The sequence below is a fragment of the Mirounga leonina genome, unplaced genomic scaffold (assembly GCF_011800145.1).
Source record: "Mirounga leonina isolate KUSES-001 unplaced genomic scaffold, KU_Mleo_1.0 Mir_507, whole genome shotgun sequence".
Lineage (NCBI taxonomy): Eukaryota > Metazoa > Chordata > Mammalia > Carnivora > Phocidae > Mirounga > Mirounga leonina.
Genome location: NW_023270789.1, coordinates 5,450,689 through 5,593,630, shown reverse-complemented (window position 1 = coordinate 5,593,630; position 142,942 = coordinate 5,450,689). Strand labels below are relative to the sequence as shown.

Sequence of the window (142,942 nt, the reverse complement as noted above, 5' to 3'; positions counted from 1 at the left end):
CCACCTCTAAGTGTTACAGTGTTTGGTAGCTAGAGGGAATCCAGTTTGTTGAATGCGCACTTTATGTGTATTAGCTGATTAAATCCTCAAAACAGTCCTTTGAGGTAGGTACTGTTATTACTTCCATTTTACAGATAAGGAGAATAAGTCATAAAGAAATTGAGTAATTTGCTGAAGGTCACGTAACAGGTAAGTGGCAGAACCTGAGCCCAAATATCGTACCTCCAGAGTTTGTCATTTTAGTCAATTGGCAATTATAACTCTCTAAGACAGTAGCCTGGATCTAAAGATAAATGTCTTGCTGAGAAATCTCATTTTAAAATGTCAATAGCAGAATATTAATTCTTTATTTCTTTTTGCCTTTTTTTGTAACAATTTAATCTTTCCCCGGCAGATGGGTGCTTGGGGCTAACCACGGGAAGGCCAGGTCCTCTGAAAGGCAAAAGAGGAAGGCACATAAATAATTTTTCAAAATATTGCTTTCCTGCTAATAATAACAACAATAAGGACATAGAAGCATAACAATAGTAATGTAATGGGGCAAATATGGATGGCGCCCAGCTAAGCACTGTTTGGGGAAATGAGCTCTTGGCTGAGCAGACATACGCTAGGATCTTCTTGACAAGGGCCACTTCTTTTTTTTTTTCTAAGATTTTATTTGTTTCTTTGAGAGAGAGAGAGAGAGGGAAAGAGCACAAGCAAGGGGGAGCAGCAGAGGCAGAGGGAGAAACAGACTCCCCACTGAGCAGGGAGCCCAATGTGGTGCTCGATCCCAGGACCCTGGGATCATGACCAGAGCCGAAGGCAGCTGCTTAACCGACTGAGCCACCCAGGTGTCCCAACAAGGGCCACTTCTGAAGCCGTGAGGGGTCCTCAAGCTGCTCAGCTGAAAGATCTGTCCCAAGACGATGAGGTCCTCTAGAACTGCTTGGGGATTCACAGCTCTCGGAGGACTTTCTGGCCACGTGGCCTCTCACGTTTCTCACCTACAGGGGGAAGACACACTGGCTAGGCACTCCTGAGTCTCTGGCCTGATTGACAGTTACATTTTGTGTGGTGACCAAATAGATGGGTGTCCTACCCTGGCGAGCCTGGGGGACACAAGCTGCCCCTGGAGGGGATCCCATATTTGGTTCTTTAAAAAAAAAAAAATCGAATCTCTGAACCACCAAGGCTAAGGACCAGACATGGAGAGTGGGGCCCTGCAGGGGACGAACCTGGGCAGCCAGGCATTCTTAGCAGTCCCCCTCTCTGTCTCTGTCTGAGTCTGAGTTCCCCTAAACGACAAGCCAGAGAGAGTCTTCACTGGGAGGTTTTCCTGGAAAGTGGGGACCAGACAGCCTGGTGAGAGTCAGAGGGATGGAGAGAGCTAATTCAAAGACGCACTGCTAGGTGGGCTTCCTGGTGGCCTGATTGGGTGGGGCTGCCTGCAAAGCCACCTGCCAGGCGTCTCCGAGCTGTCTACCTGAAGGAGAGAAAGAGAAAGCTCTTATCCATCAGCTGCCAGCCCCTCTGGTCAGAGGTCCGTCCCTCCACCAGCTGGCCAAGGTTAAGTCCCCAGCATACACTGGTTCCCTGCCACGCAGGTGGGGAGGTCCCCCCTGGGGAGACAGCAGTGCTGTGCTGATGGCTATCGGGTTCAGCATGAAGACCGTCTTAGCTCACAGAGGACCGGGGACTGCATGAAGACAGGGTGAGGCCAACAGTGTCCAAGGGGGTGCGACAGCAGCACCTGCCTTCTTCAGACTGCCACCACCAGCGGTGTGAGCTCAGGAGGGTCAGGCCTTGGGGCTTCAGATTCCTCGTTCACAAAGGTGGGGGACCAGGGAGATGAGGCAGCACCTCGGTCATTAAAGCTCCTTTCGACCCACACTCCGCATAGAACAGAACTCCCAGGTGGGATCTGAGGAGAAAGGATGGGCCGGCGAGCAGAGAGGCAGGGAAGAGCAGGCCCCCTGGGGAAGATGCGTCCTGGGAGGGAAGTGGGAGCAGCTGAGGCAGAAGATGCGCAAAGGCTCCCAGGATGTGGGCACAAGGAAAATTCAGTTTGTGTAGAACAGTAGGTGATTTGGGGATTGAGAGGGAATGACAGCTTTTAAAGGTAGAAGGGATAGCCTGGGGCTGGGGTACCCTCCTTAAGGGGCAGCTGGCTGGGGTCCTCCAGGAATGGGGGTGTACTGTGGAACTGCTGGGCAGTGTAGCGAGTAAGGACGATGCCAACAGCCTCTATGAGGGCCAAGAGGATGCCCTCCATCATTGCTGAGCCCACCATGGCCAATGGGCCACTGCAGGCAGCCAGCACAGCCCCTGTCAATGCTCTGGTGGTGATGGAGTTCCAGGGACCTTCTTTGCTCTGTAGGCGCGCCAGGCTGCAGCCAATGGTGGAGAACTGGTCCTCCCCGGCACATCGCGAAGCTACCTCCAATCTGGGGGGCTTGGATCCTCACAGTGTTCACACTACCTCTCAGCTGCTGCCGAATTCCAACAGGGGCACTGCGGAAGTCCTTGACAGCCTGGAAGACTCCATCGCTGATGACACCCATAGTGAAGGCTCTATTGCAACCGTCCCCAGTTCGCCAGGGGCAAGGCTCCCGAGCGTACTCTTCCATGGTAAAGGTGTCCGGCCGTGCAGTCTGGCTGGGTTCAAGCTCTCTTTCTATGATGTAGAGGTACTGCAAGGATGTGGCTGTCCTGCCAGACACCGTAGTTCTCAGTCCACCTGTCTCTGACTGGGCCCAGAGGACTAGCTCTGGCCAAAAGAACCTACGTAAAAATGATGCGTCTCATTTCCCAGCTGAGGGGGACTGCCTTCCCTTCCCCAGCCTCTGGAGGCTGCATGTTCAAGATGACAGCATTATAGCAGGCCAGGGGCCTGGATCCCTGAGCCCCTGCTTGGGGGGCAGCTGCCCAGGAACATTGTCATCGGACTTGTCACAAGCAAGAAATAAACTTGCATTGTGTCCATCTAATCATATTTTAGGGTCATTGTCATGGCAGTTAGCCTATCCTATCTAGTACAGCTATACTAGGAACTTCCAATAAGCCCCAGAGTAGAAGCTCAGCTATTTGGTGATCCACAACTTGGGGAACCCAAGGATAAGCCCACTCATCAGTCTTGGGTGATATTGACTTTATTTATTTATGAAGAGACGACCACATGCCAGACCCTCTTCTACATTCTGGGGATGCAATGCTAGGATGACATAATCCACCAGCAGGGGAGACAGATAACAAGCTGACATGCTAAGTGCATGACTTGTAGGATCAAAGCATAACTGACTTTGTCTTGTCCTGCCCGTTCGAAGTAAATTTAGTGGTGGTGAGCTTTTCCTGCATCAGAAATGTGGGCAGATCTCACGATTGTTCTGTCCACTCCTAGGTTATAGTAGTTCTTCCACTTTAAGTTGTAAAACAGTCTTAGTTTAAGAACTGGAATTCCTGGCGCAAGATAATAATTAAGTTCTTCAATTTCACCCGAAGGTTGAAGGAAAGCCTCTGAGTTTGGACCTGTTGATGGCTTCCTGACTGCAAGGAAAGGGGTGGAACCAGCTCCCGCTTTCTCGTATTGCATCTTCTTCCCATTCTCAAGTTCTCATCTCTGGTGTTCTGCTCTTTTCAGGATGGGTTGTTTTTTTTTTAAAGATTTTATTTATTTATTTGAGAGAGAGAGAATGAGAGAGACAGAGAGCACATGAGAGGGGAGAGGGTCAGAGGGAGAAGCAGACTCCCCGCCGAGCAGGGAGCCCGATGTGGAACTTGATCCCGGGACTCCAGGATCATGACCTGAGCCGAAGGCAGTCGCTTAACCAACTGAGCCACCCAGGCGCCCAGGGTGGGGGTTTTGTGCGTGAGAGGCAGGAGTGTGTGTGGTAAAGGGACAGGGCAGTTCTTTCTAGACTGGGAGATTTTGTGTTCTCTGGGCCTGGCAGATGATTAAAGCTGACTCCTTTGGGGATTCCAGTCACTGTAGTTCTTCTGGCCCAGGTAGATGCATCTTAACTGTGAGGGGTTATTTTCTACTCTCCCTTAGCCTCTAGGAGCCTAGCCTTCACTCTCAGCTTCTTGTTGCTGGGGTCTCTGCACCTTCTAGAAGCCCCCATTGGGCAGAACCCAAGACAACCCCTCTTTGATTCTTCTCTCGTGGTTCACATCGGTCCATAGGAAATACTCAAGCATCTCTCATCCCAACAGGTTCTGGAAGTAAGGCCTGAACCCAAAACAGCACCCTCTATCCTGTTTTCCTGTTAACCACGTTAGGTTTCTCAAGTGAGAATCATGCACGGGTCCAATATCCCCTCCTCCCCTCTCACCAACCTGAGAGGGTACATAGTAAGCTCTCTGAGTGGTCCCCTAAAACCCTCTCTTTCCAGACTTGGAGGAGGTGGCTCTCCCCATCTTACTACCCCTTCCCTGGGGTGGGAAGAGCTGGCTCTCTTAGGACAGCAGCAACTCCTTCCAAAGAAATCCTCTACAAATCCCTCCTTCTTCATGTTCTTTTTCTTTCTTTTTCTTTCTTCCTCTCTCTTTCTTTCTTTCGTCTTTCTTTCTTTTTTTAAAAAAAGATTTTGAGAGAGGGAGTGAGAGAGAAAGAGATCACGAGCATGGGGGAGGGTTAGAGGTAGAAGCAGACTCCCCGTCGAGCAGGGAGCCCAGTGTGGGACTCAATCCTAGGACCCTGGGATCATGACCTGAGTCAAAGGCAGACGCTTAACCGACTGAAGCACCCAGGCATCTTCCTTCGTTTTCTTACCTCTTTTTTTATATACTTGATCTGGCTGAAGGGACCAACAATCATGTAAATGTTCTTGACCATTTCCCTTGTAGATTTTGTAGATAGCTATCCAGCTTTGAAATTCACATCTATTGTCTCTTGGTGTTTTGGTGGAAACTCCTACTTTAATGTTACACAGGAAATTTCTACTTTAATATTACACAGGTAAACAAATTAAAGAGGAGGTAATTGCAGATAGTAATCAGATGCATAAAGAAATGAAGTCAGGGTGATGGAGCAGAGAGTGGCCCAGGGGAAGAAGAGCTAATTTAGAATGTGTGATCAGGAAGGCACCTAGCTCTGAGAAGGTGGCAATTTGAGCTGTGACCTGAAGGACAAGGAACCAGTTTTGCCAAGATCCTTTTGCCAAGGAACCAGTTATGTGTGTGGTGAGGGGGGGGTGAAAGCATTTCACAGCAAATGCAGAATCCCGGGTGGGAACAGTTTGGTGCATTCAAGGAAGGCTCTAGGGCTGGACTGAATCAGCAAGTGACAGAACATTGGAGAAGCGGGCAGGGCCAGGATCCTGTAGGGCCTTGAGTGTGGTAAGGGTTTTGGATTTTTATTCTAACTCCTGGGGAAGGTGTTGCAGGGTTTTGAGCAGGGAATCACCTAATCTGATTTATATTTAAAGAGATCAATCAAGGATATGGAAAGAAAAGAGGGGAAACTATTATAAAAGAGCCTTAAAGAACATGATGAAACACAATGTATTGACCTAAAACCACATCCATAGAGTTAATAAGGTTAAAACTCACCAGCAAGACCCCCACTGACCCCCGCTTCTTCTTCACAGAAATGCTAACTTTATCTTTTATTTATTCATTTTTTTTTTAAGTAGGCTCCATACCCAGCATGGAGCCCAGGGTGAGGCTTGAACTCACGACCCCTGAGCTGAGACCAAGAGTCGGACATTTAACTGACTGAGCCACCCAGGCGCCCCTAACCTCATCTTTTAGAGACAAACCACAGGAAGAGCCAGACTAGTGAGAGCCTATGGATATTTTGAGGTGGGTTGCCTGATGGGCTGGTCTGTATCCAGCTAGGGGGTTGCTGTGGGCCCTTTGTACATTCCATTGCTCAAGGCTTTTTGCCTAAAAGTAGTCTCTATGTTATACTTTGCTCTCTACTTAGATATGTTTTTAAAAATGCATATTAAATGGGTGCCTGGGTGGCTCAGTCAGTTAAGCATCTGCCTTCAGCTCAGGTCATGATCCCAGGGTCCTGGGAATGAGTCCCACGTTGGGCTCCCTGCTCAGTGGGGAGTCTGCCTCTCCCTCTACCCTTCCCCTCCACTCGTGATCTCCCTCTCTCAAATAAATAAGTAAAATCTTTAAAAATGTTTTAAAGAATGCATATTGAACATTACAAAGAAAATAGTTTGGCTGTGGTGTGGAGAATGGGGTGCAGGGGCAAGAGGGGAAGCAAAAAGACCAGTTAGGAGGTAGTAACCCAAGAAGGGGAGAAAGGGGATGGCGGATTAGAGCAGAGTGGGAGGGTGGGGTGGAGGTGGAAATAAAGACAGAGATTTTAGAGAGAGAGCCAAAAGAGCCTGCAGATCACATGGGAGGGAAATGGTGGTAGCCTGGGTTGGAGTAATAAGAAAGTGACTCAGGGGACAATGAGAGAGCCCATTATTCCACAACACTGCTTGCATTCTTGAATCCATCTCCACTAGATTGGGGGTGGGGAAATGGGGGACTAAAGCTCTTCCAATTATTTCTGGCTCATGTCAAATTGATGTTCTTGGATTCGGGGCTGGGCTGAGCCCAAGTCAGCAACGCAACTGTGAGGAGCTCGCAAAGAGGCGGGGGAACAGGAGGACTGGCTCAAATGTTTAGAATAGCTGGAAATTCTGGAATTCTACAAGGTGGGCAACTGGAAGAAATCCCTTCCCATTCGGAGTTGTGGTCCTCAACCTTCAGGAAAAACTCTTGGTTTATCCGCTCCTGGAATGAATGGTTTTTTCCACACAAGGCCATCCCAGAGTGCATCTCAGCAGTGGAGCCCAGAAACCCAGATCTCAAATCGACTCTTGGTTAGATCAATTATGCAAACACCCGTTTAGCTGCTAGAACACTATGTCAGCATTTAGGGAGCTTTAATTCAGCCCCAAGTGCTGGTCCCAGCAAAGGAACTGACTGCCTGCGATCTGCCCAGAGGCAAAGCTGTTTGTTGGTTGTGATTTGTTTCTGGTGTCACTCCTTTCTTTTCCTTTCTGTACACCCTGTAAGACAAAGGGAGATGTGCATCTGTCACTGTGGATCTATCAACGGCTTGGGTTTTCAGGATAGAATCTCGTTTAATGGATCCAGCCCTTTCTTTGCCTATATTTTGTCCCTATGTGTGAAACATTTTTTGTTGTTGTTAAAGTGGTCTGATGTCCTGGCACTAAAATACACACACAGAGAATCAAAGTGCTCTTATTGATCACTAAGAGCAGAGGCCCTGAAGGGCACTTGGAATACAGTGGGGACAGTGTTGAGTGGGATGGACGGACCTCATAGGCAGCAGCTGCTTGGTCTATTCTGTATTCTACCATCTCCTACTGGATCCTTGATTGCCCCCCTCTGAGTGGTCTTCCTTGTCATGTTGTTTTCTAGAAAATCAAGTCACCCTGTACCTAACTTTCCCCTGGCCGATCATTTTTCACTGCTTATTGAGCTGGTGGTGGTGTATCTAATCCTTGCTCAGCCTACCCATGTGCACTGCCATTAGAAAATGCCATAAATCATCACGTAAGGACCATAATATCCACTCTAATAGTTAGAACACAAAGTCGTCCTCTCCCTTGTGACCAAGTGGTAGTTGTGAGTTCCTGGAATAGGTCCCCCATTGTTTTCTTAACAACTGCAGTGTCTGCTGAGTTAGAGTCTCACATCTCACTACTCATAGCACATTTTTCTTTAAAACCTGCTCATTCCATGGGGCGCCTGGGTGGCTCAGTCGTTAAGCGTCTGCCTTCGGCTCAGGTCATGATCCCAGGGTCCTGGGATCGAGCCCCGCATCAGGCTCCCTGCTCAGCGGAAAGCCTGCTTCTCTCTCTCCCACTCCCCCTGCTTGTGTTCCCTCTCTCGCTATGTCTCTCTCTGTCAAATAAAAAAAAAAAAATCTTAAAACCTGCTCATTCCTGTGCTTTCTCTGCTACCAGAGATTGGCATCTGCTCCCCAGCTGTCACTTACGGACTTCCCAGTAAAAACCAACCCTACCTAGCAACCTGCCGTCAGATGAGTCATTTAATGCATTTGAATCATATTTCTTTCTCAGATAAAGAAGAGTAACATTCCTTCCTTCCTCCATTCTTGGCATTGTGCCAGGGCTGGGGCGGGGAGGTTGCTGGGATAATCTAATGAGACATGATTTGTGAATATCCTTTACAAGATATAAGACCCTGCACAAAAGCTAGCAATCATAATAACAAAGAAGTGTCGACAGGAGTTGGGAGGTGTATATATAGCAACAGATAAGCCCGTCTTTTTGATTCAACAAAACTGTATCGAGTATGTGCCAAGCACTGTGCTGTATACAGATAAGAAAAGAGGTGCTTACAATCCAGAGTGATGAGATCTATGGTAACGCCAAGCCCCTTATGATAGCGCACAAAAAATACCTCTAACCTAGACTAAGGAAGGTCAGAGAAACCTGCACACCCGCCCCCACCCTCCCCCGGAAAAGGTGTTGGGCATGTGCAAAGCTGAACCAAAAGAATGACGACAGTGGCTTCTGGGAACTGGGAACTGTTCAGTCTGGCTCTCCGGAGGGAGGTCGAGCAGCAGGGTTAGAGGGGTACATTGGGGCACAATGGAAAGGTCCTAAGAGTGACATGATCACTCTTGGATAGACTCATCTGAAAACCATCTGGGGAATATTTTGGGAGGAAGAAAGACTGAGGAAGATCAGTGAGAAGGCTACTGGGATAAGTTACTTAAAAGTTAATGACAGCATGATCTGAGATAATGCTGGAGGGTTGAAGAGAAGTGGATGGATTCAAGAGATGTTCAGGAGGTAAAATCAATGATGTTTGTTGTTTAATTCGACATAGAGATGCCAGTAGAAGGGACAGGGAAGGGTAACACCCCCATTTCTAGCTTGGATATTGGTGCCATTCATTGAGATCAAGATTATGGAGGAAGAAGGATTGCCATATATAAAGATAATCATTTTGATGCATGCAACGACTCATTTTCAGGGCCTGTGGATTCCATGTAGAGATATACATAGTATTTGGATGTTCTGCTACTTGTTTCATGATGCTTGCTCCAGGAAGGGACAGAATTACAGACTACCTGGTCCTCACATGACCGCCAATGCCAACTAGACATGGAATGGAGGTCAGACACAAAGGCAGTGAGTACATTGGCTGATCGGTAAAGTTTTGTGTGTGGTCTGGCTCAAATAAATGAGCTACGCCAATCAGATTTTGTCTCTGGAGAGTTTCAACCAAGCCACTGAGTACTGCCAGTCATTAATGGACATTGGTGTTGGAAGGTTTTTGAGTCAGGGGCTATGGTAGCAGCCATGGGGGCCACATAGAAGGCGTTGAGAGGGTAGTAAAGGTTTCAGTGTTAAATAAACTCACATTTGATTCTTTCTTACTTTAGTTCTTTCAAGTGTGTAACCAGAGAAGTCACAATTAGAATAGAAGTTGGTACCGGGAATGGGGTTCAAAGTGATAGAGCCTTAACACACGAGACTAGCTATGGTATTATTGGGATGAGATACAACACAAAATTGTTTTCATTATAGGATAGGAAGTTTGCAGTCTGTGGTTTTTGGTGGAAAAACAACTAATTAAGTTGTCATCTGCTGTCCCTTGAGACTCAGACCATATGCATACCAAAGGTGAAGCTTTGAGAGACTTGATGCCTGAATGTAAGGATAATGAAGCAGATTATTTATTGCTTATAACCTTAGATAATGGCCAGCAGCAAAGAGACAGTTTTCTGTCCAGAATGCCTGTCTATGAGCAAATAAGAAAAACAGGGTGATTATGTAACTCTGGTGCAGAAAGCCCATTTTGCCTGTAGCTGGAGCTCTCTGATTACTTCGAGCCAAGTCCAGAAACCAATGGGCCTTGCCAAACTGTGGTCTGGTCCTAATTTTCTGTCTCATTGAATTTCTAGTGCCAAAGTTAAAGCTCTGATTGACAAAGATCGATGTTCAGATCGTTGGAAAGGAATTATTTGGGAGGAGGAGTTGCTGGAGATCATGACACCCCACAGGCCCTTCTCAGCATTTCTTACTCCACCTTCCCCCACAAAATAAGGAGAGCCTTCCCACTCAGAGGCAAGTCTCACGGTGAGGGTTGGAATATGGATAAGGACAGACAGACTAGGAAAGACATACCACCTTCACCTACATCCTTTCTGTGCCTTTCTGTGGTATCAGCTATTGAAAGAAGGACAGTCAGATGGAAGAAGCTAATCCTGGGTTCTAAACAACAAAGGATTTGGGGGCCTGGTCCTCAGGATTCATTTGGGCTGTTAAGAATAGGGAGCCTTCCAAGGACATGGGTTTTACTCTGCCAGCCAGGGGTCCCCTGTGGCCACACCGTTTGACATACACTTGAACCAGGAGCCACTGTGTGGTTCTTGCCCCAGAGATCTCTTCCTTTTCTCTAGTTTTCTCTTTCTTTCCTCTACTTTTCCAAGTAAATAATTTCCACCCCACCTTGCTGTCATCCTGGTTTTCTTCCATTGTCAGATATTGGAGGAACAGCAGGGGTTAAATTTACCATTTCATTCATAGATTGTAAGAAAGCGGGCAGGCACATTGGGACAGGATCCCACAGAACTAGAAGAGGGATGGACAGCACCTGAATATTGTGGATCCTGAGGCCAGCAAGCGACCTCGGCAGCAGTCTCATGATGCTCACTGACTCCGAATGAGGAGCAGAATGTGACTTCACATTCCGGTGGGGAGATGCATGATTTATAGTTGTCAATGACTGTAAAGTTGATTTATAGTTGTAAGTGTGATCAAGTTAGACAAGAATATCTTTACAAATGTCTGAATAGGGAGAAAGTTATGTGTGCCAGGCAGGGCAAGCAGAAGAATACAATTGATAGGCTTTTATTATTTGTCCTGTCCAGTAATGCCACCAGGAACAGCTCTATATACCACCCGATCCCCTCCCTCGACCTGCCATAGACACCTAACCCAGGGCAGCCATCCTGTGACTTCTGTTGTCTGGATCAAATGGATAGACTCATCCAAGAAGACTCTTTCTCCCAACGCTTGAACAAGGAGACATAGAGTCTATTGCCATTTGGAGTGGGCTCTGGACTTGGGTATTATACACATGGGGGATGATAAATAGGCTAGGTGGTGGGGTGCAAGGAGAACAGAGCAGACCCTGGAGAGAGAGAGACAGAGTTGCTGTTTCTGTTCTTAATGGGTTTTCCCCGATCTCAAGTGTAGATTCCTCTCAGATCTGGCAAGGAGTTCTGTCCTTGGAGTTCATTGGATTTCTGCTTTCCAAAAATAAATCCCAAACTGTAGCAGACATCTAGAGTTCAGGAGAGAGATCTGGACAGGATATGGTTTTCGGGCCCGTCTACATTTCCATGGAATGAAGACCCTGGGAGCGGATGGTATGGAGGGGAACGTATGGAGGGAAACAGAAAATGTTGCTATTCTGGTCATTATAAATACTTTACATTTCAGGCTTGAAAAGACACGTATCGCTTGTGTGTATTATTTTACTTACCCTTCTAAACAACCCTGTGATGTCGCTATTATTTCGATCCAATTTTACAAATAAGGAAAGATGGTAAAAAGGGCTAAGTCCCATTGCTCAGCCTATAGCAACTGCAGTGATGGACCCTGTCTTCTGGCTGGTCCATGTTTAAGCTCCTATTCTCCCCTTGAGGCGGGCACGACCGGCATTGCCTGATATTTGCAGAGAAGTTGGCGAGAGCATAAATGAAATGAGGGACATTTATCCTCGGAGCCCCCTCGTTTCCCTTTGTGGGTCTCATCCTCCCCGGCTCCCATGACCAGCCTGCATATCACAGCACCTCTCGGGGAGACAGCTGATGCCCCATCATCGGAGCAAGAAGGGGTCTATGTTCCAGTTATCCCTCCCAAGGTCAATTCCAAGGTCCTCAGGGCTGTGTTTAATGCTTCCAAATTCTACTGGTTGGGAGTGGCTGGTGGGGAGAGATGGTAAGTAGTATTTTGTGGAAAAAGGGTTACAGGATCAGATCGTTTGGGAAATCCTGAGTTAAATCAACACAAAGACTCCTTCACGCTGTTCTTCTCAGAGCATTAAATGTGTTAATGTGCATCTCCCCGAGGGACCTATCATCGAAAGAATTTCCCAAACTTACCTGACCACAGACTGACTTCCAAATGTGGTGGTGTTCAAAGTCATAATAGGGAAGAGGAGAAAGACAGTATGGAGGAGGGAGGCCGGAGGCTTACAAGAACATCTCACATCTACCTCCAGGGTTAGCGATCACCTGCTCCCTATATGCTGGGGGCTGGCCATGACCGGACATCTCCACTGATGTGTGCGTGCGTGCGTGTATGCTTGTGTGTCCATGCATCCATGCACGTAGGCGTAATTCCTGGCTCTCAGCTCAGAGGCAGGAACCAGATTGATTTTTATCCTTTAGCTCTTAATGTCTCTCATCCCCTAATATTTGTTCAGGTCTCTTTGGGGACTCCTTGTTCAATAAGCATAGCCCGCCTCTCTCTCGGGCTCTGGTTGGTTGGGGTACGGCAGAGCCAGATGGGGAGCTTATTCTCATTTTTCTGAGGCCAGGAAGGAGAACAGGCAAGTTAAGAGGTTACTTGCCCCTACCGCAGACCTTGACCTTGGGGGGCCTCTTTCTTGGGCCTGCCCTTCCTACCCGGGACAGGTTGGGAGAAGCCTCTGCAGAGAATTTCTCTCTAATTGACACCCTCTGTTTATTTTTGCACCCCTAATTACCCTTTCAACTTGCCATGGTTTATTTTTAGAGGTTTCCCATCCACCTCATTAACAGCTAGTAAGAGTTCCTGTCTCATATTTCTACCATTGATACCCTTAATTAAACACAGTGGCCTTTGTTATCTCTGAGTAGTGGCCTTGTTAGAATTTAAATAGGATGACTTGCAGCTATTCTTAACAGCTTTTTAAGCATTCCATCCCTTTCCTCCAACCTTTTTGTGCGCCACTGGACTATCTAGAGCTCTGTCTCCCTGGGGCTGTCTCTCAGTTCCCTTTGGTTATTCTTTTCATAATCAAGGGCTGGGCTGAGCTGAGAGTGTACAAGAAGGTTTGGGATTCTGGCTGCTCTGTTTTGTGGGTTGGCTTTGTTTTGTTGATTTTCTTTCTTTCTTCTTCTTCTTTTTTTTTTTTTTTGGCACCCTTGGCCTCCTTCCTTTCCCCTCTCCTGGAGTTGTGAGGGAAGAGGTTGGTTGGGATTTTTTCAAGATTTGCCATCCAATGTGTGAACAGAACAGAGATACTTAATTAAATGCACACCAGGACTCAGATCCCTGACCTTACACCTGCCGATCCTCCCACCTCATCAGGAAAGCACTGCCTAATTACCTTTTCCTGCGGGCCCAGTTTATTTTCAAACCTTTGTGGTGGGACTGGCCAAATATTGAAAGCATCCATCATCAGCGGCACCTGATCCCAGGTACCACCTTGCAGAGAGAGGGAGGCTGGTATGGCTCAGAGGGAGTGCTCCGTCTGGGGATGCGGTGGCATGGGCCCAGGTGGCTAGGACAGGAAGGAAGATGTTTCCCCAGCAGTGTTTGGGGGCGCCTGCGGAGGAACCTGCACTTTGGGCAAGGAAGCGCAGTGGTCTGTCCCTCGCGGCCTGGGCTCAATCTGCCTGTGGAGCTCACAGACTCTCTGGCAAGAGATAAACATGTTGTCGCACCGATGGCTCAGGGACAGCCAGTCGGATGAAGACTGAGGGGGTGCCCAAGCCCTGCAGAGGCAGGACAGAGCAGTTAGGGTCAGAATCACCTTGGCCTGAATCTCGGTTCCTCCCCTTGGCCTTGGGCAAGTGACATGACTGCTTTTCTCTTACTTGTTTCCTCGTGTATTATGAAAAAATACTGAATGGTACCTCCCTCATAGCACTGATGTCAGAACCAGTCAGGTAATGCAGGAAAAGAACCTAGTGTGGAGACTGACATATCACAGACATTGAACAGATGATAGCTGCTACTATTAGTGTTATTGGAAAATAGTGGCCACCGTAGTCCTCAGTGACCACTCTGGACCATAGGGGTAGTGGAAGTACTTTAAAAACCTTCCAAATATGTATTCTCTTTAGTCCATTTCTCCCGGAAACGACCCCGTGTTCCATGGATGGTGTAGGATAATTCTGGGTCATTGTGATGATGTTGACTTTAGCTTATAGGAGAAGTCATCTACTCATTCCCAACTTATCCAACAAACAGTTATCAAGCCCCTTCTATATGCCAGGCACTATGCAAAGTGCAGTAGGGACATCAGCTCTCCAGTGGCCTCTACTCTTTTGGGGAAGACCCTAACTATGATATACATCAGAATGAAATGTCTTCTAGAAAGAAGAAGCAAACATTGGACTTACAGAGACAGAGAAGAAGGAGCTGACCTGGGACGTGCAGAACTCGGGGAAGACGGAGGAAGGACATTTGAGCAGGAACGTGAAGGACAAGAAAGGTTTCAAGGGACAAAGGAAAGGTGAAAAAAAGCTCTGGGATGAGGGAACAGTGTGAGCAAAGTCATGGAGAAGTGGAAAAGCATGGGTGTTTGGGAAATGCTGCCTGTGTGGAGAGAAGAGGTGAATGTGTAGGGTCACCTGGCACTGGCCTTGAACGCCACAGTAAGGAATCTGAAGGAACGGGGCTGGGGGACCAGAGAGGAGTGACATTGGACCTTTGTTCCAGAGAGATTACTAAAGGACTATGTAAACCTAGAGCGGGTCTCAGCTTTTCATGACCAGGAGGCCCCTTTCATTAATGTACTCCCATAGGTCTCATAGTTTGATTTCAGTTGTATAACAAATCATATCCATGAGGCTGTATTGAAGTAAATGTACAGTTTCTAGTAGTTCTTTTAAATATTGCGGATCCCTGGATAATCTGTAAGGGTCACTTTGGGAACCAAGGGGGCCAGGTAGAGAAGTCAAGGAGCAGAGATGTGCAGCCTCCTTAGTAGACGCCTGCCGTCCGTCGTCGGGGCCGGAGGTGAAATGGCAGAGGTGTGGGTTCTGAAAGGCAGGACAGGAATGAGACAGACTGTGGGTGGAATGGACAGGACTTGGTGAGTGACTAGGGCCGAGGAGAGGGAGGAACAGAAGATGATTCAGAGGCCCTGGGCCTGGGGGTTGAGAATGTCAATGGTGTCATCACCAAGACTGGGAACCAGAGGGAGAAGCGTCGGTTGAGAGTGGGATGCACTGAGTTTGAGGTCCCCATAGTCATCCACCTGGAGTCCTCCAGCAGGAAGTTGAGAGCTTTCGAGGCATCTCAGGACATTTTCTCATGACAGAAAAACTGAGACTCCGTTGACTTCCCATCCTCAGACTCAATGCATAGGACTAGTGGGTAGGACTAGCACCCTCTCAGGCCGCCACCTTCTCTCTTACCTTCGGCTCCAATCAGTCCACCATCACAAAGGCTTCCCTAAAATTCCCTTGTATCTGTCCCTTGGGGCCTGGGTAATGCTTATTGACTATAAGAAGGAAAAGACTGGGTTAGGGAGAGGGGTGGGTGGTGGAGGGGCTCTGGAAGAGGTTCGAGGCCAGGGCAGCCCTCTGCCATTGCCTCCTGGCCCTGCCTGTGCCCGGTCTGTGGTCAGCTAGCTTAGAGCAGATGCTCTCGGTCATGGTCAACCTGGTTGCCTCTGCCTTTGCTCTGTGGTGACACAGGGCAAGGGTGCAGGAATGGAAGCAGATGGCTTGCCCTGCTGTGGTAGGGACTGAATTGTAATATCATGGGTGGGGGAAGGGGACTGTTAGAGCTTCCACACTGGGTGCCTCTGCTGCTAAATCCCACTTCTGTTCACATTGACAATGTGGTGCTCATGGGGCGGCCAGACAGATACCCAGGGTGGGAATCATCCCACCCCAAGACTGTCCAGGAACACAGCCCTCTGTGACTACCTTCCATGTGGAATTCAGAACACAATCGCCCCGTGAGCTGGGTCTGGATCAAGGTCTTCACGATTAGGAACAACTGTCCCACTCCAGGTAAAGCCAGACCTCTAATTCTGGAACCAACTGTTCCTCAGAGCGTGGGCCCGGGTTACTGGCACCAGAATCATCTGCCAGCTTGTTGATACACGTATTCCTAGGCTCCAACCCAGGTCTAGGGCATCAGGATCTCTGTGGTAGCCATTTACATTTTTAACCAGCTTTCCAGGTGGTTCAAATGCACAGTAAGGGTTGAGACCCCCTGCTGGAAACCATTACCCTTGGGCTTCTCGAAACAATTTTGTCAACCACACACCTACTGTTCTGAATCTGGGTACTTGACTCTGGTCTTGACTGGTGGGTGCTCCTCCCCGGCGGTAGATGCTTCCTCTCTGACAGGCTCACACGATGGGGCACTGGATGTGTAGGGTGGCGGGAGGGAGCCAAATGAGACAAAATCTTTGATCCTTGCCACGGGTGGAGGACAAGAGCACGTGCGTGGATAAAAAAAAAGGAGACAAGGCAATGCACACGCATGTGCAAGGTAAGGGAGTGTGTGTCCACAACCGCTCGGGAACATGGTGGGGGGCCCTCTCCCCTGCACCAGTCTGGGGAGGCTTTTCCAGGAAGAGGGGCTGGAAATTAGGTATTAAATTAGGCTGGATGTTTATGTTTATATTTCCCAGGGGAGGGGAGGGCATTCCCGATGGCAGAATCTGCGTAAGTAAAGCATGATGAGAGGTGGGGTTGCCCACGGAAATGGTGGCGGGGACCCATGAGGTGTCCTGAATGCCAGATGAAGCCATTACCGGTTTCACGTGAGGCAAAGTCCTTGATAATATTTAAAATTTTATGCAAATAATAATCATTCCTTTCCCCGCTATGGGCAAAAGGGGAGTCAGTACAAGTTTTAGAGTAATGGTGGAATGTACACTAAAGGTGTCAGGGGAGGAGCAGCTGGGGGCTCAGTCTCTTAAGCGTCCAACTCTTGATCTGGGCTCAGGTCATGATCTCAGGGTCTTGGGATCGAGCCCTGTGTGGGGCTCTGGGCTCAGCAGGGAGTCTGCTTGTCTCTCTCTCGCTCCCTCTGCCCCTCCCCCCTGCTCTCTCTCTCTAAAATAAATAAATAAATATATTTTTTAAAAGATTTATTTATTTATTTGAGAGAGCGAGAATGAGAGAGAGAGAGAGAGAGAGTGTACATGAGTGGGGGAGGGTCAGAGGGAGAAGCAGGCTCCTCGCTGAGCAGGGAGCCCGATGCGGGACTCGATCCCGGGACTCCGGGATCATGACCTGAGCCGAGGGCAGTCGCTTAACCAACTGAGCCACCCAGGCGCCCTAAATAAATAAATCTTAAAAAAATAATAATAGAGGTTGTCAGGGAAATGAAACTACCAGGGAAGTATAGACCATCTTTTTAGGGGCTGAGAAGTAGCTGTCCAGGGGCCAAATCTGGTTGGGATGCCTAGGGTTTTTTGTTTTTTGTTTTTAATTTCAATTTGAATGTCTTTAGATAGAGCTTGCCCCGTCCAGGGCCCACAACCTGCCACCCTACCTTTGACTTACAGCCTCACACAATTACGCTACGCTACCCTCCCCGTTTCCAATCCCCAGATCGGCATAGAGGAGGGTGCGAAGTGGAAATCCCGAGCAGCGGAGGCCATGGGGGTAACCCATGATGAGGGTCTAGAGAGAAGGGGCAGCAAGACAACACAGAGAAAGGAAGAAACGTGGTGTCATGGCTCAGGCAGGGAGAGAAGGGAGTTCCAGGCTTAAACACCTGGGGGAAGGCTACTGAAGTTCACAGATGACAAGAGGGCCCGCTGGGCTGCAGCAGGACGTCCAAGGGCCTTGTGTAGGGCAGGTGGCAGGTGGTCCTTGGGAGAATAATGGCAGCTGGGGATGGATCAGCAGCAGCATAGAGGCTGGAGGTAATATGGGGGTGGGGGGTGGAAATGGTGTAGAAAGTTGGGGGGAGGCCAAGGACTGGGCCTGGGGGCCTTCTCACTTCTGGGGATATATGCCTAAGAGTCGCAGTGCCTGCAAAATTGGCTCCAAGACGGACGCCAGGGTCAGGAGAGAAGCTCCAGGAGGGAGGGCGAGTACACAGGCAGCCCTCTGCAAGATGGACTGGGAACGCTTGCCATACTGAGCCACCTGGGCTTTGTGAACTTGTGGGAAGGCAGCGGGGGAGGGTGTCCCTGTGGTCTGGCTCTGCTCTAAGTGCGAGCACTCTTAGGTGGTGGGGCTCCTGCGTGTTTGGCTTCGCCTGGGGGGCTGGCATGATCTGCCTGCACAACCTGGCTTTGAACAAGACAGTAGAAGGGTGGTTTCCTCTGCCATATCACCGTGTGCTCCATGTGCTCCCTGAGCAACCGGGGTTGGCCAAGGCTGAGCTGTTGCCATTCATCCTGAGCTGGCTCACCCCGCCCTGCTCCCAGGCAGCCTAGAACACCATGGCCCTCCTCCGCTCCTCAAACCAGAAGCTGAACTCCGCTAGATGAGCTGGGCTTGCAGAACTTTGAATTTAAACTTCCACCAGCTCATTTTCCATTTGGGTTTTAACGGCTCCGTCACCCTGCACCTCGGTGCCCATAAGGCTGACGAGATTGGCCGCTCAGCTGTGGATGAAAGCAGGGAAGCTCACGTTGGGGGTTCAGGATGGAGTTTGAGATGAAAACTGCTCAATGCTGCTTGGCTTCACGTTTTTCCCCAAAGTGAAAATCCAGCTGGTTTTTTCCCCCATTTGCCTCTGAAGCAGTGTCTGGTATTTATAGAGGACTGCACCAAGGGCCAATCAGCTCAGAATGGAAATTCCTGAGCCTGGAGTTCTCTGGAGCCACTGGCTCTTGGCTTTCTCTCTCCCTGGAGTTCAGCTAAGGTTTTCTCTTGAAAACTTGTAAGCTCTGAGAAGTTTGAAGAGGCATAAATGGAGGATCTCCATGAAAACACGGACTGTCTTTCCCTTGGTGTGGACGCCTCATGTGTTTTTTAGAGTTAGGGGCAAGAAGGTGGGCGATAGGCATGGAGACAGGCCCCAAGGAGCTGCTGCAGGGTCCGGCTCTCTGCAGGTGATGGGCACTGTCCCCTGTTCCTTCCGCCGCTGGGACCTCCCGCTTCTGACATTCTGCGCCCGTGCTAACCCACTGGGCCGAAACGAAAATTGGTTGTTAGCACAAACCTTCCAGCTGCAAGGCAAATGGATTGTGAGATAGCTGACATTTCAAAAGACAGGTGGAATGAGTGAGATATCAACGGACACATTCATTAAATGTCACCACTTTTGTTTCTCTGCTGCGTTCAGTGCTTAAGTTATTCTAAATTAATTACCCAGCCACTTGATTTATTCTGTACATTTCCCCCTCCCTGCTCCCTCCCACCCTCCTCAGACTTCAGAGCAGTACAGTCTTATTCCCTTTGTTCTCCAGTGACTCAGCTGCCAAAGGTGAACAGGTCTCCAAAGAGGGAGGACGTGGTCCACGCAGCATTGGTTTTTGGTTGCTTCTGGTCTCGGGTTGCCAAAGGAACTCCACCTCTGTCTTACAAACTGGGGTGGGGGGGGAAGGGGGCGGGAAGAAGAGGCTCAGAGAGGTTACATGACCTGCCCAGGGTAGACTGGGGAATCTGAAGAGCCAGGGCTGAACCCGTATCTTCTGGCTCTTGAGTTGACCAATGTAATGGTGTTGAAGAGATGAATCCGTCCTCATGTGGCAAATCAGGCAAGATACAGCGTTACATGTCAGGTAGCCCCCGGGATGAAACAGAATGAACCCCCAGCTTCCCAGCCAGGGAGAGAGCAAGCCGGGAGCATCCGGGCAGTCTGATGATTCAAGACCTGGAGGCACGGGGAGAACGTTTCCGCGTAAGAAGTCAGGCATCTTTGGACCATCGACAAAAGAAAGCTAGTGGTAATTTAAGGAGGACAGTTTGTGAAGCTTGTCTGGTTCTCTGGCTTTACCATCCACTTTCACTGCCGCGTGCCATCACCAGTAATGTCTCCTGGGAGCAGCCCTTTCAACGGTGATTCGCAAGTCCTCTGTCATCTCAGGGCCTCATGTTTCCACAAACACTGAGAATTTCTAGCCACAGGTTTTCATTCCTCGTTGTCCCAGCCCGAAGAGTCCCCACAAGCCTGGCTCAGACACAGACTGAACCCACACAAGGTGAAGCCATAGAGAAAAGAAGAAATGCTCCATGTCTGAGGATGCCTGAGGCACCTGCCCACATGGGTGCTCAGTGTCTCTCTGGATAATCCCTCATGTGTCACCAAACTTGCCCAATCTGTGCAGAAAAAAGTCACCTCAGGGAAAAGAGTCACACATCTCCCCACTCTGCCCCCAGTCCTAATTTACTGCCTGTGAGCTGTCTTCAGCTGAGGCCCCTGCAGGAGGAGACTCACCCCTCTGGTACTGAATGGGAAGAGATGCAAGAAGGCAGGAGAGCTGAGCTAGCCCGTGTGCATTCCTGAGTTTGCAGAGCTCCTCTGAACCCTCTGAGTTCTTCTGCCTGCCCCGTCTCATGGCAGCTCATCATCGATTTCCCTTTTCATCAAGTCTGATGGCACAGACTTTGTTTGGAGCTGCATATTGTAGAGTGATGAGCCCTCCTGCCGTTCCTGAGCTTTCCAGTAGAGCTACTAAGTTACAGCAAGACTTCGCTCTTCCTGGCATTGTCCAACACAGGACATGTTTATGGGATGACTGACTAGGGTTGGGAGTGATGAGTGGACTCCACAATTCTTTAGCTACTCCTAGAGGAGTAACTGATGTGGGGTGGGGGGTGGCAAATGAATGTGCATGAGTCCTGGTTCACAAAGAGGCCATTGCAGGGTTCTCTCCAAGAAGAAATGAGGCTGGGGTCTCAGAGGGTACACTTAGGGTTGCATGATGAAGGGTATGCACACAGGTGGATGGCTTAGGCAACTCTTCTCTAAGCTTACCACATTATAGAGTAATTTCCTCTTCATGTGTCTGTCTCCTCCTCTGTATTGTGAGCTCCTTGAAGAGATTTGTTTTGTTAGAAAGCAGCTGAGCATCATGTTGACCAATGATTAAGCATCATGCTTAAGCATGTGGACAATGGGATTTAGTTATCTGGGTTCAGTTGTATGACCATGGGCAGGTTTCTTGACCTCTTAGGGTTAAAGAGAAAATTAAATGAGGTAACGGATGTAAGGCACTTAGAACAGTGCCCAGTAGAGAAGAAGTGTGTAGTGTTGGCTAGTTGTTATTATTAATTTGTGTGCCATCAGCCTAGCACGTTATCTGATATATACTAAGTGCTCAACACATTTGTTGAGTGAATACTTATGTGCCTTCAACAAGAGATGAGCCTGCATTCATGGGAGTTAGTCCAGCTGAAGTTCTTGAGTGTTCTGAGGCCAAGTAGGGCAGGAGAGAGAAGTTGGGCTGTGGGGTTGTATTTGGTTGGCAGGTTGGGAATTGGTCTAAGACATTTGCAGTTGTGGGAGATTAACTCCAGAGGAAATTGGCAAGAATTGGGTGAAAATCTAGTTAGCTGGTTTAACCTCCATCACTGTGCTTGGTCCTACACGAAGTTTCACAACATATGTTTATCAGCAAAAGTCCCAGAGGTGAGGATGGACAGAATGTCAGCAAATGGCACCTTATAGGTGATTCCTATAGCATACTTTATAGTGTCCTCAAAAGTTGAAGCCCTGTGAATACTACCTGAAACTATCTATTGATTCAATGCAATCCCCATCAAAATCCCATTTTTTTTTGTAGAAATAGATTCATCCTAAAATTCATATGGTAACTAAGGGACCCTGAGTAGCCAAAACAATTTTGAAAAAGAACAAAGTTGGAGGATTCACACTTCCTGATTTCAAAACTTACTAAGAAGCTACAAGTAATCAAATTGATGTGATACTAGAATAAAGGCACACATATTGACCAATGAAACAGAATAGAGGTCCTAGAAATAAACTCTCACATATATCGTCAAATGATTCTCAGCACGGGTGCCAAGATCATTCAGTGGGGGAAAAGACAGTCTTTGCAACAAATGGTGTAGAAAAAACTAGATATCCATGTGCATAAGAATGAAGTTGGACCCCTACCTCACAACCTATACAAAAATTAAAATGGATCAAAGACCTAGGTGTAAGAGCTAAACCTATAAAACTCTTAGAAGAAAATATAGGGGTAAAGTATCATGGCATCGGATTTGGCAAGATTTTTCAGATTCGACACCAAAAGCACAAGTAACAAAAGAAAAAGTAGACAAATCGGACTACCTCAAAATTTAAAACTTTGTGCATCAGAGGACATGATCAACAGCAACCCACAGAATGGAAGACAATACTGTATTTGTAAATCATAAATCTGATAAGGGATTAATATCTCAAATATATAGAGGAATCCAAAAAAATCAACAACAACAAAACAAATTTAAAAATGAGCATAGAATCATTATATTGTGTACCTGAAACTAATATAACACTGTGTGTTCACTACACTGGAAGTAAATATTTTTTTTTTAAGATTTTATTTATTTATTTGAGAGAGAGAATGAGACAGAGAGAGAGCACGAGAGGGGGGAGGATCAGAGGGAGAAGCAGACTCCCTGCCGAGCAGGGAGTCCGATGAGGGCCTCGATCCCGGGACTCCAGGATCATGACCTGAGCCAAAGGCAGTCGCTTAACCAACTGAGCCACCCAGGCGCCCCTACTGGAAGTAAAATTTAAAACTTAATAAAGTTTTTTAAAAAATGAACAAAGGACTTGAATAGATATTTTTCCAAAAAAGATATACAGATGGCCAATAAGCACATGCAAAGATACTTGACATCACTAATCATTAGGAAAATGCAAATCAAAGTCACAATTAGATACCACTTCACACCCATTATGACACCTACCATCAAAAATACATAAAATAACAAGTGTTGGTGAGGGTAAAGAGAAATTAGAACTTTTGGACACTGCCTACGGGAATGTAACATGGTGCAGCCACTATGAAAAATAGTATAGCAGTTCCCCAAAATATTAAAAATAGAATGACCATCTGACCCAGCAATTCCACTTCTGAGTATATACCTCAAAGAACTGAAAGCAGAGACAGGAAGAGATCTTTGTACACCCACGTTCACAGCAGCATTATTCACAATGGTCAAAAGGTAGAAGGGACCCAAAGGTCCACCGGAAGATCAATGGAAAACAAAATGTAGTATATTCATGCAATGGAATATTATTCAGCCTTAAAAAGGAAGGAAATTCTGACACATATTATATAACATGGGTCAACCTTGAGGATATTCTGCTAAGTGAAATAATCCAGACACAAAAGGACAGATATGATATGATTCCACTTACATGAGGTACCTGGAGTAGTGAAATTCATGGACACAGAAAACAGAATGGTGGTTGCCAGGGGCTGGGAGGTGGGGGGAAGGAGGGGAAGGGGACGGTTTAATGGGTACAGAGTTTCAGTTCTGCAAGATGAGAAAAGTTCTGTGGATGGCTGGTGGTGAGCGTTGCCCAACAATGTGAATATATTAAAAACCGCTGAACTGTACACTTAAAAAAGGATTAAAATGGTAAATTGAAGATAAGTATATTTTACCCCACATGCACACACACAAAAGGCAAAAGCAGAGGCAAGGGGAAGAAAGAGGTGGGTCCCTGCAAACGTGGGTGAAAACAGACTTGTGAGTCAAGTGATTTTCAAGCACTTTGGATGAACTTGTGAAGAATCATTTTACGAGGCCCTTGACTGATCTGTTTTTGTTCATCCGCATCCTCATCGATCAGCTTTGCTCGGGCACACCTCCATTATTATTCACATCACTTTCTTTTTTGTTGACCTCTAAATCTTGATGGTTCCCGAAGAAGCCCTCTTTGAGACTCTCCTTGTCTGCTTGTACCCACGTGGCCATGTCAGCCTCCTGTCTTCACATCTCATTCTGGTGTGTAAGCTTCCTATAAATTAACATCTCACGCCCGACCTCTCTGCCAAGCTGCTTCTCGAACTACGGCTGTCTGCTGCACATCCCTGCTGCATCTCAAATTCAGTTGGCCCAAACCGGACTCATCATTGAGCCCAAACAGACTCGATCTGTTGAGTCTCCGGTTTCTATGGAAGGCTCCATCATTTTTCTGGTGCCTCAAGGGTGAGAACATTCAACACTCTTGAATCTCCCTGCCTTCTCCCTGCCTTCCAGATCTGTTCAGTCGCCAGTCCCGCTGTGTGGTCCATCTGTGTCCACCATGTCCCGTACAGGTGCCCTTCTTTCCCTGTGTGGGACCTCTGCCTAGATCAGCCCTCCACCTCTTCCTGGGTGAACGGCTGCAACTGCCTGCCAGCCTCTTGGCCTCCCATCTCTGCTGGTGGGCTTGCCACAGCCGTGCTCGGAGTGCCGCTGTGAACCAGCCAGAGGAAAGCCATTGTGGGGAGGCCAGGCCTGTTCCCCGTCCTAGGGCATCAGACGTCTGGATGGGGCTCGCTGCAAAGAGGAGCAGGACACCGGACAAATCACGAAGTCCCGAGTGGCCTGTGGCTACAAAACAGCCTGAGGAGGGGAGGCTGGGTGAGTGGATGAGGTGTGGCAGCTAGATAGAGTCTCAAAGTCAGGCAGATCTTGCAGGTCGGGGGTATGAGCCCGCCTGGAAGCAGAAGCCAAGCCAGCAGTGGAGGGAGGAGGGGCAGCAGGCCCATCTCGCGGAGGCAGTCGGCAAGAACGAGGCAGGGGCCAGGTCTGCAGCCTGGTGGTGTGGTGTATGGACCCCTCAGCCCGGAATGTGCCCCCTCCTCACGACTTCCCCACCCCGACTCCTACCCATCTTTAAAAGCTCTGGAGCAGATGCCCCCTCCCTCCTGAAGCTGTCATTCTGCCCTGCAGTGATATGTTTTCTTGGGCTTCTGGAGCTTTCTATTTCACCTCCTGTCCTGCACTCACCACTTTCTACCTCGGACTATAGTTCCTTACGTTGCCAATTTACTAGACTAAAGCTTTTTGTGGGCAATGTTCAAGTCCGAGGCTGGCCCAGTCATGGGGCTCAATCTAGTCCTTGAGTTCATGCACCAATGAATGGACTGTAGCTTCTCTTTGTTTCTCTGAATCAGCTGGTCAGTAGCTGTCACCCTCCATGGGGCTGCTCACTTCACTGTGATCACCCCAAGTGCTAACCAGTGATTTCCAGTCCTTCGTCCCCAGGGCGCTTGAACCCCTGTGTTCTGGGAGGCCACATGAGTAGTGGTGGGCAATGAACTGGGAAAGAAAGGGACATGTGTCTCCCCTGGACCACAGTGTTGAGGCCAATAGGAGAGGCTTCAGAGCACTCGTTTCCCTCAGGCGTGGCAACGAGCCATGTTTGGGATGTTGCCTGTTCTTGTCATCCTGAGTTCCACTCCCCCACACCCCCACCCCGGCCGAATAAATCTGATGAGCAGAGCTCCCCCTTGTTGACCTGTGACGGGCACGAGCACGAATGAGAAGTAAGCCTTTGTTGTTCTCAGCCACTGAAGTCCGAAGGTTGTTAGGCTGCCTAACCCAGCCCACCAGCCAGACACATTTACCCTGTCACTTGATCCACTCTAGATACCAGCCGCATCACCGGGCCCCGCCTGTTGATGGGTGACCCGATGGCAGGCAGAAGCCAGGGGAGGCTGTGTGTTTGCGAAGCAAAGTGCTTCCCTCAGCAGTTCAGCTCCCTCGGTGGCATCTCACTGTGGAGTGCCAGTAATTTAGATGCAGATGCGCAAGAGCGGACGGTACCTTCCACTCTCCTCTCTATGGGCTGCTTCCTAAATTAAAAGCTGGGGGTGAGCACAGAGGATATTCTATTAAGTCAGAATGTTCTTTTTAAATGTTCGAGTCTGCGGTAGGATTTTCTCCTCACTCGGCCAAGTGGTGTTTTATGAGAGTTAGCAGGATTCCTCCCCTGGTGGGCGAAAGTGTTGCACTTTCCAGCTATGAGCGTGCAACCCGCTTCCCTAGAGAAGCCTGGGCATCTGCAGGGGCCGCTCGTTGCGCTGAGCAGCTGAGGAAACAGCACAGCCCCACGCACCAAATGCTCTGTGAGCCATAAGCCTGACAAAACACAGGTGGATTTCAGCTTTATGGGGTATGCAGGTATTCCTTGGGCAGAACTAAAAACAAACAAGCCCTTCCGCTGTACCTTCGATGGAAGGGAAGTGGCTATCTATGTGAAACAAAGCTTAAAGATGAAAGCTGTGTGGTGTCCTGTGTGTATGCGGACGGCTAAACCTTGGGAACATACGATGACGAGAGAAATGGGCAAGAGACAGAGATTTAATTGAATAAAAACTCCAGGCTGTGACAGGGGTGGGAGACATGAAGCGGTAATTAACAATTTTTTAAATGATGTTGCAATTAATTAATATCCTGAGTATGCGAAGGAAGGGGGCGGCCTTTTTCAGCCCAGAAAAACTGCTAAATAAAGAAGGGAACTTTGCATTTTTTAAAAAACATCAATATGCAAAAGGCCCAGGTTATCATGACTTCAGCAAAGCTCAAAACACCAACCCAAGAAAGGTTTCTCGCGGCAGAGAAGCTAACAAATGAATCGACTTTGTATTTCATTTTATTCTGAAATTTGCAATTCATTTTATTCTCATCTTCGAGGAAGAGGTATTGGGCTAGATAATGAAGCTGGCAGACATTCAGGTTCATTCATGCTTTGGGTTGAGGACTAGTCCCCCCAGAAGACACTGGGGGTGGGGTTCCTGGAGCCGAGAGCTTCCCTGGGGTAGGCTTCCCAGCCTGTAGAAATTTACCAAGACTGCTGTAATGGGAGCGGTGGCAGTTGGGTAGGTGGTGTGGGGCTGACCATAATCTGCTCAGGAAATGATTTCCCAAAACCACTGGGAGGTTCACTCTGTGTGAGTTAGCTGCTTGGACATAAAAGGAATATCTGAGAGCAGTAACTATTCCATGAGATTCACACCGATCATACTCCCTCCTCCAAAAGAGTCGAGTGGTCATCCTCATGTGTCTAGGGGTATGAAGGTGGCAGCTGGATATGCGTTTTGAGATCACTTCTGGAAACGCCCTCTCACACTCATTTCTGGGCTGCTCATGACCCAGGAAACTCAACTGTCCCCTTCCTAGTTGCAGGACCCACGACATCTGCTCAGTGATCGAGCTGGCTGTGTTGTTGACGGGGTCAGTCTAGAGTCAAGAGACAGAATGAAGTTTATGGCCTGCTCTGAGTCTTGCCATGCATGACTTTGGGTTTTCTCCCTCACTCTCAAAAGAATATCCAGCTGCAGTACTGCCTGACTAGGATGGCCTATCAATCGTAAGACATTTGGAGAGAAAACTTATTTTTATACCAATGACACATTAGCTCCTAGCCTAAGGCTCAGTACCGAGTGGAGTTTGGTTTATCTGCCCTTACTTTTCTAAGCTGAAAACATCTCTGGCCACAATATCCTGGTCATCCTCATGCCCATCTGAACTTTGGGTAGAAGACACTGCCTAAAGTTATATCAGCAGAGAAACCTGATAACTTGGCTTAAGGTGAGGGTTACTTTATTGAGTTTCTGCTCCTGAAGCATGTGACATATATAAAGAGTAAGACACAAGGTGTGTGAATAGCTTTTCCCTTCTTGACCTTCCATTGGTGGAAGAAGGTGTTCTTCAGCAGACTTGCCTCTTGCAAGTCACACACACAACTCTGGAAGTTGGCATTGTGTAGTCACAGATAAAGTAGAAACTCACCTCCACGAATTTACCAGGGCTGTACAGACTGAGATTGAGCAAATCAACTGAGTTATAGGTGGTTGGTGGGAAGACCAATATGAACTCAACAGAAACATACTATTACAATACAGAAGAGTTGAAACATGTTTTTTTTCCTAAACTGAATTTGGCCTAAGGTAGAGATCTAAAGGGAAAAAAAACCAAAAAACCTTCACTACCACTGAAACAAACACTGAAGTACTTAGTAATCTATAGAACTAAAGTTTAAGATGGATATTGTCCCAGAGTCAGGGGGGCTGAAATAGGCTTAAGCTGACTTTGTTTCAATCAAGAAGATTCTCGTCACGGAAAGATGGATTCCAGCTATGACTTGGATTAAAACTCCCCGTTCCCCAAAGAACATTTTATCTAGGTGTTTCTTTGACCTATTTAGGCATTTTCAACAGTTGCTTGATACTTCATGGGATTAGTAAAGCTACGCATAACACCGAAGTCATTCTGGAACACGTGTGCCTTCTCTTCTTTACAACAAAGGTTATTTTTGAGAACAAAGATCCCGTATTCAAACAAATGTGGTCGTTAACTGTGGTGTGCCAGAAAACATACAGCATGTTTAGTTTCAGCAGAACCATTCCTAAAGAAAGGGACTAAGTTCCCACGAGGGATCAAGACATTTTCAGATGATGAGGAAAGTCAACAAGGAAAGGGGGGCGGGGAGGAGCCCTGCACGACCTGCGGAAGGTGCGAGGATACCTCGGAGCACTTGTGATTTCACTGTAGGACCAGGAGCCTACACTTCGGTCTGTGTCACAGCGGCAATGAGCTTCCGAGGGTCACAGCGCACCTTGTAAAGGCTCTTGGCCCGATTTGCATCTTTCTGCAGGCCACTGCAGACGCAGCCGTGGCTCCATCCCATGTCCTTCTTCTACAGGCTTGTGGAGCTTGGTGGGGACACAACACTGCAGGAACTCAAACCACGTCCCCCGGGAAAGACAACTATTTTACATTGTATTTCATATGAACCAGCTTCTGGGCTCTCCACTCTTCTTTCTCTCCTACTCTTCCCCCCTTCCCTTCTTGGCAGCCGATCCATAAAAAGTGAAAACCACAGAAAACATCACCTTGGGAGACAAGAAAGACTAAGACAGGTCTGGCCACACGACAAGGGTCTTGGCCTTGACCTACACAGGAGCGGTTAAGACTCGTGCTACGGCCACCGCTGCCCCTGCGCAACACTGTTCGGACGGTGGGACGAGTGCAAAAAGAACATCGCTGAGTCCCGTTGGTGGCGTCCGGCCGCGCGGCTCATGGTGTGGGAGGTGGTTTCGGAGACGGGCACGAGCTCTCGCTGTCAAAGCTGGCAGCCCGGCCCTGCCACTGCGGAGAGGGGAGAAGGGGGGTTATCAATGGCCAAGGGGACTTGCATTTCAACTTTCAGAACTTCTCCGGCCCATGCACTGAATTCACCTTTCCCGGCTTTTCATAAGCTCACTTGAATTTTGCTGTCAGCCATGCAAAAACAGAAGGAAAAGAGCTGTAGAGCTTCTAGTTTGGGATACCTGATTAAAAAAAAAAGACCTACTGCAGAGATAATGAAAGCTTCCTCCACTATGTGCAGTGTGTGCGTGTGTGTGTCTGTGTGTTAATGAGGTGCTATGACTGGACCATTTCTGAGTGCTTCAGCCATTTCTCACACTGAAAATCGGCTTATGTTAGCAGGGAAAGAGGCAGTCTACAGAGTGTGCCCTTATTGCCAAGAACCCACGATCATGAATTATTAGCAATTGTCTGGGAGTTGTTAGTACAGCTACAAACCTGATACTGCTTTAGCGTCTGGCTCTCTTTCTCAGGCTTAATGCTTCATGGGGGCATTCATGCCCACCTTGCGAGGATGTGGGGGTGTGAGGCAGGCAGCCCCTTCCCCTTTCCGGAGCATCCCCTGCCTTCTCCCACCTCACAGGTCATCCCGTCAGCCCCACCCTGACCCTTCTGTTGAGGTGGGTGTTGCAATGAGGCATAACGGAGCAAAGGAGAGGGCTGAGGATGGATGGGCGCCCGCACCTGAGCCATTCGCCCCTTCCTTAGATTGAAAAGCCAGTCATGCTGGAGCATTGTGTTCTGGACAAAGATCTGACCCCGGGAATATTCTTGACCCATCTTGGAGCCGTGTAACTTCAAAGTGAGACATTGTCCACTGCTCATTCCATCCTTCTTGGGAGCTGAGGAGACCCAAACCTCTCCCAGGTATCCGTGGGACAGGGCTCTGGAGGGAGTCAGGGAGGTGGTCAAGGTGGCCTTTCTGAGCCAAAGTACAGCCTCCTCTGTGCCCCCTGAGCTCCGGGGGTCTCCATTATGGAATGATGGACCGAGTAGAAGCTGCCCTATGCATTTGTGCACGAATGGGGGCGGGAGGGGGAAGGATGCCGTGCTCCCCACAACACAGCCATTTCTAGACAGAGCTGAACCACCTAAGGAGGAGACCATTTGTCAGCCAGCGTTTCCTACTGGAAACCCACAGTGCTGAGGAGAGACCCAGACCTGTGGAACATTTCCACACTCCCACTTCTACAGAAAGCCTCTGTCAACTTCCCTGGGCTCAGTCCCTTAGTGTCCCTGTGCAGGCCAACCGGCAGATCTTTACAACTAACCCAATGCTGGACCACCAGGTATGGATGAGCACCAGTAGGTGCCCTAGGCCAGAACAATCTCAGCATGCTGGACCTGGGGGCAGTCCCAGGGCATCATCCAGTCAACTCTCTAGTTCTTGCCCATAACAAAACCAAGAAACAGAGAAGTCAAGATACAACTGGTTAGGGGCAGAGCCAGGATGTGAAACCAGGTCTCTTGACTCCCAACTCACTGCTCCTTCCGCTCCATCCTGCTGCCACCTTAGCATCTGGCCACGGCAAGGGGAGAAGGAGACACACAGTGTAAGAGGAAGCCTAACCTCTTCGGGTCCACACCGGGTACTTACTCCTAACTCCAGGTGGCAGTCTCTCTGCGTGCAGCGTCCACGTGAATGAAATCACAACCGAGGGTTTCCCTGGTGAAATATTTTAAATAAATAAGTGCCTGGTTGTTGAGCCCACTGTGACTTCTGACTCAAGTGCTTCTTAACCGGAAGGTGACACAAGATGATCACCAATGTTCTCATTCAACACACCTTTGTTTTAGGGATTCCACTTGTTCTGCGCCAGCCTGTAGTGTTGGTGAAAGGTACATGTAATTACTGGCTTCTCCCCTGGGTAAGCATGCCACTTAAACAATCTGACTGATAGGCCAGTGCAGAGGAGAAAAAGCGAGATGGCCACACAGAGTACCTCTCTCTTCTTTATATAATAGCCCAAGTCACGCGGAGCGTAATTGCTAATCCAGGACACATGAGGAAGGCACACTGGCTTCCCTGGCAGTCCCTGATTGTTTCTGTGAAGATAAACAGAGGAGGGAAAGGGGTTTCGTGGACAATGGGATGGTGACTGATTCCAGCAGGCTTATCATGGTGGCTCTGAAATCCCAAAGACCGGCCCTCCCCGGCACCCAGGAAGGTGATTGTTCCAGGACGTCTGTGTTCCAGTAAGACCTTCTGTTGTTCTGCGATGGGTCACGCTCAGAGATCTGAAATCTCTGGAAGCTGATCTCCACTTGGCCCTTCCTGATAGAATGCCTTTGGAGAAGGCTGCTGGTCGGCCTCGGCTCTGGGTGGGTGACAGCAATGACAGGCGGCCCCGGGCAGGGGTGCTCAGAGGGAAGGGGACCACTGCCGCTGCTGCCGGAAAGGATGCTCGCTGGGGCTTGATCAGTTTCTACTCGCGAAAACATCCCAGCAGGGAAAAATACCTTTTCAGTTCATTTGTTCCCCTCAACCTTATTTTAAAACCCCAAACAAGCGAGCAAGTAGGGTGCCCTCTGTTCTCATTAATAAAAAAGAAATGATCACAGCACTCGAAACTCCTCGAAGAAAGGTACAACTTACATAGAGAGTGCTTTATAGATGCGATGCCGTTTATCTTCCCAGGAGCGGGAGAGTGAGATTTCTTTATGTAGGATACAAATGGGGGAAATAAGTTCTAGGAGCAAGGTTCTTGCTCGATGTCCAGAACAAAAGCGAGGAGGCAAGATGGGAGCTCTAAGGGTGATTGAGGTGATAGATGTTCGAGTGCAATGCATCACTTGAGCCCACAGAGGGTTTACTTTGTATCTGCCTGGTAGGTTTTTAGATGCAGTTTTATGAGGATACTTAAACTGTGGGTGCTAAAAGTGTAGGTGAAATCCTAGGTTGCCAAGATGAATGTCATTTTCAGCTTCTTCATACAGAAAAATGGTCAGCTGGGCAGAAAATGGTAGCATAATGAGAGGGGGAGGGGCAGGCTCGGGAGCTTGATGTGCGAGGTCAAGAAAAAAGTAAACCCAAAGGACATGAATCAATTTATTCTCTTTTCGTTTTCCATATACTGTTACTTTCCCTTTACTGTCTCATCAAATATTCATTTTCAAGGGCTTGAGTCTACTTTATCTTTCTTTCTTTTGTAGTCTGGACTAGTGAGTCAGAGTTTTCAAAGGAATAGGACTTGAAATCAATTATTTGGCTTAATTAGGTTGTATTCATCACGGAGTGATTCTGGAACCGAGTGCTGGCACCTCTGTGCTCCCTGCACCCACCCCCAACTCCAGCCGCCCCTGGCCGGTAGCTTCAGTTTGTGTGGATAGAGTGGCCCAGTTACGTGGGGAGGGTTATCTCCCTGAGCTGGTAACACGTGAGGGCTCACTGGCTCCACCCGTCATCATTTAGGGTCAGAGTTTCCTAGAAAAGCAGAGATGACGGAACCGACACCCCCTCATTTACCAACCAGGAAACTGGAGACCAGAGGGGGCAGTGAGTTGCCTGAAGCCTTGTAGCCCATCGGGGCCACTTATCTTACATGTCCCTGCCCCTAAACCATCCTGAACATTTTAGTATGCTTGCTTATTCTACTCTTAAATATCTCCAAGGGATTTAAGAGGGGATAGGGGGCGTGGCACCCTCCCTTGGTTGAATCAAGCCTGCATTCAGTGAGGTGCCAGGTGTGGTCCCCAGGTCATCCTCAGTTCCGTCCAGGAGCTACCTCCTGTGGAGGCAGAGGCTGGTTGTGGGTACCTCACCCACACCCTGCAGAGAGAGCTTTCTGCATAAGAGGGGGCAGAGGCTCCCCTGGGGGAAGGGAGCCAGAGAGCTGAGGGACCGTCATTCAAGCTTCACAGCTGTGGTAAAATCAAGGCAACCACAAGATAGAAACAGGAGGCTTCCGATGAACAGGAACTTTGTGTCTATGCCTTACTTCTCATGCTTGGCCTCGAAGGCATGCCCACCTCAGTAGGTAAATCAATTAGCCTGCCTCCCGGAACCCTCTCTCCCCCACAGCCCTCAGTCTCTCCTAAGACACCTCACAGTGCTGGAAGCAGGGAGAAACAGGCCTGGCCACACCAAGAAGAGAAGGGAGAGCTGACAGGTCCTCTGGCATTGTTGCCCACATCTTTCCTGTGTCCCAGAGCCCGAAGAAGGGATTACAGTTGACCCTTGAACAACATTGGGATTAGGGGCACAAAGATCCGATATGACTTTGACTCTCCCAAAACTTAACTACTAATCACCTACTGTTGACCGGAAGCCTTACCGATAACATAAACAGTCAATGAACACATATTTTGTATGTTATGGGAATTCTATACTGCATTCTTACAATAAAGCGAGAGAAAAGAAAATGTTATAAGAAAGTCATAAGGGAGAGAAAATACATTTACAGTGCTGTGCTGTATTTATTTAAAAAAAAAATCCACACACAAGTGGACCCACACAATTTGGACTGTGTTGTTCAAAGGTCAACCGTACTCTGTTTTTAAGGTGACTGCTTAGGCTGAGGGGCCATGTGGTGTAAGGATGAAAGCTTTATTTATTTATTTTTTATCAGTAGATTTTCCAATTTTAGACTCTAGACTTCCTAGGCTTGAAGCCTAGGACGAACAAACAACCACCTGGCTTTTTAGGATCTGGATTGGGGTATGAGAGCCTCAAAATGAGGTTTCAGGCTTGCCTGGCTACCCCACATCCCAGCCCCTTGGAGAAAAAGCAGGCCTGGGAGCCACCAGGACGATAATTTGAAGGATCTCACGTTGGTGGAGTTTGGTGGAGGGGACCTGACTGTCAGTATCACTGGAAGGGACATTTCCTTTGCCGTTGAGAAAAATGACTGGCCCAAGATTGTACAGCAAGTCCGAAGGGGCCCAGATTGGAGCCCAAGCCTCAGGCCTCCTCCGCAGTGCTCCATGTGTTACATCTCTGTTGGGATCCTGTCAGAGAGCGTGATACCTCGAAGCCATTCTCTCTCCAGCAATGGGAGAAGCAGCATTCATGGCTGCAGGGTCTTGTGTCTGGCCACCTGCATGGAGCCCGTGAAGACTGCCTTGGGACTGCCTGGCTAGAGCCTCAGGGAACATAGTGATTCGACAGGGGTAGAATTTCTTGCCAAGTTCTGATCTCACCCTCTTGGGGCTTTCTCCCCGAGGACCGACTTGGCCCGGGGGTGGGGGGAGTGCTCTGAAAGCATTCCGGGCCTGGCACCATGGAGACGCTGGGCAGGCTTCCTCCGAGTTTTAATTTTCTATTTAGAACTCAGTGTCGGGCGCCTGGGTGGCTCAGATGGTTAAGCGTCTACCTTAGGCTCAGGTCATGATCCCAGGGTCCTGGGATCGAGTCCCGCATCGGGCTCTCTGCTCCTTGGGAGCCTGCTTCTCCCTCTGCCTCTCTCTCTCTGTCTCTCATGAATAAATAAATAAAAATCTTTAAAAAAAAAAAATTATAGAACTCAGTGTCGCTTTCAATGTGCTCGACATCCGAGGCTTTCTGTCAGGCAGCTTCCCCCTGTCCTCCTCCATCTCCCTCCTGCTGCTTATACACTGGGCGAGAAGCATGGAGCCCCTACGCACCCTGGGAAGGACCCACGCAGGCGAGGTCACACAGCTGCCGACTGCCATTCTCCAGCCCGAGCGGCCATGCGGCAAACATGCCAAGGGCCGAGCACGACCTCACCCACCTCTTTGAAGGATTTCTTTACCTCCACCAAGGAGTGCCAGTGTGCGATGGGCTTCCGTGGGTACGCCAGCATCTCGTTCCAGTGGTCCCGGCCCAGGCCTTCAGCGTTGATCCCCACGCGGCAGACTCCTATGATCTCATTGTGGCCCACTCTGGGGGAGAAACAAAGGCCCCAGAGCTGCTACTGACCAGACATGCTGTCAGAAGGGGAAGGGTCCTGGAGTCTGGGATTCTGCCCGGCAGGTCTAACTCAGAATGCTGAGCTCTGAAAAGAGATGCTTGGCAGGGCCTCAGAGTGCCAGTGACAGTGAAACTTTGCCCAGCCTCCTTGGGTGGACATGGACTCAGACAGATGACAAAAAGATTATAAACCACTTTGGAATCTCAGGAAATGGTGGGCAGATGGCCTGACTTTGGGCAAAGGGAGAGTTTCAGTCTTTACCCTTCTTTGACTCAGCTAGCACATCATACCCTCGCTCGAGACATCGGCATTTGGAAATAAATCACCCTGCTCTAAGCACCATTTCTCCACACCCCCAACAGCTAGAATGTGATTTATTCACTCAGCAAGAACATCAGTCATCACCGAAATATGTTCAGTGAGCACCTACTATGCCTGAGAACTTGTGCTAAAAATCCTGGGTAGGGGCTTTACTGCATGTTTGTTTGTTTGTTTCTCCTTCAGCTGGAGTGACAACTGGATAGAAGGAGTCATGGTGGCTGGGGGTGGGGAGTGGGAGCATTGGAAAACGTTTTTGAGGGCGCCTGGGTGGCTCAGATGGTTAAGCGTCTGCCTTCGGCTCAGGTCATGATCCCGGGGTCCTGGGATCGAGTCCCGCATCGGGCTCCCTGCTAGGCGGGGAGCCTGCTTCTCTCTCTGCCTCTGCCTCTCTCTCTCTCTCTCTCATGAATAAATAAATAAAACATTAAAAAAAAAAAGGAAAACGTTTTTGAGCCAGCCTTGTTGGAAGAGAGGATTTGGGTAAGTGGAAGAGAAGAAATCCATGCAAGGAAGGGGAAATTAAGTTGGATGATTATGCAGGGTCCAGATTCTGGAAGGCCTTGAGAAACCAGGGGAAGGGCCTGAATTAACAGGAACCACTGATGGTTCTTGGGACAGGGCAGGTCCCAGAAGAAAGTGGTCTTTTAGGAAGGCGTGCCTCTCGTGCGTTGGCTGGCTCGGGTCAGCTGGGAGGCTGCACAGCCATCCCTCAGTGGGAATGGTAGCAGCATCAGAAATGGAGAGGCCAGGTGATTGGACTTGGTGCCAGATGGAGGAACAGGAACCAGCAGGGGCGAATTCAGGGAAACTGATGGGTGGATGAGGCCCTGACAGAAATGGGCCTGCTGGGAAGCAAAGCTTGAGCTCCTGCTCAAGGGTATCCATGCTCTTCCTCAAACTTCTGCACCCTTCTTGGGTAGAGCCAGATTTGAGGCCAATGGGCTCCTGAGCCCCAAACCACAAGGCCCACGGCCAGGAAACCCTGTACTGCATTGGCATGGGGGTGAGAGGCGGGGAACCGTGGCCCTCTGGGACCTGCACCTACCGATCATAATCCATAACCGAGATGAGCAGGCTGACTTGATCCATGTTCTCTGGGGGAATATCAAAGATGATGGCTTCATTGTAGACAGGATTAAGAGTGTTCTTCTTTATGGTTGTCTTCTTCTTCTTCAGTCTCCGTCCGTCACAAATCAGGGACACTTTGACATATGGATCTGCGCCAGTGGGGGTGACGGGAAGGGAAGGGAGCATGTTAACCAGATGTCCTGGAACATCATTTGCAGCAGAGGGACGGAAGCCACAGACCTACTGTTGCTCATCAGATGGTATCAGTGGGTTGTTAAGATAATTAAACCACCTTGTATTTATGTAGCACACCTGTCTCTGAGGACACTTTGTGCTTAATAAAACACAGAGTCTGTAGCGACCTCAGGATTATTAGGAGAGTGCCTAATGGACTTTCACTAATGGGGAAGCTGGCCTCAAATCAGACAGGACACCTGCCCGTGGGTATGCGGTTCACGGCCCTACATCCCCGCTCGGCAATGGCCGGCTGGCTCCAGAGAGTGGTGAAGCTGAACAAGTCACCCTTCCTTCCACCTGCTTGGAGTCCTTTCCTCTGGGGGTTTGTCAGCATTATTAACCAAAGGATAAGGGGGGTAAAAATAGAAGTTGATGACACCCGAGGGGAAGCAGCATGTGAGTAAATGAACAGCGACAATCACAACACTGTTGGTGTCCTCCCCACCTGACAACAGGATTATGGGTCTCATTGTCCCAGCAAGCTCATTTCCAGCTGGCGTCAAGAAGGGCCCTGCTCTCTGCTTCCCCGGAAGCCGTTTCCTGCCCACTTCTGGGCAGAGGAGGTGGATGGAGCTGTGCTGGGGGCCGTGAGAAGGCGGCTTCCTGTGATTCGGGACAGCCCGGTGACATTTCATTGCTCAGTGGGATCTTGGATCCTCTCCATCCCCAGAGGAGGTATCTTTTTACTGAACCTCCACGTGTCTCCCATCCCGGTCTCTTCTTTAGTTTTCTGAATAGGTATTTCGTGGGCATCCTTCTACCCTGAAATTTTCCACTCATCCGAGGGAAGTGACACCTAGTGTATCTCATAGCCCAGGTGTTTTAGGCACCATTGTAATTGTTATTTATGCTGCTCAGCTCCAGAAATGGGAGGGCGCCTCAGAGGTAATAACAGCTTTTGAGACACTGATGTGCTGAGACAACTTCTTGCCCAGAAGCCAGGGTTCCCAGGAAGCTATCAGGAGGTGTGGGCCGAGCGGCCGCTGCCCAACACCCCAAGGCCTAGGCATGCGGTTCTATGTCCTGGGCACCTGAGCACCCAGCAGGCCCTCACGCTCCCTGGGCATCGATCAGGTGGTAGCTGAGACACCCAGCTATGGGGAAGCTAGAGAGAACTACGACATGTGATCGGAAATGCCTAGGCTCGAAGGCATTGCTGTAGACACCCAAAGGAGCTGCCGACTAACTAATGTGACAGGGCGGCTATGCTTTAACCATGGGGGCACTTGGGTTTACGAGGGAGCAGGGGAGACCATGATTAAAGAGCAGGTGCTTAATCAACCTGCTGTCTCCAACGACCCACTTGGAAGGTTCCTCTCTCGCGGGTGTTTTCAGTAAAAAGGAAGGCGGAGTCCTTCCTAGAGCTCTAGTCTAGAGTTCTAGAACCTCTGTGAGACAGCTTTCTGGTGTCGGTGGGCTCCATTCTCTATGGATATACCCGGGGCAGGGTTCCGGCCCGAGCAGTCAGGTGGGGCAAGCTTGCTCCAAGACCCATCCCTAACATGACAACGTCTACACTCCATAAGGAGGACACAGCCTTGGAAAGTGTCTTCAGGCTTGAGGCTGCTTGAGTGCTGCTCCACCTGCCATGCCCATTTCCATGTGCTCCCACAGCCCAGCAGAGTCCCATGCCACCAGGCTTGGGAAAATATGACAGAGCCACCTGTCCCGGAGGCCACTAGGCAGATGCCTTATTACCGACTGGGAGATTCTCAGCTTCCTTCTCCAACTCTGTTCACTCCTACGAGGCATATCCATTTATAAAACTCAGTGGGTGTAGCTCCCTTGAAGAAACCATCAGTCTCGTGATTGTCCAAGAGGCTAAGCAGAGAGCTGACTGTTCCTTAGGATTCTCTGGGGGCAAAAAATGTGTGGCTTCCAGTGGAATGCTGGCTCTATAAGACCTTGGAGGGTGTTTGCTCTCTCACCGCCTGTGATGTTCAGTGCAGCTGAGGGAGGGAGGGCAAAGCCTGGCATTTCAGCCCCACAGTCATGGGAACCATCATAGTTCAGCATTCAGTATGCGCCAAGCACTGTGCTGAGATTTATGTACCTTGTGTCTTTTAAGCTTCCCACCAATTCCATAAAATATCTGTCATCGTCATCCCCTTTCTTGGATAGGGAGATGGAGGCTAGAGAGATTCAGATTTGAACCTAGGTCTGTCTGACTCCCAAGTTTACACTTTAAACCACTAGACTCAAATCAGTACAGACCAGCTGTGGAGGAGATGGGTGCTTTTACTCACCACCCTTCTGTGGTGTCCTGATCCTTATTATTATTTTGTGTTATTTTCATCATCATCGTTCCAGTGGATGGGCTTAGGGAATTGATTCATGACTAGTTAAATCGAGGAGACTAGGAAGACCCTCAGGTTTGGCGGTCAATGTCATAGGAATCAAGAACAGGCAATAAGCTCCATTCACTCCCTGCTTTAGCCCAATATCCAAGCAGTCTGGGCCGAAGGCAACATGAAACTCATCCTCAAAAACAGGAGATCTAGTTTGAGAGGCCCCTGGCATGCATGCCCACACTGTTTCACCCTCTGACAAGGCTCCTCGTGCTATCCCTTCATTCATTCATTCAAAACATATTTATTCAATGCCTATTGTGTTGCATGCACTGTTCCAGACACTTGCTTACATCTGTGAACCTAACAAAAAGAGGACCCCTGAATTGTCAGAATCAAGCTGCGATTTAATAGCAGATTCCAAACCCAGGTAGAAAAGAGGGTCAATTGCAAAAGGGAGATTAGAATTTAGCATGAGAAAAATCTCTCCCCCCAACCCTCTGATGTGGAACGGTCCTTATGGTTACCTCAGTGGCTTCGCCATAAGCTCTCTCTAGCACATCAATTTAATTACTCCAGAGAAGATAGTGTGGGGACTTAGGCAGCAAAATCCTATTTCCCTTAGCAGCCTTGAGAGTCCTCAGTGAATTTCTCTCCTCAGCATGCACTTATTTTGATACAAAAATGGAATCTACATTGGCTGTAGTTTTGGAGGAAGCCGACGTGCTGGGGCCTGAGAGCTCTGCACATGTCGGAAGAGGCTCTTCAAGCTCTCCCACCACGCCCTCCCTGAAGAGCTTCAGTGGAAGGAGAGGCATTAGGGTGGGCGCGATCTTGGGGAGCGTTTGGCCTGGAAGACATGAATGCTGCACAGAGACAGTGGGGGCTGGGAGCAGAGGCTCCCAGGGGGTCAAAGCGGCAACAAATACACGTTGCTTTAGCGTTTTCCAACCAGCTTCCCCGAAACCTCATTTTTCAAGGTCTAATACCTCATGTCCTTCCAACTACACCAAGTTGCACGTGGGCCTGGAGGTTTGCAGCTGGACCCAATCCCCTTTTATGGCAACTGTGACGATACTAAGGAGTTTTCCAGGCAAATAAATAATGAATAAAAGGAAAAATTGGCACCTCTGGAGTGGTTTTACACTGGAAATCTAATCCGTCAGAAGAGCCTCTTGGGTGATGGGTCCAGGGAAACAAGCCTTTTCCTACATTTGCAACTCTGAGTGCAGCCAGGCTGCTCTGCGCCTCTGCTCTTCGGAACACTTCACCCCATTTCTCTTCTCAGGCTAATGTGAGCCGACAGGGGGAAGGAAGCTCCTGGGACTCAAACTAAGCCTCTGTTGTATCAAAACTCAAATACCTTCTCTGACAACGACTTGCAGAATCATGGAAAAGGATCCGTCTCAGCAGCGGCCCCCAAGCAAGCCTTGGCTCAGTTGCTAGAACAGGACTGTTTCTGTACCTAACTGCAATCCTGGTGCTGAGGCTGGGGCCGGGAGCCCCGCAGGAAAAACTCAAAGTACAAATACACTTGGTTTTGCAGCGGCTTTGCCCCTGTGACTAGGTCTGCAGGGCTGCGTGGGGCTGTGCTGACCTACAAACATTTACACACTCAAACTTGACAAAACCCTTGAAAGTCCTGGGGCCTCATATAACTAGAAAGATTTTCCGTATTTTTTTTTTTTCTCCTACGTCTTTACTTCTTATTCTCTCTCTCCTTTGAGGGAAAATGATAGGAGGAGCTAATGTCTACTGAGTGTATATTATGTGTCTGGCAGAACTCTAAGCACCTACACGAATGAACTCATTTATCCCTTAAAGCAACCTGCATAAGTTATTTTTTTCAGATTCGGAAATCAAAGCATTGCACAGTGAGGAAGGGACAGAACTGGGATTGGAATCCAGAGCTGGGGCTCCTCTTCTAAGAGTACTGACAGTTCTTCCCCCTTCTCTCTAAGCATCTTTCCAGGTGCTAACGTCTGGGTGGCTGGCAGGCCACTTGGGGAGGAGAGGTACCTGAGTAGCCTGTGATGTCCATTGCCTTGAGGTTCCGACATTTGATCACTGTGAGGGTGAGCCGGCCCGCTGTGGGCAGGTAGCACAAGGAGAACATGATCTCTCCCAGATCCACGCTTTCCTGCAAAGAAGCAGACAAGAGGGCAGATGAGAGGCACACGGCTCCCAGGGCCACTGCCGTGGGCCACTCTGGGGCCCAGGAGAAGGCTCTTTGAGGCAGAGTACCACATCTTTTGGACCCGAGGGTCTGGCCTCCATGCTGGGAGTACCTGGGAATAAAAGACAATGAAAACGATATTGCCTCTTCAGTAGAATCTGCCCCGTGCATTGTTCCTTCTCAACTCTGCTCAGGTGCTGGTCCCGGTCCTTGCCATCCTGCTGTGTCCTGCTCTGCCCTCCATGTGCCCCTTGGCTGTAGCCTCGAGACCAGCAGCCCCGGAGTGGCCCAGCCCCATTCCCCTCCAGCTCGCCCTTCTTGGCTGCTGGTCCCCTTGACCCCACACCCCAGCCCCCTGCCTGGCTGTGGTCATGACAGCGTCCTGCACAAGACACCCTCTGGCCATCCAGTGCTCTCTCCCGGCAGGTCTTCCAGCCCCCAGCTCGTTGTTCCTCACAAGTCCCTCTGCCCAGCAGCTTCCCCACCTCTCCAGAGACCTGCCCAGCTCTCTAACTTCCAGACCTCGGCACGAAAGCACAAGGGATCGTGACCTGGCTCAGGCCATGCTGCCCACCAAGGAGATGTGCACTCCCCATCCCAGGTCTGTGCCACGTCTCCATGTCTCGGATCCACCTTGTCCTTTTTCCCTCAGATGTGATCATCCTTCAAATATGACCCGGCAGGGACTATACACTCTGCTACCTCGCCTGCCCCCCGGGGCTCTGAATCCTAGGAAGTTTCTCAGTAATGGGGAAGATGAAAACTTCAAAGTGGGTAAGCATGTCTGTCTGTCAAGTTAAATAGCACTTTGCCGGACTGCTTCCTCTCCCTGCTCCCCACTTGATGAAGGAGGATGCTGTTGCTGCCAGACCTCCCCCCAGGCTCTGAGGCTGGCCTGATGCCCCCCACCCCTGACACTGGGTGGAGGAAGAGGGCATGGTTTGGAGTGGCTCTGATTTCAGATGGGGCCATCCACTGGCTCATTCATTCGTTCAGTCAATCAACCAATGTTCACTCAGCACCTGCTGTGTGCAGGTGTTGTTCTGGGTGCTAGAGATATGGGAAAGAACAAAATACAACACCCCCCCGCTCCTGCCCCAACTGCCCTTACGGAGCTTACATTTTACTTGGGCACAGGACAAGAAAAAAAGATAAAAAGACCGTTCAAAGTATCAAGGAGAAAAATGTAAGGCAGGGCAGGAGGATGTGTAATGCACATAGGGGGAGGCTTAGTTGTTTGAATTTTAGACAGTCTGGCCAGGGAAGGCCTCCCTGAGGAGGCGATGTGTGAGAAAGAGAGCAGTCAAGGGTGACACCAAGGTTTTTGTTCCCTCTCCTCACAAAGAACCCCCCTTGACCGGGGGCTCCTAGAGACACCTGATACCTGGCCCCAGCTGGAGACAATCCAAGCCTCTCCCATCACCCGCCAGAGCATGTGGTCCCAGGGCTCTCCTCTAGGTGGAACTGGTACCCACCCTCGCCCTAGCGCGAGATTCAGTCTTGGTCTTTAAATCCCAGAGTAGCAGAAGGGGAAACCCCCAGCTCCCCAGGAGGGGGTCTGGCTGGGGCAGAGCTGTACGCTCTGTAGAGGCGGGACCCCCTCCAGCACACAGAACCCCGTGGCGCTGCACAGCTGGGAGCTGAGACCCACACCTACGAGCTCCTATGCGCGCATCAACTCTGTGAGGCGGGGAGTGTTGTCCTTATTCCCTCCACTTCACAGACTCAAGAGCTCAGTGTTCAAACTCAGGTCTCGAAGCTCTGCCCAGGCTTACACAGCTGGTGAGAGATGCAGCTGGACTCTCGACTCAGGAGAGCGCTCCTCAAACTCTCTATCTTGGAGCACCTTCCAGCTGACCCAGGGAGCACCCCAAGGTGACCCTGGCTCCTCTAGACCTTGGCTCCGTGCTCTGTGGCGAGGACACAGTCCCTCCCTCAACACACACATGGTCTCGTGGGGTGTACCAGTTAGAAGAAGGTGCCAGGGTCCCCATCTCCCTCAGGTGTGGCTCCTGTCTCCCTGGTCCCCTAGTCCAAAGAGGGAGACACAGGAAACGGCCCTGTGACATGGTGTTGAGGGAGTGTGACCTTTCCATCAATGTAGCAGGTCCCCGGTGCACCTGGCTGAAAGTTCTATCTCTGACCAAGGCACTGAGGTACAAGGGGGCCCCTGGCTCGCTTTATTTCCCTCATAACCCTCCTAGGTTCATTCCTGCCCAAAGTTAGAGAAACCTTTCAGATTCAGTAACAGCGAGAAGAACTAACACTCTTATGTGTCTGCCATATGCCAAGTCTGTTGCCAAATGATCTCAGTGAGTCTTACCACAGCCCTACAAGCTAGGTGCTCTTATCATCCCCACTGCAAACAGGAGGAAAGGACTGTTTGGTGAAGGGAAGTAGCTGGCCCAAGTTAAGTAATTTGCGCGACTAGTGAGTGCTCTGGTGCCCATTTATATAGATCAAGCCTGCTGCTTGAACACCCCAGTGGCTCCCCTTGTTTGGCTTCTGGAATCAAGGCCCATCTTCTTAGCTTGCATTGAGGCCCCTCAACAATGGGGTCCCGTCTTACTACCTCACCTGATTATTTTCTCTATTCCTCTATGCCAATCCTCTGCTCCACAGGGCTGATGTAGCTTTGGTCCCTTTTGCCAGAATGTTCCTCCTCTTGTCTTGGCATAGACAGTCTTATGCATCTTGCAGGGGTCCTCACCCAGGGTCCAGCCCACAGAGAGCATCTCTCCCCCACACCCCTGTAGCACCTTCTGCCCCTGAGCCACAGGTGTTACCAAGTCCCCCCCCCTCTGCTGCCGCCATGCCCTCCCACCAGCATCTGGTGACTGGAGGCCCCTCTGGGGCTAGGCCTTGCTTTACACCTACTCGTGCTTCGGAGGTGGCCCGAGCACGAGAGGAGCTACATGAATGCAGGTAGAAACACATGGTCATATCTTAGCCAGGAGAGCCCTGGAAGGAATGGTTCTCCACATCAATGTTGCCATCAGGGCCGGGCCTGGAAGGAATCCTGTGGCCCCTCTGAAGGGACTGGTTTCCCTACCACTGTCATCCTGTGATGCAGAGTGGCCCTTTTAAGGGCTGTCTTATTTGGGAGAGTCTGAGTTGATTTGTTTATGGACTCAGGAGACTGGCTTGGGGTGTGGGAGATCTCTCGGGGTAAATGGAATCAAGTGCAGCTCTCTGCACCGCTCTCAAGGATGGCTCCCTCCAGGGGAGCACCGACACAGCAGGGCCCCCCTCTTTTCTGCAGAGGTGCCCTTTCTTGGACAGGACTGTGGCAGTTGGACAGCACACGGGTGTTGAGTCTACAGCGTGGGGTGGGGCTCTCTACCCCCACCCTGGTCCCTGCTCCCGACCGTGAACTCCTTTCTCCATCCACACGAAAGGGAAAGAGCCAAGATCCCCACATGACTTGCAGGCGGAGAGAAAACAGGAGTCAAGGGGCCTGCAGCTGGGCCCAGGACCTTCTGCCGTGGGTGACTGGGCCTCATGGGGCCTGACCACAAGTTGGTTGCCCTTGGCTCAATGGATCAAGGGGGGTGTTGTTCCCCTGTACATGCAGGCAGCAGAGGCCTGGCCTGTTTGATAAAGGAAAATAAACAGGTTACTTTTGAGTAAATAGAGGGATGGGGGGCTAAGCAAACAGAGAGTCAGCTTTTCCTGGCAGCCACCTCCCTCTCTGGAAAGCTGGGCCCCAGCTCAGCCCCCTTGGGTGGTCTTGCCAGATCCTTGCTCTGCCCCACCCCCTTTCTTAGGAGGTTTCAGCCCCAGATCCTATATTCCTTGCCAGCCTTTTATCCTCATTAGTGATGCCTGAGACTTTGGCTTTAATAAAACCAGGGTGACCAGGGGCTGCAGAACAGCCCGCACATTATTGCTTTCATCTTCACTGGCTGTCAGGGGAGGCCGCCTTAGGGCCCCTGATTGGTAATGAGCTCCCCAGTGATGGAGAGGTCACTGCTGTCCAGAAATGGGCAGAAACGAACTTGGCCCTCTCGACTGCTAACCTGCAGGCTGAGGGGGCAGATGGGGGCCCAGGAGCAGTTGGCTTTCAGTCCTGGCTAGAGTATGGAGGGGGCAGACCTGCTGCCAGGGGAGGGACAGCCAGGGTGTTGGCTCCTGGAAAAGTCTGCCCTTAGGTGCAACCCGTCCACCTGACACCAGCCCTCTCCCCTGGCTGCAGTGCCCAGGCGTCTGGGCAGTAAGATTCTGAAAGTCCCATCCACGGCATGCCATTGCTCTTGCTGGTTCCCCAGTAGGCTCTCTGCAACAGCATTTCCTTCTCTTCGATGCACGCACAGAGCCCTAAGCATAGAAGAGAATTCCTATCTGTGGGCTGCCCAGGAAAAAGCAGTGAACCACAAGTCAGGAGACTTGGGCTTCCGTCCCTCAGCCTCCAACCAGCTGCGAGAACTTGGGCATTTCATTTCTCATCTCTGTAAAATGAGATGATCGTCCTAAACGTTCTAGCCCCCAGGTCCCTCCCTGCCAGCCATACAAACCAAGGATTCACACTGGAAAACCTACCATCAACATCACCAGTTGAGATGGCCCAAGGATGCCTGACTGTTGTCTATCGCCCGCCTCAAGGAATCTAGCAACTTCGCCTTGAAATCCAAATGCGCTCATTCCTTCAGTCCCCGCTGCCCCCAAGTGTTTGATTCTTCTCCAGGGCTAGCCGCCTTCTCTTCCTCCCAAATAGGCAATGAGTGGCGTCCATGCTCCGTGTCTGTCTGGGAATCCAGACTGAGCAAAGCAAGAATCATGCTTCCCCATCTCTTAGAGAACACTTCTTGTCTCTTAATCATTAAGTGGCTTGTCTGAATCTCTCATCATCAGCAGAGAAGCATCCACTATACTTTTAGGAAGGCCACAGGAGACCTAAAAGGATCTCTGAAGCACGGGGCAGGAAGTGCTGTTAAGCTACCCCAGGGCAGGGGGGCCTGGAAGAGAGACACTTGGCTCCAGTGGGTAGAAAAACATCCAGTGAGCAATCCCTCTGTGAAGGCCTGAGGCTTGGAATCAGGGGCAGAGCTGAGTCAGAGATGGAGTCTGGCACTTGGGGCTGGGCCATTTCCTCTGCACTCTGCCCCCAAAGTACCACAGACCTCCTCTTCCATAGCCCAGGCCACCACCGTAACTTTCCTGGTGCTCATGGGGATTATGTGACAAATGCTGTGTTCTCCTTAGATTGTGGGCTCTTTGAGGGCAGAGATGGGGTCTGGATTCACTCGTCATCATACCTGTCATGTCTTGCCCAGGGCCTGATCCATAGTCAATGCTCAGTAAATACTGGGGGGGCAGGTTAGACAGAGTGGTCGGGAAGGCGGTCAGACCTGAACAAGGGAGGGCGCAGCCAGCCACCAGGAAGAAGAGGTGAGCAGTGCCTCTGGAAACATGCTGGTTTGGGGCAGTGAGCTGGAGAGCAGCGGGGACCAGGATGGGGCAGGGAAGGGGGGTGGGGAACCAAGGGAGGCAGAGCCAGATCTCAGAGGCCTTGAAAGAGGTTTGCATTTTATTCCCTGTGAAAAGCAGAGATGTCAGCAGGCTTGTGGAGAGAGAATGGCAGGGGAAGAGGGGAAGCCAGAGTAGCCCAGCTTGGGCGCCCCCTCACAGACACCACACCTAGCCCTCCGTGCTGTTCTGCCTTCCGAGTGTCCCCCCGACCCTGGGCCTCTCCCCACCTCCCTTCTGCACAACCTCAGCTCTGACCCGCACCACGCTCGCCCGGACCTCTGAGCTTTCTGACCTCCCTTCCCTGCCTATCCCCTCTGACCTATCCTCCTGGCTGTAAACAGGGGGCTGTTCTCCTGCTCCAAATCCTTCAATGGCTCCCCATTTTAGACCCGTTTTGTAGATGGAAAACCTCTTCTTCATCCGGAAGTGGAAATACGTACAACAGATAAAAAGTGGCTCAGAGACGGGACACGCAGGGCTCCTACCTTCAACCCCTCAGCCCACCTCCTTGAGCTTCCAGGAGTCAGCCTGAGCATCACACAGAATCACGTAGCACTGGGGCGCCTGGGTGGCTCAGACGTTAAGCGTCTGCCTTCGGCTCAGGTCATGGTCCCAGGGTCCTGGGATCGAGCCCCGCATCGGGCTCCCTGCCAGAGGGAAGCCTGCTTCTCCCTCTCCCCCTCCCCCTACTTGTGTTCCCTCTCTTGCTGGGTCTCTCTCTATCAAATGAATAAATAAAATCTTAAAAAAAAAAATCAAGTAACATTCAAGTGTCTTCATGATTTGGCTTTGCCAGTCATTCTGCTTCAAGTGCCCTAGCACAGACCATTCTGTCCTAAGTGCCTAAGCTCCATATAATCTTCACGTAAGTCTACGAGAGGGGCACTCTTATTGTCCCCATTCCCCACATGGTTCCCTCCTCCTGGGTTGCCTGCTCTCACTCCCCTGGTCTGACTGGGGGTCCCCATTGCCCCTGGGTTGAAAGATCAAGTGTTACAAATGCTTTGAAGCAAAGGCGGGGCGTTTCTGAGGCTCAATCAGCAGGTTCTAGTGATCCGCTGGATGATGGGGCTGCAGGGGAGGAGAGCAGAGACTGACACCCTGCCCGCCCAGCGCCCCCAGGCTGGCTCCGCTCTCTGCTGGGAGTGCATCCAAGGGGTGGGTGTGCTCCTTCCCCGGCTGCTTCCAGGACTCCCACTGTGAGCGCGGGGGGTGGGGAGGGGGGAGGGACTGAGGGTGGGTTGGCTCCTTCCCTGCCCCTCCTCAGACCTGGGCTTCCAGGGCTGTGGGGAGAATGCTGGGGGTGGCTGAGGTGGAAAGGCGGTGTTGATGCTCAGGTTCCCTGTGGGGTGCTGGGGCAGTTTCCATTTGTTCTGAGTTCCATCCCTGCCTGCTTGTTCTCTCAAGTGCTTTCTGCCCCAAGGGCTTTGCAGCGATATGAATAAGTGATCTGGCAGGAGAGAGGTGCCTTATGTGAGCTCAATGGACTCCAGCTGTAGCCTTGAGAGCCGGGGATGGCTCCCGGGAAAGAGGGAGACCTTCCAGCTTGCGGGAGGCGGGGCATGCAGGAGAAAGTGGGTGAGATCCTCCGGCTGGGCTGGGTCCCTGGGACGTGGAGAGAGTAAAGCACATCGGTGGGAGGCAAATGTTTCTGTATCTGAGCATCTTCAGGGAAACAGACGGTTTTATTTAAGAAACTTTTTCTCAGCCTCTCCTCCATGAACCTGCCCTCAAAAAGAGGTTTAGTGTTTCACACGCACCATTACTTTTGGGCAAATATCCGTGAGTCAGACTCACACTGGGAGGTGCAGATCTCTTCCTAATGACTTTTTAAAAGGTGGGCCGAGAGGAGGAGGGGCTGTGAGGGGGTGGAAGGAACTTGAGGAGAGTAGAGTTTGGGAAAGTTCTAGAAGAGATGGAGGCAATGCCTGGGTCAAGCTGGAAAGTCGGCCCCATGGGTGCTTGTCCATGGAAAGCCAGGGACTCTGCTCTGGTCCTCCAATGGCATCTCATTAATGACAGAAAGGAATAAATGGCACATTAATGAAGTTAATGATGGGAATCCGTCTTCATTTCTAGCCTCCAGTTGTCCTGCTGTGTGGCTGTCAAACAGCTGTTTCCCCCGGGGAGAGGGTGGGCATCTTGGCAGTGAGTGATCTGATCTCTGCCCCGAGCAGGGTGGTGGCAGCTGGGGCTCTTGGCAGGAGGGAAGATGCCCTGGTCCCAGTGAGATGGTCTCCTGGAGCAGCCGAGGGGCATTTCTGCCAACAGGTGCCCTGGAGGATGCCAAACAGTCAGGGCTTTGGTCTCAGCTACGGGCACATACTCAAATGGCCGGTGACAGGAGCTTTAGCTTCCTTGTTTCTTTGCTGACCTGAGGGTTTAGGTCTTCACCCCCCTCCTACTCCAACACGCAAGAATCTCTTGGTCTTACGGTGGTGTGGTTATTGTGTAAAGAGGCTCTTTGCAGCTTCTCCTGCACTTGACCATCCTGCTCTGGAGCACCCACTTCCCTCAGTTCTCCTCCCACCTCTCTGGCTTCTCCCTCCCAGTTCCTGCTCCATCCTCCTCCCACCTCTGCCTCTAAACAGTGGAATTCTAAACACTCATTCTCTCTCTCTGCTCATCCTTAATGTTAATGCCCATTTCCATTCTCAGGACTCCCAAATTTATAGCCCTTCTCAGATCTCTCTTCTAAACTCTAGACTCATATATCCAACACAACGTCTCAATGTGGACGTTTCACAGAAATCTCAAATCTCTCGGATGTTCAAAGGTGAACTTTGATCTGCCATGTACATCCTCTCCTTGTTTTGCCCAACTGGGGAAATGGCCCCAGCAACCCCCCAGTTGCTCAGAGCCAGAAACAAGACATTATCGTCGATGCCTGCCTTCCTTTCTCCTTTGCAAGTAGTTCATCACCAAGCCCTGTCAATTCCACCTCCAAATTCAGTCTCAAGCCTGCCCACTTCTCTCCATCTCCAGTACCACACAGAGGGCAAAACCATCTCTCACCTGTCCACTTACAACCGCCTCCTAATGGACCTCTCTGCTTCCCATGTTTGCCCATTCCACTTTCCACACAGCAGCCAGAGTGCTCTTGCAAAATTATAAGATGGAGCACGTGCTCTTCTGTTTAAAACCTTCCAAGGCTTCCCCTTGCACTAGGAATAAAATCCAAAACACTTACCAAGACCCACAGGGCCCTACCTGATTAGGGTCCAAGTCTTCACCCTCGCCCACCCACAGCAACTGAAGAGTTCCAGGGTCTCCCTGCTCCCAGGACTCTGCATATTCTGCTCTCTCTGTTTGACCATTCTTTCCCCAACTCATCACATGGCAGGTGTCCCCCCACCCTTCAGGCCACTTCCTCCCAAGCCACACCCCTGCTCTGGACTGTGTGTTCCTGAAGGACGGGGACTGGGTCTGTTTCACCAGGAGTAGGACTAGGATGAAGCAAACCAGGTGCCCAGCGTACAAAAGGGAAGTAGCCCCTCCCTCTCAGGTTCAGGCATGCCTCCAAGAGTGAGGGCCTCCTTCACTTCTGTCCCCTAGGCACCTTGTTTCCCTGACCCTAGTCCTGGCTCTATATTTTACTCACCACTTGTATTCCCAGGACTGAGACCAGTGCCTGGTACATAACACATGCTCAGCAAATATCACTGAATGAATGAACAACTAAGCTTTGTGGGATGCACTTGTTTAAGAAGGTGGTGGAAGAGGGTGGGTGACAGGAGTGGACCTTGGTTAACCTCAGTCTTTGGTCTGTCCAGGAGTGACTCCCCTAGGTAACGAGATGGCTTCAGGGTTGAGCCTCATAAGGTATTCCTCAAGGTATGGTCTGAAAATCTCCTGTGCCAGACCTCCCTCAGGGGAGGTGGAAGCTTGATTCTTGAGCTGTGCCTAAGACATACTGAGTCAGAACCTCCGAAGGTGGGGTGTGAATGATCGAGAAGCTTCCCAGGTGATTCTTGTGCATCCTCAGTTTGCAGCACAAGGGAAATGAAGGGATTCTGAGGCTGCCCTAGATCAGATCCTAGTAGAATCACTGTGACATGGAACATAACCAAAGCCATTCAGTATCAATGCCGCCAAGCAAAAGTTAGGAGGATGGAAGGGCCACTTCCCTTTTGTTGGGAGCAACCAAGGGTTCTGATGGATCAAAGCCATGCAAGATCCTCCTGGAGATGCATGCTCACTCTCGCTCTTCACCTTTTCTCAATCATCACACTACACTGGATAGCTAAGTTTTAGCAAGAAGGCACTTGCCCCAAATTTAGAGGGTTTAAGAAACCTGGGTAGGGTTTTAAAGATGCCTGAAGCTATTCTGTAAATATTCCTATTGCAGTAGTTTTCCAAGTGTGGTTCCCTGACCAGCAGCATCAGCACCACTTGGAACTTGCCAGAAATGCAAATTATTGGGCCCCACCCTCACCCAGGTGAGAACCACGCCTTTTCCAATTAGAAGAACCAATTGAGCATGTATGCTCTGGCCAGGATTTTGAAGTTTCTTTTACTTCTTTTAACCTACTTATTTTAGTGACCAAAGCCAAAGTCAAGAGAGAATGAGACTAACAGATATGGAGCATCTGGATATTTAACATCTATGTTTTTCATTTCATTCATACCACACTCCTCGGAAGAGCCCATGATCATTGCCAACTTGAGGTTCAGAGAGATTAGGTAACTTGCCTAAGCTCTCAGAGTGATTGATCAAGTCTGGGTTTAGACTCCTGTCTGTTGACACTGAAGACCTTGCTCTTCTCCACCATGTCACTCAGCCTCCTCTGGAGGAAGCTGGACTGGTGGTAGGCAGAAGTTCTTGTCTCCATGCAAGGACCCGAGGTTCTCTCTACACGCATCTTCCCCCTTGAGCTAGGGTGCGGACACCAGGACTGAGAGGGGGAAACCCTTAGATGAAGAAGTTTGTCTCCTGCAGAGTGGGAGCTATTTTTCTCACTTTCATCTTCTTGCTCCCCTAGGTTTTGAGGTGGGTGAGGGGATGGTTTGTGGTCCCTGTGGGCTTCCCGAGAGAGTTGCAGGTGCCGTATCTGGGCATTCATTCCCTTGATATGGAATCTTTACAGATCTGAGCAAGACCACTCCAATCAATCACATGTTTCTAGACAGCGAGAGGCCACAAGTGATTGGCCAACTCATCCAGTCCTAGCTTCTGAGCAGGACTCCACTAAACTGAACAATGAAGCCCCCGTTTTAAAACATCTCACACTTTTCTCAGTATTCCACCATCTTAGAACTCAGGAAATTCTTCTTGATGTCCAACCCACTGCCTCCGAAGGCAGGTATGCCCTTCCCTCCCAGTTTCCACCTACGATTTCATCATGAGGCAGACATTATGCCTTCAAGGTCTGAAAGACTATATCAATTTTCACCGTCTTCTCTTCTCCAAAGCCCAGAAACTCAGTGTCCTTGGCCTTCTACAGTTTCCAGGCATTTTAGTGGCCCTAATGTAGACCCAGAATATTCAACAAAGAACTCTCGACTGGGGGTCTGATGGAAGCTGGGGTCTTGGCTCGTCATCCAACCAGAGGGGAGGAATCACTAGTCTGCTTCAAGGGAATTAGTACAAACAACCCCGGGGGGGAATGTGCGGGGTTTGGGGCAGAACCTGGGGTTCAAGTCCTGCTCTTCTGTTTCCCAGCTGCATGACTGTGAAAGTCATTGAACTTCTCTGACCTTGTCTGATCGTGAGCATCAGCCATCCTCAGGGGGGTTTCCCCCTGGGAAGGTGCTCTAAGCCCCTGAGCTGAGGCAGATGAGGAGACCCCAAGGTAGACTTTGCCAGTGGCTAGTAGAACAACTAAGATGCACAGGCAGCAAGCATGCAGACTGTAAACCTCTTACTCTCCAGCCCCACTGGGGCAGGCGATGGCCCTGCAGCCACGGGGCAGGCTAATCAAAGCCCACCTGGTAGGCTGAAGGGCCAGGTGTGCCCCCCGGACATCTGGGTCAGCAAGAGGAAAAGGAGGGGCGGCCACCGTGGGCATGTCCCTGGGGAGAAGGTGGCCATGAGGACACCTTCTAGCCTGGCTCTCTGAGGCCGGCTCCTGGCTTCGGGGCCCATAGAAAGCTGTGCCGGTTTGCAGGCGGCCTCTTCCCTCTCTCCCAGCCTGGGCTTCCCGACCCATCAGCACCTGCAAGAAGCAGGGTAAGGCAAGACATCTTGTGGGTCTTCTCAGGCTGCAGGCTCCAGCTCACGTGTCCCCCGCAGTAGGAGAAACTTGAAGCCAGGAGGCTTGGGTTCTAATCCCAACCCTGCTTCTAACCTGCAGAATGATGGAGGGCAAGTCACTATGCCTCCCAGAGCCGCAGTTTCCTCGGCTGTAAAATGAAAGCCTTGTCCCAGGCGGCCTCGCCTTCTCATCATAAAACGGGGTTAACAGTGAGGCTGAATGATGTGTGCACTTTACCCCCTGCAGGGCCGACCCTTCGAGCATTTCCACAAACTTCCAAACCATTTCCTGCTCTGTCCTGCCTTGGAGCTGCTTCTGGCAGCCGACTAGGGTTGGCTTTCACCCTCCTCAAACTGCATTCTGACAACACGTCATGGGAGGAGAAGCAAATGGTGGGGGAGGAGGCCAAGGGAAGAGGGAGCCCCGGTCCACGGGCCCCAGATGATGCCCACAGAGCTCTGCACTGGCTGCTTATTCCAAACCAGGCCCCAGGCCTAGGTCTCTCTTCCCGCTCTGCTCACCCAAGAGCACAACGATGAAACACCAAGTTATCTCCATTATTGTAACCCTGCCAAAAACTACAGGTCGTGTGTTCTGCCAGCGCCAGATAATGTCTCCCGCTGGTGAGCAGGTGACACTAACTGTTGTCCTCTCCCTTCCAGGCACCAGGTGCAGAGCGGCAAAAGCAGGATGAGGCTCGGGCGAGGAGGCAGCTTTGAAGGTGGAGATCCAGGGAGCCCGGGCTCCTGCCTGCCCCCAGCCCAGACCCATAGCTAGTGGGTGCCTGAGCTCCCCAGTAGAAGTTCCTACAGGTCCTTCCTTCCCTCTCTGAGAGGGACTGCCTCTTGGCACCGAATGAGCCTGGAAGAGCCCTGGAAGAGTCTGGCATGGAGGCAAGGCCATAGCCCCTGGCTGGGCTGGCTTCAGCCTCCAGGCTGAGCATCCCCCAGGTTACTATGGCTGCTGGGAGGGGAGCTGCTCCGTGGATCCCCCCACCTCTCCGGCTCCTTCCCCAGGCCCTCAGTCGCTGCCCAGAGCTTCCTGCCCTCCCAAACAGCCACCACGGCTTCCTTCTTACCCCTGCCTCCCTCCCCCACGACCTCCTGCCTTTCCTCCTACCCCAGACAGAGCATCTCCTGTTCTGTCCGCCAAGGCCACTCTTCTCAGGTGGGATGGACCCAAACGGGAGGGGAACAGCACGTTCCCAGGCAGACCCAGGCCCCTACCCGCCAGGCCAGGCAGTGGGAAATGACAGAGCCTGTGTTCACTGCCATGCACATGAGCTCATGGCTCCGCAGAGCACCCAGGAACTCTTTCTTAGCCCAGCACCTTCCCAAAGACGAGGGTGGGACCTGGGTCTCTTTAAAGGATTCCTGACCACACACCTTCTGTGCTTGGTAGTTTCCAAGTAAACCCCTCTCTGTGATAACCAGGGTAAGAGCTCAAGGGACCTTAGATATTACAAAGATCCCTGCTCATTTTACAGACCAGAGAAACAAGGCTTTGAAGGGCTGGGTGGCCCAGGTGAGGCTAGACAGAGTTTCCCAACTCCTAGACCACATTGGAACCCCTTTCTCTCACTTTCCAAATTCACCTCACATATATAAATCGAGTACCTACTAGATGAAGGTCAAGGGCTAAGGGTTAAGGGCTGCAAGTGACATACAAACAAATGAGACCTACGGGTGGCAGAGGAAAGCCGAGAGCCCCAGATTCCAGGGACCGCCCACCTCTATCACAGTTAAGGAAGATTACGCAGAGAAACCTTCAAGAAACTACTCGTAGCTGGCATTCATTGAGCGCTTGCCATGCGCCGGGCCCCTGCCTAAGAGCCCTGCGTTAAAGGAGTAGGAATTATTCTTACCCACATTGTGCAGATGGGAAAGCAAGCACAGAGATAGTCACAGAGATAGCAACCAGAGATTTTAACTAAAGAGGAGGGGCATGTGGCTCGAACCCACACACACCCTGTTAATCACCTTGCCAAGCCAGCTGGGTTTTGTGAAACACTGTCATAGGGATCAAATTCATTACACTCATTATCCAATGTTTGGGTTTCCCCTAATGCTTCTGGAGTCCTGATTGAGTAGCACATGACAGTGCTTTACGTACATTACCCCAGCAACCCACTTTCATAAATCTTTCTAAAAGAATCTCGTTTGTCACAACAAATTTAGGAACTAGGTCTTAGGATTACTGCCACTTTGCAGATGAAGAAACGGAGGCCTACGGGGGCTAACAAGATTTTGGAATTCAAAGACCATGCCCTGGACAACGCCCGTGATGTTCATTATTCTCTCCTGTGCTACACAGACCAGGAATAGCTTTGTTTTCCCCAAGCACCTGGTCTGTATTTACTTCATGGACACAGAATTCTGGGACTAGGTTTCCCTCTTTGTGTTAGCTGCTAGAACGCTTAAGTCAAATGTGTGCCTGATGGCAGGGCACGCGCGCTCGGTGGTAGCCTCTCTGAACTTCATGTGGTCACACGTCTTTCATGGATCCTTTCTCTGCATTTGTATGATGTTTTAAACCTAGTTTTAATCGCGTTAGAGGTCTTGGGAGTTCGCTAAATCCTTTCTGGAGCACCACAAAGTAACAGACAAAAATAAATGAAAGTTTCTATTACTTGCCTTGCAAACTTCAGACAGTTCACTTTGTCTTTCTTAGCTTATTTTCTCTCTCTGCAGAATTAGGATAATGCCCCTACAAAGACTTGTTGAGGATTAAATGAGACAATGTGCAAAAAGCTCGGTAAATTCAGTAGTGCGATGTAAGGGTAAGCTAGACCTGTCAGTAATCTTGTTATTAATAACAAGATGGGTCCCTGTCCCTGGGCACCTGCACCATTTATGGTCTGGACCCAGGGATTGGTGAAGAGGGTCTAGCTGGCTGGGACCCAGTCCCACATAGTGGGAAGGTTCCCACAGCTGTGATGGGTGTTGCCGAGTGGCTTGATGATGCTCTGGTGGGGGAACAGGGCTATACCAGGTCTCACGCCTCCCATACCTGGAGGCAGGCCTTAGCTGGAGCTGTCTCTGTGGCTCTGCCCACTGAGGAGCTGACTGGGGTCCCCCAGGCGAAGGTCAGCAGTTCACCGTGAGGTTATAAGCCAGCCCAGAATCCTCCAGAAATGTGTCAGCCTCATCACAAGGGAAGAGGAGACCAGTACAGCCCCTCCTACTGCTCACACCTCTGGGAACTAAGGGGCTCACTAATAATAGTTAAGGAGGGGCCATGGTTTATGGTGAGAAGGTAGGCCAGGGGCCCACCAGACCTCTGAGCCTGTCTTGACTACCCCATCTCTGAGCCTTGGACCTACACACCTAACCAGCTCCTTCCTTCTGCTCCCCACACACATCCTTCCCTTCTTCCCAACATTCTTCCAGAATCACTTAATCCCAGAAACATCAGCACTCCCTGAGTCTCCCGCACATTCCTGCCTCTCACGGCACCCATGTGATCTTTCTAAGAAATAGGACTCCGGATTCCATCAAAACAGTAATGGTGGTTACCTTAGGACAATGGGCTTATGGTGAGTTGTATTTCTTTTTTGTGTGGCTCTCTGTATTTTCCAAAATATCTAAAACAAAATTGCAATAATTTGCCTTGAGGCAAGGAAGGGTGAAAAATCTTACAGGCATACAGCCTTTAGAGAAAATGATCTGTTTTGGCTCTCTGTTCTAGTGCTTTAAAACCATGTGACTCCAGAAATTTCCTCAGTTTGCCTCATCTATAAAATCGAAATAGGGATTTCTTACTGTTTCATGAGGTTAAATGAGGTAATAAACTCGGACACTGCTTTAGAAACGTTAGGTATTATTGCTGTTAGCATCAGGGGCGATAATCGCTGGCAAGAACCCGGGAAGGCCCTTTCTCCTTGATATTTAATACATCCTCACCACAACCTTGTGAAATACAGGTTATTTCTCAGTTTTACTAGTGAGGAAACAGAGAGGTGATGTGATCCATCCGAGGCCACATAGCAGAGGCAGGATTCACGCCCTGGTCTCCTGACTCCAAGTCCTGTGGACCTGCGAGTCCCTGAGGGCCGGCACCATGTCCGCCAAGTACCTCATGGGTCCTGACTAAAAAGCCTGAGCGGACCGTGTGCACTTGAACAGATGTCCTCCCTGATCCTCAGCTTCCTCACGAGTGAAACCAAGAGATAATCTTTATCCTCCTTTATCAACAGATGGGAGACACGACCTAGAGCGGAAGCCGTCATAGGCTTGTTATAACCACCCGTATGGCTACAAAATAAACTGCATAATCTTTAGGACACAAGGTCTCCCCCCAGATTATTCTTTTCCAAATGTGAGTTCTTAGGGCCACCAAAAGTGTCCCGCTCAGGACTGCCGGAGCCCTCGGAAGAGGGGAAGGGACCAAAAGCTAATCAAACAAGCTTGGGTCAGGGACCCAGAGTGTGTGTGTGTGTGTGTGTGTGTGTGTTACAGGGCTGCCTGCTGGGGTCTGGCCCAGGGAGGCCCAGGCTGATTCCAACAGGCCACACCGAGGTGGCAGGACTCTGCTGAGCATCTCTCTTCTTATCTCATGCAAGAAGAAACAATTGCTCAACCAGAGTTCCTCTGGTAAACAGTGCCCAAATAGGGTTGGGGGATTACTTTTCCTTAGGGAACACTCACCCCTAAAGAGAGTTGGGTGTCTGCCCAGTCTTGGATAGGATTTACTAATATATTTAAAAAACAACAACAAAAAAGGCTCTGTCTGCAGGAATTGTAATTACAAAGGCGCTCTCTGCCTGCCTCCCACCCCCCACCCGGCCTCTTTTTTTCCCCAGACCATCAAAAAGGCCCAGAAGCAAGAAGGAAGTTCAGTCTCCCTGTTTCTCCCTTTCTTAAAAGCCACCTTGGAGCCCTAACCCCCACCTTCAGATTTGCCTGGTGAGGGCCTGTCCTCCCAGGACAGCTCGCCAGCTCCCGGATTCTCCCCAGTCACACCCTTCTTCCTCGCTGCCCTCGAGGCTCTCAAACTTAGCTGTTCTAGGGACTTACCTCCTGCTCTTCCACCTTCTGCTACTTGCAGCTGAAGAGGTAGGGAGGGCTCCTCAGAGTGTCACTCCAGCAGGGGTCTTGTGGGGAAGGGGGCACTCAGATGGAGATGGTTTCTGGGATGTGGGGGAAGCATTTTCCAGCAGGTGCCTCAAGTCACAAAGCCAGCCTGTCCCCAACATCTTAAGAAGGACAGTGCTTCTCATGTTTGCATCATGACATGCCACCAGAGCTGTTTTCCTCTCTGGAATTTGGACTGTTCTTAGCACGTGGTCCAATGTGTCACTAAAGATGTGAGTCCGTCAAAGGCCCTCGAAAGGAGTGGACTCCCTCAGGAGGCCCCTAGGGAAGAAGGCCCCCCCCCATGCCCCAGTGCTCTTCTTGGGGGTGGGAGGAGCAACTCTCCCCATCCTGCCCCACAAAAACGTGGCTCCCTTATTCAGAGGGAGGGGCTCCGGAGAGGATTTGCCAGGCAAGCAGGGGCTAAAACGGTAGCTCTCTTCTTTCGCCCCTGAGTTTCCCCTTCTTTCCTTCTGGGTTTTCTCTCTGGTCCTAGCCGCCCCCTTCAGGTTCTGTCTGTGCACTCTCTTTAAAGCTCCAACCCAAGTGCAGACCCAAATCTGCTCTGCTGCTGGTTCTCACAGCATCCAAATGGCCGGGTAATAAACAAAGGACCTTCTCTAAATACTAAGAGCTAACAAAAGGAAATAACCAGACAGCACAAAGGCACACGGGTACAACGCTGGGCTCTAGCCTCGAAGGGCTGGGACAGCTTCACAGGCCCCTCCCTGGGTTTGTCCCTAGCAGCTCTCTGCCTGTTTCTGGGGAGTGGCAACCTTTCTCTTCTCAACATTCATCTATGGTCTCCTAACAACCCATATCCTTCCTGGCTGGGGCCCCATCCAATGCATCAGCCAGTCTGGGGCCTCCCTTTCAGGCCTCATCCTTGTGGAAAGAGCTGTTTCCTCCTCAACCCACCGGCAGAACTGGGAGGGCTGAGATGGAGAATGGCTTCCTCTCTCCAATCTCAGTGGTAAGTCTGCCTAGCCCCCTAAGGAGGGGCTTCTTCCTGCATCTACAGGCCTGGCCCCACATGCCCTTTTATGGGCTCACAGAACGCCAATGGCCAGAGCAGTAAGGAGAGAAAGCTATGTTATTTAAAACCACAATTGCCTTCTCTGGAGGGTGGAGCCTGGTAGTGGCAACAAACCCATCTCAGGGTCCCACTGCTCCTAGAGAAGATAGCCCATCATTACTCAACTGAATACCCTGTCAGGGTTTGAGTGTTCGATGATGGACCTGGAATGGGGCCCAGGCCTAGGAGCTGGAGAGAACTAATTGCCCAGGGCAATTTAAAGAGGGCCCATGTTTGTTTGTGCTTTGAGGCTTAGAGGCTGGGGAAGGCGGAGAGGAGCCCAGAGGAGGATGGGAGCCGGCACCCTATGGGAGGCTTGCGGGGAGAGCCCCTCGGGGCAGGTGCCCACCAGCAGTCTACTGGGCAGTGAGAGGAGAAATACCCAATCCCCATGACAACAAACCTCCAACTGAAGCACAGCAACTCACTTTGTGTCCCCTGGGGTGGGGTGGAGCCGGGCTTGTGTCCCATGACTGGGTCAGTGAAGGAAAAGCCACCAGAGGCAGAGAGGAGGACATTTTGGAAGAGGCAGAAAATTAAGAGGCAGGGGCGCCTGGGTGGCTCAGTTGGTTAAGCGACTGCCTTCGGCTCAGGTCATGATCCTGGAGACCTGGGATCGAGTCCCGCATCAGGCTCCCTGCTGAGCAGGGAGTCTGCTTCTCCCTCTGACCCTCCTCCCTCTCGTGCTCTCTGTCTCTCATTCTCTCTCTCTCAAATAAATAAATAAAATCTTAAAAAAAAAAAAAAAGAAAATTAAGAGGCAGAGGGAGAACAGCTGCTTTCTCATCCCCAGTAGAGGCAGGACCTTGGGGAGAGCCCTCCCTAGCCAACTCTTGAGCTGCAGCAGAGAGGAGGACTCGGAGCACATACGGTGGAGCCAAGTCTCTGGGTCTGACTCCTGGCTCTGCATCTCCTTGGCTTTGCGCCCTTGAGCAGGCTGTCCGAGTCTCCTCATCTGGAAACTGGGGATGACAACAGTACCCACCCTGCAGGGGAGTGGTGAGGATTAAAAGTAAGCTCTGTCACTTCGAGGGGGCAAAGAAGCCCCCACTGACGCTGGCTTCCACCTGCAATGGGGTTCCGCACAGACAGTGATCCTGGTCTCTGGCTTCCACCTGCAATGGGGTTCCGCACAGACAGTAATCCTGGTCTCCAGCCCCTTCCCCTCGCACCCCGCCCCCGCCCACCCTGAGCAGGCTCCAACAGACGCTTTTTGATCACAATATAAATTAGCTCCGGGAGAAACCAGCATCATAGTCAAGGACACCGGAGCCTCCCTGAATGCCAGGCTGTGCCAGGTCCAGCGCAGCAGCGGGGTAGAACTGCAAAGTGACAGACGTGGGAGTCTACTAAAGCCATCACTGGTGTTTCTTGGGCCATCAAGTCTGAAGGCAATGGTGGCCAGAGAAAAGTGAACCTTCAACCTCCTCCTGTCCCAGGGGCGCTCCCCTGCTCTAATTCTTCATCCCTATGCCAAGTGGACTCCGCAGAAAATGCTCCATCCCAAGTTTTGCTACAGCCCTAGAGACCCTCAAGGTCTCAGAGCCTTTGTCCAGAGAGGAAGGCATTGCTGTTCATGGAGATGAATAGATGTCAACTCAGACCTGAGAGGAAAATGTGGCTAGGGACAACTGATGAGGATGAATGGGGGCAGGGGGGGCATGGGCTTGGCACGAGAGTGGGGTAGGGGAGGCTGTCTGCTGGAGAGGCCACATATTTCTAGATAGTTGCTGACACTAAAACACCCTAAAAATATGCTAGCAACTGGACAAGGTTGACCTAGACCCCACAGCTAGCCTTGTCTCTTTCTTCCTCCAAACTATAAATATTTACGTGCAGTGGGGAGGCTTTGAAGTCAGGGTTACTTGGCTTAGGGTCTGAAGCACTTTGATAAATGGTCTCCCTTCCCTCCTTGGTTTTCGTGTTGACGTTGTTTGTTGGTTTGCCTTATTTCCAGTCTCAATGGAGACTGGAAGTCTCTTCCATGGGAGAGGCTATCTGTTGGCAGAGAGAACGTAGTCTTTGCTCTGCGCCCTTTGACACTTCTTGCCTTGGGCTCTCGGTCTTCCCTTGGCCCTCTTCCTTGCAGGAGAGAGAGACACACAGACACAGAGTGAAGACAGCAAGTGGGCAATGGCTTTGGAAGGGAAGGGGAGGGGTGGGGAGCGAGTAACAAAAACCAGGGCAAGAGAATTCCCCTCCAAACAACTAGAGACAACCAAGGCGGTGGGCAGAGCACAAGACTAGGTCTCATGAGACCCGGGTTTGGGCTCCAGACTTGCATGGACTCGCCAAACCACCCCAGTCGAGTGTGACCTCTCTGGTCCTGACTTGCTCGTCTGTAGCAGGAGGACCCTGGGCCAGATCATCTCTGAGACCCTTTCCGGCTCTGACCTTCTACACTTCCATGAGAACATGGTGGTCCTCGGGACATTAGAAACCCCTCAGGGATCGCCCCAGTTCTCCCAAGGTCATAGTTACACCCAGCAACCCCAGTCTCTGAACTTACGCTGATCTAGGGGACCCAGTTACAGTCCCTTCCTCCTGAATGAATCCTGGAGTCTGAACGTCCTTGACAGTGTCCAGAGGGAATGTTTGGCGGTTGTTTCCCTGGTGACCAAATAATCTCTCTCCCGGAGAAAATGTCACTGTGGGTTATCAGGTGATAGAAGCGACAAGACAAGTGCACATGCTCTGCACAGCAAGGTGGGGGAAGCACAGAAAGTGCCCCCATGTTAGAGGAACAGATTTTTGTTGATGCATGAGCTCGTTGCCTAATGATTGCCCATTCATTCTCGTGTAAGGCAAAGATTAGGTATTTATACAATTGAGAGGCACAGCATACCAATGAAGGGCATGCGGGCTGGGGCAGGGCAGGGGCGGCTGGCCCAGCCTGCTCGGAGCTGGAGCAAGCAGCAAGCAAGGGAGGGAGGCAGGACGGGCCCTGGTCCAGTTGTCGGGGGAGCAGGGCTCTGCCGGAAGCTGGCCAGAGTGGGCAGGGGACTATCTGGATGCTAGGAATTTATCAAGGGTGAGCCTGGACCTGTCTCTCCTGTGGTGAGCCTCTGGCAGCCTCTTAGGGCCGTTTCCTCTGAAGCCACGGGGAAGGACCTCTCGTGAAGGGGAGAGCACCCAAGGCCGGCAGAGGGGTAATTGAGCAACTCTGCTCACAGCCAGGTCAGGGCCCTGTCTGGACCAGTTAGCTTTGTTTTCCGGCACCACATGGGAAACCTTTAACCCTATGGAGCCAAGAACGGCCTCCTGGTCCCAGTGGGCCCAAGAGAGAGGGTGTGGAAGGGGGCAGTGCACGCCCATCACCTCTGCCAAAAGAACCCGAAGACCTGGAGCCCTCACAGGGGGGCGCAGGGGCCCTGCTGCCACTCTGGGAGTGTGTGCCCCGTCTCCCCAACCTGCTGCCTCTGGGATGGAGCTCCGGCCCCACCCCCTGCCTCCTCACCTTGCCCGGTCCTTGGTGGATTTTCAGCAATGTTTTTCTAGGAAAGCCTTGGCCCCGTTGGCTTCAGAACCTGGGGCCTGGCAGGGTGAGCCACATTCTCAGGACCTGTGCTTTGAGCCTGGAGAGACCCCTGGGTGGCCGCCATTCCAGTTTGCTCCCAGTCATTATAAGACATGAGCTCTGAGGGTGGGACTGTGGTTCTTGTTCTGAGCAGGAGAAGCAGCTCCTGGCTTTGACATTCCCATCTGACCTAGACTTCCTTGCAGGAAGGCAACCAGACCCTGCCTCTCCTCCCTTCCACATGGAGGAGAGCAAGGGAAAGATCCCACCCAGCTGTCCTCTGCACTGCAGGGGCTGGAGGAATAAACGATGTAGGAGCATGGTCTGGACGTTCCCGCCCCCCACCTGAGGCGGGGGTTGCAGGAGGAGACCTCAGGGCTTGGCATTCCAGAGAAGGAGGATCACGAGGCCAGGCCTGAAGGAGCATGGGGGTAAATGAACATTAGCAGGCTGGGAGGCAGTCCCACTGAGCAGCGTGCAAACAAACTTGCCACCCCTCTGGACCCAGGTGGCTTCTGACTCCAGTGCAGGGTCAAGCAGCCTGGAGGGCTCACTTGGGGCCAGGCCACTGAGACAGTGGGCAGGGCTGGTGGGCTTCATACATTATTCAGAGCATCTCTGGCAGAAAGACTTGGGGAGCCATCTTCGTGGTTTGGGCAGGAAGCCCAGGCCCAGCCTTGCTCCCTCACACCTCCCATGGCTTCGGTGTGACCCTGATCTGCCCTACAGGCCTCTTTTGGGAAGCTCTCCCTCTCTGCTTCTATCCTGGCTTGGTCCTGCCTGCAAGAGTCCAGACACCTGGGAATTTAAAGCAGAATTCTAGAGATACAGAGCCCTTGCGGCAAACTCCTGATGGAATATGTTATCTTGGCCTGGGTTGCTCTGAGGGGGCTGGAGTCATTCACCTGCTCCCCACACCCCACGCCCTGCCCATCCCAGTCCAGCCTTCCCAGAGGTATGACCCATACCTGGAGCCAGCCTGTTAGCTCCCTGCAAAACCAGACTTCTTAGTCCTTTAAATCACATTGCAAGGGCCAGCCACTCAAGAAAGTTCCCCAAAACGATACAACCCATGTCCCAGTCTTCCACATGTGATCTCTTCCCCAGGTGGGCTCTTGTCACGTGATGCTGAGCAAAATGGAGACACCTCAGTCTGTCTCTTCCGGGGTCCATCTGATACAGTTAGTCTTTGCCTCTCATCCTGGAAATACTCACTTTGTTTCTCAAGGCCCTGCACTGGGTTTCCTCCTAACTCACTGGCTCTTAGTTGTCAGTCCTCTTGGTTGATTCTTCCCCCCCCGGTCCCCACCAATGAACAAGACAGTCCCGGTCCCGAGGCTTCAGGCTTAACGTGGATCTCCATACATGGGATCTCAACTAGTCTCATGGCTTTTAACACCATTTATATGCTGACTTCTGCATTTATTTCTATAGCCAAGGCCTCTCTCTTGGACCCTGCACTCTATATCCAAGTCCCTCTCCAACTCCATTTGGATGTCCCAAAGGCATCTCCGATATAATGTGAGCAAGTCTAAGCACCTGATCTTCCTCCACAAATGGGTTCTTCCTCCAGGATTCCCCAATTCAGTGAATGGCGATTCCCTCCCCAGTTGCTCAAGCTGAAAACCCTGATTCTTCTCTTTCTCCATACCCTCGACCCTACCCTCAATCTGTCAGCAAATTCTGCTAGTTCTGCTTCCAAAATACATGTAGAATCAAGCTAGGTCTTACACCACCATCCTTGTCCAAGCCACCGTGGTCTCTTATGGCAATAGTCTCTCAAGTGATTTCTCTGTCTCTGCCCTGGCTGTATAGCCTACCCCCAACCCGCTAGCTACAGTGATATTTAGGAGCTTTTGATTGTGGAACCCCATTAAGCTTTCCTGCCCCTTTACCCCTCTCACCTCGGGTTTTGCTCTGTCTCCTCCCCAGCCACACTGGCCCCCTGACTGTTCTCTGACCAACCCATGCCAGGTTCCTCACGGTCGCCTTTCTCTCCACCCAGATCTCTCTTCTTCCAGATATCTGTGTGGCTGTCTCCTTGTCATCCTTTGGGTCTACTCAAAAGGCCCTTCTCAAGGAGGCCTCTCCTGACCAGCCTGTTTTACTCCCCTATCCTCTCTTCAAATCGCCCTCCCCACCACACTTTCCTGCTTTGCTTTCTCCACAGTATCTCTCTGACCGTACTATTTGCCTCACCAACTCATTTGTGTCCCTCAACCGAAGTGTAAGCACCATGGGAGCAAGGACTTTGTTTAGCACCACACCCCAGAGCCCAGGACTGTAGTCAGTGCCTTGCAGTTGGTGGAACAGATCACCACTGAATGCGCCATTCTCGAACTACGCCTCCTCTCACTTCCTCAGTTCTCTTTTCTCTTGGGTCTCCTCTTGCTTGCTGCCCTTTGCTGGCCCCTCGCCTCCTCTTCCATGACTGTGGGTGCTCCCCAAAGCTCGGTTCTTGCTCGCAACTTCTCCTTCCACCATCTGCATCCTCAGTACACTTACCCACCCTCCTGACTTCCATAATCACCTCAAATCATTGTGTTCTTCTGAATGCACTGACTCGCTCTGAAACCTTCACTCAATGATGAGGTCCTTGAAAGCCAGGACTCTATTTGTCCCCTCAGTTGTTCTTGGACCCAGATAAGTTCTCTGAGGGATCGCTGAAGACATGTTGAGTGAATAAAGATTCATCATGCTTCCCTCTTGCTGCCTCCCGCCTCCCAGCCGGGATAGAACTGAAAGCCTGAGATCCAAGGTGCTCGTTGCATCAAGCTGCTGGTCAGTGAGCCTTGGGGAGGTGTCATCCCACGGTGATTTAATGATTTAATGAGTCACAGTGGATCAATTTAGCTGATTCTTTGGCTCTACTTGAAGAGGCCTTTTGTGCTTACCCTGGGATCTCATTTGACTTGAGTACGCGGGTGTGAGAAGAGGACGCAACCGAACTCTTTTCTGGCAAGGACAGGAAATTTCATTCTAGGAGGCCAGCCTCCCCCAACATGCTGGGCTAGTGAGGACCTGCATATCCCTCGGGACCCCAGAGCTGCCTTCCTGCTTCCCCTGTCAGACTGTGAGCCTTTGAGGACAGGACTGGAGTTTAAGTGCTCATATTCTCCATGCTAGCCTGGTGCCTGGCCCAGAGTTCATTACACCACAAGTCGTCTTGCACAAAGAAAAAAACCCAGTCTGACTTGACAGAAGTTCTTTCTAGATCCTTCCCCCAATCCAGAGAAAATAAAGAAACACAGTCCCCTACTCCTGACAGCCCGGCCTTTTAGCACTCTCTATCTTCATTGCCATCAAAGTCTAACCTATAACTTTCTTTTTCTGACTCTGACTTCTTTTCTCCATTTTTCCCCAACACTTCTGCACGTGGCTTGCGGTAGAGCATAGTTTTGTTGCAAGCACCCTGAACCGGCCCATCCCCCAAGCACGTGCCATGTGTGCAAGGGGGCGGGGGCCACCAGACCTACTCTAAGGTGCCCATCAGCCTGGCCGCTGTGAGGTGGAGGGCTCTGTCTCTGCCATCCTTTCCACCGCCAGCTCAAGCTTCTACATCCAGCAAACTTCTGCATCAGTGATGTAACTGACACTCGAATGTTTGTTGAATGAAAGAGCGATGAATGTCAGGCTACAGCCCACAGGAAGAATCCTGGGGAGATGGGAAAGGAATCCCAGGGTCAGCACAAAAGCTGCCGCCTGGAACAAGAGGAAGAAGAGAAGCCAACCAGGCCACAAGAGAAAACAAAAACACTCTTCTGGATCCCTTGAACGAGCTGCACAATTTCAGATCTGTCTTCTGCCCCAGGGAGCAATGCAATCCCGCTGCGCTCCCACCATGCAAGGACCACAGGCTTGGTTGAGTCTTGGTTCTCCACCACCTTCTCTCTGGGCGACGCTGGGTGAATCACTTAACCTGATCCTTCATTTCTTTGTTTACATAAAGGGGATGGTAATAAGGCTTGTGGCGAGGATAAAATATGATCAAATTGGTTGTGCTCTAGGCTCCTGGTAGGAGCTCAAGTAATAAGCCACATAGCCCCAGTAAACAGAGATCTGAAAGGAGGCAGGTTAAGGAGGAAGCTAAGCCCCCCTCTCCAGCCAAAGGACTGCACCTCGTGGGAAAAGGAGGAAGACAGCTTGGTGGGGAGCAGGGGATTCCTTGTGGCAGGAACTCCCTAGAGGACATTTCCCAGGCGCTGGAAGAGAGGACTGATTCTTACTGACATTTAAGGAAGGAGAATATGTCTGGAAATTCTGCCTCGTGGCTTATTAACCTATGGACCACACTCCCAGGGACTGGGTAGCTCTGCTCTGAAAGCAAGGGAGCCAAGCACTTCTCTTTAAGAGATGCCAAGAATCTTAGAATCTCAGAATTTTGAAGCTGGTTTAACACTCAGTAAACTGCAGCTCAGAGAGGACAAGTCACTTTCCCAAGGTCACACAGAGAATATACGGCCTGGCTAGGACGAGAACTAAACTAATAAGAATATCCAACAACGTGCCAAAACAGGTGGTCGGGACCCAAGCGGGGGAGTCAGGTCTGAGAGCGGTACACACAGCGACCCACAGGCTGAGCCAGAAGGAAAGTCACTGTGACAATGGGGCTCAGGGGGCTGTTCTGTGACAGCGCCGACCAAGGCATCTCATGGATGTTACTTAGTTTTTTACATTTACTGTCACTACGAGGTATAGTACCCATTATTGTCCCTGTTTTGCTGATATGGAAACTGAGGCAGAGTAGATAATGTCCGCAAGGTCTCAGAGCTAGAAAGAGCAGAAGCTAGAATACAACACAGGTCTGTTGGGTACCAACGCCTGAGCTCTTTCTGTCCAGCCCTGCTCATTCCCAGGCTGGAGACCAGTCCACCATATCAGGCCTCTCTTCCTCCCTGCAGACTCTGAGTCCAGGGTCCCTGGAAGTACATAAAACACACCAGCACCCCAAAACAACACACGCATGCACACACACACACCCGTACTTGGCTCACTCTGACCTGGCAGGGACCTGTTAAGGCAGGAAGATGGCCAAGTCCATTAACGCAACCAAGCACAACACATATTTATGGCCCCAATTACAGCCTTCACCTCCCTCCCCACTGCCACCCAGGAGCAGGAATAGTTGTGTGCAGTGGGGTCTGAGGCCTCTGTAGCAATAACTACAAGATTACAGAGACATTTGCAAACCCCGGTGACGGCGGCACTATTATAATGATAAATCTACAGCTTTATATAGAAATAATGGGACTGGGGGCAGAAGCGGGGGGAGGGAAGAGCAGGGGGATTTCAGCCAATCAAAGTTCTGGGTGGAGGGAAAATGCCAAGCTGCTGGGAATGCCCAGGAGACCACCAGGGGCCGTTAGTCAAGCCAGGCAGGAGTGGGGCAACAGGAGTGTGAGAAGCAGCCCTGCCTGGGGTCGGAGTGGATTTAATGAACTCCCACGATTTCCTCCCCACTCTGAGCTCCTTGACTCCGTGGCACAGAAGAGGCCTCCAATGGCTCTAGCACGTCCGAGTTGCCTGCTTGGCACCCTCCAGCCTGGTGGGGGGTACACTACCTCCATTGCTCCTTAGGCTTCCCTCCAGAGCAACCTGGAGGCCGTGAGGCCAATGTCCCATGTGGCTTAAGATTCGCAATTAACCAAGAGCTAGATTCCCCGGATGTACACCTCTCCTTCACTAGCCTTGAGGCTCCTAATTCAGGGGTTGTGAGAAAACAGCAGGGATGCTCCAGGCTTTGCTACTTCAAACCAACTTGAGCCGTGTGGCTGGAGCTAAAGCAAGGGACATACCCGGTTCCACCTGCCAGGGCTGAATGTGATGCTCCAATACAAGCACAAGGACCAACAAGGGGACCGCATTCATGGACTCATGCGACCCCAAAGCCGCCTGCTAAGCCCCTGATTCTCACAGCGCCCGCCTCTCCTTCTACTTAGCCTGTGGGTCACTGACCCTCCAGTTCAATCCGGACTCTCCGACCCAACTGGTTAATCAATTTGCTACCATATCTCTGAAGGAATGCACAGGCTGCATCTCTCCCCACCAAGCCTGACTCTACCGGTTTTCAGAATACTATTTGACCTCCTCCTCCAGGAAGCCTTCCCAGGTTATAACCACACCCGATTCCCATTGCTTCTTTAATAATTCTTTCTTTGTGTATCCATATATAGTTTTAATTGAATTAACTAAGCCGTTGGTCGTTCTACAAAAATGTGCTGAGTTCTTATGTTTGTTTATGATGACACACTCAGCATGGAGGAAAAAGACAAGAGAAAGTCAAATGTGGGACAAAAGGCATTCCTGAGCCATTGGGAGGACTTTGCAAGACTAAAGATGATTCAGGGTATAATTGAGACACAGGAATAAATCCAGAGGAGCGATTTCTGTAAGAGCAGAAAGGCTTAGGGAACTTTGAAAGGGGGATTGGTTTGGGCCAGGCAGAGCAGTGCAGAAAGGCTTGCGTGACAGGGGGAGCCCTGTGAGCAAAGGCAGGAGGCAAGAATGTCGGGCAGCTTGGGGGACCAGCCTGCAGGACAGCGGAGCTGCCAGAGTTCCAAGCGGAGTGGGGCCCAAATGCAGCTCTAGGAATGGAATCCAGCACGAGGACAGATGGGAGCCCCTGTGCTCATCCCTACCACCCCCACCACGCTGGCCACAGGATTTCACATGCACTCACTGCTTGTCATTCCCAGGGACTATGACTTGGGCCTCTCTGGCCCCCAAATAAGTATAATTTCAGAGTCAGTGCCAAAAAAACAGGTAAAAGCACCCACCTTATTTCCCTTTCCCCTCCTTTGCCTGATTCCTCGCCCACCAGGACGATGAGCTTACTCCTGAGAGCCAACCCACCAGCAGAGCTGCGGACTGGAGGGCCCCAGGGGCCTCCCGTTGGCAGAACATCAGCTCAGACAGACTGCAAGCAAGATGGGGTGTGTGAGCACAGTCACCTGCTCTTCGGCTTCAGAAACTCCTGGGCCTGGCCTCCCTGTGCTCCCAGTTAGGATGCTAGCCCTTCTTCTGTCACGCTATATATACCCCTCCCCACTTATCTTCCCCACCCGGGGAAAATTCCAGGGCTGCCCTAACTCTCAATAGCAACCTCTCACAGTGCACACTATTCACTACTTAGCATTACTAGCACCTGCATGGACTTCTCTTGTCTCTGGAATTAGATTCTAATTTTCTGTGGATCAAGGAAGCTGTCTTTTATCGCAGCTGTCTGATTCAGTCTAGAAGCTGGGCTGAGGAAGGGGGATGGGATGAGGACAGGGACAGCCACAGCGTTCTAGCACATAGGAAGCTCGCCTCCCTGTGAGGAGCGCACTTAGGCACGGACTTTCCAGTCCAGGCTTGGGTCTTCCATCGTGCCCGCAGCTAAGGTCGCAGGAGAGGGAGGGGAGTCCTCAGAGTCTGAGTCAAGCTCTGTTTCCCCAGCCCCTGGCCTCACCCCTTCCGCTCTCGGAGCCCCTGGGCCTTGACCTCCACGTGGGGAGGACCGAGCTGCTCTTCTCTTCCTGTGCAGTCACCATAATGAAGCTGCTGCCTGAGGAGAGCACCAGGGAAGAGCTGCAGCAGATGTAAACTTCACAGTGATTTATAGAGCAGAGCTCTTGGGCCTGGGCTGGCGCTCAGCTGCTGCGCCATCCGCCCCATCTGCCTGGTCTTGCTGCTGGTCCTATTCTTGGGGATTTCGTGGAAGCAAAGGTCAGAGAGGCACTGGGACATCAGACTGAACTGGTCAAAGTCAGGACCAGCTTGGAGAATGGGGTGTCCCCGAGACCCACCCTGGGGCTGAAACGGAGCCCACCAAGCTTTGAACAAATCAAGTTTCTTACGCTTTTCCCATCAGAGCAGGGGGGATGATTTTCCTGGCCTCTCTCCTCACAAATTCAACATAGAGATATTGAGAATTATTGAAAGGGAGGGCCTGCAGACTGAGTGGGGTCATCCCCACCCCAGAGAAACAGTGCAAGAAATATCCGGGGAGACTCAACCAGTTAGCACTCAAGACCCCAGACACAAGGCCATTGGTGTCTGATGGGAACACCCATGCTGGGCTCTCAGCTGCCTGGATGCGCTTAGAGAGAGGTATACACCCACACCTGTGGGATCTACACTGGACCAAAGGGCTCTGGAAATGCCCTCTTAATTCTCTGTGCCAAACCTGTCTTCCTCCTGAAAAGCCAGCTCGAGCTTCAGCTCCTTAAAACCTTCCCTGGTTAATTGCAGTTGATCGTGAACAGCCAAGCACCTCCTGTCCCATATGTGGATTAGTCAGGTATCCTTCCAGGCTGCCCTGGGCAGGCAGTGCCTCAGAGAAGGGGCTGTGTGGTAGTCACTCGTGTTGGTCATTAAGTGTTTCCAGTTCTCCTTCTGGGCATACGGTAGGATTTCTTTGCCCTGCCCTCCTAAGTTGCCATGTGTCTTGCTTTGGCTAACGAAACACAAGAAGAAGTAACAAATATCCCTTCACTGTGGAAGCTTTAAGAAATAGTGCATGACTTGCCACATCCTCTTTCTCCTGATGTGGTAACTATGGGAGCACATGTCCAAACGAAGCCTCTGTCGGCTCAGACCCCTGGGTCACAAGGTAAGGTAGAACCCCAGCCAAGCTGCAAAGTATGGATAGCATGAACAAGAACTAGATCTTGGTTGCTCTAAGCTACCAAATCCTAGGACTATTTGTTGCTGCAACTTAACCTCATTCGTCCTGATTAACATGCCCTGTTCTTGATTGCTCTTTCCAGGCTTCTAGCACACATCAGTGCACTTGGCAGATGCTGCTGTCTGATTCAGTCTAGAGACCTGGCCCAATCCTCACCCGTGATCAAAGAGATAGATAACATTACTTTATAGGTGGTAGACCTAAGGCCTAGCAGGTGGAGGGAACCGCCCCAGAACATGTAATCAGAAGCAATGGGCAAAAATTCTCTTCCATGCCAACCCACACCCCAACCTGGGGCAGCGTGCAAGGACTTCCCCAGGGTGGGCTGAGCCACTGCTCAGTTCCCAGAGTCCCCCTTCACATCCTGAAGGGCAAAGGCCCACTTGTCTCTAGGGCGGAGGAGGATAGGGCCACACCCCACTCAACCCGGCCCTAGGAATCCTCAAGAAGCCCAGGAGGCAAGGCCGTACTCACAGTGGTGGCATACTGGATGTCCTTCCAGATGGAGGTTTCCCGGGACAGGTCGGAGGCCTCGAAGAGGTTGTCCAGGATGACCTCTCCGATCATGTCATGGCGGGAGAAGCGGTCGAAGTCGAAGACACTGAGATGTAGCTTGCGCTCGGCCAGCTCCTCGTAGGGCACTGGGAAGTGGAAATTCTCATCGAAGGTGGGGTTCAGCGTCTTGCGGTGCACCCGGGTCTGCAGCTTGCACTTGCGATCAGGCAGGAGGTAGATCTTGACGTAGGGGTCAGAGCTGCCACAGAAGTCCTTGGCAGGGAGGTCGAAGGCCTTCAGGATGCGCACGATCAAGGTCTCGCTCTCGTAGTCGTAGCGCAGGCTGAAGTTGATTTTCCCGCAGCTTTTGGCAGCCTCCGACTTGGCATCGTCCCCATCCACCGACTTCTGCTTGTAGAGTTCAGGCTTGATTCGGCCAATGCTGGTGGGCTGTTCTGCCGCCGGCGGCAGCTCGTTGCCGTAGTCCACACTGGAGACGTGCATCTGCCGTGGCAGGTGGCGCTTGAAGGACGTGTGCCTGGCGGGGGTCGGGGACAGTGTGGTCAGGGCCCCGGGGGGGGGGGGGCGGGTGTGCAGGCCAACACCTCCCTGCTGCCCTGGCTTATCCTACACTTTGCAGGGCCCTTTTCCTCCTGCTCGCCGACCCTCTCTCCCTCTGCACATACTTGGTGCACAGGTGATTGTGAGCATTACAAGTTTACGGAAAGGAGTTGGAATGGGGCCCGGTATATACTAAGGTCAATTCATGGTAGCCTTTGCTGCCATTTTTCCCCCTGCTTTCTGGGTTTCTTTCCTTGTAGACGTGACTCTAGTTCCCCCATGAAACCATGAGATCCCTTAGGAGAAGGACCATCCTTTCTCCCCCTGGCTGTGGCTATCCCTTCATCATCATCACCAGCTCTACCACTGACACTGTAGTTAAACATTTACTGGGCTTGGGAGCCAGACTGCGGAGGTTAATGTTGGCTCTGCCACTGTCTGGCTATGTGACCTTGGTCAAGTTATTTAACTTCTCTGCATTACAAAATGAGGATAATAAAAGTAGCAATTGCATAGGATTGCTGTGAGGAGGAACCGGATTCATACACATAAAAAGCACTTAGAACAGGGCCAGGTGTATAGTAAGCGATATATCGTCAACTCTGGATTATCAAAGAATCCAGCTCTGATGGATTCCTTCCTTGGCTCCTCACAGCTACCTGATGAGTCACCAGCCCTATTTTACAGTCGGGGAAAAGCGAGTCCTAGGAAAGGTGAGCAACTTGCCCGAGGTCATATGATAAACTCTGAAAATGTGACCTCCAGCACGTTCCTTCCTGGACTCCCAGCTGAAGACCTGGTCTCCTTCCCTTCGGCTGGTTCCCCGGGAGCCTGGGGAGACATTGCAGGGACCCAGGAGCCCACAAGAGCCCTAGGTTTGAATAAAAAAAAAAGTGAATGCACCACTTCTGTGTCTGAATTTAGAGTAGGTTGTTTGTTATTATGTGATGGGGGTTGTTTTTGGTTTTCTCCGTTAAAGAATGCCATGTATACAACTGCTGTCCTTCAGGGGACTCTGTCAAAGGTTATAAAGGAATCCTCATTCCTCAAAATGTTAGGAACCTCTTGTCTAGGAACCGACGCTATTGACAAGGCTTTACTGGCAGACCCCTAGACACACCATGAACTTGTATGCCTCTGGGCCTTTGCATATTCTCAGCCCTCTGCCTGCAATCTCTCCTTCTCTCCAAACACCCAACACCTCCCACCCATGCGCATCCCAGTGCACACCATGGAGCACAGCGCCCCACCTCCAAGGTTCCCCTCTCCTGAGGCCTTTCCTGGTGCCCACCTCCTGGTTGGTTACCCCACCACGGAGCACATCATCTGTTATATTCTCCAATCAGAAGACATGAGTTATTATTTCTGTCCTCTGCTCCTCACGGGCTGGAATCTCTTAATGTCTTGAGTAAGAGAATGTGGAGGCGTGGCGGGGAGGGAAGGAAGAGGTCCACCCTCACCTGGTAGATGATGCTGGCTCTGTGGTCTGTCGCTGCAGCCGCGTGTGACGCATGATATGCTCCTTGACTGACATCTGCACCTCGGCTGGGATATCTGGGGACGTGTGGCTGATCTTCACAGCCGCCTCTAGGAAGCCCAGCGTGTTGGTGTCCTTCAGCTTGTCTGCCATGTTGCCTCTGGAGCCTGGGCTCTGGAGGGCGTCCGGGGGAGGGTTAGCAGAAGCGGGACTGGAGGCCTCCTTGCTCCTCCAGGGCATCCAGCACAGCTTCCAAAAGAGAAAGAGAAAAACTGCCACCAGGGCCACGCCACACACAATCACTACGGCTGCGAGGAGGCTGACAGAGGTGCCTGCCCTCGGCGTGAGCCAGGCAGGGAGGGACAGAGACAGACAGAGGTGGGCAGAAGCAGGAGAGGGTATCGGCAGAGGGGGCACACAGAATGGACAAAGACGGGAGAGGAGAAAAGAACGCTCATGAGAAAGCTACCCGCCAGAGGAGAGGTGGTTTTGGGGGTGGCGCTCCGCAGTCCACTTTGTGAAATGTCTGCAGCCGGGCGCTAGCCTCCGCCGGTCCCCCCACTCCCACCCCGCTCCCCCACTGCCAGCCTGGGGAGCACCTGGGCTGCCTCCCCGACTGCCTGTCGGCAAGTGCACCGGGAAGGGAAAGTAATTTAAATAGCAGCCTAAGCAAATGTGCAAATTCGTGAAGCGTTCACATTTGGATGCTGTTTGAATTTCTATTAGAGCTGTTACTATGGCCAGACTTAGAGCAGAGTCATTTTTTTGTATAGAGCTCTCTTCCTCAACAGGCTGTGTGGCCTTGGGGACCAGAGGCTTGGCCAACTCCATCTCTTCCCGGACCCAACCCCCCGTGGAGCCCAGAGCGGGAGCTCAACGGTCACGAGATGACTTGAAGTGAATGAGAGGCAGGGGTTAGGTCTCAGGCTTCTTCTGGACTCTCAACTCTGCACGCAGTAGGCTCAGTAGATACTGGGATGAAGTTGGAATTGGACCCACACAATTTATTTCCAAGCTACATACAAGTGATTCTTGTAGCTGGCTTTTCCCATTCCTGTGGCCAGTTGAGAGCTTTTCTGTAAAGCTGGTATTTTTGAATGTTGTGGTTGGCTCAAGGCGGGGGCTCACTGCCTCGTCTCCAGCCCACCCCTGCCCCCCAGCAGGATGCCTGCGATCCCAGGAGAGCTGTGGGGGATGCCTCCCTCTGGAAGAAACGATTTAGCAGATCTCCCACCCCAACCCCTTTTGGAATGACCCTTAGGACCCAAAGCCTCTTCTCCCTCTGAGAGGTCAGAAGCCTCCAAACCAACGGCACACGTGGTGGGGTATGCACTAAGGTCAAGCCCGCAGAGGAGTCTTGCATGCCTAGGGTGACAATGGAAAAGTTGAGAAATTCCATCACCATCATCATCATCACACCAAATTCCTGGAAAGTCTGGAGGAGGCCAGATGACTCGGTAACTGGACCTGGACTTCTGTGCTCCCTTTGGAGGGGTGTGGCCTCACCAGTCTCCCTATTACCTTCGTGGCCCCTGCAGGCCTGTGGGTTTGCAGGCTCTGGATTATCGTGGCCCATGTCCCAGGAATCTTCAGATTTAAGGTGAGAAATGACCCTACAAGTACTGAGGCCAGGCTGTGCTTCTGCAGACAAGAACAGTGGTCCAGAGAAGGGACTTGCCTGGGGTTACAGGTCAGACAAGGAGCCTGGACCAGGGTCCAGATGTCCACCACCCAGGCTGGGGCTCCTTCCACTGTCCTATAGCCTGTTTGTTCCTGATTAAACTGATGGCTATTGTAACCCTGCGTTTTTATATTTGTCTGACTCAGGGCCTAGCACAGAAACTGGCACATGAGAATGAATGAGCGAATGAGGTGAATGAATGAATGAATGAATGGCACATAAAAGAGCTATAATTATCTCTCAACCAGCATTTACTGAGCACCTGCAGGTACCAGGGGCTAAGCTAGGCTTGCAGTAGTGAGATGCCAAGTCCCTCCTGGGGGGAATCCGGAGTACTCTCATAGCACACAGGCACCAGAGAAAGCTGTCTCCCGTCCAGAGGAATCTTCCGGAGGTGAGAACGTCAGCTACCTTCTCTGGGGAGCTGGCACTGCCTTCTGACTCCCTGGCTGTAGGGTCCTGGCTTGGATCAACTATCACAGCCACCCACAGCATTCCTAGGCCCCTGCACAGGGACAACGGAGCTTCTCCCCGGCCAAAGGAGCTGGGTGGGATTAGTCCTTCACCCAGGGACTGCTAGGGATCTGGAAAGCCAATTCTAAGTTCACTTCTAAACTAAAGGTCTCTAGTGTGGTATGAGTGCATTCTGGGGGCACAAGAGAAAACATATCAGATCGCTTTCATATTTATTTATTATCTTAAAAACAATAAATGAGAGTTGCAATATACTGGTTGATAGTAATAGAAATGATAGCATTTTATTTCTGGACTTAGTTAAGTTTTGAACATTACGAGGTCCAAGGTACAAAGTGCTCTTTATGCATTCGCTCGTTTAATACTCTCCAGGGAGATAGGTGTGATTATTAGTTTCATTTTGCAGATGAAGGTGAGGCACAGAGGACGAGATTCCCCGGGGTCACACGGCTGGTAAGCCATGGAACGGAGATACAACCCACATGTGTATGTAACATGGGAACAGATATATATTGGAGGCATTAAATCAAATAATTTGTGCTGTTACGAGTTCATTATCTAAATGGTTTGGAGACTGTTTCTGTAGGCCCTTATAGCCCTGGGGTTCACGAGGAAAGCTACCACAGATAGTCCTTATTCTAAGTATCCAGCCATCTCTAGACCCTTCACATCTGCTCTCGGTTACAGCTGTTCTGGATGCATTCTCTACAATATGAGTCACCTTAAAACAAAAAGGTATTTCTAAGGCTTTGCTTTCCTTTGATCATACATCTTACTTGCTGTGGTAATAATTAGAATTTTAATGAGGAAGGGGGAGAAACGGGGGGAATCCAGAGAGCATAAAGTGCATTTAAATGTTCAGCCTGACAAAAAACTGAATTCATAAATGAGAAGAGAGGTGGGGGAGGGGGCGGGTGGAGGGAATCAGTTTTCCTTGCTGTGGCTGCTATTTTGAATGCTTGTGCATGTGCCCCCCCCCCCCCCCCCGCCGTCGTTCCCTCGGAGCTGAGATTAAGGCAGGCAGAGGTATGGATTATTGGGAATCAGCACTCAGCGCTCAATACTGGTTATGTAAGACCAAGTGGCCCTTCCTCTGCCTGGAGAATCCCTTTCCAGGACATCTCTCCCACAGGCATTACACAGAGATTTGGGTCCTGTTGCTGAGTGGATTCACCCCCACTGGGGAACGCAAGGCAGTGAGCAAGGCTGGTAAAGAGCAGAATTAGGCCAGGGCAAAGGTGACTGTACAGGATTTAGCCCCTGTAAAATCACTGTATGCAGCCTTGAATGCAGCCAGCCTGCATAGCCTGGTTAAACGTCCACTGAGGCTGGGAAGGATAGGCTCCTGTATGGTCTCAGAGCTCTGCTAGATCAGCTACGATGTGTGCCTTCCTACCTCAGGCCTGCTGGGACCAACCGACCAGGACACGTTGCCCTTTTCTAAATCACAGGTGCATGAGTCGCCCTCAAAGCCTTTTTCCCACTCGTCTTGTTTGAACCTCGACACTGTGAGGTAGATAGAATTTGGATGGGCAACTCAGCCGCCTTTTGCGTCCTGATCCAGTACTCTTCATATTTCATACTGCTATCATGCACTAGCTTCGTGGCAAGAGAGAGGCAACCCTCTGGTAAGGGAGAAAGCCCTTCCCAAATCTTTGTGTTCTTCCTCCCTCTCTTCTTCCTTCTTTATTTCCTCCTCAGCCCGGAGAGAAAGAATCAGTGCCCTGGGGTCAGACTGGGCTCCTTCAATGTTCATCTCCACTGACTTTAAACTATGTGACTTTGGCAAGCTACTTAATCTCTCAAGCCTCAGTTTCCTCATCTGTGATATGGGTATAATAATAGTATCTACCTTCTAGGGTCATTGTGAGGTTTCAGTGAGATCAAAAGTGCCAGGACAGTGCTTGGAATGTAGTAAAAAATAAGATAAATATTAGCTGTTTCTATTAGAATCACTTAGTTCTGCCTAGTCTAGTTTTGAATATCCCCTCATTTGGAAGAGTTTCATTGGCAGAACATCTGCAAGCCACGAACACTAATAGAGAGAGCTTTAACTTTGTCATTACAAATGAGGAATGACCTTACTAGCAGAAAAAAATGTAAGTATTTTATATATAGCTACATGTCAAGACATAATATGTACTATATTAAAGATCTCTCATCTCCGAGTTTTTCTGTCAATACTCATTTGCTTGCTACTCATCCAGTTTCGTTGTTACCATCACCAGCCATCTGGTGAACAGGCATGAGCTCCAAAGGAGTGAAAAGAAAATCATGAAAGAAAAATCAACAATTGAGAGAACATGCTATGGTTTTGCAAAGTTCTCTTGGAAATTTGGAAGAAAGAAGTCTAGTCCATTACTCAACATTAGGTGTGAAACATCTTTATTCACGTGTCAGAAGAATCCAATATTCCATGGGCACCCGGTTTGGGAAATCATATTGGTCAATTACCCAGCAGCCTCTGGGAGAGCAAAGAGCTGTGCAGCCATGCTTTGGATACACACCCAGTGACCTGGCATTGCGCAGGGGCATGTGGCTTCTACCCCTGGCGGGGGACGTAGACTTCACTTAGTGTTCAGATCCTGGGCGGGTAGCTCCGGTGAGCACCAGCACCAGAATGACCACAGAGCGCATCCATCCACATTTCTAATTGTGTGACCTTGAGCAAGTTACTTAACATTCTCCAGACTTTGGGGTTTCCTCTTTGATTTGTTGGGGATTCTAAGGATTCCTACTTTATGGAGTCATTATGAATATTAAATGAACTAAGACTTTGGGCATAGTTCCTGGTACGTGGTAAGTGCTCCCCAAATGTAAGCTATTTTTCTTCATGTGTTGCTTTTTTTGATGGCAAATAATACAGAATGGACCCAAAACTGGGCCCTCTGAGACAGGGAAGGGGGACACCAGACCATGGGGCAAGGCAGCCAAGAGACCTCAGGCCCACAAGGGCAGGAACCGCTCATCACCTTCAGTGAAACTGTCTGGCAGGGGTAATGGCTCCTGGCCTCCCTCTCTCCCTGGAAAATGCTGGGTTATTAATTAGCAACCCAGGGCTTTCTTATCTCTCCACACTGACACTCCTTTCTCCAAAGACAGAGCCCTGGCGCCCCCTCCCCTTATCCCCACCCAGAGTGTTAGGATTTATCAGCAGCTCTTATCACCTGCTATTGTTCCCATTTTTCTAATAGGTTTCCATGTCAGGAAAATCCATTCTGTAACAGTAACAGGCATTTTTGCTAATAGATTGTACCTGAAAAGATAAACTGGGGAGAGGAAGTGAAAAGAAAGGACCATTTTCTCTGCTTCGCCCAAAGCTGGAGAATGCTGGCTTCAGGGCCTGGGGTTGCTGGTAGACCCTCGGAAATGGTTTATGTGCCCGCCTGTACCGAGCAGGGGCCGCCTGGGCTGAGGAGCCCTCATTCAGACACAGAACAGAGACACAGACAAGCACAACCCAGAGATCAGACAGCAAGAAATGCAGAGGCACAGTGCCAAGTCTGGGAGGGGAAAAGACTCTGGGCAGAACCATTCATATTAATACCGGTAATATTATTTGTTATTTCTTTCTACATAGTCAGCACCATGCCCCTTACATTATTTCCTTTAATCTTTACCACTTCCTAAAGAAATGAGTACGCAACTCTCAAAGATAAATTAACTCAGTTTAGAGATGTTAACTAAGTAACTTCTTCAAGGATACATTGCATTGCGCAGAGGAGCTGGGATTTAAACCTGGGACTTCTGATGCCGAAGTCAGAGCTTCTGAGCCAGCCCCCTGAGGGCACTGGGGGCTGAGTGGGAAGCTGGACAAGAAGCTGGGGAGGCATTTCTTTGTTATAATCAGGAGAGTGTGGGACACATCCTCTACTATTTGGCCTGATCCTCTGTACCTGGATAAAAACCTGGAGACTAGAATTATGACCAACCTCCTCATCCCCCATCTCTTTCTTCTCTAGAAAGTATAGACACTGCAGGTTACCCACCAGGCACCAGGCCAATAACCTCAGTGGCCCCTGGAAATGCCTTGTCCAGAGATATAGGTCCCTGAGAAATACCTGAGAGTGCGGGTATGTGTGCGTGCATGTGTGTGTGTGTGTGTGTGCATGCATGTGTTGGGGGAACAGGGCTATTCTGTTCCAAGCCTTACAGACGTGGTCCATTAATAATAAACTCTGCCATGGCTTGTAAATTTATTAGGAGAAGCTGGTGTAATTAAAATTCAGAGTTGGGGGAGGGGGAGCAGAGAGCCTTTGCTTCCATTCCTTCTTTCAGAGATCCAGGCTGAACTACCGATGGGGATAATTAGCAGAGTCCAAACAGAGAAGGAATTAATGCCCCTGAAAAGCTTCGATGAGGAGAGACAATGCTGGGCTAATTATGGCCGTACCAGCTTTATGACTGGGCACCAGCTTCCACCATCATTAGGGGATTCAGAGATAAATCGGAGACTAATGTGGAGTGCTGTAGCTAACAGAGCATTGGCATTAATTTAGCAATTATTAGTATTATTATTTTGGAAGATGGTAACTGTACGTTTATGGCTGATTAGTCAGGGCTTGGGGTCCCTCTGAGATGTGGACATCAAGGCTGGGGTGATGGTGGAGAGGAGCAGACAGAGAGCCAGAAAGATTCTTTCCCTCTACACGCCCCCTTCCTGTTTACCCCTGCAAGGACTGAGAGGAGAGGTCTGTCCGGGCCCACATGAGCAAGAAAAACAGATCGGCAATAGAGAGAAGGGGGAGATGAGACAATGTTGTATACCTAGAGCGTCCACAGCAGGATATCTTGCTCACCTCCACTTTCAATGCCCCCTCAGATGAAAATTCCTAAGTGTGGCTGGTTCAGTCCTCTGGTGCTCAGAGACCTCTTTTCCTAAGCAGGACCAGCAAGGGTGCCACCTAGCTTGGGCAGGACTTTCTCTTACCCTGTTTTTTTCCCCCACTCCAGACAGCCTTACACAGATCCTAAAGAAACCTGGCTGGGTCCAGATGTCTCAGTCTTAGTCCTAATTTTCTGCAGCCACATGTTATACCTCCAACTCTGTGGACAGAGTAACAGAACAGTTAGAACATGTCTTCTCTGTACAGAGCCTGGAGGGGATGATCTACCATTCCACTCTTAAGTTCCCACAGACAGAGGTAGAAGAAAACTTCTAGAACTGTAAATCCAAGCACTGTACAGCTCCTAGATACTTTACCCTAGTTCTAGAATCTTAAAGTTGAAGACACACCATAAAGTCAGAACATCGTCTAAAGGATGTACGTTCTAAAGGATCGTAATTGCACCTTTCCTCAAAGAAGGCAAAATTTGCAGAATTTCTTCCTTCCGGCAAGGAGTGAGGGAGTAACTGATTATTTAGTTATAGAAACAGGAACGTTTGTGGTTTTGGTGAAATGCTATGCATTTAACTTGCCATCACAAGCAGGAAAAATCTTACCTGTGCTGCCAAAGGCTAACTTCAAAAGCAGGTGACTGAATCACAGAACATCTCCAGAGTCAGTAGAGAAGTAAACCAACAGGACATACATCTCATGGCCACATGTAAGACCAAGAATTACCATTCCTGCTGCCAGCGTGGCAGGGGCAGGGCAGCTCAGGGTCCTCTATCAGTTCCTGAATTTTTTTGGAACACCTCTGAATCTCTGCTTGCTATCTCAAACCCAAAACCCTTCTACCCACACCCAACACTCTGCATTTGGCTTATGGAGCAAATTCATTTATCTCCACAAGGCAAATGGCATGAAGAAGGAAGAGAACTGCCTGTCAGTGTCCACTTGCAGGGGTAGGCAGGTGGGGGGTGGATTGTACATTAAAGAGGGAAACAGACCCTTCGCCTTCAGAATGTTTAAAGAAAAACGGAACTTGTTTCTATCTGGGACAGTTTGTGTAGAGGTGTTTCAAGTCAGGAAAGCTAAGGAGATCTGATTAAGGTTTCCTGTGCAATTCCTGGCACAGACCATGGCATATAGGAGGATTCCAGTAAATGATAGTAGAGTCCAAATCTCAATTGTTGAATCTCAGGGTGTTACTAGAAATCCCGTGAGCTAGAGACTTTCAGTAGGAGGAAGGCAGGGGGAAACATACAGAGGTAAAGAGAATTGGGCATGCTCTAGTCACTTGCATTTTTCGTGAAAATACAAATGAAAAGATCCAGCATTTCTCTGCCAGGAGAATCTGGCAGTGGCTCTGGGATATAGGGAGTAGGCTAGGACTTAGGCTACCTGGGGGCCTGGTCCTGAACTGCACAGCATCTCCCCAGACTTGTGCTCACTTAAACCCCAAGCTCGCAAAGCCACTCTCAACCACTTTCTTTCTTTTGCTGTGATTAAGGGTCTCCTTCTGCCACCTCCTCTCTTTCAGTCCCCTAGCTTGGCCCCCAGGGGCTTCCTGAGGCTTGTGACTCAGCAGCCAAAGTTCAAGTCCCCCAGGACTGACAAGTCAAGCTCAAGCAGCCTGCAGGGAAGGCACACTGATTCATCTGAGCCTGCTTACTCTCGTTCCTCAACCTTCTCTCACCCTCAGCCTGGCCACCAGGTACCTGTCATTCCAGACTATGGGGTGTCCCTCTGGAGTCGGAACCCCAGTGCCTCCCTGTATCAGAATGTTCCAGGCACACATACACCCTCTGCAGCATGCAGCATTTCTGCTCTGGACAGATGGGGGAGGAGGGCAATCTCCATCCCAGGTGGAACTCGACAGGTGTGTTCTCACCTTGAATTATCCCCTTTAGGGTTTGAGAAGTCAGGACCAGCATTAAGGCCCCCACTGGAAATGAATTGTTGGAGGTAAGGATGGAAGGAAGCTGGGTAGGCAGGCAGGCAGGAAAAGACTCCCTAACTTGGGGAAAATTGTGTGCCTGGGGGATATGAGGAGAGGGATGGTGCAGTAGATGAGGGCACCTGAGAACCAAAATCTAAGAACACGTGCTGGGCCTACTTTATTCCGAGATTCTTCAAGAGGGAGAATCAACCTCTCCAACATCCCTCACTGTACCACCCTCTGAAAGTCCTTCTTTAGGTCTCACCTCAGTCCCTTCTGCTGCAGTAATCAACCCATTGATCAAACATTGCCCGGGCCAGAGAGAGTGCAGGCGAGAGAGCAGCGCCCCCTACAACCCACGCAAGGCTGAGGTGCGCTCCACTCCCGCAAGGCTGGACACAATCCCCTCACACACACAATTCTCCCCTTGGCCCACTATCTTCCTTCTATTCCTCTGCGCCCCCCCCCCCCCCCCCCCCCCCCCCCCCCCCGCCAGCGGCCCGGTTCCTAACCTAGGACCTTACCAACGGTTGTGACCTTTAACCTCAAGTGAAAAAACAGGGCCCTGGAACCTGCGGTCTCTGGGGAGCTTACCCCAGCTGTACCTGCTCCAGGAACCGCCGCTCCAGTCCCCGGCTTCTGATCCCTGGAGACGCGCGTGGAGAAGAAATTCCCGCCTCTCGTAGCCCCTTCCTCCCTTTCCCGCGCCGTTGGTGCGGAACCACAGGGGCGACCCTCGCCTTCCCCGAGGCCCAGCGCCACCGGGGTCAGGGTCGGGGGACGAGGAGGGGCGGTGTCTGCGGAGCCAAAGGAACCCCGGCGCCTTGGTCCCTGCAGGATCTCCCCACCCCCGCGCCGCATCCTCTCGAGGCTTCGCACTGCCCCCCGCCCCTCCCCCCGGAGGGAAGGCGACCGGGTGCTCCCTCTCTCCCAGGACCCGCCAGACGTCGGCATCCTGACAAAGAAGCCGGGCTGCAGCGGGCGAGCGTGGCCGCACGGCGCTGGTGCGGCAAGTAAATACCCGGGCGGGCGGGCCGCCTACCCTCCCGCGGCTCCCGCCGCCAGGGCGCGACACGCCATTGCCGCTGTCGCGACTCCCGAGAGACGCCGCAGCTGCGCGCCGGGCCCGGGCCCTGCGGGGCTCGGGCTCCCGACTCACCGGCTCCGGCGAGCTCGCCTCGGCTCGGGCTCCCGCCTGGGCTCGGCGGCCGCCGGGGCTGCGTCCGGGGCACAGTCCGCGCCGTTCGGGCAGGAGGCGCCCGCTTGGCAAAGTCCGCGAGAGGCACCGGCTCAGTCGCGCACCGGCCCCGAGTCCGAGTGAGTCAGAGAGGGACCGAGGGAGCGAGTTATGGGGGGGGGGGGGGGGGGGGGGGGATGCCGAGACACCCTCCCCCACCCCGCCCCCCGCCCCCCGCCCCCCGGCGGAGACGCAGAGAGCCACTCGCAGCCGGAGAGACGCTCGGACACAAAGACCTCGTGCCGCCCACAGACCCAAGTTTCTCCCCGAGACCAAGGGGCTCGGACCGCGTTCCCCGAGAGAACAAACGGACGCGCAGACCGACAGACGGACCTTGGGACCTCGACACCCCCAAGAAACGAGTTACTTCCTCCGCCGGGGTGTCCCTGGTCTCCTAGGTCGCTCCACAGACCCCTTCCCTGGCAGACTGCCCGCAGGGTGAGCGGAGAGACGCTAGGGAAACTGAGGCCCCCGTGGGGCGCTGCACCCCGGGAGCGCGGCTTTGCGCGAGATCCCCGAAGAGTCACACGGGAGGGGGCTCGGGGATTCTCTGCCTCCCAGGTTCCTTTCACGTCTCTCCGCTTGCCCTGCGGGCGATGGAACAGGGTACTGGCTGGGGCTGGTTCCGAACCCAGGATCCTGAGCTGGAGTTCTCTGTCTAGGTTCTGGGGCTCCCGGGGCCGGGGCTCTGGGAGGGAGGACGGCCAGGGCGAGAATCCAGGAAGAGAGGGGGCCTCGGGTTTCCCGTTACCTGAGTCGGCCGCGCTCGGACTCCTCTCTGGGGGCTGTAGCTCGAAGCTCCGACAAGTCTCCACGTCCAACCCGAGAGGGGGCGGCCGGGCCCGGCACAGCGAGGCCAGGAGCGCGAGCGCCGCCTGGCACCGAGGCCCCCCGGTCCCCCACACCCCACTCATGCCCGGGACACCCCGGCGCTTCAAGCAGCCGCCCGAACCCGTACCGCCGCCGGACTGGGGCGGGGCGAGGCGGCCCCAAGAAGACCCTCCCCGCAGCGGCCCCCTGCGGCTCCGTTCAGCTTTTAATCGCTTCCCCGCAGGGTCTCCGCCCCTCACGTGGCATCCCGCGGCAGCTGGCAAGTCTGGCGCCTCACGGCCGCCCCCTCTACACCCAGGGACAGGCCTGAGTCCCGGCGGGTTCGAGGCAGGGGAGCCCGGTTGTCCAGCACCCCGGACGGTGCAAGGCCCAGGAAAGGGCCTGGGATCTGACTCCACATTCACTGCCTGGTGTGACCTTGGGCCTCTCTGAGCCTCAATTCCCCACTCTGTAAAAGGGGTGTAATGATTACGAGTGCTTCACAGGTTGCCTGGGAATATAAAGATAGTGTTCGTGAAAACACTGGGTAAATTGCCACATTCCACACAAGTGGCAAAGAAATAGATGAACCCATTACAGAAAGAAAGATGACCCGGCTGGGAGTGGGAGAATCTTGGCCGAGGTTCCTCACGGGGGAAGTTAGTCAGACTAGCCCCAAGTCCCAGCTTCGGAGGCAGAAGACCCTAAGACTGCGGGGCTATTTGAACTGCAGGAAGACTTTCTGAGCCCCGCAGTCCTGCGGTCCACGGTACCCGCATGTTGCTATGGCAACGGGAGGCAGCGGCCGTCTCTCTCCATGGCAACGGGAGGGGAAAGTTTCTGGCAAATAGGAATGGGGGGCATTTCAAGAGGGCGCTCCGTTCCCGCCAGACCCATCTCCCCACAGCGGTGCAACGCCACCGGAGATAATGCCTCTTGCTATTAAGCATAGCCAGGGCCAGAAAGCCTGAAAACTAAACGAGAGGACTGAGGCTAGACTTAAGGCAGACTTCCCCTCCAGGAACTGTGGCGTGAGGTCCAGGAACAGGTTGGCTGAGGCGCTCCGAGCACCTCACTCAGCCCTGGAGATCTACCGGTCGCCACCCGGCGCGGCCCTGCCGGGGGTCCTGTCACGGAAGTCGCACGTCCTCGGCTTGTCGCCTGGTGGGCCCCTTCCCGTGTGCGGCTCACCCGAAGCTCCAGGCTGAGGTCCCTTTGCCTCCCCCGAGCTGGGAAGGAAACTTTAGCTGGAGCCTCCGGAAGCCGCGGGGCTGGTGTGTACCCTGGTGGCGGGTGGGGGAGGAGGGTCTTTCCTCCTAATTATCACGTTAATTGGAGGTGGCTCGGGCGGTGACTCACGTTCCAGAGGGAGGAGATTCGGAGCCCCAGCTCCTGGCGGTTTCCAAATGCGCCATCTGCGCCAGCCGCGCTTGCTGGCCCTTGGACTGGAGAGACCCCCGGCAGCTAGTGCCTCGAGTACAGAGGGCCGAGGCGAGGCCTCAGAGGACCCCGGCTTAACCAGAAGGTTTTTGCCTTTGGGAAGCGCTCCCTGGCTCTGTCCACGGTGCTGAAGGCCCATTGGCGCAATCGTAGCGTGGGCACGGGGTTAGGGAAGGTGGGGCGATGGGCAGTTGTGGCGGGTTCACAGCTTCCACCCTGACCTCCGGAGCCTGCGATGGGAGAAGGCTAGGAACTCAGGCTAGAGGGACTGAGCAAGCGTAATCCCGGCGGCACTATGCAATCCAGGCCGCCTTCCTGAGGGAGGTGCTCAAATGCTGTTCCAAGAACAGGTGAGGCTGTGGAGTTCCCATTCGCCTCCCAGTGCTTCTGGAACCCACCTGAGGAGCCCAGAAGCCCTGTCACTTCCTGCTCCCCCACCCAATGCAGAGCTCAGCACTGGGGAGGCCCCTTGTTACATGCTCATTAGCAGTTTCCGAGGCAGCAGGTTTGTGTTTATGTAAAATACAAATGGAGAAGAACTGCTCTCTGCCCATGTTTATGGCAACTCTGTTGCTCCGCTCCGCGGCAATTTCTCCCTCCCCCTCCCGAGTTCCTGGGGAAATTCGCAGAACAAAGCGCCTTGTTTTGCCTTTGCAGAGAATGAAAAAGCACAGGACCTTCCAAGGGCCCAGACCTGTGATGCAGGGAAATCAATATTTTGCTTTACAATGAGTGGGGGAATTTGCATCTAAACTGAAGGCAAAGGAGCCTGTTTGGAGCAGAGCAGGTGGCAGGAGCCGAGAATTAACAGATAATTTCTCATTGTTCCCGGATTCAGCCTCCACACTAGGCAAACGGTTCTGCAGTGTCTCTGGCGCCCCGGCAGCAGCTCTGGACCTGGCATTTCTCAACAGAACAGGGAGGAGTTTCTGCTCTGACAGGGCTGCGGCGGGAAGGGGCCAGGGCTCCCAGGTCAGTCAATAACTATTGAATTTCGAGTGTGTGAATAAGTGTGTATGAAAGAGACAGAGAGAAACAGAGACACAGATAGAGACAAGAGAAAGAGAGGCAGAGGATGAGACATATGGAGACAAATATAGGAGATACAGAAGAGATACAGAGAACAGGGAAAGAGGGGCAGAGGGACCCATACACATATAAAGGGACACTCATTCAGAGAGATAAAAGAGAAACATTTTTTTTCTTATATTGAGAAAAAGCCCCACCTTAGTTGTTTTCTTTGCCCTCTCTCCCTGCCCCCAGGTTAATGGTGATACCTGCAGATACTTGTGGTCACATAACCAGCCACAAACCAACCAACCAACCAAACAAAAAACATGTAAAGTTGGGAACTCTTCCTCTCTAAAACCCCTTTCCCTGACAAGCCCACTCCCATATGAAAAGACTAAATTCAGACTCCCAGGGTCCCACCCAGACCTGAAGAGGGAAGGAGGTAGAAAGAAGTAGAATTGTTGCCCCTCAATGCTATCTTCCAGAGAAAGACCATCTGAGATTCAATTTAGAGGTGGTGTGGAGAGAAGGAGGAGCAGAGACAGCATTGCATAGTGGCAAACAAGGGCACTAGGCTGAGCCCCAGGAGGCGGGGTTCCAGGACTGGTGCATCAAACCAGCCATGGGGCAATCATGTCCCTTGTCAGGGTGTCAGTGTCCTCATTTGTAAGATGATGAAGCCAGATGAGGAGCTCTTCAAGGCTCCTTCCAGCGACAACATTCTAGGATTTTACATGAAGGGAAAGGAGGGGGCTGAGTGGGGAAAGGAAAGAGGAGCAGAAGAGCAGTTTTTCTGGCTCTAGAGAAGAGGGTGTCCAGACTCACTTTGGGCTTCCCCTCCTCCAATGCTCTCATTTCATCTACAATTGTGGCTGGAGCCTCCTGAATCTGGGCCCCTAGTCCCCAGGTTAGACTGCTCAGAAGCAGGGAGGGGAACTGGAGGTGGGGTGGGAAGCAGAATGAGAGGAGATTTGAAGCAGAAACCGGAGCATCCCACTCCTATGCCCTCCTTTCCTCCGAAATAGCCAAAGTTCACATCCCCTGCCCCCACCCCAAATCTCTTAGGCAGTGGCCCGACTGCCCTTGGACAGGTCCCCCACTCTGCTCTGAGCAGCAACGGCCTGTTGAGTTATGCTACAAATAAAATAAATTAAAACAAAATAATAATTTCTAAAAAAAAAAAAAAGACTAAACCTTGGTAAGAAATTGCTAATGCTGTAGGCGAGAAGAATGAGCTCCTTTGACATGAGTCGATGTGTCATATTGTCTTTCCATCTCAATGCAATTTCTAAATAGGGAGCCCTTTCCCCATTCCCTCCTCCCCTCCAAGCCCCCAGCAGAGATGTAAAGGGAGCAGTCTGATGTACATAGCCGGGTTATTTGACATACAGGGAGAGACAGAGAGAAAAAGATACAAGCGTACTCATGGCTTTGTCAAGTATGGATTGGAGCCAAGAGGGCTCTGACCCAACTTTGAGGGCCCCCGATCTCCTCTCCCCACCTCCCCCATCTCCTGCTTAGTGAGGCATGTGGACACTTTGTTCAAGGGTTTTAAATTTACTCTAGGAAAACAGGTATCAGTTGAACCTGTTCCACTGCTGGTGGAGAATTAAGTAGATGTCTTATATTAGGGAGGGGGAATGCTTTACACCATCATTTAAAACAAACACTGCTATGGAATCCCTATGGGGTTTCTGCCAGAAGAGCTTTATCAATATTTCCAGCAGATGTCACCCCCTGTCCCCCAACCCCCACACCAACATAGCAACTTTAGCCAAAGCTGGGTGACTTCTGCAAACCATGCCATTCCAAGCCATCATAAGTTTTCAGGAATTTTTCCTTGCTTGAAAAGATGCAGAAGACATTGCAAAGCCCTGCATCAATGCCCAGGTATTTTTGAGAGTCCAGTCTTGCTTTTATTCTAAGAAAGGTCTTTGACAATTCAAACCTCCTGAGCCAGGGGGTACATTTGCCTCTGTCTTATTCCTTCCTCATTTCAGAGGTCTCATCTCTGTTCTGTGCTCTCTGCTCAGGCATAGAGTTCCAGATCAGACTTGGGAAGACTGGACCGGGTTTGTTGTATCCAGCAGGCTGGGGACTGGGGAAACAGACAAGTTCAAGGTCAGAAGGCAACATCATCCCTGGAAGTTTTAGAGCTGTACCTAAGTACCTGTGGTGTGTGAGGGCTCTCTCTGTACTACTTGAGAAATGAGAATGATTGGAGAAGAAGAGCTAGGAAGGAAACCAAGGTTGCTCCTCTTCACACTGACCTCATACAGAAGAAAGAGCACAAGTTTTGGAGTCAGACAGACCTGTGTTCAAATCCTAGCTCTATCACTTACCAGATATATCACTTTAGGTGTCATACTTCAGCAGTCTGAACCTCAACTTCCTCATCTGTAGAATAGGACATATAAGGCCTGTTTTATAGTTACAAGGGCTTTATGCATAAGGTTAAGTATCTAATATACTGTGACTGATTCATTACAGGTGTTAAAACAAATGACAGTTCTTGTCCTCTCTCTCTGTCTCTCAGATCCTAGAGGGACATCCATGAGGCACACTGTCCAGAGCTTAACCCATATTCTTCCATTAGGCAAGTCCCTGAACATTGCCAAGAAGGATTTCTCTCTCTCTCTCTCTCTTTTTTTAGGGTGGTGGGAGGGGGAGAGGGAGAGAGATCATGTCAAGCAGATTCCACGCCCAGTGCGAAGTCCAATACGGGGCTCGATCTCACACCCCTGAGATCATGACCTGAGCCCAAACCAAGAGTCAGGAGCTTAACCAACTGAGCCACCCAGGTGTCCCAGGAATTTATCTCATTTAATCTTATAACAACCCTGAGAGGCAGAATGGGTGGATGCTAAAAGTCCATTTGGCAAATGGGGAAATGAAGTGAATGGTCCCTGGCCACACAAGCTAGGAGGTGGCAGAGCGATAGAATCTAGGCCTTCTGATTCCTGGTTAGTAGCCCTTCCTTGTACTGGGAAGGATGATGAGGGTATGAATAATTTTTCTTCTTTTACAAAAATGTTTATAATACTTTTAAATTAACTTTATAATAAAAAATATTTGGAAATAAATTACAGAGCAGTGAAAGATTTACTCCTGTGTCTCTTTGCAAAGCTCTTGGCCCTCTGACCTTAGCCACCCCAGTTGCATCTTGGGCCCAGTTGCTGCTCTAGGGGACAGATAGCATCATTGATAAAACACAGGGCTGAGGCCAGGCAGCGTCATGGCTCAGGACATGCTTGGCTGCTTCACTCTCGACAGAGATAGGACTCCTCAGAGGGCAGCTCAGGGAGTCTCTGCGGCATCTGGATTGTGTTCCGTGGTCAGAGTCCAGCTTCCAGGAAAGGGCCAAGCCAAGATTCCTATAAGACCAGGACCCCAAAGACAAGAATTCTCCCCAAGGAGCCTGGAGAGAGTTTGCCATCTCACGGCTCTGAGTGCTGCACTAATGAAAAGAAACCAGATAAAATGCCAAAACTAATTAAAATGACAAATCCAAAAGGGCTCTGAAAAAACTAGGAAGTCTTAAGCCTTGATTTCACTGGAATGCAAGCAAGTAGAATCAATAGAACACGTTTTGGGTCAGTGGCCTGCAGCCCTCTGTGGAATTGAGGGGTTGAAGCCCCTAGAAAGCGTAAACTTGTTCCTCCAATTTTAGCCTCTATCCACTCTACAGAACAAAAATCCTTCTCCATCCCAGCCCCCAAGACTCATCTACATCTCTGTCGTTTGTTAGAGGTACACTAAGTGGTTTTCCTGAGTCAGCCCCCAGCCTTTATTAATACTCCCGTACATTTGTAAAGCACAACCCAGTTGACACGGTACTCTGCCATTTGTTATCTCACTCCAGACAACAACCCTGAGCTGTGGGTAGATATCTCTTATCCAAACTTTGGTGGTGAGGCCGTAGAGAGGCTAAAAACAACTGACTTGGGGTTACAGCTAGCAAGTGGCAGAGCCAGAATCTGAGCCCGTCCTTTCACATCATTCATTCACTCATTGAGCATTTACAGAGGTCCCGTGCAGACCCAGCGCCGCACCAGCCCCAGGGGAAGCAGCCCTGTGTGATGGCCCTTCGGCGCTGGGCTTCAGTCACACGCAGTGTGCAGAGCCCTAAGTACACAGGCCCTGTCCTGGGGGAGTGCGCGTAAGGGGCCGCCCAGAGAGGCCACGCGTGGAACTGGTTTCAAAGGGGTTCATTGACCACTTTGCTGCAGTCGCCAACACCCACATCTGACTGTGCAATTCTTCTCTCCTGTGACGCGATTCTCTCCGGATTTCCCTCCCTTCCTGATGCTCTCACTCTCCCCACTGCCTCCTCCCGACCTTTCCATTTTCTCCCAGGCTCAGCTCTCATCCCTTCTTTCTTCTGTCTCTGCATATTCTCTCTGAGTGATCTCATCCACTCCAGGGGCTTCAAACGCTAAATAATACTAATGTTACTAGCAGTACCGCTGCACATTTCCTGAGACACATTCTGTTCCAGGATCTCCCCTGCTCGCTTCATGGGGACAGTAGCATTTAATTCTCACAGTGAGCCTCTTATTATCTGCAGGCTACAGGGACCAGTGACAGAGCCAGAGTGTGAACCCAGGCTCTCAGTACTCCCTATTCTGTCTGTGATTCTATGCTTGCATTTCCAAGTTCCCGTTAGAACACCTTCACCCGAGACCTCCCGAGTCCCCTATGTCCAAGACAGAATTCATATTTTCCTTCACGAATCTGCTCTACCTCCTTAAAGGAGGACAAAACTAAACCAAACTAAACTAAAAATCCTCCTAATTTTATCTCCAAAATGTTTGTGGGCATCTGGGTGGCTCAGTCGGTTAAGCATCTGCCTTCAGCTGGGGTCATGGTCCCGGGGTCCTGGGATTGAGCCCTACATCGGGCTCCCTGCTCAGCGGGGAGCCTGCTTCTCCCTCTCCCTCTGCCTGCCCCTCCCCCTGCTTGTGTTCTCTCTCTCTCTCTCTCTCTGTGTCAAATAAATATATAAAATCTTTAAAAAAATAAAATAAAATGTTTGAACCCCTGTCCTCCCCATCCCTGTCACTGCCCTAGCTCAGGCACTCAGCATTCCTCTTCTGGATCATGACATTTGCCTAACAGGATAATGCGATTATGTCACCCTCTCATTTAAAATCCTTCGTAGACTTCCCGGGGCCTTCAGGATGAGGCTGACTCTCTTGCCCATTGCATTCAAGGCCCTTCCAGACCTGGCCTCCGTCCACCTATCTAGCCTCCTCTCCACACACTCCTGGCATCCCTTAGACTGCCCATGCTGTGCTGTCAGAGTGATAATTCCTGTCTCTCTTCCTCACATCCCACCCGAACTTCCATGCTTTTGCTCTCTGTTTCTGCAATTCCTCGTCTCCTCCACCTGTGCCCTCTCTAGATTCTGGAACTTTGCAATTGCTTGTCTCTGCGCCCTGAGCACCTTTCCTCTTTTCCTCATCACCAACACAATTGGTTCATATAGGATGCAATCAAGCACAAAGGTTAAAAGCGTGGGCTTTGGAGTCAGGTTGCCTGGGCTCAGATCTTAGATCGGCCATGGAGTAGCTGTGCGACAGTGGGCAAGTTACTAGACCTCTCTGTGCCTCCGTTTTCTTGTCCACAGAGATGATAATAGAAATACCACTCTCATCAGCTTCCTGAGAGGTTTAAATGAGTTGATTACTCCAGGCACTCAGAGCAGCTCCTTCCCTGTCTCAGATATCCCTTTTCTTATTAACTCATTGTGCTCAATGCCTAGCTTTGGAGTTCTGCAACAGAACTGTTGCACTGTAACTAGACTATGAGCTCTTCTAGCTGGGGTCCGTATCTTATTCATCTTTATATCCTCAGTGCTTCCCATCTAATGCACATTCAGGGAGTATCCACTGTTTTGAAGAGGGGCGAATGCGTGAATGTGACAGTGCAAAGTCAGTACGTGAGTGCTGGACGAATCGGAGCTGAGTTAAAGGGGTCAAATCAGGGAAGGCTTCCTGGGGGAGGAGAGTTTTGAGATTTTAGTTAGGTGAGACTAGAAGGAATTGGGGAACACAGGAACAGCCTGTGACAAGGCTTTGGGGCAAAAATCTGCAATTTATATAAAAGGAGAGTGAGCAGATTTTCTTGGGCTGGAGCACAAGAAGATGAGGGCCAAGGAGAGAGAGAAGAGCCTTAGCCCACATGCATCCCCAATATTCACCGCTCCGTCGCTCAGTCTCAGCTGGATTCCTGTAGTGAGCCCGGTTGTTCCAGCCAGCCAGAAGGGAAGCCAAGGAAGACCCTGTCTGTGCCCTCAAGGAGATCATGGTGACGCTACAGGACGCCAGGAGGACCCGGCTCCAAGGCCCCGGTGAGCACACCGGAGCTGGGGTCGTGAGAAGTTTCTTTATGAGAAGAGATTGCTCGTTTTTCTCAAGTGTCAAGTCATCACTGTGGAGGAAGTGTGTGTCTGCTGGGGCAGCTGACTGTTTTCCAGGATAAGTTTCTGATAATAACACCAAGTCATTACTGTGCAATTAGCACTGCTAATGGGGAATGCAGAGTTCCCTTCCCACTCCCTTCCTCCCTTTTTGCCTCCCTCTGCTCTGTCTCACCCCTGCATGCACATTCTTCTCTGACCTCTCCCTCCCAACCTCCAAGCTGGCTGTGAGAGAAGAGGGCCTGGGGTGGCTCTGTCAGAGACTGGACTCGGACTCCCAGGCCTCCCCAGGTAGCAAGGTGCACATGGGGCTGGGGGCGGGGGCAGAGAACAAAAGCACAAGGCTGAAGCAGAAGGAGAGATGGGCCTCAGAGGAGAACATCACTAAGGTTAAAAAGGGAGGCACCCAGTAGTCCTTGGGGCAACTTGCCCTCTGGGGCAGATATCAGTGGTCTGCCACCCCAGGGGCCCTCTCTCATGCCCTGGAAATAGGGGGATTTGATATGCCCCAGACGTGGGGAGCTCGCCCAGTGCCAAGCCAGGTAATGGGGCCGTGGGCGGGTGATGCTGTGTTTGTTTAGACCGCTGGTAGGAACTGCAGCTAAGCTCGATGGAAACATATTTTGTTTCATTCTGAGTAATTCTTTCCCCTACACACACACACACACACACACACACACACAGAGTGTGTGTGCACACGCACACGTCCAAGCAGTTAAACATACATGCATAGACCACATTCAGACACACCCCCCAGGGGGATTTTTCAGGCATACTCCTAAAAGCACCTGACAGATTCTCTGACATGCTCTCCCTCTGGGAGGCCATTGAGATGTTAGGAACTCTCAGCAATCTTTGTAAGATGGAGAGAGCAAGTTTTGAAACTACTGGGAAAATCCTGGAGGGGAGAGGCCCAGAGCCCACGGGGGGAGAGGGGAGCACAACCTCATAGCCCAGGGAAAGAGGGTGGGCAGAAGAGGAAAGGAGAACAGGGAAGAAGGAGGAAAATGGTGAAGCCTATGGCTTAAGGAAGAGGAATCAGGGGCAGATGGTTCTGAAGTGAAGGGGCCTGGATGCAGAGGAAACTTCCAGATAGAGCACACATGGAGCGGGGGGCAGCCAGGCCACAACTCCACAGCTTGGGGGAAGCTTCACAGAGCAATGACTGCCTCCAGCCCTAGCAGGAGGTGGATTGGATGGCCTGGCTCGTCTCATAGCCAATTCTTTATGATTCTTGTGCATGAAAATTGCCGAAAACCAATCGCTTTCCTCACAGCTGTGCTCACCTGGGGTGGGGGCTGGTGGGGCGCGTGGCAGATGGGGAGGGGACTTTCATTATTCATTGGATTAACTTGGTAGAGCCAAGCCACACAACAGCAAAGGGAAATCGTGTTTTCTCTGAAAGCCATTCTGATTGTCAGCTGAGCTGGTGAGATGTTGTTCTGGTGGCTTCCGTGGCTTTGTGTTGCCTTCCGAGTTGTAAGTGGAACTTAGGTAATGCTTTCCTCGGCCCCCTCTGGCTACCCTCAACCCTGCTAAGACCATTCGCTGGCCAACAAAGCACCTGCCATAAGCCTGCCTCAAACTCTGCCCTCTCATTCCCCTACAAGGCTCAGGATGCAAACATGGGCCCTTTCCTCAGACCCTCTTGGGGCCCTCTATTTCTGCTATCTTCACTGCCCTCCGCCTTATCAAATCTACTTATTTGATGGTCTGTCTCCCAGACCAGATAGGGACTAGGCCATTGGCAGTGTGAGGGCAAGTTCTGTATCTGTTTTGTTCACTCTGGTCTTCCCTGCCCCTGCTGTCATGTCTGTTACACAGTAGGTGCTCCATCAATTTTAATTGAATGAATTAACTGAGATGAGAGTTTCAAAATTTGGTGGTGGTGGGAGGGGGAGGCTGTTTTTAACTTGGTCAATTCCCCCTTGCCAGGGAGGGAAGGCATAACCACGAAGTGTCTAAAGGCAAAGGGAAAGTTGGAGGACCACAGAAAGGGAGAGGGGCCTGTCTGCGGACTGAAATTCCTAAAAACAGCCGCATGGTCAGAACATCTGCTCTGATCTCTGACGCTAGGTGCCTCTAGAGGAGAAACTCAGGGCAGGCGCTGCTTGATTGGCTCCATACCCCTGGGAATCCTCTTCCTTGAACCAGGGGCCTCATTTCTTTGCCTCAGTTTCCCCAGGAGCTGCTGCTGCCACCTCCATGTTCTGCTTCCAGGGGAGTTGGTCCATCCCTTAATGCTCCCACCCAAGTGAAGACAAAACCCTTTTCTTTGGTTCTCCCCAGTGTGCGATGACAGGCCAGCAATTTTAAAAAGAACCTCAGGGGGCGCCTGGGTGCCTCAGTGGGTTAAGCGTCTGCCGTCGTCTCAGGTCATGACCCCAGGGTCCTGGGATCGAATTCCGCATCGGGCTCCCTGCTCAGCAGGAGATCCGCTTCGCCTTCTTGCCCTTGCTCATGCTCTCTCTCGCCATCTCTCTCTCTCAAATAAAGAAATAAAACCTTTAAAATAATAAGTAAATAAACAGAAGCTCAGGAACTACTGAGGAAGAAATTACAGATCTCATGAATGAGTTTAGGGTAGTCAGATTCCCAAGCCCAGCCTCTTATTGGGGAGTCACCACACTCCCGCCTCCAGCCAGAAGGGGCAGGTGCCAGGGAAGGTGGAGCCAGCGGGGCAGGGCTGGAGCTGGATTCTAGAGGTCACCAACTAATGGCAGGAACGAGGGGGTCCTGACTTTCACCCTAAGCTCTGCAGGGGCAGCCGAGTGGCCACTTGAGCGATACTAGAGGACCAAAGCCAAACACCACCAGGCCCAGAGGCCAGAGCCGAGGCCCCGGCTGCAGACCCAGAATTTCAGAGGCCAGCAGGGATGGGGTCAACCCAACACAGGCCAGGCCCCAGGGCAAGTGCCACATACACTTGTGAACGTGTCAAACTTGCCCTTATGGGTTGTTGGTGTGCTATGTGGTTGAGTGGCTTGAGCGAGATTGAAGAACTTAAGGTAGAACAGAAAACTTCCCCTTTGTTCCCTGTTTCTGCCAATCTTGAGATGAGCTGGTCGAGCCACACCAACCTCTGTGATAAAAACATGAAATAAGGGCGCCTGGGTGGCTCAGTTGGTTAAGCGACTGCCTTTGGCTCAGGTCATGATCCTGGAGTCCCAGAATCGAGTCCCGCATCGGGCTCCCTGCTCGGCAGGGAGTCTGCTTCTCCCTCTGACCTTCCCCCCTCTCATGCTCTCTCTCTATCTCACTGTCTCTCAAATGAATAAATAAAATCTTTAAAAAAAAAAAAAACATGAAATAAGACTATAGTAAACTGTCACCCAAAGAGTCGGACAGCCCTCCATTTCAGCCCAAGACAACTGGCAATGGGCAAGACCCCGGGGGAAGTTAAGGGTTTGGGCCTGGCAGTTATGTCAGAGTGAGATCTTAATTCTAGGAGACTGCCTAATTCAATGTATATAACAAACACCGCCCCCCCCAGCTTCCATTTTTTTTCATCTACAAAAAGGGATAGATAATTCGACCAAATGTTAGAGGAGTCAGGAGGTTTAAATGTGGTAATACCTGAACAAGACCTAGCTTACAGTAATAAATAAATGGTGGCTCTGTGATTATTGTTTAGACTTTGTAAGTGATTACTGTGTGGCCTCAGATACAAGGGGATGGTCTTGCTGAAGGCCCCCATTACAGGCTCCAAGTGAACACCTTCCCTACGGGACAGCAGTCACGTCCCCACAATAGAAATTGTCCTCTGCTCCAGCAGGAGGAATCTGCCCCCAGGTAAGGCAAGAAGGTGTTTTTGCTGGCCTAGAACACTTCAGATGGCCCCTTTTCCCTCTCCGCTGAGGTGGGCACTAGCGGAGGAGGGGGCCGCTGGTTAAATTGAGCCATTAACACATAAATTATGAATCGGTGACCTTTCCTAGCTTAATTACTCCCACTGCTGGGTGGTCTGGCTCTGGCACTAGGCCCCGGGGGGCAAATTCTGTTCACAGTCAGCAAAGCCCAGGGCCTGGAGCTTCTGCTTTTATCCACCCTGGTTTGTGTGGCTATTTCTGTGGCAGGAAAATTCTCTCAGTGTGATGAAGGTCATGCCCTAGACCAGGGGCTGGACCCCGTTGGGCTCTCCTAATCCCTTTGACCTTTGCCGAATCACCTTATCCTTCTCTCGCACTTGATATCCTTGCCAGTTCATTAAAAAAAGTTTTAAACCTAAGGATTGTTAACAGAGCTGTCATAATAGATCTGTGGGTTCTTAAAGATTTTTTTTTTTTTTGAGAGAGAGAGACTGAGAGAGAGAGAGCATGAAAGGGGGGAGGGTTGGAGGGAGAAGCAGACTCCCCGCTGAGCAGGGAGCCCAACGCGGGACTCGATCCGGGGACTCCAGGATCATGACCTGAGCCGAAGGCAGTTGCCCAACCAACTGAGCCACCCAGGTGCCCAGATCTGTGGGTTCTTAAACTGATAAATAGAAAGAAATATGTTCGGACAAAAAGTGCCCGGGGCATGCCACGAGGGACCCCAGGGGAATTCTATTAGTTTGCAGCCTTGAGAGAGGAGAAGCCAAGAGGTTGACTTTTTTTTTAATTGACATTTTCAAACACATACTAAAGTAGAGACAGTAAAATGAAATGCCAGGTACCCATCACTTGGCTTCAAAAATTATTAACATTCTCCCAACCTTGCTTCATCTCTCCCTTTTACTTTCCTAAAGTATTTTGAGGCAAATTCCATTTTATTTGTCAATTCTTCCAACACACTTCTGATAAAACTTTAAATATGTATACAAATATTTACCACCCCCAAAAAACTAACAAAATAGTAATCCACTATTACCAAGTCCATGTTCAAATGACTCAGTTGTCTGAAAATCATCTCGTTACCTTTGGTTTATCTCAGGATCCAGAGTCGTTGGTTTTTAATAGTAGCTTCTGGCTTTCTCTATCCAGAGTTAGTTACCCAATGGGATGGCCTAGCAAGCTGCCAGACATGGACAATATTAGTGTAAGGTGGGGATGGGGATGTGGGTAAAAACCTACATTTTCCAAAGACAAGGCCTAAGCCCCAGAAAGTCGTTTTAAGCTTGGGCTTTTGGGAAATGTGCCATGGAGCCTTGGGAACAGAGATATGCCCTTGGCACAGTATGATCGCCATTCTCTGGGATCGGCCTCCCGTGGCGACTCCAACACTGGGCCTGGGGCTTTGCCAGAGCCTTTGTGCTGCCCCTTTCTGAGGAACTCTGGCTGTCTCTTCCATTCATGGATTTCAGGAAAGGTGATTGGGTATCTGTTCGGAGCTGAGAGCTGAGGGAACACACAAGTAGCAGACACAGGCTGGATGCTACGGGAGCTTGCCGGAAGACATTGTCTTAAGCCCCTTGTCAAGTGTGGGTGCAAATTGCTGCAGACGTCGGGGGAGCCACTGAGTCTGCTAGGAGGCAGGCGAGGCTTCCAGAACAGGCCACATTTTCAACTGATTCTGGAGATGTTGGGGTTCCTGAGAAGGCCAATGGGTCACAACTCCAGATTTTAAGCCAGGAACAGACATGGAGATCAGAGAGAGATCAAATATCTGCTTTATTACAGGTAAAGCCAAATTGGGGAAAACAGCTTAGATCCAAGGCCCAAAGGGCCTTGCTGCTCATCATTCTGAGTGATTTTAAATTAAATGCGATGGGGAAGCATAGAGGATGCAGACAACTGAATGCAACATTGCAGAAATAACAGACAGCTTGTAAAATGTTATTGTGAACAGGTCAGAGCTCCACGAGAGTAGACCTGGGGAGTGAGGTTGAGAAGTGTGCCTTAGCACAGGCCAGCAGAGGCTGTGGATCAGTGCCAGGGGCCTCACAAAGTGGGAGGAAGGCTTCCTTGGGCTGTGGCCTCCACGTCCTTGCTCAAGGTGTTCCCTGGCCTGGGAGCCCTGCTCACAAGCTTTCAGCCATAGTGTGTCCTTCGCGCGCTCTTCTTCAACAATGTCTTCCATCACTTCTGTTCTCCACATCAACTTCTGCAGACCCACCCACCCCACACCACACACAGAGAGCCCCAGTACTCCACACAGGTCCTTCCACCTTATGCACACACCTGTTGCCAATGCTAAGTCATCTCCTGTGGACTTCTGGATAGGGTCCCTGCCTCCGGTTTCTTCTGTAGCTTTACAATACTTAGCTCAGGTGCTTACTCTTGGCTTGGCAGGAGCCTGTTTCAATCATTAATTCATTCAGTGAATGATCAAACCACCAACTAAGCACAGGAGATACAACAGTGAGCAAAACAAACTCTCCACCTTATGAAGCTTATAACCTAATGGAGGAGATGGATGATGAGCAAATAAACAAGTCTATAATATCACGTTGGGTGAGAAGAGATGCCAAGAAGGAAAATTAAGTGAGGGGAAGAAGACAGAGAGAAATAGGTGATTCCTTTATTGGTATAAGGTATTCAGAAAAACTTTTCTGAGAAGATGATATTTGACCAGAATAAAGTGAGGATGTAAGACATTTGATCATCCAGGGGAAGTAAATTCCAGACAGAGAGAAGAGCAAGTGCAAAGGCCATGAGGTGAGAATGTGCTTAAAATATTCAAGGGAGCCTCAGGAAGGCCAACGTGGCTGGAGCCAAGTGAGAAGGGAAGAAGGTAGCAGGCAAAGCCGGAAACACTGTGGAGTCTGTGCTATCCCATACGGTAGGTGCTAACCACACGAGGCAACTTGGTTTTAAACTAATTAAAATGGAATAAAATGTAAAATTCAGTCCCTCGGGGGGTGCCTGGGTGGCTCAGTCCTTAAGCGTCTGTGTTTGGCTCAGGTCATGATCCCAGGGTCTTGGGATCGGGCCCCACATCGGGCTCCTTGCTCAGCAGGAAGCCTGCTTCTCCCTCTCCCACTCCCCCTGCTTGCGTTCCTGCTCTCGTTGTGTCTCTCTCTGTCAAATAAATAAATAAAATCTTTTAAAAAATAAAATAAAATTCAGTCCCTCAGTTGCACTGGCCACATGTCAAGTGCTCAATAGTCATATTGGACCATATTGACAACATGCATGCAGAACATCTCCGTCATGGCAGAAAGCATTGTCGGACAGAGGGGACATGAAGTCTTGTAGACATCAGTGAGGATTTGGGATTTTATTCTAAGAGTGTTGAAAAGCCCTGGGAGGTTTAAGGTAAGTGTTCATGATCTGATTTACATTTTAAAGGATCACCCTGGCTCTGTGGAAAATGCAGTGTAGGGGGACAAAGGTGGAAGTAGAGAGACCGGTTAACAGACTGCTGTGATAATCCAAGAGAGTTAATGGTGGCGTGGACCAGGATGGTAGTGGTGGAGGTGGGGAGACTTAGTTGGATTTGGGGCATATTTTAAAGATAGAATCAAAAGAATTTGCTGATTGATTAGATGTAGGGTGTGTGCGAGAGAGCAGTGAGAGATGACTCTCAGGTTTTTGATCTGAAAAACTGGATAACTTGTGGAATCATTTACCGAGCTAGAGATTCCTGGGAAAGAGACATTTAGGTGGGGGTGAGGGTGGTACAGAAATCATGCATTCAGTTTTCACGTGTCAAGTGCGAGATACCCACTGGACATCCATGCAGAGATAAAAGTGACATCCATGTGAATATTCAAGTCTGGAGTATAGCAGAGAGGTTAGGGCTGGAGATAAAAATCTGAGAGACAAGCTTGAAAGCTTTGAGGCTGGACGAGGTCATCTAAGGAGAGAGTGAAGTAGAGAGAAGAGGTCCAAATACTGAGTGTGGTGACCTGCACCATTAAGATGCTGGGCAGAGGAGCCTCCATAAGGACAACTGGGAAGGAGCAGACAGTGAAGTGGGAGAACAGGAGAGGGTGGGACCCTGGGAGCCAAGTGGAAAAACTGTTTTAAGAAAGATAAGCCATGGGGCGCCTGGGTGGCTCAGCTGGTTGGGCGACTGCCTTCGGCTCAGGTCATGATCCTGGAGTCCCGGGATCGAGTCCCGCATCGGGCTCCCTGCTTGGCGGGGAGTCTGCTTCTCCCTCTGACCCTCCCCACTCTCATGTGCTCTCTCTCATTCTCTCTCTCAAATAAATAAATAAAATCTTTAAAAAAAAAAAAAGAAAGAAAGGTAAGCCATGCCAAATGCAGTTAAGAGGTCCAGTAAGTGAGAACTGAGAGGGAGCCGCTGGATTTGGCAGCCCTTGAGAGGTAATTAGGTTAAGGTGAGGTCCTGGGGGTGAGGCCTCTACAATGGGATTAGCGCCCTTATAAGAAGGGAAGACGAGAGTGCTCTGTCTGTGAATTGGCCAGCACCTTAATCTTGGGCTTCCCTGTCTCTAGAACTGAGAAATTAATGTCTGTAGTTTAAGCCACCCAGTCCATGGCATTCTGTTACGGCAGCCTGAGCTGACTAAGGCAACTGGGGACCTCGATAATGGCCCTATGGGAAGAGGGGGTGGGGCTGGGAGAAAAACATGAGGGGAGAGCGTGCAAGAGAGAACAGCAGGTGAGTGTGTGAAGATGACGGGTATGGTCACATTTTCAAGGAGTTTTGTAGAAAGGGGCACAGAGAAGTGAGGCAGTTGCTGGAGAAGATTGTGGTGTCAAGGGATCTCTTCTTTTTAAGATGAGAGATGTTACAACAGTCTATGCTGATAAGGATGATCCAGTGGGGAGCGGAGAGTGATGATACAGGATGATGTCCTTGAGTAGGGGAGGGGGAGGAGATCCAGTGCTGCGGTGGAGGGTTTGGCCTTCGAAGGCAGCATGGACACATCATTCCTTGTAACAGGAGGGAGGTGGACTCTGTGGGTTTGTGTGTAGGCAGGCAGGTGGATGCACCAGTGGGAGTTTCTGTTTTCTCAGTGACATGACATGTGAGGTCAGCAGCTGAGAGCTGGGGGATCATGGGTAGAAAGGGGTTGGAGGAGAACGTACGAAATAGTCCTCTTAGAGAGTAGGAGAGTGAATTAACTAGGTGAATGTGGGAGCCCTGCCCGGCAGCACTGAGGGCTCACTGGGGGTTTGTGGTCATGAATTTAAAATGAGACAAATCAATCGGGTGTGTATTTTTTCCAGCCATGATTGCAGGTGAGGAGCAGGCAAAGAGTTGGATTTAATCAGCGTTGGAATTTTGCCAGGCAAACACCAAGAACGAGACAGGGGCAAGGTGGTTTATTATAATGAAGCAAGGCAGAGATTCTTCAGGTGGATGTGGGAATCTGAACTGGGTAAGGAGGGGGACAGGCACATGCAGGGGAAGGAGACTGAAGGGTGAGCAGGTCAATGGTTTGGAGGCCCTGATTTTGGATGGAATGCCATTGTAGGTAAGGATGAATGGATGGGCATGGGTGGCTAAGGAGGAGGGGGTAGGATTAGGGGCAATGAGCAAGTCAAGGAACTGAAAGACCAGAGATGTTTATATGGCTGTGGAAGTCAACAAGAATCCTGACAGGTAGAAAGCAAAACCGTAAAGCAGATGAAGGAGTCGGTGAATGGAGGAGTCTTTAGGAGAACATCAGATAATTGCACAAAAGGAAGGAGGCTGGGTGGTACAGTCTGGCAGCTTCTGCTTCAAAGCAGCTGAGGAACTCTATGGAGAAGGAGATTTTGTCTCAGTTGAGGAAGACAGATAATATGCAAGTAAATAAATAAGCATACGAGATCACAAGACGTGTCATGACGGCAATGGAAAGGGTGATGTCATTGATCATGTCTGGCTCTGGGGCTGGGGGTGGGGCTGTTTTAGTTCTAGCGGTCACAGTGAGCTGGTGGCGGGATTGGACATCCCAGGCAGAGAGGGAAAAGAAGCACAAAGACAAGTTCAAAAGCACAGTATGCTTAAAGCAAGATCAGGAAAGATCAGGATTCCTCCAGAATTAGGGGACTGGGCTCTGAGTCTGAAAGGGGAACTTAGCTGAGCAAACCCTGAAGAAACAAGGATCAAAACAGGAATTGTTTGTCCACAATGCCCAAGGATGTATTAGAACTGAAAATAACATTCTAGATGAAACTCTGTGTGGCTCAGAAAAGTTATGGTATTCCCAATGCTGCTTTTTATAAAGTTGCATGATTTTTTTTTTTTTTTGCCCTTAACCAAACTCTTCTCCTTTTGTCTAAAATCGAAGAACATTTTTTATTCTGTTTGCATTGTTGGCTGAACATTGCGTCGTTGGTTTTCTCCCTCACTTGTTCTCATTTTTTATTTTATTGTTATTCAGTGCAAAACAAAAAGCTGTGATCAGGAAAAGAATAGAGGGATGGCTGGAGGAACCTTGTCGAAATAACCTCTTGGTTAGTAGCTTTGCTTCTGCTCATCTGGAAGACTTTCATGTGCATAAAAAGGCCAGAAATTTATCACAAATGGCAGAAAATTGCATTCCATTAATTTCAGAGCCTTTGGCTCCGACAGCTCAATCTTCAAGAGTGGCTGCCTCTAGGATGTTCAAGAAAACAGAGTACATCAGAATAAAAGCTATTTTGCTTATCTGTTTCACATTTTAGAAGAATATATTTCAGTACATTATTCGGAGCGATTTTGCTCAGAATCTCATCCCATTTATTTAGAGTCAGCTTGTCTGCACAAGACAAAAGCTTAGACACTGTGGGTGAGGTTGGTGAAAGAGAGTCTCTTGGAGGAACCAAATTACAATAAGTGAAATGCCTTTCAAAATGCATGGAATTACTTGAGAAGGAGAAGGAGACATTGAATAGAACCTTAGAATTACTGCCCCACTGTATCCCTGATATTTGTTCATTCAGCCTTTGCTTGAATTTCTCTAGTGACAAGGAACTCACTGCCTTTGAAGATAAGACCATTCCATTTTTAAGCAGTTTTAACCGGGAGAAAGTTCTCCCTCTGTAAGAACAGAAATGGACTTCCTGTAGCATTCACCTACTGATCCCAGTTCTGCCTTCCAGAACCTCCCACACACATCAGTTCCTCTTGTGTTATCTCCTTGGCTTCAACATCTCTGATTGCTTCTCTTTGGGATCACCACTTTCCAAGGTCCCTTCCATTGTTCATTGCTTTCTAAAATCCAAAATGGTGTAACTCCAAGATTCAAATTCAGACATGTGTTTATCTCATTGTGTGTAGGAAACATGGGGGCTGGGTGACACATGATCTGCGGTGGCTAAGAGCCAAGAAGTGACTGTCTGCCCCTCAGAATCTCCAGCAGATGGCAGGTGCCACCCTGCAAAACCAGAATTCATTCCCAGCCCTCCTGCACTAGGGCCAAGGCCAAGCATTGCACAAGGATATGAATTTCTCAGGCTATTTTTTGAGGTCGTGAGTCATTTTGGAAAGCTGATAAAAAGCTGTGGTGGGCACCCTTTCCAGAAAAATAAACATGCACATCAAATATTACATTCAATTTCATCAAATGTACCCACCCCACCTTGAATCCCATGCACGACCAAAATCCCCTCCCACAGAGAGCATAGAGTAGACTCCAGGCTAAGGAGCCCTACCGTAAACAAAGGCTGCATAGCAATAGGTCCTCCATGGGATTTCAATCGTGTTTTCAGTTGAGGGCATGAAATGAATCACCCCATCCACACAACCTTTCAATCAAATATGCCAAGTACATGTTATGTGTCCCCCACCAGGGGTATTGCACTGAATAAGATGCAGTCTCCATGTCCCAGGGGCACGGTCCAGTGGACAGAGAGCAAATAAGCAACTACACGTATACAATTATTCTAGTATGATGACTGGGGCGTGCACAAAGTTCAGGCACCTGACCTGGCCTGAGGGTTTCCAGGAAGACATCTCAGAAGAAATTGCAAATCCCTTTAAGACTTTCATACTTAGATAATTCTTAAAAATCCCAGCTTAGGGGCGCCTGGGTGTCTCAGTCAGTTAAGCGTCTGCCTTCAGCTCAGGTCATGATCTCAAGGTCCTGGGATCAAGTCCTGCATGGGGCTCCCTGCTCAGCAGGGCGTCTGCTTCTCCCTCTCCCTCTGTGCTCCCTCTCTCTTAAATAAATACATAAAATCTTTAAAAAGATACATCAAGGGCGCCTGGGTGGCTCAGTCGTTAAGCGTCTGCCTTCGGCTCAGGTCATGATCCCAGGGTCCTGGGATCGAGTCCCATATCGGGCTCCCTGCTCCGCGGGAAGCCTGCTTCTCCCTCTCCCACTCCCCCTGCTTGTGTTCCTGCTCTCACTATGTCTCTCTCTGTCAAATAAGTAAATAAAATCTTAAAAAAAAAAAAAAGATACATCAACACAAGCATTTAAAAAAAATCCCAGCTTAGATATGAATTCAATAGGCCCAACTGGCCACTCTCTCAGGACAGCACAACTCCTCAGAACAGACTCCCTTATTTATCAGCTCCCCGGGCTGCCACCCTCCAGCCTCACAGTAAATACTCCGAGAACGACTTCTCCTTGTGTATCATGCTGTCCCCTCCCTGGGGCACACGAGGGTGACTTCCCGCAGCTACTGCCCCTTCCAAACAACACAGGCTCCTGGGCAAGTGAAATTGGGACAGGACATCAGTTGCTGATGAAGAGATGATGTTCCTCTAATGGAAACAGGACACTACGGATGAATCATTACATCCTAGTTCTACATTGCCTTTGGCTTCCCACCCATTTACTCAGTATTAAATGTGAATGAAGTTTGCTTCATGCAAGACTCAGCTCTGACATATGCCTATGGAATCACCCCAAAGTATCTCTCCTCTGGGGCTTATTATACCACTTGGAGCTCTTTCTAAAAATTGGGATGTATATATAACCTTTGTAGGTGGAAAACATCCCCTGTAACTCTGGATTCTCTTCATTCAGATGATCTGCACTGGGATTTTTTTCTGAATGAGCCTTGCTTCCAGATCCTCCTTGGCATGATCCTCCCCACTGATTAAATCCATTCTTCAAAGTGATAATATCCAACTGCGTTTACTCTTTATGCCCACCACAGCCAAGAAGAGAGATCTCCTTAACTCAGTTCTTGGCATAAGACTAAGAGGGGATGTTGTCATTTCCCAGTACACAGTAAGGCTGACTCAGAGGAGTGAGATGGGTTTTCAAGGTGATTTCTTCATGACTTGGCTTTATCATCTGTTCATTAACTTTGCAATTTCTCCAAATATTAGACATCCCTTTCAAATGCATTTCAAAGCCCAGGCAGGATTTTTCCGGGCTAGACAGGCTTATTGTGGGCAGCTTCTTCTAACACAGAGTGTCAAGAGCTGTCTGTATCTTGCAATGATCATGACCCCAGATGGGCAGGAGACACACAACTGGTGAAGAAAGAATACTGAGGAGTCGTGGCAGTCATTGGTCCTGTTTGCCAGGTGGCACTTCTGGGTCTCCTTGTGTTTGGGCCCATATGGTTGGCTTGGGCCAATGAATTGTAAAAAAAAAAAAAAAACATGTACCACTTGCTGGTGTGAGCACCCCCAGAGCATTCAAGCTGGTGGAAGCTCCATCAGTAAGGGTCCCCCTGTACCTGCAGTGAGCAGAACTGCTCTCCCTAAGTGTGTGTGAATTACACACAAGTCCTACCATAATAACTAATACTCATGGACCCAAAGGTGACATTCATCCCCAACAAAAATGGATGTAAAACCACATTTCAAGAAGGGCTTCTGATAATTTCTCTTCCCCCCCCCCCCCAGCCAATGTCTTGTCAGATCTGATTAGATCATCATTGTTTTACTGCATAATGTGACAGATGCAGAACTCGCATCAGGAGGAGAAATGTCAGTTCTGCCTTTTTTATTGCTTACTGAGGCTTATATTATTGGTGTTAACTTCAAACCACAGGAATCCTTTTAAACCATTTGTCTATTTTATGATGGCTATTTTAGTTAAAACTAGATAACATAATCCCTGACTCAATAAAAACTAAAAATAATGGGTAAACAACAAAAGGGCCTTGACAAGCATTAATCCCTTTGAGTGTGGGACCCCCATTTTTGCCTCTGGGTCTCTCTGGGTTATGCACGTTCAGAACCATGCCTGTAGGCCAGGAAGAGTTCTGGTGTCAGTTCACGTAGTCAATATTGGTAAGTGTAATTTCCTACTTTTTAAATTATAAAACACAAATACTGCATCTTATTGATTCAAAGACATGCATTATTTGTCACATTGTAATATCTCTGAAATTAAGATGCATCTTACAATTAATAGCAGGTCATAGTTTAATTGGTAGCTTTAAAATTTTTTTCTTAATGTACATAAAATAATGGTAACCAGATAAAGTATGCAAATATGATAAAGTATGCAAATATGATAAATATGCAATTCAAAATATGATTCTAGAATCATCTTTCCTCTACCTGAATGGATTTGTGATCACTGTCAGAGACCACTTCTCTAGAGTCTTGCTATATAGGGTGTGCTTTTTGGACCAGTATTCCAGCCATCACCTGGGAGTTTGTTAGAAAAGCAACTTTTCTTTTCTGGCCCCACCCAAAACTCCTCAATCAGATCTGCATTTTAACAAGATCCCCAGGTGTGTGCCTAGTAAGGCCTAAGAAGCCTTCCTCTGGAGGTATTGAAATGTGAGTCTTGTCTAGTAGGAACTTACACTATATTTGATAAGAGCAGACATACTTCAAGAGTAAGTGTCTTGTCTACCTGGTTCGTGTCTACTCTCTTAGATTCAACTCTGGGGCATCCCCTCAGTGGTGTGCTGGTAAACATTTAACAACTGATTCTCTGGGAAAGAAAAAAAAAAAACAAGACTAATTTGTAGCATTTGCCCTTTTCCATGGTGAAATATTCCTCCTAATGCTGATTTCCAGCTACTATGGTTGTTTTGGGCGGTATTCCTGGCAATTGGATGATCTGTTCTCTAAGCCAGTACGAATCATCTGCAGTACTTTTGCCCAGAAAATCCTTCTTGACCATGTCTCCTCTCCCTTCTCCAAGGCTGGGTAGGAATCACCCTGCCTGTATTATCTCCTTCAAGGAAGAACCACATTGTGCTACCCAACCTTATTCCATGTCTGTGTGGTGGGCAGAATAATGGTCCCCCCCCAAAGACATCCATGTCCTAATCCCCAAGATTTGTAAATAGGTTATGTTACATGACTAATCAGCCGACCTTGAGATGGGAATATTATCCTGGATTGTCTGGGTGGGTTGAATATAATCACAGGGTCCTTACAAAACAAAGAGAGAGGCAGAGCATTAGAGTGATGCAATATGAGAAAGACCTGACTGGAGTCAATGGAAGGGGCCACAGGCCATGAAATGTGGCAGCCTCTAGAAGCTGGAAAAGGCAAGAAAACAGGTTGTTCCTTGGAGTCTCCAGAAAGGAATGTAGCCCTGCCAACACCATGATTGTAGTGAGATTAATTTAATGAGACTTATTTTGAACTTCTGACCTCCATAACTGTGAGATACTAAATTTGCATTGTTTTACATAACTAAGTTTATGGAGATTTGTTATGACAGCCATAAAAAACCAACACAGTCTATCTCTCTCCATAGATCAATGGTTCTCAATCTTGGTTATCCACTGGGTTCACTGAGACTATTGAAAAATGATAGATGTGATTTCATCATGGCTCATGCATTAGGATTTTCTTTTTTTTTTTTTTTAAGATTTTATTTATTTATTTGACAGAGAGAGACACAGCGAGAGAGGGAATACAAGCAGGGGGAGTGGGAGAGGGAGAAGTAGACTCCCCGCTGAGCAGGGAGCCCGATGTGGGGCTCGATCCCAGGACCCTGGGATCATGACCTGAGCCGAAGGTAGACGCTTAATGACTGAGCCACCCAGGTGCCCCATGCATTAGGATTTTCAAAAGCACCCCAGAAGGCATGAGGGGGCAGTGGGTTCCTGATTCCATCATCTGAGAACTTGTCAGATACGCAGAATTTCAGGCCCTATAACTCAGATTTACAGAATCAGATCCCCGGGTGCCCTGGAGAACACTAAATTTGAGGGACACTACTCTAGCTCAGAAGCATTTTGAGGACAGAGGCTGTGTTTCCTCACTGACATCCCGAGCATCCAGCACATTGCCTGGCACAGAGGACGCTCTAAGCAAATATTAAGTGAACGGGTAACTGAGTTCTGAACAAACAGAAAGCTGGAATGTTAGAACAGTATAAAGATCTAAGATGATGGTTTCCTAATTTTTTTTTCAGTAGAGGATCTTTTTTTTTTCCCCCTTAACAGAAGTCTCATATAGAACTTGAGTATAGAGAACAGATCAAAGTGGCACCAGGAGCTTTTCCTGGCTTGTTCTCTCCATGGGCAGCACCCTGGAGCTCAGAGAACACAGGACACGTGCAGGAGGAGGGGACAGAGAGGGTCTAGACAGGATGCTGGGTATGAAAGGTCCAGGCAAGGAGGTAGTGTGACCCACAGCAAGTGTCACTTCCGAGGGGTCGTTGTACATATAAAAGCAGTGCAAATTCATTGGAGTCTTAAGTGCGAAACCTAATAGACCGAACAGGCAGACGTGGAGTCCGGGCATCCAGACGGGGCACAGACAAGGCAAGAGGGAACGGGCAAGCCCACGTGCCTGCCATCCAGTGGTGTTTCTATTCATGTCCCACTCTGTTCCAGATTCAAAGTCGAGCAAAAGAGTTTGATTGGCCTAACTTGGCCCCCTCGGCTAGGGGAAGGTGGGTCACCTCCATTTACAATCCTGCCCAAATTGTACCAGCAAGAAATAAATAATTCCCCAAAGGAAATCAACATGCTGATAGGAATGATCAGTCAAAACCAGCACATGTCCATTGAGGTTAGAAGACTTGCCCCATGTTTGCATAGACAGTAAGTGCTGGCCCTGGGGTTTGAACCCAGGCTGGTATCATGCAGAAGCTGCTTCACTGTCTGTGGGGCAGCATGTTGTCTGGCAAGAGTCTAGTGCCTGAGCCTGAGGCATGTGGGAAGGGCAGGACCAGCAGCAGGGCCAAGGATGGGGATGACTAAGGAGTCGCTTAGTTCTGGGCCAGGACTCCTTCTGGGCTAAGCTACATCAGGCGCCCAAGCGGGGGCATCAGAGAGGAGCCAGGCAAGTGAGCATGAGATGGGGACAATCCTCAGCACCAGGTGACCCTGCTGATCCTAGGGGCCGCTGCCCTTTGCCCTCATTTATGCAACTGTATTGGTTTGCCAAGGCTGCCATGACAAAGTGTCACAGACTGGGCAGCTCAACAGCAGAAACTTACCGTCTTCCAGTTCAGGAGGCCAGAAGTCCAAGTTCAAGGTGTCTGGAGGTTTGGTTCCTTCCATGGGCTGTGAGGAAAGAATCTGTCCCAGGGCTCTCCTTCCTGTCTCTCCACATTGTCTTCCCCCATCAGTGTTTCTGTGTCCACATTTCCCCTCTTTATCAGGACGTCAGTCATAGTGGATTGGGGGTCACCTTAATGACTACATTTTAACTTGATTCCCTCTATATAGACCTTATTTTCAAATAAAGTCACATTCTGAGGGGGCTAGGATCTCAACATAAGAACTGGTTGGGGGGGGGGGCGCCTGGGTGGCTCAGTCAGTTAAGCGGCTGCCTTCGGCTCAGGTCATGATCCCAGGGTCCTGGGATCGAGTCCCGCATCGGGCTCCCTGCTCTGCGGGGAGCCTGCTTCTCCCTCTCCATCTGCCTGCTTCTTTGCCTACTTGTGCTCTCTCTCTCTCTGTCAAATAAATAAATAAAATCTTAAAAAAAAAAAAAAAAGAACTGGCGGGGGAGACATGATTCAACTCATAACAGCTCCTTTCTTGGTGCCAAGAGAACATTCCTGGCCATCGTGTGCTCCTCCGTGACTAGAGGCAGGACTGTACATAGGGCACGGTATTCCAAGGAGTGCTGGGAACATCCGCTGTGTGCCCGGCAGTGAATTCCAGCCCCTCAGAACTCCCAGGCTGGTGACAGGAAAAGACCTATAAATGGACTATTCAACAAGGCAGGGGTGTAGATGTAACCACTTAGCAAAGTGGTTAGTGATGTAGAGAACAAAGGCAAAAGAAATATAGTAAAAATTAAATATCCTTTGCAGCCCACTGACAAGTAATAGGGACAGGCAGAGTGATCTTCTTCCAAGAACTCAACTGCCTCAATATTAATACTTTGCTAGAGGCAAAAGGCAACCTTAGCTTGATATTAGCCCGACCTCCAGGATCCTGTAAATCTCCTTTAATGTATAAAAATCCCTTTGGAAACTTCCTTTATCCCTACCCGCCCCCTCCCCCCAGGATATATGTGAGCAATCATCCTCCAAGCATATGGTCCACTGATAGATATTTGAAGGGTCTCATGACTAAGGGTTTACTAGACAGTAGTAAATGACCTTATCCTAATAGCAGCTAGCCCCCTCAAGGTCCTGGAAACCTTGCTTCCAAATTCCTTAGAGACTCATGCTGTCCCTAACCCCCTCCCAACTTGAAAGTATATAATCAGCCACTCCTCATGACCCCAGTGCTGCTCTTTCTGCCTACAGGTCTTGTCCCCGTGCTTTAATAAAACCACCTTTTTTTGCACTGAAGACATCTCAAGAATTCTTTCTCGACCGTTCATTCCTGGACCCCAACATTTCACCTCAGTTAGGAGCCCAGAATCTGTGACCACATTGCACCTGAATTCTGGCCCTGCCACTTACATGCTGTGTGACCTTGAGCAAGTCACCCAGTCTCTCCGTGCCTTTGTTTTCTCGTCTATAAAATTGGCACAATAATAGTAACTACCTTATTGGTTGTTAAGAGGATTCAATGAGTAAGTATTCCTAAAAGTGCTAGCAAGCACTATATGTTTGTTTTTCTTTTTTATTTAAATTCAAGTTAGTTAACATGTCGTGTATTATTAGGTTCAGGGTGGAGTTTAGTGATTCATCAGTTGCATATAACACCCAGTGCTCATTCCATTAAGTGCCCTCCTTAATGCCCATCAACCAGTTACCCCATCCCCCCACCCACCTCCCCTCCAGCAACCCTCATTTTGTTCCCCATAGTTAGGAGTCTCTTATGGTTTACCTCTCTCTGTTTTTATCTTATTTTATTTTTCCTTCCCTTCCCCTATGTTCATCAGTTTTCTTAAATTCCACATATCAGTGAAATCATATGGTATTTGTCTTTGACTGACTTATTTTGCTTAGCATAATACCCTCTAGTTCCATCCATGTCATTGCAAATGGCAAGGTTTCATTCTTTTTGATGGCAGAGTAATATTCCATTGTGTGTATATATATATATATATATATATATATATATATATATATATATATACACCACATCTCCTTTATCCATTCATCTGTCAATGGACATCTGGGCTCTTTCCATAGTTTGGCTATTGTGGACACTGCTGCTATAAACATTGGGGTGCAGGTGCTCCTTCAAATCACTCTTTTTGTATCCTTTGGGTAAATACCCAGTAGTGCAATTGCTGGGTCATAGGGTAGTTCTATTTCCAACTTCTTGAGGAACCTTCATACTGTTTTCCAGAGTGGCTGCACCAGCTTGCATTCCCACCAACAGTGTAGGAGGGTTCCCCCCTTTCTCTGCATCCTCGCCAACATCTGTTGTTTCCTGAGTTGTTAATTTTAGCCATTCTGACTGGTGTGAGGTGGTATCTCATTGAGGTTTTGATTTGTATTTCCCTGATGCAGAGTGATGTTGAACATTTTTCCATATGTCTGGTTGGCCATTTGTACATCTTCTCTGGAGAAATGTCTGTTCATGTCTTCTGTCTATTTCTTGACTGGATTATTTGCTTTTTGGGTAGTGAGTTTGGTAAGTTCTTTTTTTTTTTTTTTTAAGATTTTATTTATTTATTTGAGGGAGAGAATGAGATAGAGAGAGAGAGCACGAGGGGGGAGGGTCAGAGGGAGAAGCAGACTCCCCGCCGAGCAGGGAGCCCGACGCGGGACTCGATCCCGGGACTCCAGGATCATGACCTGAGCCAAAGGCAGTCCTTAACCAACTGAGCCACCCAGGCGCCCCTGGTAAGTTCTTTATATGTAAGTGTTTGTTAAATTATATTTATTATATTTATTATATTACATTATGTTATTATATTGTATATATTATATTATATTATATTATAATTATTATAATTAAATTATAAAATATTATCACTGTTAAAAGTGAGCCCAGGGTGCCAAGGTCACACAGAGAAATACCTAACCCACTCAGAAGCTTAAAGGACAGTCAGGAAGGCTGTGCGGCTATAATTTGATGGAAACTGCTATGGAGGACAAAAGGCCAGGGCTCTCTAGGGGCATGTGTGGAATGTCATCAGGGAGGGTGTGGGGATGATGGGACAGGGGCTTTGGCTCCTCTGGAACGTTTCCCCCACTCTTCCTTCAGTCACTGTGGGAAGGCTAGGCCAGCTCAGCCACAGTCATCCTTAGAAGAGGAAATGTCACAGAAAAAGTGCCGCCCATCTGATGTGGTTTGAAGTGGTGGGGTTCGGAACCGACAGCCAAGAAAGAATTCTTGAGACGTCTTCAGTGCAAAAAGTGGTTTTATTAAAGCACGCAGACAGGACCCGTGGGCAGAAGGAGCTGCGCTGGAATTGTAGCAATTGACCGATTACATACTTTCAAGTTGGGAGGGGGTTAGGGACAGCACAAGCCTCCAAGGTATTTTGGAAACAAGGTTTCCAGGACCTTGAGGGGGGCTAGCTATTGGTAGGAAAAGGTCATTTATTACTGTCTAATAAAACCTGAGTCATGAGACCCTTCAGATGTGTATCAGTGGCCCAAATGCTTGGGGGATGATTGCCAACATATATCTTGGGGGGTAGAGATAAAGGAAGTTTCCAAAGGAATTTTTATATGTTAAAGTAGATTCACAAGATCCTGGCGGCCAGGCTAAGATTGCCTTTTGCCTTTAGCAAAATATTAACATCGAGGCAGCTGCGTTCCCAGAGGAATGTCACTCTGCCTTTTCAAGGATTCGTCACTGCTGTAAGTTGTAAGGAAATTTAATTTTTCTTTTGCCTTTGTTTCCTACCTCAGTAGGATGGGCATCTCTCCTGTGCATGCACAGGTCAGTTGGAAGGTTTTAATGCGAGTCCAGCTCCCTATGGATACCCAGTACATTTCCGAGTTGCCTCTGCCTGTAAGTCTGTCTACACCCAAGGGATTTTTAAAAATTAATAAGCTAAGACTGATTCAAAATCCAACCCTTCTTTAACGCTATCCCAACCACCACCACCTCCCACCACCAAACTTATCTTTAATCATTTCAGACCGTCTACAGTCACGGGGTCCTTTCTAGGTAAAGTACAGTTTAAAAACTTGTCCATGCCCCAAGGCCCCCACCCCCGAGGGTCTGGATAATGAAAGGCAACCAGATTCCTACAGATTGGACCTACAGCCACCTTTGATGTGAGCCTGGCCAGCACTAATGAGCGTCTTTGGTGGGGAGAGGGTCACAGACACGGGAGTTAAAGGCACCCTCAGCAAACTTGGGGGAGCAGAAGTCACAAACGCTCTTTAAAAGCCTGCTCTCTGGGGCCTGCAGTCAGAAACCAAAGCCGGGGCTCACACAGAACCAGGCCACACCCGAATACAGGGCACGGGGGGGGCTGTAGCCTCCGTTTACAAGTGCTCTGAGGGGTATCGCTCTGACATTGAGATCTCTCATTCGTTCCATTTTGAGGCTTGTTTAGGATTTGTTTGTGGTGCAGCCAGTGAACTCAGGAAGTGGGTTAACTGGGCCACTGGCCCCCACGGGGCCCCCACCCATTATTTATGAGGAGATGACACGCTGAGAAAGGCCTCCCAGCCTAGAGCTTGTTTCCTCCTGACATGTCACACGTCCTACCGGCCTTAATGAGGCCGATGTGCAGTGAATAAGAAAATTAGTTTCTTGCTGGGTGTCATTATTGGTGAATGGTTGCCTATTGATACATTGAAATTGCAACAGGGCAGCCCATTAAGTGGCTCAGATCTGGAGGTAACCACAGTCTGGAGTAAGGGGGTGGGGGGGAGTTGCCTAGGAATCAAACAGCCCACTGGGATCTCCAAACAAGCCGCTCCGTGCTCTGTCCTGCTGTCCATCCCAGAGAGGAGCAGGCAAGATACAAGAGATGGGTGGGGATTGCATAGAAGTGAAGATGCAAAAAAAAAAAAAAAAAAAAAAATCCCTGGGTTTAGCATTCCTTCTCTCCTTCGCTGGAAGCAGAGGAGAGCCAGGGGTGTGTCTTTTATTTATTCCCAAGCTAACCTCCCACCTGATGCCTGGCCCTACCTCTATGCTCGCTGAAATGGATTCAGGGCTGGGGCAGAAGCTCCTGCGATGGAAGAGGGCGATCCCAGCTCAGCCACAACCCCCAAAGGCCACAGAGGGAGGGTGAGAGGCAAGAAAGGTGGCAGTGACAGGGACTAATATTGTCACTTCTATTTCGGGACCCCTTTCGCAGGGGTGGGCACTGCGTTAAGCTTGGTCCTCTGGGGAATGCAGTTCTCCTGGAATCCCAGAAGGGTCCTTTGGGGATTCTTTGTCCTCAGACTGGGGAAAGGGAAGAAGCCAGGGGCCACGCCCAGATGCCCTACTGCCCGGAGCCCTGCACATCCGTTTTGTTCCATTCACATGCTTTGGGATCTTTTCATTTAATCTTCACAGTAACTCTCAGGGGCAGGAACTATTATTCCCAATTTACACATGAAGAAACTGAAACCCAGCGAAGTCAAGGGAGTTGATGAACCCCTGGTGAGCCATGGCGCTTGGAATCAAACCCCATTCTGACTATCTCCAAAGCTGTGCTCTCGTCTCTTCCCTCAGATATCCATTTTAGGGGAGGCCCAAGCACAAGGGTCTGGTTACTGGGGTACAGAAAAATGCAGGGCCCATGTCTTCCCTGAGAGTTAGCTGGAGTTCCATAACTTTCTCCGTTGGTCAAGGAAGCTAATCATTATGCAAGTGTGTGAGAGCCAGGCTATTGTATCTGTTCTATTCAAAGCTTCAAATATTATTAGTAACAAATTACTTGCAACACCCTTCACAACTGATTGTAACATATGCCTCAGTGGTTCTCAAAGGAAGTGGTGTGTCAGAAGCAGATTCCTGGCCCCCACCCTGCTGATTCTGATTAGCTTGGTCTGGGTGGCTCTCTGAAACCTGCACTGTAGGCAAGTTTTCCAGGCGATTCTGAGGCCGGTTTGTCCTCTGAAGCTAGAATAACCCCATCTAGACCATGCTGGGTCTTCTCTCTCAAGTCGTGGGGTCAGGAGGGAAGGGTGCTAAGACTCGGTCCAGAGTCCTGGGTTCTAACCTCAGCCAGCTGCTCCCCAGCTGCGTGGCCTTAGGCGGGTATTTCTGGCCTCAGTTTCCTCCCAAGGCACTGGATCAGATGATCTCTAGGGCTCCCTCCCGCTCTAAGAGCGGAAGCTTCTGAGGCAGGGCCCCAGCCCAGTGCAGCAGAAGTAGAGCTATGACTTTCTTAGAGGAAGAGAAGAAAGAAGAAGCTGGTGAAGCAGGTCAGTGGGCGGACGTGCCCCTGCCATCCGGTGAGCAAGGCCCCATGGACAGGGCTGCCCCGAGATGCTTCAGAGCCGCTGATTCACCAGACCTGGATTCCTGGAAGCTCAGCACAGCCCAGCCCAAGGAAGATCTGACTCACAGGGGCCCACCCCTTCTGCAGACAGAGTTCCGATGAAAGGATTCTAGACGGCACAGGTCCTGAGAGGAGATTCCATGCAGGGGAAGCACTTAGGTGGGAGTCAGAAGCCGTGGGTTCTTGCTCAAGCTCCGGCCTGAACTCTGTGCCCTTTCCTGAGTTCCTTCACCTCTTTGGGTTTCAAGTCTGGCAACCCCATAAAACAAGGCTCTGGTATTCGATGGATACTCAAGGCCCCTCGTGGGTCTACGATTTGATGATTCTGCGGCATCGTTCCCACCCACCCTGCAGAACCCTGTGTCTTGCAGACCCCGTCACAGGCACCAGGCTGTTGACGACAGTGCGGCGCTGGTCTGCAAACCAGAGGTGAATGAAGACTGACAGGGGAAGGAAGCTGTCACAGCCTCCATCCTACAGACATAAAATGTCTCAGCTCGGAATCGCCACTTCTACCTCTGCACAGGCTCAAAATTAATGTGCTGTTACTACTCGACAGCCTGTTCCTAATACGCCAGCAGAAATCCCTTTGCTCCCGAAGCAACGTCAAGAGGGGCAAAGCCCAGCACTAGCTGCGCCTGTGGAAACGGCTTCATGCCTTCATCCGCTGTTAATCTGGGCTGCAAAGAAACTAAGGGTCAGAGGCAGTGCAGGGAAGGGGACAGGAGGGGCCCTGTCACCTTGGTTCAGTGTCTCCCCCCTCCTTGCCAGGCTCCTTAACCAGCTGTGGAGGGGGTGGAGGGGATGGTGGGGGCTGTGTCATGTCAGGTGCCCACATCCTGTCCTCTCCTGTCCTGTCCAAGCCCTGCCTGTCAGCTAGCTCTGCAACCTTGGGGACAAAAGCCACGAGGAAGCAGAGGATGTTTCAGTTCATTGGGCACCCACTTCCTGAGGGGCCATGGGAGAGTCAAGCTCCGTGCTAAGTGTAAGGGATGCAAAAATGAATAAAATCCCCATCCCTCTGAACACTGGCTTTGAACCACATCCCAGCCCAATTCCTGCCACCAGGAAGGCCCTGCAGGGTGCAGCTGGGGGAAGCCAAGGCTGACGGACACCCCCACACCCCGTAAGGAGGAACCATGCAAGCAGCAGTCTGGGCAAGTTCATTGGGAGGCTCTCATTCCACATTCTCAGGGCCAACACTCTCTGCTCTCCCATGTCTCCTGACACTGCCCTGGCTCAGGTCCTTAGAAGTCCTCACCCGTCTGTCCCCGTGGCCTCCTCACGGCAGTGAAGCCATGTTGTGATGCAGGATAAAAGATGGGGGTCGGGCCCTGTGCTCTAGGTTGATGGGTCAGTGTCTCTGATCTCTGTTTTCCTTTTTGTTTGTTCGTTTGTTTGTTATCACAGTCTTCGGAGCAGGCTTGTTAACATACTTCTTCACATTGTGGAGGAGCTAGGCTGGGAAGAAACAACACTCCGCTGCTCCCTCATTCTGCGTCCAGCTGGGGAGGTCGGGGTCTGGCTCCCAGGCCCTGCTCCCCTTCCTACACCTCAGCTCTGCCCACTGAGCCTCTCCAAAGCCCACGTGGACGGTCACTCTGCTACTCACAGACCCCTTGGGTTCAGGCTGACTTGCAACAGTACTTACAAGGATGGTGTAGCTCCCGATGTGGACTATCTGCGGCATTCCAGGAGCTGTTCTAGATGCTTCCATGTGTTACCTCAGGTCATCGTCCCCAAGTCCTACTAGGGAGGTATGATTACTAAACCTGTTTTACAGAGGAGAAAACTGGGCTTCGGAGAAGCGATTGTGTGTGAGTAACAGAGCCAGGACTGGAACCATCACCCCATGCCTCGCCACCACACCTCATGTCTCTCTGTCCTTCCACATGTCCACCAGACAGTGCCACAAACTGGTCCGTGCTGAGAGCAAGGCCAGAGTCAGGAGCCCTTAGCTAACGGCCGATGCAGAATTTCCCAAGGTGTGTTCTGTAGAACTTGTTTTTGAGATGCTGGCAGAGACGTTCCCAGGTCAAACACAATAGGAGAGGTTTTCTGTCTGCCTCCTGGAGGTTTGCCATGCACAGCGGCCCTGTGAAGTTCTTCGAGAAGGGACCTGTCTCTCTTTGACGACAGGGCCAGTGCCTGAGATATTTTGCATTTTGTTCTTACTCTATTTTTCCTTCTCCAGCTCCTTCTTCCTGAGAAACTAACCAGCCCTCTACCTTCTTAACTGAGAGGAGATGTATTTTGTGGAATGAATATCAGGAGCCATGTGTTGACACAGCCTTTCCTGCCTTTGGGAGAAATTCTGCTAGATCGTCTCAGAGGAGGAGGGAAAAGTGAGTGTTTTTGCCTGGTGGAAGGTGCGGGGAGGCCAAAACAGGGCGCAGCTAGAAATTCTCCAAAATGAAAGGAGAGCAGAGGTGGAGACTTCTGGAAGAAGCTGGCACCAGGGCACGATAGGAACTGTCAGGACCTGAGGGGGGCTCTAGGCACTGGTCCCCCCTCACAGCCCCAGCTAAGCTCCCACACCCAAGCCTGGCACTGGCATAGAAAACCACGCCCCATCATGTGGCCACAGGTGCCCACCCGAAGAGTCCTGCTCTCTCTCATACCTCAGGACATTGTCATAACCCTGGAGGGGGGGAGGGCAGGATCCAGAGGAATTCTCAGTGATGACAAGGTGAATTTCCCATTAGCCTGTTGGGGTGGAGGCTCAGGTTCAGAGTCAAATTGCCTGTAAGAAAAGAAGGTAATATGGCAGTTCTTGAACATCCAAGTTTGGATTTAAATTCTTACCCATGAAACTTGATTAACTCTTGATTTGTCCACAGAAATCTTTTTAAACACATAAAGTCTGGGTGCCTGGGTGGCTTAGTTGGTTAAGCGGCTGCCTTCGGCTCAGGTCATGATCCTGGTCAGGGTCCCTGCTTCTCCCTCAGACCCTCCCCCTGTCTTGTTCTCACTCTTTCTCTCTCTCTCTCTCTCAAATAAATAAAATATTTTAAAATAAATAAATAAACACATAAAGTCTGTATTAACAACTGTTGGAGTTGTTGGTCATTGGGTCATATTTTGGGAAATTCTGGCTTCAGAACATTAGCCTCCACATCTAGGACTCAACCCCCCAGGAGCAGTGGGCAAACAAGACCAGGAGGACAAGAGGGGCAGAGAGAAGGAGAGGGAAGAATGGCAGGGGGAGGGAAAAAAAGGGGCAAGGGAGAAGGCAGGGGGGTCAAGGGCAGGTAGAAAGGGATGGAGCTGCAGAACAATGGGGAGAAAGGAACAGAAAAAGAACAGATTGAGAGGAGAGGGAAGGGGGGGAGAGGGGAGGGAGGCAGAGTCTACAGCTGGAGCAGCTGGACTCTGCCATGCCGCTCAGAACACCTGGGTGGGGGCAGCACCCCACCTTACCTGTGGCAGACCGTAGGGGCTACACGCCAGATGGGCGCTCTGTGAGCAGAAGGAGGGGTCTGGATGTGTAGCTGAGAAGAAGCCCAGCTCAGTTTTGAGGTCAGAACCCTCTCAGAGAACTGGGAAGCAGGAGACGAGGCATTGACCTGCTTCAGCCAGTTGTCTGGGGGGCGTGGGGCTGGTCACCGAACCAATGCTCCCTCTGTGCCCAGGGGACAGGATGGAGGGTCCATCCAGACACTTCCTCCTGAGGGTGCCTCCCGGCTCTAAACCTCTATGGTTCCATAAATGGAATGTGATAAAAAAAATCAAGTAAAACTTGCAACCAAATCAACCTGTAGAGACATGGGATGCCCGTAATGGTTATTGAGCTGGATAAAGAAATGGTCAGCAGTTATTCAAAGAGCTATACCTGGTGGTACTTTTCCCTCCAGAACAAGAGTTTCTGAAGTCGCGTACCCATTGATGGAGCAAGGAGAGAGGAGAAAGGAGAGTCTGTAGGTTCTTATTTACCCCCGACACACACACACACACACGAAAGGAGGGGCCCTCTGGCTTCTACTGGCCTTTGCACTGACGACAGAGGCCCAGAGGAAGATGTGACACGATGACCTAGCCTCATATCCCTTTGCAGGTATTAGTCCCACAACAACCTCGAGGTAGCCTACTAGTCAAGACTTCTGATTACAAATGTCAGCAACCCAATTCAGACTAGTTCAAACAAAAAGGGAATTTAAGGGCTCAGGTAACTGGGGAACCCAGGACGCATCTCCTGTCAGACATGGTTGGAGTCAGGAATCAAACAATTTCATGAGGACGCTCTCTTTCTTAACCTTTGCTTATTTCTACTCAGCTCCATTTTTTGCAGCTTATTCCCATAAGATAGAATAGATGGCTACTGCCAGCCTGCCCCATACTCCTATCTACCCAGTTAGTGGCTGCTGCAGAAAAGAATCTTTCTCAGAAACCCCATCAGAAAGCTCTGATTGGCCAGTTTGAGTCACAGGCTCCTCCCTGAAGCAAACTCTTTGGATGGATGCCCCCGTGGCGGGGCGGATGAAGTAGAGGCCAGCCCCACTTGAAATCCACAAAATGGGTTGCCCACAGGAAAGAAGGGACTGAAGAAGGAATTCTAGACAGATGAAAACATCAGATCTCCTCAAGTAGATTGTTTTTAAGCCCATTTTACAGATGAGAAAATTGAGGATCAGACTGGTTAAATAACTCACCTAAGTTCACAAAACTAGGAAGTAGCAGAGCTTGGACTTGAAGCTACATTTGTCTGCCTCCGCAGTGCACGTTTTAACCCCTAAACTCTGTCTAAACTGGTCCAGAATCTCCAGGAGCTCCATTATTCCTGTTCCAAATACTTGGGGCTCATCATTCAGGGCTCCCAAAAGAACTGAACTTGCAGGCAGCCTGGCAGTAAGTTCAAGATCAAGACCCCTGAACTCTCAAGGAACTTGCTATTCTTCTCCGTTGCTTTTCCTCTGCCTTCCCCTAATTGGAAAGAGGGAACTGGGGAGCCAAAAACACACCTCTCATCACCCTTTCCAGGGCTGAGCACACAATACGTAGAACAGCGGTATCACCATTTAAGGCAAAAGTTCTCAACCACGGTGTGTTCATACTGGTGCTGTGAATCATTTGTAAGGTGGCCTGTGAGTGATTTGTTTTATTAATAGTTAAAATACTGGAGTTTGCCAGAGATTTACCTTTCTGAAAAAATAAACCAGAGAAAATTCAAGGTTATCCCTATAACAACACCCATTGTATGCACTTGTATTTTATCCTTTCTTGAGTGGGAGAGAGATGAAGTCAAAAGAAGCAGACATTTGTCCTTACCTGGAATTGGCATGGGCGATTTTCTTCCTTGTCTGCCCTACTGGAAAAAGGGGCTGGGAATTATTGACTTAAGGAAGAACTTCTGCCTACAAATTCCCTTTCAATACCTACTTTCAATGCCACCAAGTGAAGATGTATTGGTTTTAAAAGCTGAAGCTGGGTAGGGACAGTGCTCAACAGTCACTTGCATATTAGTGTGACTATAGGATACCCTTGCTCAAGAATAAAGAATTCTAGAGATCCCAGATGAATGGAGACGTTTCTGAGTACTTTCAGATAATGAAAACTTCTGAAGGACTAAAAAAAAAGTCAAACTTTAAAGTGGAGCTTTAAATAGAGCTGAAAGCTTTGAGTTAATAGATAATTTTATGCAAAATAACTTTCACACTAGCAAGCAGCTTCCAGAGTGAGTGACAAAGTAGGCAGCAGATTTTTTGCCATTGTGGCAAAGTGGAGCTTTATCCTTTCAGTTCTTTTTGCTTTCTGGATAATTTTAATGTACCTCTAGTATAAGAGAGAGCCAGTTGCCCACCCATGTTCATTGCAGCCTTACTCACAATAGCCAAGAGGTGGAAGCAGCCCAAATGTCCATCAAAGGATGAATGGATAAAGAAAATGTGGTGTGTGTCTACAGTGGAATACCATTCAGCCTTAAAAAGGAAGGAGAGTCTGACACAGGCTACAACACGGATGAAACCTGCAGGCATTGTACTAAGTGAAATAGGCCAGGCACAGAGAAAGACAAATACTGTATGGTTCTACTTCTATGAGGTATTTAAAACAGTCGAACTCATAGAAACAGAAAGTAGAATGTGGTCACCAGAGGCTGGAGGGGAGGGAGGAGGAGAATGGGGAGTTGCTGTTTAATGGGTATGGATTTTCAGTGTTGTAAGAAAAAGTTCTAGGATCTGTTGCACAAATTCATGAATATAGTTGATACTACTGAGCTGTGCATTTAAAGCTAATTACAATGATAAGTTTTATGGTATGTGTTTTCTACACAATTTTTTTAAATGTTAAAAGGAAAAAAAGATACAGCTAGAAAACAAGGGCTGAGCTATTCAATCATTTGAAACAAAACAGAACAAACAACAACAAAAAAGTAGGGGGAGGCAGGACTTGGTCCCAAAACCTACTTCTAGGAACCTCTGGAAGTCAAAAGTGATAGCGACCGCCTCTCTGATAGAATGAATGTCAAAAGAGAAATCTATATGGAGTAATTTATTTCAAAAGAGAAACACTCAGAAGCAGAGAGAAGAGAGGAGAGGGGAACAGTGAGAAGCAAGACCCCTAGAAGCTATACTCTAAAAAGGGAATTATTTTCAATAATACATAAAATAACAAGAATAATGCAGTGATACCACACCCAACATTGTACAGCGTATAGAAGGGCTTCATGCTGGCGTTGCCTGGGTGGCTCAGTGGGCTTAGCGTCTGACTCCATCTCAGGTCAGGTCTAGATCTCAGGTTTGTGAGCTCAAGCCCTGTGTTGGGCTTCATGCTGGGCATGGAGCCTACTTGGGGGGGGGCAAAAAAATGTTTCATGCTGCTGGCCAGAAGTGCTTATGACTAATTGAAATAAATCTCACCAATCACCATGGTGAGGGTTTTGGAATTTAATCAGATTGCTTTCCCCACATGGCATAATAAAATGGAATGGAGATAAAGAATAATTTGAAGGCATAGAGCCCTCTGAAGATAAACAAGCCAAAGCCTGGGGTTTGAGCCCTCAAAGGAGGTTTGTGGGATGGGAGTGAAGGGGGACATTATCAACAGACTGGGGGAGGTAACGGCAAGGCTTTGAAAGGAAGGTGGAAAGACAGCCAAAGACCAGTTTCATCAGGAGGAAAATAAGTTGCTGCAAGTTGGTTCTGCCTTCTCCCTTTTAGAAACAAATGGTTTTTACTTCAATTTTATTCGTCCCTGCCTTCTTCCCCCCACCTAACCCCCAAAGGACGCTAGAGGGTTGAGACAAGGCAAAGACAGACCTGCCGTGGGAAGCTGGGTCTGCAGCAGAGAGGGAGCATCGCACGGTTGCCCAAGGCTAGCCACAAGGCACACGCAGGAATGTGCTGGGTTATTGATGCCATGAGGTGGTGTACACAAAGGCAGCTTGATGGAAACTCTGTCACACAGATGGCTGCAAGAAAGGCAGCCTGGCCAGCAGCCACACGCAGTGTCATTTTAATGTGCAGCCCTTCTGGACAGGGAGAAGGCTAGGGAAGGCAGCATTCCCTGAGGGAGGCTGCATTACCTGCCCCGCCTACTCTGGACACCGGGATCCCGTCAGCAGTAGTTAGGTAGGGCTCTTCTCCCCGTCAGATTCCATTTATGAAGGTACTTAAAAGTGCTCCTTAATTTAGACTTCAATAAAGATAAGACCAAGGTTAATTGAGAATGGCTGAGTCTCACATTATGTAATGAGAACTGTCTAAAATTTACTGCGCTGTTAACTGGGGAAACTGCACCTGAGTTCCGATGTCGACTTCCAAACCATCCAAAGTGAGGAACTGATGAATCCCTTGATTTTATGTTATCCAGCTCCAAGAAGCTGATCTGTTTCTTCTGTCCCACCTGATTCTTGGCTCATATTGGTCCAGGTTCAGGTGATTGCTTCTTCTGTCAAGGCTCTTGTTATTAACTGCAGAGAATTCTCAATCTCTAGATCTGTAATCTCTTGACGTTCAGATTTTTTTTCTCATTTATAATTTTAATCAAAGCATTGTTATTCATTTTTTAAAGTTCATATTTTAAATAACAAAGGTTATATCACTTGATATCTAGGGAGGCTTCCTTTTCCACTGTGTTCTGCAAAATGCCTACTGTTGGTTATAACCCACAAATGGCTCCTTTCTCTACTTGCAACATGCTCTTCTTGTTCCTTCGTCAGCGTCTGCTTGCCTCTGCTTGGCTACTTCTATGGTGGGCTGCGCTGGGAACTGGGATTCTTGGTATCAAGAATTACTTCTGGACTGGGGCACCTGGGTGGCTCAGTTGGTTAAGCGTCTGCCTTCAGTTCAGGTCATGATCCCAGGGTCCTGGGGTTGAGCCCTGCATCGGGCTCCCTGCTCAGGGGAGTGCCTGCTTCTCCTTCTCCCTCTGCCATCTGCCACTCCCCGCTTGTGCTCTCTGGCTTTATCTCTCTGTCAAATAAATAAATACAATCTTAATGTGTGTATATATATATATATATATATATATATATATATATATATATATAAAGAATTACTTCCAGACTGAATATGATCTCCCTCTTTGGAAAGAAATGTAGATTCTAGGACACGTCTTGAACAACCCCATTCAACATCCCTTTGGCTGCGGTTGGTTTAGGGTTTTACTCTTTACACATACTTCACATTTGTAGATGAGGACAAGAAAGGACTTGGAGACAGCCGCTGTGTATGGACGCGAGTTTATACACTGTGCAAAGGTGCCCAGCTAAGGAGGAAGTAGGGCTGAGTTCCAGTCCTGCAGGAAGGGATGCCTTTTCTTTGCACAAAAGCAACAGCTTTCCACTAAGCCATCTGCTAGCGGAGTGTGTCCACACAGAAGGGATATCCTTTTAGAATTTACACACTCTATAGGCTGGCAACAACCTTCCCTGAAACAGATGCTGTGGGATGGGGGAAATTGTGTTTTTCAGGAGCATACAGAAAAGTTTCCCAGGCTTGTGAATGGAGGAAAAGTCAGCATGTTCATTCCCCCAAATGGAAGCCAGCAAAGTGCAATCAAAAGGCCACAATTAAGAGTGCGAAGCTCTGCTCGCTAGTGGGCTCCCCACTGAGACATGCCTCACTCTCCCAGCCTAACTTCTTCCTTTTCCCCCTCCCTACATTATTTCAAAAAAGGAAGAACTGTTTTGTTTTGTTTTGTTTTGTTTTATGTGAAATTGGGAGGAAGAGGGCTTAGGTAAAGCAATAAAAACCACAGAATAGAGTAGCCAGTTCAAAGACCCTCTAGATGCCACACCACCACATAACACCTGCTTAGCCGGTGGAGGGACTCTAGGACTGATTCCATTGAACCACGGTGAGGGTGGCCAGGGCCCCGATGTGGCAGGCTGACACACAGCAGAAGAGCGCTTTGTTCAGTGTGGCGATGTCTGCCCTCCACTCCTGCTTCCCTTTCATGCCCTCATCTTCTGCACGTGCTCTCGTGCTGCTCATGTTCTGTGTTCTGGAATTCTCACTGCCTCCCAGACACTGCGGTTGGCTTTGATTGATGCTCTTTGTTCTGCGTGTAAGTGGAGTGCTGCTGAACAGAATAATACAGTCTCTAGCCAACTTAGTCATTCCTTGGTTCCTGCCTTCACTGCTCAAGCACTGAAGTACATGTGGGAAGAGATATTTCTGAGCACCTACTACTTTCCCAGCGTGATACATGATTCCAGGCCCTGGGAATGCAGTGGTGATCAAAAGAGCCCAAAGTCCTTGCATCTGTGCAACGTACATTCTCAAGGTGCTGGGGGTGGGGGCGGAGAGAGGCATAAACAAAATATCTGTAAAGTCTACAGTGTGTCAGATGGAGATGGGAGGGTGTGTGAGTGGGTCGCTGTCATTTCTACAGAGTGGCCAAGAAGGTCCTCAGTTATAAGATGACATTGATTAAAGATCGGAAAGAGGTCAGTGAGCTGTGACATATCTGAGGGAAGAACTCACAGTGATTCTTTGTAATTCTTACACCTCTGATGGGCTACCCTGGGTTTGTATTTTATTAACTCATACCAAACGTATTAGTTACAGCTTGCTGTGTAACAAATCACCCCAAAACTCAGTGACTTAAAACAACAGATTTTTATTATCTCATAGTTGCTGTGGGCCAGGAATCCACATGTGGCTTGGCTGGGTCCCTCTGGCTCAGGGTCCCCCTCAAGGTTGCAGTGAAGATATTGGCCAGAGCTGCAGTTATGCCAAGGCTCAGCTGGAAGAGGACCCACTTCTAAGATCACTCAGGTGGTACTGGCAGGTTTCAGGTCCTCACTGGCTGTTAGCTGGAGATATCAGCTCCTTGCCACTTGGAGCTCGCAACACAGCAAGCCAACAAGAGCGTGAACAAGACAGAAGTCAGAGTCTTCTTATACCCTGATCTTAGAAGTAATATGCTGTCATTTTTGCCATATTATATTTGATGGAAGGGAGTCGTTAGGTCCAGGTACACTCAAGGGGAGGGGTTTATAAAAGAGTGTGAATACCAGGAAGTGAGGACCATTGGGGGCATCTCAGAGGTTGCCTACCAACCCAAGAATAGAACAAAGGCATGCACACACTTTGCTAGTCACCTGGACTACACCTCCCAGTCAATTTTCCCTGTAGCCTCCAGAATGGTCCTTATAAAATGTAGGCTAGAGTATCCTACTAGCCTCTGCTAGTAAACCCTCCATCACATCTTAGAATGACATCCGCATTTCAAGTTCTCGCCTCTGTCTAGCTCTCCCACCCCCCATCCCACCACCCACCTGACTCATGCTGCTGCAGCCACAGGAGCCTTCTTGCTCTCCCTGGAAGATACCAAACCCATTCCTGCCCTTTTCACTAGCTGTTTCTCCTGCCTCAAGCACTTCCGACACGGTCCTCTTCTCGCCCATCCTTCGGGTCTCTGCTCCAGCTGTCACATCCTCAGTGGGGCTTTTTCTGACCACCCACATTGAAAATATCCCCCATAGCTTCCCCTTTCCCCTTTATTTTAATTTATTTTCCTCAGACCACTTATCACTGTCCAAAATGGTATGTTTTGTATTTGTCTATTGTCCATCTTCCTGACTAGAAGGTAAGATCCATGAGGGCAGGGATTTTTGTCTATTTCATTCACAGCTATGTTCCCAGTGCCTGGGATTTAGGAGATTCTCAGTAAATGTTGCCAGAATGAATGAATGAATGAATGAATGAATGAATGAATAACATTTGAATGTAGGTAAAGATGAAATCATCTCTAACACAGTAAGAATAATATTTTCCATTTGGGGGTTTATGAGACCGCAGGCAATTTAGAAACATCATTTCATTTAATTCTCACGAAGATCCCATGAGGTAGGTACTCTCATCCTCATTTTACAGAGAAGGACACCAGGGCTTGGCAAAGTCAGGAAACTTCCTGGAGACACACGGTAAAAGGGAGAGCTGAGGTCTAAACCCAGGGCTGTCTGACTCCACGCTGTCACCACCAAGGTATGTTGTCTCCCCAGCAAGAAAGCAATGGGCCACCGCAGGAGCACCTGCAGGGCTGGGGCCCTGCCACCAAGACCATTGTTGACACAGCTCCCTGGGAAATCCTGACGTACAGGCTGGGATCAAAACCTTTTCTCCGAAGAATCCTCTTTCACACCTCAAGATCCAATGAAAAATATTAACGCAGTGAGTACCTCAGTCTATAACTTAACAGACATTTATTTAATCTCAAGCCAGCTTTAGGCAAAACTGTGACATTTAGCTTGGGGCTCTCCAGAGACGGAGCTAAAACTTGGACAGCGCTGGTCCTCTGCTCTCCTCACCCACACTTACACACTCTGTGGCCTCCTCCCTCAGGGTTCTGGGCTGTCTCTCGGGGACAGTGAGAGAACGAGCCAGGGCTACCCCCCCCCCCCCCCCCCCCCCCCCCCCATGCAGAGAGTGCTCAGCCTCTAGTGCTGCAGCTGGCTGCAGACTTATGAACAAACGAAGCTCCCAGCCCTCCATTTAGCCTCAGCTCCTTTCTCCGGTACCATGGACAGCAACAGCACTGCCTCCCAGGATTCCTTGCTCCCTCCTGCCACACTGAGCTCCTTTTGGTCCCTGAACTTGTGATGCTCTCTCGCCTACTGGCTTAGGTCATGCTTGCGCCTCTACCTACAACAGTCTTTCTCTCTTATCACCTAATTAAAGCCTATTCACACTTCCAGTCTCAGTGTTAATGCCACCTCCTCCAGGAAGACTTCCCTAACCACCTCATTCCTGTCTGGGTTAGGTGTTTCTCTGCTCTCCGGGCACCCAGGATTTCCTCTATGATAGGAGAATACCACCTTGGATCACGATTACCTGGTTCTTCTATAGATGCCCCCTAAGATCAGGGACCATGCCTGTGGGGCACCTGTTGTTTGCAGCCCAACATTTAATCCCTCTCCTCTGAGCAACAGTTTGTTAGATTTCCTTTGGGAAACCTCCCTCCCTATTTTAGCCATGTGATTTGTGCGGGATTGACACCACTGCCCAGCTTCAGCCGTGGAGCTTAAACGAACGACATCCCCTCCCTTCATTCTCCCAGCCGCAGTGATAGGCTCAGGGCTGACACGTGACTTAGGAAGGCCCAATCAGGCTGAACCTCAGGGCTCCGGCTGGAAATGATGCACCCCAGCCTTTTCCCCCTACTGGACGGGTAGCCTCGTAGGATACTGGAAGTCACCGAAGACTGATGAGGTTTACAGTGGGGGAGTCTGGCCAGCAATGGAGTCAAGCGGAACTACGAAATAGGGAGAAAGAAATGGACTCTTGGTTTGAGCTCCTAGGTCAAGCATTGCCTGAAACTAGAGCTACCTCTAGACTTGTCAGTTCCGTGGACCATAAAAAAATCACTTTATATTAAATCAGTTTGAAGATTTGGTTTGGTTTGTTGTTGTTGTTACTTGCAACTGAGAAACATCCTAATTTCAAATTCTGCCTTGTCACCCCTTATCTTCAGCCAGAAGCACAGTGCCTTTCACTGAGTTCTGGGTGAATGCAGACACTCCCTTGTTCTGGGTAAAAAATCTGGGAACTGAGAACTATGAAGGCTGGCACAGAGAAGGCACTAGAAACACTCAGCTCTCTCTAATCTGGTACATGAAGGAGCTGGTTCTACTTTCTTCCTTATTCTTGTTCAAGGGCTGGACAGACGTCCTCTCCTCTGCTTCCCTGGGCCCTGCAGATGCCAGAGCTCTTCTGTCTGGCTAAGGCACAATCCCCAACTCCTGGTCCCACTAACAGGATCATTCCTGACTAGCTTCATTCAAGCCCCTAGCCTGCCTTAGCAGGTTTAGTAACCCAGAGCTGGTTAGGGACCATGGGCCACTCAAAGTATAGATTAAGGCACTGTCTACTTGCTTTTTTTAAAAAAAAATCCAGGCTGTGATTGGTTGTCTACTCACAGCCTGAATAAATTCTGTGCCCTGTGTCAGCAATCTGTTTCTATCCCTGTTTCTGGAACCACGGAATTTGAGAAGGAAGCATAGAGGTCATCTAATTCGACCCCAGTCCCAGGGCACATGCTACCACTGTCTCTGACTAGGCTTGAACGTGACCAGGAACAAGCTTGAAGGTCTCTAGCCTGACTTGGCTTGAACATGACCAGGGACCGGCTGCTCCATCCTCTGCGAAGCAGGCATATTGTCAGACAGCTCAGATTGTTAGAAAGTTCTTCCTGAAATTGAGCTGGAATCTGTTTCCTTGTCATTCCACCTAGTCCTGGATCTGCCATCTGGAGTCCCTGGCATCAGCTTGATCCCTCCCCCACATGGCAGCCACTGGGACATATGAGGACAGCATACATGTCCCTAAAATCTGCTTGACTCCAGGCAAAGCATCCCTTTGAATGGTCCTCACCCAGGCCTCATATAATTCAGTCTTCTGATACTGCACTAGCACATCATCCTCTGGATGGGCTCCAGTTTGTGGTCATCCCTCTGCAAATATGGTTCCTTGAAGACATCTTAACAATCTAAATATGGCCTGTCCAGCACCAAGTACTATAGAACCATCTATACCTTGTTCTGGACTCACCACACCTACTAATGATGACATGTAAGTTTCCAATGCGATTTTTATAGCCTCATCATACATTTGTCTCAATGTAACATAATTTTAAAAATCCATGGAATTTTCCATATTTGAACTTCTGATGTATGGAGCTGTACACTGATTTCCTCTAAACCTTACCTTGTCAGTTTTAGACTAGGCAGAATCACTAAGGTGACCATATAATTTATCATCTAAATCAGGACACCTTTGAAAGTGAAAGGAGCGCTATCATTGTTATTAATAATCACATAGAGACAACAGGCACAGCCAAGGCTGTCCTGGACAAACCTGGACACAAGGCCACCTCAGCATAGTGCTCAGGACCAGAGTCCAGGTTCAAATCCCAGTGGTATCATTTACCAGCTCTGTACTTAATCTCTCAAAGTTTGTTTCCCCATCTTGGAAAGGGAGATAATGTTCTTACATTGTAGGATTATCATGGGCATTAAATAAGATCATGTGTGGAGAGCATTAAACCCAGAGCTTGGCTTACATTAAGTGCTTAGAAAATATCACCTGTTATTTTTAGCTTCTTGAGACTTTTTTAATTTGACCAGCTATTGTCTTCTTTAAATCTGGTAAGTATGGCTTCCACAGCTTTGTCTGAATTATTGCTTAAAATAACCTGTGTCAGCAGCCAGGACAGAGCCCTGTGGCACGTCACTGGTGTTCTCCTTCCGAGCTGGTGTTGATGCATTGGTCACTGTTGTTTGGATATGGCTGTTAAACAAGCTATCTCAGTGCATCAAAGGAAAGTGAAATCAGTATTAAGAGACTGCACAGCACCTCAGAGGCTGAGCAGATTTACAAATTTATTCTCTCACGTAACAATATGGAGAGGCTCCACTTTGGCAGGAGACCCTCCTCCCACCATTAGTCAGGGACCGAGGCTAAGGGAAGCTCTTCTGTCTTCAACATGTGACGTCCATTGCTGTGTTGGTCACCATTCTAGCCAGCAGGAAGAGGAAGAGCTTAGGTGAGCAAGTGGGAGAGGTTAATGGGCTGGGCCTGGAAGTGGCAGTCATCACTTCTGCTCACATGTCAGTGGAGAAAATTTAGACACATGGTGCACCATATTGCATGGAAGGTAGGAAATGCAGTGCAGCTGGGCAGCCAGGGCCAGCTCTGCTCCTGTTCCTATGAAGATGGGAATTTGGTGGACAGCTAGCAATCTCCACCTCAACCATACACTTAATGCATTGTCATTCAGCTCACATTTCCTGTCTTGTCCCCAAGGAAATAAAATGAGACTCTACCAAATGCCTTATGAAATTGAAGGCCTCTAGCATTCTGCTCCCCTACTGGCCTAGGAACCCTATCATATACAAAAAAAATTATTTCCAGGGCCTTATAAGATGACACACAGGTGGTCTACATTATCTCTGGAAAATGGTTCCAAGTTTGGGGCAGGGAAATTCATTCAATTCTTTAGTTAATCTGTGTGGGGAAGAAATAAGAAGGAGAATGCAGGAACATGATGGAGTTGAAAGAATGAAATTAAATCAAAGTCCAAGACCAGGAGCCTTATGGGAAAGTCAAATGAAAGGGAAATTCTACATGAAAATCAAAGTAATCTTGTGGGTTGTTCAGCATTCCTTTTCGAGAAGTTCTGAGTTCCTTGAAATAGGTTGCAGGACTCAGGTATCTGAGATAAGTAACATAAGCATTACACTCAGCTCTGAAACTTCAGCCTGTAGCTATTAAAGTCATGCAGTGGGGATAAGCAACCTCCTCCCAGAGAACTCAGGTGATCACTCAACAAACATGTGCACAGAAGCTACTTGGTGCTGGGTACTGTGGAGGGAATGATAAAATAAACAAGCAGTGGTCCCTTCTCTTAAAGCGTTTTCAGACTAAGAGGTCAAAATCCCTACTTGCAAAACTCAGAAGCCAACGATGGCTACTTTAAGCAGAAAATAGATTTATTAGAGAATATTAGTTAAATCACAAAATTTCTGGGAAACTACACAGCAAGGAATCACACCCCAAAACACTTCACAGAACTGTTTCGCCTATCTGCACAGACCTGCAGCTTGAACTGATGACCTCAGAGGCTCTCATCAGGATCTTTTGCCACCATTACCTCTGAGACTGCAGTAGATACAAGCCACCTTTGCCAGAATGAACTCCTCCAGTTCTTGCAAAGCAGCACTAGCTTCTGAATGCCCATGTGCGGTCACATCCAGGGCTCTAGCTGCAAGAGAGGCTGGGACAGAGAGTATATGCCTTCCACAGTAGGATGTGGGGATTCATAAAACAGAGAATTTCCCAAACATAAGAAGGATGTGAAAGGTCCTGGGTGGCCAAAAAAATTCATAATGTTCATGATGAGGTGAAAAAAAAAGCATGTGAATTCATACATTAAAATGGAGTAAGTGCTTTATGAACGATATGAACAAAGACTTGTGGAAATACAGTGGGCAGAGAAATAAAAACTAATAGGGCAGGTCAGCAAAGGCCAATCTTCACCAAGATTCTCCAAGATTCACCAAAACAACCCCCCCCCGTCCCATCCATCTAACACAATCATTCTGTCCACACTTTCTATCTTGTCCTCTGAGTCATAAAAGACGAATAAGAACTTTCTGGGGAAAGATTCTGAGGAAGGACACTGCACAGAGAGGAAAGCATGTGAAAAGTCCTGGGAATGGAAAGGTCTGGCGTGTCTGCTGAGAGGTTCCACGTGGTGAAGGTGAAGGTTGTGTGTTGGCAGTGAGGGGCAGAGGGGCTAAGAGGGACAGGTAAAAAGCAGATCACCAAAAGCCTTATATGGAAGGTAGGAAGTGGAGGCTTCACTTTGAATAAAAAGGAGTCATTGCGTGTCATGTAAGGATGGGGGTGATAAGATCCGCTTGTTTTTGATAAGTAAATTGGTGCAATGTTCAGGGTAGATTGGATAGGAAAGAACATAATAGAGAAAGAGACCAGAGGTGATGCAAATAATACATGAGCATGATGCTAACCTGAATCCAGGCAGAGACAGCAGGAATAAAGGGAAAGCTGGAGCTGGAAAGGGCTTCTACAGTGGGTACGTCCAATGGGAAACCCAAAGTATGGGTCTAGAGACACAGAGTTGGGACTCACTAGCATTTAGATGGTAGTCAATACAATAAGAGAGGGTGCAGGAGGTGAGCAGGGGATGACTGGGAACTCACACATTTAAGCATTAATGCCCAAGTCTAGTTCCCAATCCTAGCACCAAGCCAAAGGTAGGATGTGCCCAGGGCATAAAGTGCTATGCACGTATTCCATGGAAAAAGGGGACTACTGATCTAAGCTTCCTAGAGCTCATTGTCTGGTTGAAGTGTATGGAAGGCATGTGGTTTTTGGCTACTGGGCATCAGTTTCCTCTTCGCATTGTAAAGGTGCCTGATTTCTTTTGGGAGAATTATCTCTTACCCATTGTATGCAGCCATGGGTGTGTCAATCACAGTGCCCTGTCTAGCCTGAGCTAAGAGGTGGGCATGGGGCCCAAGGGCAATCTCACTCTCTTCAAGGAGTTTATATCTTGAACAAAGTAAAGCAAGGCTGGAAAGAAGAGTTTGGAGTTGGTTCAACCCATCAAAGTCTCTCTCAAGAGACGGTTCATCAGTCCCTGCTTCACGCAGTCCTTAGCCGCCCTTGCTCAGTCCTTCTGCAAGCTTACTTTCCACTTCTGTGAACTCAGTGAGACTCTTCAAATGAATTTCTCTTCTGCTTAGGGCAGCTAGAATCTGTGGCTTGCAATCGAAGAACCCAACCAACTCACAGAGTGATAAACACTCACAGCAACTCTATGTAAGAATCCTTACAAACCAACCTCCCAACAGAGGGAAAGTAATTACGAAAAAGGAACTGGGCTCTTGTGCACTTCAGAACAGGGACCAGGAGGCTCAGATTCTAGCTATGATTCCACCTCATTTGTTGCAAAGACCTTGGATAGATCCCTTTACCTCTCTGGTCCTTAGTGCTCTTATGTGCAAATCACAGTGCTGGGTTGATAATAGGTGTCCAGTGGTGTGCTGGTGAATGAATTCGCCAAACAAACAAACAAGGTCTAGATATGTAGTGTTTGATAATTTCTGTGATGTAAATACTCGCCCGGTGGTCAATTTCAAACTACTTATGGTTTAACAACCAGCTTGCAAATTTGTGAAAATGTCTTTGCCATTAGGTATGGGCCAGCTCTGGCACATGACTGTTGGTGTCCCTTCCTGAGCTGGCCTCTGGTCTGTGCCCCTCTAATTTGGGAAGCTGACAGACTAAGTATTTGGCTCCCACTGAGAGGAGAGAGGAGAGAGTGTAGGGCAGAATTGTCAAACTCTATGGCACAGGAGAATCACGTATGGATCTTGTTAAAATGCAAATGCCATGGGCCACCATCAGACACTCTGAATTAATGGGGCAGGAGGGCAGAGGGGCTCCCAGAAATCTGTACTGTGAACACGCTCCCCAGATGATTCTTACGCAGGAGGCATAAGGTCCACACTCTGACATCGGCTTGGAAAGTGGAAGGGAATATGAAGGAGGAATAGGTTGAGGGATGGGAAATGGGGAGGGAGGCTTGTGGAGGAAATGATAGCCCAGACTACAGACACACTGGGACGTGGAGGCGGAGGGAGGGGATAGGGGGAGGGAGGTAGGAAATATTCTCAACTAAACATCCAGACTCAGAGGACTCTGCAGAGTGTCGTGTACTACAGAGCTTTTAATAAGATTTGATGATGGTGATGCTGATGATGCTGATGATGATGGTGATGATGGTGATGATGGTGATGATGATGATGATGGTGATGATGATGATGATGGAGGGCAGTAGGCTTTGTTAGCCAGCCTTACAGGGCTGGTAGGAAGCAGAGCCATCTGGTGCATATTCGGTACATTACAGAATCTATTTTGCTTTCTCTAGTGCTACTCAGCCAAATTTATATCTGTTTCTGGCTGCAAAACTTGCCTGGTATTAGACTAAGCCCTGAGCTCTGAGCAGGAAGAATCCCATGCCAAGGACGTGATCAGTTTGTCCCGAGCCCAGGGCAAGCCTATATTTCTGCACCTTCTTAGGATTTGAGCCCTTGTTTCAGAGGGTAGGAGCCCAGGAACATCTCCAAATGAGTGACTGGAAGCCCTGAAGGAATCTGTGTTCATGTTGCCAAACCCTCTGTCTGCTCCCGAAGGAGAGGCAGCTTTGGTCCCAACCTCACTGTTTTTTCACATCTTGTGCCTGACAGTCTATAGTTTTGTGGGGGGACAGGAACGGGGTCTCGTTCATCTCTTCCCACCAGCGCCCATTCCTGGGAGCTACTGGATGAGTAGCTGCTAGATGGACAGAAGGATGACGCAGGCAGATGATGGTAACCCAAGGAAACTGGGCCAGCCTGACAGATAGATGAAGACAGAAGAGTAATTGACAGTTGGCTGGAGAGTAGGGGTCCCCATGCCCAGAACTCTACCCTTTTGAGGAAGAAAACGAATCTGCTTAAAGCTACACAGTGAATTAAAAACAATACATTTTTTAAAGGCCGACTAATCCTCCTCCCTGCCATGATCACTCCCCAAAACAGAAGATAACAAGACAACTTTCAGGAAAGTCGGGTGGAGGAGGTACGGGCTGAGATAAGAGGGCATTTGTCTCTTCCTAGTCTTTCAATTATTCCTCCCCCAGCTGTTCCAAGACACGCGAGCAGAATTTCCCTTCACGAGGTTGGAAAGCCGGACGTCCCTAAACCTCTCCTGGAACCTGGAGTGATGCTTCGAGTCTCACACACCTGACTTCCCCCATTTAAAATTCCTCATCAGAAATCCTTCCTTCCACCCTGACATCCCAGACACCGCTCTCAGCTCTTCAGCCCTGTTTGCCTTGCATCCCCACAGCTCAGCTCAGACAGATGAGATGCTGGATAAAACCTCTCAGTGCACAGGGCACGACCTTGTCTTTGTGTCTCATAAAATGCCGTGTACACCTGCAGTGCTTTGTAAATAATAAATGGCCATAATAAAGATGCTGCTTCTTTGAGGTCAGGGGCACATGTTTGCAGAAAAACAGCCCCCCACCAGCTCTGGCTCCGCCGGATGCAGCTATATCACCAGAGCCTGAAGACGCACTGCGCGGAGATTTCCAAAGGGACATGTGGCCCAAAACCTTAAGGGCTCCTGACAGAATAAAAGGCCCAACGGCAGGATTTCTTGGCCAAGGGACATCAGAGAGCAGCCTGCTGACATACTACATACTTGAAAAATACACTCACCATGGAAATGCAAGATGTCATTGTTATCGCTCTGAGGTTTATTGTTCTGCTTAATCTGGCCTTTACGAATTACAAGAGCACAGACCTTTTTAGCCAAGTACATGATAATAATTCAGTATCAAAAGAGAGATCGACTGGTAATAACAGGTATTATTACTCTAATAATGACTTGCCAATTTTGTATAGAGGAAAAGGGAGACCTCTTTCCAAATGGGCGAACAAGCTGGAAGAGGGTCTCATTGGGGGAACTATGGGAAGGACAGGGACACGATAACTAGCTGACCACTCACTGTGGCAATCCCAGGCCACCAATGCCGGGCACAGGTAGGGTAAAACATGGCTACGTCCCTCTGGTCTCTCACTACAGCTAAGAAATGACAGCTCGGGGCGCCTGGGTGGCTCAGTTGGTTAAGCGACTGCCTTCGGCTCAGGTCATGATCCTGGAGTCCCGGGATCGAGTCCCGCATCAGGCTCCCTGCTTGGCAGGGAGTCTGCTTCTCCCTCTGCCCCTCCCCCCTCGCATGTGCTCTCTCTCTCTCATTCTCTCTCTGTCAAATAATAAATAAAATCTTTATAAAAAAAAAAAGAAATGACAGCTGGTCTTTTGGAAAATGTGCAGCCCCATTCTCCCTTCCTTGTTTCCCATTGCAGGGCATTATCAGGGCAAGTAAAGCTCTGTGATATGCCCACCTATTAGATGTTTTGGCTGCAGAAACTCAGAGCACACTCATAACAACAGCATGTCCTGGGAAAAGAACTGCACGGAGCTATGTGCCAGGCTCTGTGCCACACCTCATTTAATTCTCGCTACCCACCCTATCAAGTAAAATCCCCTTATGATCGGTGAGACCCATGGTCTATGAGAGACCTGAGGCTTGGGGTCTAGGCCCAGAGCAGTTCAGATTCAAATCATCTTGTACTTGAACCCAGGGCCCAGTCTCTCAACCATTATGATCTCCCACCTCTCCTGCCATTTGGGAAATGTTCAGTGGTTGAAATCATTTCCTTAGCATGAGTCAATCTTGACACCTCTAGTCAAGAGTGAGTAACTTTCAATCATCCACACTGATGGAAAGGACAGTGGTAGTATGGGGACATGCAAGAAGTTATTTAGATTTGGCTCTGGACCACCTAACTGGAATAGTTGATAGCAGATTTGTTTCTGAATGATGTTTTTCCACGGCAGGTATTAAAAATAGCCCCTGGCCCCCAAGAACGCTCTGAGTGGAAGACGGAATGACTCTGAAGGAGGGGTATGAATGAGGAACTGCTGTGCCATGAAAATTTTACCACAGATAATCTGTAAAGCTGATCAGCAAATTTGATTAGATTTGCTCTTTCTAATTAGAAGAGCTATATGGTTGTAGCTCCTTCATACCACTGAGACTTTGTTTAAAAAAAAAAAAATTCTTTATCTTTAAATGAGGAAAGTGGAGGGAAATTAGAAGGGTAGATGCTTCAAGGTTCTTTTGTCTCAGCTTGACCATCTGCCCTAGACTCGATTCATTCCGGATTGCAAGTTCCATGAGCCATGTTAATGAGCAAGCAGGGAAGTCTCAGTCCAAGGCTTGCTCTGGACTAAAGCTACTACCTCACAAACGACTTACTAATTTCTAAGAAATCCTTGGATCCATCCCAGAGCCCTGGCTTGGGCATATTGTGCCCCCTCCCCCCTCCTCACAGGTCAGGTAGCAAGATGACTGGGGTGTCTTAAAATGCTTTGTGACAGGAAATGTGGACAGGGCAGCACACACCCCCTTCATCCTTGTGAAAATCACAGAATCTTGTATGTTTTTAAACATTTTTTTAAAAAGATTTTATTTATTTATTTGACAGAGAGAGATAGCGAGAGCAGGAACACAAGCAGGGGGAGTGGGAGAGGGGAGAAGGAGGTTTCCCGCGGAGCGGGGGGCTCGATGCGGGGCTCGATGCGGGGCTCGATGCGGGGCTCGATGCGGGGCTCGATCCCAGGACCCTGGGATCATGACCTGAGCCGAAGGCAGATGCTTAACGACTGAGCCACCCAGGCGCCCCAGAATCTTGTATATTTTTAGAAGCTCAGGGGTGGAGAGCTGGGATGGGACGGGCTGTAAGGGAGAAGGGATATGTGTTTGTGTGTTGGGGGGCTACAGATGTGGTTGGTAGTTATGGTGGTGTGAGTGTATGGTGTGTGGGTATGTTCATGGGTGGTGCAATGTGTACTATGGTGTCACGTATGTTGTGTAGGTCAAGTGTGTGTATGGGGTATGTATGCACATATGTGGGGTGCAGCGGTGTATGAGATATGGTACGAGGGTCAGGGGACAGTAATGATGGTGGTGTGTACCTGTGTGTGTGTGTTTGTGTATACGTGGATGTGTATGGATGTGTATATGTGTGTATGTACGTGTGCATGTTTGAGAGATTGAGTTTGACGCTTTCACTAATAAAATAAACTGTTTGGAAGGGGTGTTTTTCTATTCCCTAGAAATTGCAAAAATAACCTCCTTTTTGGCTAAAGCTTATTTTGGGAGGGTCCCTGATGCTCTGGTTAAAAAGGACAAGCTGGGTCTTCACCAGATAAACTGAGTTAAAGATATTTTGGGGAGAAGAACTTTTTAAACATCAGTGCTAACAATGCGGCGGTTTCAGTTTCCTTCCACCGGGTGAGAAGGATTATTGAATTTCCAAACAAGTCGAGTCTCAGGCACTGCACCAAGAGGAAAATGAAACAGGCTCGCCACCCTCTGTAGATGCATCTTCACTTCTGTGATGGCTCCTGTTTTCCAGATCACGGATCGGAAGAAATCCTCTTTGTGGAATATGAAAAAGGACTTTGGGTCTCCTAGGACTTGGGATGATTCCTGCAGACGCCGCTGGAGTCTCTCTGTTATGGAGGTGCCATCTAGGGGCAGGAAAGGGCTGGAGGAGCCTTCCCTGAAAACCAGGACAGAGGAATGATGGCTGGTCACCCAGTGCACACTAGCTTTCTTCGACGTGACCCTCAGCTCAGGGAAGGTCAGGGTCCTCGTCCAGGGAAGCGTCATGGAAAGGGACTAACCCAGACAACTCTAGCCAGCTTCAAAAGTATTTCCACTGTGAGGCTTTTCCTCAAGCCAAACTCCCCTGTACAGAGCCATTCCAGAGAAATGCAAATGAAGTAAATATATGAAAAGAAATTGGACTTCGCAGGGTCATCAAGGAAGTACAGATTAAAACAATAAATCAACACTGACCTGCAAAGATTTTTAAAATGATCATGTCAGGGCATTCTCCTATGCTGCTGGAAGAAATGTTAATTAGCATAACCTCTCTGGAAGGCCCTTTGGCAATATATATCAAGAGTCTTTAAAATGTTCCTACCTTCTGACCTAATAATTCCATTTCTCAGAGTTTACTCTAAAGAACTCATCAGAGCACAAAGATTTCTCTGCAAGGATGTCCATTACAGTGGTAGTTACAAATGTGAAAAATTGGCATTAATTTCAATGTCCAAAATGGGGAAATTTCAAGATAAATGGTAGAACAGCCACACGATGGAGTGCTTATAGCCATTTATGGAATGTATAGATTTAAAAATCATATTTTTGGACACTACCAAATGACATGAGAAAACAGTGAAATACAAATGTGAAGTGAAAAAAAGCTACATACAAAGCAGGAGATATATATATTGTATATTCATAGAAAAAGGGGTGAAAGGATACACATCCAACTGGTAATAGCTATTTTCTTTGGGAAACGATTATAGTGATTTTTTTCTTTATACTTTTCTGCCTTCTCCATAATTTTCTATATCAAACATGAAATATTATAATAATAAAAACCATATATATAATGTTCAAAAGAAAATTGCTCTGAACAACAACCACAAAGACAGTAGAGGAATTCCTTATCGTTTATGAGCCTGTCCTGTGGGCCAGGTGCTGTGCTGTGTCCTTTCAGGTAATCCCCACAACAGACTTGGGAGGGATGTCTCTTCAAATACCTCCAGTACCACTCCCCTCCCTTCGCCTTCCGCCCATGACCTTGCTTCGTGGAGTCCGCTGAGAGAATTGAAGCAGTAAGAAGACCAGTCCACCGCCTCCCTTCCCAGCTGCCCCCCACCGCCTCCCCTCCTAGCTGCGTCTGTGCCCACCGTCCCTCCTCCTGTTACAAAGGACTCACCTCTGCGCCGAAGGTCAGCCTCCACGCATGTGCTCTGAAGGGGGTGTCTTTGCCCTGCTCAAGGACTTTGCCCCAGCAATTTTTCCCCCGTCTGCCTCGCATCATCAATTTTCCCTCGTGTTGGGTCATCCCATCAGCATATAAACATGCTGTAACATTCCCCACATTACAAAATTAAAAACCAACGAAAAGAAACCTTTCTTGACTGACAGCCCCCTCCAGCTACACGCTCTCCTTTCTGCAACCCTTCTCGCATCCAGCTCCTCAGAAGAGTTGTCTCATTCACTGGTTACACTTCCTTCTGTTTTCTCTTAACCCTCAATAGTCAAGCTCTCGTTTGCCCCACCCTACTCCCCACTAAACTGTTCTTCTCAAACTCACCCTTGACTTCCATGTTACTAAATTTAATGGGCAAGTCTCAGCACTCATCTTGCTCAATCTCTCACAGCCTTTGATGCAGTGGAGATAACAGACGCTACTTGAAACAGTTTCTTCACTTGACTCCTGGGGGTTGACACTCACCTGGTTTCCTCCTGTTTCACTGGCCACCCATTCCCAAGCTTTTGTTGATTACATCCTGCTCAAATCTCCAGGCTTCAGAACTCTGACCTCTTTTCCTCTCTAAATACTCTCTTGATAAATGTTCTCAGTACCATCTTTGTGCTACGGCTTCCAAATTCGTATTTCAAATATGAACCTCTCCTTTCATATATATATTTGGAGAAGAAAATCATATCAAACTTAACCCAACCCAAACCAAACTTCTGATTTTCTCCAAACCAGTGCTCCCTCCATTGCCTTCCTCATGTCTGTTAATGGCAACTGTATCCTTACCATTGTTCAGGTTCAAAACCTTGGCATCACCTTTGATAAATCTTTCCCACCCACTCTGCATCTGATCCATTAGCAAATCTTGCCTTTTCCACCTTCATAAAACATCCAGAATCCAATCACTTCTCACCACTCCACTGCTACCACCCTGGTCAGGTCTCCTAGATTTTTTCCAGAACCTTCCAATTGGTCTCCTTAATCCCACCCTTGACTCCCTACTTTTATTCTCAACACAGTAGCCAGGGCATCTTGCTAAAATGCAGGTCAGATCACATCGATTCTTCCCATGTTATTCAGGGTAAGAGCTCCAGACCCTTCGATAGCCTGCACGGTCCTATATAACTAGGACTCCAGCCTTGTCCTGTTTCTCTCTGTCTAATTTTACATCCCTGCAATGGTTTCCTGGTTGCTCCTGGAACACTAGGCATGTTCCTCCCTCAGATATCTGCTTGATTTGCTCCCTCATATCATCAGGCTTTTGCTTAAACATCGCTTTCTCAATGAGGCTTTCCCTGATCATCCTATTTAAAATTGCCAATTCCCCCTCCCCCTGCCACCATCTCTATAGCGCTTGTCACCACCTGATAGACTATGTAGTTTACCTTTTCATTTCTTTGTTGTCTAGAATGTGAGCTCCATGAGGGCAGAGCCTTTTGTCTGTTTTCTTTACCGTTATATCCCCAACACCAGATCAGTGCCTGGCATATAATGAGCACTCAGTGAACATTTGTTGAATGAATGAGTGAATGAATGAACGAACTTGCAGTGATTGAAAAGAACTTAACACCCTACTCAGTACTTTAAAAATGTACTACTAATTACAGGAACGGAAAGAAAGTTGGCCAAGAGTATTTCTTTTCTGTTCCCATTAGAACCTCTAATGACACTGCACGGTTGTGTTATTATTCCAAAGGCAACAGCTTTCCAGTGTTTAACAATGTGCTAAATGCATTTGCTGTTTGTTTCCATTCCTTGACCCTCGTGGGTGAGGGGA

At 49.5% G+C, this 142,942-nt stretch overlaps 1 protein-coding gene and 1 pseudogene across 4 annotated transcripts; both read right to left on the bottom strand.

Annotated features, from left to right (window-relative positions):
• Positions 1-2,095: 2,095 nt before the first annotated feature.
• LOC118000521 lies at positions 2,096-2,831 on the bottom strand (annotated as a pseudogene).
• Positions 2,832-28,825: 25,994 nt separating this feature from the next.
• On the bottom strand, positions 28,826-84,522 carry SYT6 (synaptotagmin 6). Of its 4 annotated transcripts, none has more exons than XM_034990287.1 (7): positions 84,360-84,522; positions 73,435-73,783; positions 71,393-71,951; positions 40,767-40,887; positions 36,200-36,371; positions 34,654-34,804; positions 28,826-28,963 (listed from the first exon to the last, which is right to left on the bottom strand). In XM_034990287.1, the coding sequence occupies exons 1-7, from the start codon at positions 84,520-84,522 to the stop codon at positions 28,892-28,894; spliced, it is 1,587 nt and encodes a 528-aa protein (XP_034846178.1). In that variant the 3' UTR covers positions 28,826-28,891. The 4 variants fall into 4 exon arrangements, with proteins under 4 accessions (XP_034846178.1, XP_034846181.1, XP_034846179.1 ...); XM_034990288.1 differs by lacking the exon at positions 28,826-28,963 and adding an exon at positions 30,612-30,629; XM_034990289.1 differs by lacking the exon at positions 28,826-28,963 and adding an exon at positions 30,612-30,629 and having other exon boundaries at positions 34,675-34,804.
• Between the last annotated feature and the right edge of the window lie 58,420 nt (positions 84,523-142,942).

What these genes read in the sequence shown, in the direction of transcription:
- SYT6 (XM_034990287.1), bottom strand. Translation starts at nt 84,522, where the DNA reads ATGAGTGGGGTGTGGGGGACCGGGGGGCCTCGGTGCCAGGCGGCGCTC. An exon ending in TCCGAGCGCGGCCGACTCAG is followed by an intron (nt 73,784 to 84,359) that starts GTAACGGGAAAC and finishes CGCCGAGGGCAG; the next exon opens with GCACCTCTGTCAGCCTCCTC. An exon ending in ACATCCAGTATGCCACCACT is followed by an intron (nt 40,888 to 71,392) that starts GTGAGTACGGCC and finishes GCTTCTTTGCAG; the next exon opens with GAAAGCGTGGATCTGGGAGA.